The sequence below is a fragment of the Malania oleifera genome, chromosome 6, assembly GCF_029873635.1.
Source record: "Malania oleifera isolate guangnan ecotype guangnan chromosome 6, ASM2987363v1, whole genome shotgun sequence".
Taxonomy (NCBI): Eukaryota; Viridiplantae; Streptophyta; class Magnoliopsida; order Santalales; family Ximeniaceae; genus Malania; species Malania oleifera.
In genome coordinates this window covers 111,628,025-111,772,203 of record NC_080422.1, presented here as the reverse complement: position 1 = coordinate 111,772,203, position 144,179 = coordinate 111,628,025, and the positions used below count along the sequence as shown (strand labels likewise).

General features: G+C 36.2%; 4 protein-coding genes and 1 long non-coding RNA gene across 11 annotated transcripts; 3 read left to right on the top strand and 2 right to left on the bottom strand.

Moving 5' to 3' along the window:
* Positions 1-3,106: 3,106 nt before the first annotated feature.
* On the top strand, positions 3,107-12,821 carry LOC131157269 (iron-sulfur assembly protein IscA-like 1, mitochondrial). The gene is made up of 3 exons (XM_058111272.1): positions 3,107-3,400; positions 8,521-8,638; positions 12,349-12,821. The coding sequence occupies exons 1-3, from the start codon at positions 3,121-3,123 to the stop codon at positions 12,452-12,454; spliced, it is 504 nt and encodes a 167-aa protein (XP_057967255.1). The 5' UTR covers positions 3,107-3,120; the 3' UTR covers positions 12,455-12,821.
* A 16,298-nt stretch (positions 12,822-29,119) lies between these two features.
* Positions 29,120-62,991, top strand: LOC131157268 (1-acyl-sn-glycerol-3-phosphate acyltransferase BAT2, chloroplastic). The gene is made up of 5 exons (XM_058111270.1): positions 29,120-29,349; positions 60,559-60,747; positions 60,845-61,251; positions 61,418-61,519; positions 62,498-62,991. Exons 1-5 carry the CDS (start codon positions 29,259-29,261, stop codon positions 62,714-62,716), a joined length of 1,008 nt encoding a protein of 335 aa, XP_057967253.1. The 5' UTR covers positions 29,120-29,258; the 3' UTR covers positions 62,717-62,991.
* A 2,722-nt stretch (positions 62,992-65,713) lies between these two features.
* Positions 65,714-68,175, top strand: LOC131158898 (glucuronoxylan 4-O-methyltransferase 1). Its single transcript, XM_058113833.1, has one exon. The coding sequence runs from the start codon at positions 66,979-66,981 to the stop codon at positions 67,918-67,920; it is 942 nt and encodes a 313-aa protein (XP_057969816.1). The 5' UTR covers positions 65,714-66,978; the 3' UTR covers positions 67,921-68,175.
* Positions 68,176-68,736: 561 nt separating this feature from the next.
* LOC131158896 (leucine--tRNA ligase, cytoplasmic) lies at positions 68,737-93,389 on the bottom strand. Of its 6 annotated transcripts, none has more exons than XM_058113830.1 (4): positions 93,199-93,389; positions 89,488-92,769; positions 82,067-82,080; positions 68,737-69,088 (listed from the first exon to the last, which is right to left on the bottom strand). In XM_058113830.1, the coding sequence occupies exons 2-3, from the start codon at positions 92,742-92,744 to the stop codon at positions 82,071-82,073; spliced, it is 3,267 nt and encodes a 1,088-aa protein (XP_057969813.1). In that variant the 5' UTR covers positions 92,745-92,769; positions 93,199-93,389; the 3' UTR covers positions 68,737-69,088; positions 82,067-82,070. The 6 variants fall into 6 exon arrangements, with proteins under 6 accessions (XP_057969813.1, XP_057969811.1, XP_057969814.1 ...); XM_058113828.1 differs by having other exon boundaries at positions 82,024-82,080; positions 93,199-93,388; XM_058113829.1 differs by lacking the exon at positions 68,737-69,088 and adding an exon at positions 69,812-70,075 and having other exon boundaries at positions 82,024-82,080; positions 93,199-93,388.
* A 6,713-nt stretch (positions 93,390-100,102) lies between these two features.
* On the bottom strand, positions 100,103-115,372 carry LOC131158895 (uncharacterized). Of its 2 annotated transcripts, none has more exons than XR_009137533.1 (3): positions 115,298-115,372; positions 110,883-111,018; positions 100,103-100,337 (listed from the first exon to the last, which is right to left on the bottom strand). It is a non-coding gene; the product is annotated as an uncharacterized LOC131158895 (long non-coding RNA). The 2 variants fall into 2 exon arrangements; XR_009137532.1 differs by having other exon boundaries at positions 110,883-111,035; positions 115,298-115,370.
* Positions 115,373-144,179: the final 28,807 nt, after the last annotated feature.

Below are 144,179 nucleotides of genomic sequence, written 5' to 3'. Positions count from 1 at the left end.
ATCTAATATCATACACACATCCAATATGCACAAGTACATAATTTTTATGCAGGTGAAAGTCCCTAAGGATAGGGAAGATTACCCGTCCATACAAGTAGTTTCCCTCTGCTCCGGTACTAAAAACTACCTACCAGAGCACTCAGCTTACTCAGTAAGCCCTCAGGTGAAGTATTACCTCGCCGCCAGCACACACATCTTTATTATTTTAAAAGCGAAGATTTACGAGGATCGAGATGTCTACCCCCCCATACAAGTAGCATCCCTTTGCATTGATACCAAGAAACTACCTAGCAGAGCACTCGCCTTTCTCAGCAAGCCCGATGGTATGTTTACCTCGCCATATGCACACACATGCATTCACAATATGCTATACCATTATTTTATGCTATAATTAAATTCACATGTGCACAACACATCCACACAAGAATCACGCATCTCATACTTCATCTTCCAATGTCTTCGGTACGTGGCCCACGCAGAGCAACTGCGTACATGTCAGTACGTGGCCCATACAGGCACCTATGCACTTCTTATCTACACTGCCCACACAGGGTACATAACATGGCCCACACATGCGCCATTATCCACACAAGATATAACGTGGCCCACACAGGCACCACTACCTACATAGGGTATAACGTGGCCCATACAAGCACCACTCCAACTTCAGTAACACGTGGTTTACACAGGCACCACTATTCACCAGTATCCAATCCCCATGACCTACGTGTCATACATCAGTAGAACAAGCTCCTCGACTTGCCAATGTCCTACCCCGTATAAATGATAATATGACAAACTTCTCAACCTGCCAACATCATATCATGATTTATATTTAGGCAATATAACAACCTCCTCATGCCAACGTTATATTGAGATGCATACGAATAACCAAACTAGTTAGTTCACACAGACGCATCAATGTATTTCCACATAGGAATCCAACAAATCAATTCATTTCCCACACAGTATCCTAACAGATCAATACATTTCCACACATGAGTCAAACATAACAATTCATTTATCATATCATAATCATTTCAAACACCTCCACATACAAACCCAAATACCACAGTAATTCAAATTCAATTTATTAGGAAAAATTACTCTCATGTCACACAGATTTAATATCATATGCAATTATCCCAAATATAAACCTTAAACAATATCATCATTTTCCAGTACTTAGACGGTTTTAAAAATCATATGGATAAATAATAAATTTCATACACTCGTAAATAACTGGTTTACTTTTAAAAAAATACTGATATAATTTTATTCCCCCTTACCTGATTCCCTAAAGCACGCCTGCAGGACTCTCAAAATAATACTCGTAATGCTCACCCAAACCCTGATTCAATCAAATCAACCCTAATAAAATATTCTTTTAACATTTCCTAATTTAGAATAATTAAATAACAATTAATTTTTAAATAACCCATTTATCCTAGTTTTGGGGCTATTCCTACAACGATTTCACGAGAAATCCGCTCCACTAGATTTGTAGAGAATCATCCCTAGATTCTCGTGATGGTATCCGATCGCTCATTTGGCTTAAAATTTAAGAAAAATTGAGACAAGAATGAGAATTTTGCTTACCTCAGGAGATATGTCTATGTTACTCCTACGACAAATCCACTTCGGTAGATATGTCGGTGGTGGAGAATGGAGTTCGGTGGTATTTTTGGATTTTCAATTAGGCGATAATACGCCACGAAATCGTAGAGAGAAGAGGAGTGGAGAGCGTGAGCTGAGAGAGTTTTTTTTTTTTTTTTTTCTTTCCCTGCCGTTCTGCGCATGAGAAGGATTTTTTTTTTTTTTTTTTTTTTTTTCTGCTTTCCTCTGCTCGAGGAAACTTAAGAATTAAGTTTTTCTTTTTTTTTTTCTTTCCTTTATCCTTACTATAAACTTTTATATATACTTATACATACTTATATATATATATACTTACATATATACTTATATATATATATATATATATATATCCAAAATCCTCAAATTTCTTAATTTAATTAATTTTCTTAATAATAATTAATTAATTAATAATAATTTTTTTAAATTTTTTTTTTTGGGTCGTTACACTATGTGCTTACGAAGGATACTTGTTAGGGTACTTAAATAAGTTTACAAGATATAGTTAATAATAAATAAGATATCATAAATCATATGATCTGAGATAAAATCTACGTTGTTAACCTATATGCTCCTTTTGAATCAATAGACTATGATTTGTTAACATATATGATCTTTAGACAATTGACTTTAAATCTTTGACGCTCCTTAGTTTTTATCGTCATTTAAATCTGTAGAAAACAAATGTAACCGTTAACGGTTTCCTTCTGAATTTGTTTCTACTTGAAATCGTCCATGTAATCGTTGACGGTATTACTCTCATTGAACGTGTTGAGTTATAATGCATTGTTAACACTTTAGTTATAAAGGTTGAGGGATATTTCTCTTGTGTTACAAGCCTATATAAGGCTTTTCATGTTTTACTGTACAAGTTCTCCATGATTTAGTTATCTTGAGTTTTCACTATGAGCTTTTTGAAGGAGAATGAGATTCAAAACCTAGATTCAAACTTATGTATTATCAATTTTTTATTAATAATTATTATTACAAAAGACATATGAGTGATACATTTTTAAATTTATGAAATTTATAAAAAGGGAAATGAGCTTGGAAGCTAGTACAACATTTTGTTTGACATTTTTTTCCATATCTAGCTTAGTTGAATTTCAAAATATGCATAATAATTAATATTTATTTAAAATTTATTTTTTATTCACATTTCTCAAATGTGTTTAATGCGGTCATTGTGCTAGTTTATATTTATTCACAACATGTTTCTTCTAAACATTACAATGATTTTTATATTTATTAATATTTTCTAAAATTTTATAAAATTTCTCATGATTTACAATTAAATTTTGACATTTATTGAATTAAAAATTGAAATAAGTGTTATTATAGTTCGAAAAATTCTAACATATTTAACAACGTGCACATAATTTTATTAATCATTACTATCATTTTATTAAACGATTTAGAAACACTTAATTAAATACACAAAGTGTCGTGTGCAGACCACATTTCTGCTGCCACGTGTCCATTGAGTTCATGGACCGACTGTCTACCAAAATGACCATACTAGCCAGCCTGAAACTGAACGGCATAAACTCATTTTCTGCGCCAAATTGGCTGGCGACAATGGCTTCACCATTTTTCGCAGCAGCGGCAGAGAAGATCGGGCCGGCCCTCCGGCGTCAAGCCCTGACGTTGACCGATGCCGCCGCCGCCAGAATACGTTATCTGCTGGAGCAGCGCCGCCGCCCTTTCCTCAGGCTTGGCGTGAAGGCTCGCGGCTGCAACGGCTTATCCTACACCCTCAACTACGCAGGTTATACCTCTTCCCTTCCCACTATCTCTATATGTATTCATCTATTCTTTGGTTATTGGCTGATTCGATGCAATGGTATCTATGCCCAAATTTTGGAATTTTTTTCGAGCGATAAGAATATTTTAGGATGACTCGTCGTTTGGTCGGTTGGAAACTCAACTAAAAGAAAAGGAAAATTTGAATTTTATTTTTTATTTTTTATTTTTTATTTTTTTAAAATCTCGATTCACCTGAGCTAAGGGGTTTTGTTTTCTTCTCAAATTTAAGGCCCCAAGCTGTATAATATGTGATATAGAAGCTTAATTTATTTTCTTTTCCATTTTTTATTTCCAAATGAATTCTCAGGGACCAAAAAGAGATCTGGGTTCCATTAATCCAGTTATGCTGATGGATATTTTGTTGTACATTCGTAGGATTTGTGTTTTGTTCTTTCAATTAGCTTGGACAAGAAATATCTCCTCGCACCTAGGTTCTATTTATTTATTTAATTTTTGTTCTTCCCAGGATTTTTTTTTTTTAGGAAACAAGGTTTCGTTTGAGTATACAGATATTTTAAGCCTTAAAATAATGGCGAGATACTAGTATTTTGTCTCATTTGTAGTTTACTTGGGCTTGTGTTGTGCTGAAACTATTGGGCAAGGTACTTGCGAAATTACTATATATGTATGCAACATGTTAGTGGCTTTAAAATAGAATGGCGGTGCTTCAGTGATACTGCTGAGATTTGTCGTGTGTTAGCAACAAGCGCAGTGCTGGTAGACTGTTAGTGCTTTGATTTTTAGAGGAAGTTTTAACAATTCACCATGCTTATTTTTTATTAAAATTTAACAGAATAATTGAGAGTATAACCATCTAAACCTCTGCAGCCTCCATTTATGTTTTTTGTGAGACAATGGAATGAGGCACTCCGACGAAAATGTTTTGAAATAGGGAAAGAAAAGTTTCAGGCATTAGATAGTAGGGGCCTTAGGCAAGGGCATGCAAAAAATCTTTTTTAAATAGGGGGGACAAAAGGGAATTTTGTAGAAGTAGGGCTTTTTGACATTATACTTGTGTATGCACACATTTTGGTTATGTTTGAGAGCATGGATTTCAAGCTTTGAATTTGGATTTGTATAGGTTTGGACAAAACTCAATACAATTTTGTGTAACATTTTATTCAAATGCACACAAATCAAAATCCAATGTCTGAAATCCAAGCTTCCCAATGTGGGGTTTGGGTGTTTGTAAATGCTGGACCTGAGATACATGATTTGATTGAATTAACAGCTCCTGTGTCGTTCCTTTTTTATGGATAGATGCACAAAAATCTTTCCCAAGGTGAGTCAAACTCTAGCTGCCTGATGCAGAACAGCATCAATTAATTGCAGCCAAGAGAGACTTTGGGAGAGGTAGAGTGGAGGAGGAGAAGAAGAAGAAGACGGAAGAGAAGAAGGAAGAGAAGAAGGAGATATAATGGGGAGAATTGCACTTCACTTTCAATTCAAGCCCATCAAAAACTAACTCCTACTTGACTTTTACACCCTATTTATAAGAAAGCCCAAATTGCAAGAATTACACATAAACCTCTAAAAATACATGACATAATAAATGAACTTCTAAAAGACATATTTATTACAAACAAACCCCCAATTACACATAATCCTACCACTAGTTATACTAAACACAAATAATAAACTAATCAGCTAGGCAGAATAATCCCTTAATCCAATTCTTCTAAATTAGTATCCAGCAAGGGGTCATCACATATTCTTGCTCCTTGTCCTGCATCACTGCCCCCATCGAGGGTCCACACTCCACAGTGGTCCCCAAACTTATTATTGACATTTTCACTTAAGGGTTGAGATGCTCCTATATAAGTTTTCCCTTCAAACTCAATATCATCAGCTGAAATCCTATTAGATCTATATATATATATATATAAACTGAAAGAATGAGAAGCAGATATTCTCCTAACAAAAACTTGTGCTGGGTAATTTCTCCTTCCATTTTTGTTCTCCCCTCCTACCATTTTTATTTGGTATAGTGTTTGTTTGTTTTTTGGTTTTTTCCTCCCCTGTACAGAATTCCCGCCTCCTTGAGTAGCCATATGTGTTGTTATGTACCATATTGGCCTAGTTGGAAGATTAAGATTAATGGATCATTAATTAATCATCTCAGGTGTTTTGAGGGGACTCCATGATTTGTCACTAGTTGTCCTCCAAGCAGCCTTGAGACATTATCACTAACTTTTGAGGTATATTTTGCTTAATTTTTTGATAGCTTGTCAAATAAGCATACGCTATAGAGCACCCTGTCAGGTTGGAACTGAGGCACAGAAGAAGATGGTATGTGCTATGCAGCATTCAGTAGTGAATCAGTTTGACATTGTAAACCATTGTACTTGTTGTCCCTATCCTAGGTGCTCTTGGGTTTATTTATTTATTTATTTCTTCCAATTGATGAACAATATATGATGTTTGTCATTCATGGTCAAACTTGGATGCTAGGTTTCAATGTCAACATACCCATCCAGATTCAAAGTTTTGTACAGATCTTGTGAATCAATCTCTACATATCATATACTCTAAATTCTAACAAAAATGCTTTTGATGAAAATTAAAAAAAGAAAAAGGGAGAAGACAGCACAAGCACAAGGCTTCCTTATTCACTAATCTTGGAATTAATTTTATTTGATATTTTTCCTTTTCCTTTGGTTTCTGTTTGTTATTTCGTTTTTTTATTCTTTTCAGGTTGATAATCTTATTTTAGATGGGGAGCATTGGCCTCCAAAATAAGTAGAACAGTTGTGTGACTGATTTTCAGCATCATTTCATCAATGTCTTGATGGTTATACTAATAAAAACTCAATTTTTTTTAGGGGATATAATTATAAAAATAAAGATGGTGTTAAGGCAAGAGATTATAAATATCATTAGTGCTTATGCTCCTTAAGTAAGCTTAGCAGAAAATCTTAAGAGACAATTTTGGGAATATATGGATAATTATAAGACATACTAGGGACTGAGAAAATATTCATAGGAGGAGATCTGAATGAACATGTTAAAAATGATAATAAAGGTTATGAGAACATAGAGGATATGGATATGGAGACAAAAATGAGCCCAAGGAGATGATCTTAGATTTCGCTATGTCATATGATTTTATTGCAATGAATTCTTGCTTTAAGAAGAGAGAACATTGAATAACCTTTAAAAATGGTCAAAATAGAAGTTAAATAGATTTTTTTTTTTAACTAGGAGGGTAGATCGTTTATCATGCAAGGATTGTGGAGTTATTCTAGGTGAAAGTCTAACCACACAACATAGAGTTTTAGTGTTAGATATATGTATTAAAAAGTGGAAGAAAAAGGATAAAATAAATCAATGTAAGAAAACTAGGTGGTGAAACCTAAAGGGAGAAAATATAATAAAATTTAAAGATAAAATGATCAAAGATGGAGATTGGACTATAAAAGATGTGATAGATATAAATATTCTTTGGAGTCGATTAGCTAGCTCTATTAAAAAGATAGCAAAAGAAATTTTAGGTGAATCAAGGGGAATATTTTCAAACAACAAAGAAAGTTGGCGGTGGGATAAAGATGTCCAGAAAGCCGTAAAGACAAAAAGAATCCGTAAAGACAAAAAGAATTTGGTATAAAACGTGGCAAAAATGTAGAAACTGGATAACTTTGAGTCATATGATAAAATTGTGGGAAAGGGTAGTTGAACAAAGATTAAAGCTAGAAACAAAGGTCGCAGAAAATAAATTTGGTTTTATGCCTGGGAGATCTACCACAATAGCTATATATCTTTTAAGAAGATTAATGGAAAAGTTTAGGGAAAAAAGAGATACTTGCATGTGATATTTATTGACTTAGAAAAAGCATATGACAGATACCTAGGGAAGTTCTATGGTGGGTTTTAGAAAAAAAAAAAGTTGTATGTAGTAGGTATATTGATGTTATTAAAAATATATATGGAGTAATGACTAATATAAGGACTATAGATGAAGAAACTAGAGAATTTCCAATCACCATAGGTGTGCATCAAGGATTTGCTTTGAGCCCTTATCTTTTTGCTTTAGTAATGGACCAACTGACTAAGAACATTCAAAATGAGGTTCCATGATGTATGTTATTTGCAGATGATATTGTATTGATAAATGAAACTAGGGGCGGAGTAGAAGTTAAGTTAGAATTATGGAGAAACGTTTTGGAATCTAAAGGCTTTAGGATAAGTAAAAATAAGATAGAATATATGAAATGTAATTTCAATAATGGTAGGAGGAATATTGGAGACAAAGTTAAACTTGCTAATGAAGAAATAAATAGCACTTGTAGATTTCGATACCTTAGATTTATTATGCACGCTGAAGGAGAAATTGAAAATGATGTAATGCATAGGGTTAAAGTAGATTGGGTAAAATTGAGAAGTGCTTCAAGTGTGCTTTGTAATTGTAGAATATCCTTAAAATTAAAAGGGAAGTTTTATAGGATGACTATAAGACCAGTTTTGCTATATGTATCAAAATGTTGGACAACGAAGAAACAGAATATCTAAAAAGTAAAAGTTGTCGAGATGAGAATGCTTAGATGAATGAGTGGTATAACACTGAAATATAAATTAATGAATGAAAATATTCGTGGTAAGTTAGGTGTAGGTCCTATAGAAGATAAGATAAGGGAGGGACAACTCAAATAGTTTGGGCGCTTGCAACGTAGGCCCCATAGTGCGTCAGTGAGAAAGAGTGAGTTAGTTACTATGGGGACAGTGGAAGGGGTAGGGGTAGACTTAAAATAACTTAGAATGAGATAGTGAGTAAGGATTTAATTGCACTAAATTTGTCAAAAGAAGTGATCCATGGTCACATAAACTAGTGGAAAAGATTCATATAGCCGACCCCACCTAGTAGGACTTAAGGCTTGGTTTTGTTGTTGATAATGGAATGTGGATCTGTTATTGTCAAAAGCAGGATCAAGCTCTGCATATCATGAAAGTTTGCACTCATTGATGTTTTTGTTCTTAGAAAATGTTTTATTTTGGGAACCAGTGTATGATGAGCAGTATGTTTTTTTGGATAAGAATGATGAGCAGTATGTTGAATCGATTCTTTCTCATTGCCTGCTAAACTGACAGATGAGAAAGGTAAGTTTGACGAGCTGGTCGAGGACAAGGGTGTAAAGATACTTATTGACCCAAAGGCCCTCATGCATGTCATTGGTACAAAGATGGATTTTGTTGATGACAAACTCAGGTACACTTATCTTCTTTACTCTTTAGCCAAAGTGGTGCAATATTTATATTAATCTATAATGATTGGCAAGCATACACAAAATTGGGAATGACTATGTTTTTATATGTTCATTTCTTAATCTAGTGGTATAGTCAGTTTGAAAGGGAAACTATGTTTTATTTAGCATTTGTTTGACATGGATATACCTTCAAAACTTCCATGTGTTTCAGACCTGCCCTGGACATGTTTGATGTATTAAAATGAATTTTAGAACACAAACTTGATGTGCTGGTGAAATTTTGGTACATGATTATTTTTTGAATTTTGGAAAAAAAAATATTTTTTAAATAAAGAATTAAAGAAAATTTTTGTGTTGAAATTGTAACGAATTGAATCTTAATAAGGGAGGAAAAGGAGGAGAGTGGGAAGAGTTATAATTATGCACGCATGAAGATACATATTTGATTTTATTTCGAAGTGTACTACGCCAAATGGAAAAAAAGAAGAAGAAAAGATTCCTTTGAAAGTAATGTTAGTCTTTTGTTGTGGAGCATTGTTGAGGACGAGCCTTGATTCAGGGTTTTTACACTAAAACCTAAAGGTCACTGGTTCAAATCATGGAAGCAGCCTCTCCAAAAGTAGAGGTAAGATTGCATAAGGCATGTCTTCCCCAAACCCCTAATATGGTGTGGGAGCTTTGTGCACTGGTTGTTGAGTTTTTAATTGTGAAGCATTGTTTGTCACAAATGTTGTTTATCCGTGTTGAGTTGCGGCTTATGTGCAAAAGGGTGGTCCCCTTGCCTTCTATGCAAAGCCTCTTGGTATAGAAAAGGCCCAACAGTTTGTTGGGGGAAGGGTTGGTACATCACCCCCATCATACATTATCTCAGGGCGTAGTGCCATTATATTGTTGTTTTATGAGGGCATTTTTAGGTTTTTCACATGGGATATATATATACTTCTATCCAAAGGTTGAAACTATGACAGAGGTTTTTTTTTTTTCTGTCTTGTTAGATTACCACTTCACTTAAAAGCTTGAACTATTAGGTTTTGAGCCAACAATGTATATCAAGCTTTAATACTCCCTCACTCGTGCAGCCCTACAGCTCATGGGGAGATGAACAAACAAGAAGTAAAACCCATTACAGGGAATATAATAATTTTTAAACATTGCATAATAAATGCAGGCAATAAGATTAGAACCCTGGACCTCCTGGTAATGAGCTTTGAAACCATGTTAGATTGCCACTTTATCTAAAAGCTTAAACTATTAGCTTGTGGGGCAACAATCTATATCAAGCTTTAACATAGTATAGTGGAGTTTCTCAAAGAGTAAACAGAATGCACTGCCAGTCTATGTAAATCGTTGTTTTTTTCGCTTTTCTTCTGATTTTCTTTTTATTTACTGTGTGCGCATGTGCATTCACAAAAATCCATAGTAAAGATTAGCCTTGATGAAACGTGGTCCTAGGATCTCTTTCTTTGATGAAGAACTTGAGGGATTTCTATCTATTTGAAAAGAAATTATAAGTCAATCTTGTCATGTTTATCCATTTTTCGTTGCCATGTCATTCTCAGCATTAAGTATATCATGTCAATCTTTGCATCTCATATTTTTTTTCCTGTCACTCAAATTTGCACCGCAATGTGCTAATGTAAGATTAAATTGGAAACCAATTAATTATTTATTATTCAACACATGAAAGTAATTCCATTATTTGTGCTTGGGTTTTTGCTTGGTTTTGGAATACACGTGGAATGTGCACGCACACACACACACACACACTATTTTTGAAAAAAAAATTGAAGCCATAATGGTAAAATGATTACAAGAAGTTTAGGAGAGTGGGTGGTTTATTGTGAAGTGGGAGTTATAGTACTTTCACAAGTGCGCAATTGCTTTATTACCCCTAACTTTGTTTAATCTGAATTATGAAACATTATATAGAAGGGATAGTATTGTATTTCCATGCATAAAGACAACAATCAAGTTATCTCGTAATTTGCCTTTGTTTTTTGGGTGGGTTGGGGGGGGGGGGGGTGTATCAGGGCACTTCTTTGGGTATAGAGGTGTGTGCACATGTGCAGCTGAGTACGCCAGTGTACAACATTGATGCGGCAGCACAGTTTTCCATACTTAGCAGGGTCTTAAGACCTGATAATCTCTCTCTTTTTCTCTCTCACAATTAAGTTAAAGCCTTAGGAAGAAGTGAAGAACTAAATGAATTGTTTTAGTAACTACCTTGCCTTTTTTTCTGGAGTCTCTACCCCATCTCTTCCCCCTTTCTTGCAGAGGCATGCATTCATGTGCACACTCGGTCTCAAAATTTAATTGAAAGTATACCATGGAAAAAAGTGTTAATTAAATATTTGTCTGGAACAATCAGACGCATTACGTTGGTTGTAAGTGACTATTTTTTTTTTTTTTTTCAAATTACAGGAATTTTATTTTTATGGTATTTGTGCATCAAATCATCCATTGTGTTGGTGTAGTGCTAGCATGTGCACACAAACACACATATTATTCATGTGAAAATAGATATTTGTTTAATGTGTTGTTAAATCCTATTACAAATTTCCATGTTTGTGTTATGTTGTGCTCATGAACCATGTTGTGTACATATCAACACTTCTCAGCCATCGCCACCACCAAATTTCGTCTCATGTGGTACCCATGAGCCATGTTGTGTCTATGTCATGTTCCACCTCCAACTCCAATGACACCACTAACCATATTGTGCAAACAGCAGTACCACTAAATGCCTGCAAGGCACATCATCAACCACCATCACCTCCTCAATTGTATCATTTCATGCATGAACTGCCATACTACTGTTGGAACTGTTAGGGTCATCCTACTGCCGCTGCCGTAATTCCCACCTCCATTCTAACCGCACAATTCCCATGTCATTGCTGCCTCACTGGTCACTACCACTAACATGGCCTTGCTATGGTAACATCATTACTGCAAACTCTGTTCATGTAGCCAAATGGCATTACCCTACTGCCAACATTGTGAAGACTTACCTTCTCCTGCATCTGGACTATCGCAAGTGTGCTATTTTTTCCAGTGCATTTCTTATTGCTGCTGGGCCATAATAGCTGTACTATTAACCCTGACCTTAAGACTTCTGTCACAGATAACTTGCCAACTACGACAACTGTTACTGATGTCACACTGCTACTATTGCCAGCTTATTACCACCTGCTTTGCATCTCGTCTTGCCATCCTCCATTCTGTTTCTGCCAATTGCATTGGAGTCCATGCAAGTCGACATGAGGATCTGCTGTATTGAAGTATAATTATTAAATCATGTGGACTTTTACATAGGTCCCTGGATTTTGGTTGCATAATGGGAAGTAAGAGGGAGGGACTTGCTTTTACGAATTCCTTCCCCCTTTTTTTTTCTTCACCACCCAATTTAAGGAAGCAAGTGAAGATTGACATTGAGAACCTTAACAGCCTATTAGTGGCAAGGAAAGAGGAGGTGGTACAGCAGGCATGTTGATGTATAGTTGGGAAGAAAAATGGACGTATAAACCTCGATGTTCTGCTCTCAGCCATTTGACCTGATTAAAAAAAATTTCTTAATTTGCTTTGGTTGGTAATTTTGTGTTGTATATTTGCCTCTTGTGATTTGTTTTAAATATGTTACCCCTTTTATTTCAAAGTTGCTACCCCCAAATGAACATCTCTATTTTAATGTCTTCTTTCCTCGTCACATTTGCAGGTCTGAATTCATATTTATCAATCCAAACTCTAGAGGGCAGTGCGGTTGCGGTGAATCTTTCATGACAACAGCAAGTACGGGAGCTGCTAAACAGGGAGGTGGTTAACGTACTTGTAACGGATTGCAAGAATTTTTGTTGTCCAACTGGCCAAGTGAAATACATCTGAGAATCAGTCGACTGACTGGACCAGTCAAGATTGACAAAGATTAATGAAAGCTCTAGGCATGTCTGGTGAGCTTCATAGAGACGAGGGCTGACATTAGCTGCTTCAATATCATCTTCCTTCTCTGAATTTTTGGCATTATTAATATGGTACCCTAGAAAAGGTTACAATGTTTATTTGTTTGATGCAATTAGTGATCTTGGTAAATTGAATTTATTTATTTATTCTTTTTAGGGGGCCATGATCTTGTGGTCTGCAACATCTTAAAAGCTGCTGTTCCATGAAAGTAAAGAAATGGGAATTCAACTCCTGCTGTTGTCATTGCTTGTTATGCTTTCTTGCTTCATATATCATATATCAGAATCATAGGGACCGTTGTTATGGATGTGTGTTTTCAGTTTGTTGAGGTCTTTTAATTCAATGGTGACTGAGCTATCTATACCCATCTTAGAATTTTTTAGCCATTTCACTATGAAACAATTTTTTTTTTTTTTTTTTCTGGTGTCCTAGGATTAGTAATATTAGTAAAAGAAGTGAACATTTCATATATATATATAATTTTCTTTCATTTGAAACACAAGATTTCCTTTTACTCGTTGATTAGGGCTTTCTTGAGTTAAAATGCATGGAATATTTTACAAAGATGTGTGGACATGACTTTATCATTATAATGCTATTAGAAAAATTATAATTCAAAACATAACGAAAATACTTTAATTACAAGCATAATTTTAAGAGCTAATTTCTCAATTTTGAAAATATATATTTATTATCATGTCAATTAATAGTTTGTATTTTGAGGTATGGGATCTGGAATAGAAAAAAATTAAATTGACCAATTTACCGTAATTTTTGAACAAAACTTGCGATTAATTCACATGTCAACTCACTCATTTAATGAATCTGTCTATTTTTTTTTTTTAAAAAAAAAACCCATAAAAAAGCATATATATATATATATATATATATATATATATATATATATATTAAATTATGTTGGTCATTTTAATAACCATATTCTTATTCATTTAATTGTATACTTTTTTTTTGCTCTGTTCCTATTAGTTTTGTTTTGTTTTCAAATTTAAATTTAATCGGCTCATTGTTTTAGGATCGCTTAACCATATTTCATAATTGGCAAAACGAACATTGTGAAAATACGTCCCACTCAACATGTATGATTATCAAAAGATTATAAAGAGTATACTCAAATGGGCACTAAATACTTCTCGCAGATCTCCTCCAAATAATTAGTATGACTCTCGAAATCATGAGCACTAACATGTAGATTCTAGATACGAGCGATAGTATCGGGACCCTTAGCTATTGTTTTTGAGAAATGACCAGGTTTGACCTATTCTTGAAAGAAGTTTTTGCTCTATCTACCAAAATTTTGGCTTTTGGTTCTAGCAAACGAATAGTCATCCTCCTCTTTTGAGACAACCCAGTTCCTATAATCCACATCTTTCCTTTAATGCACTTATAATGCCTTAAATGACTAATATTATTTATAACTTAACTAATCAAACCCTTGCATGTCTAATATCACAAGATCAGCTGACAGTACTTTTTCTTGAATGGTCACGGAAAAGTCCCTGAGTATTCTCCTACATCTCACCACTGATCCAGTCGGCGTAGCTACAGCCAACCCAACATCCAACAACTCTGCCTCATATCCCGTTAACTTAGCATACACCGATGATATAAAAGAATCGGTGACACCTGTATCAAATAAAACAATAGCTTTATATGAAAAAGTAATAAGGATACCTGTAACTACGTCTCGAGCTGTCTTGGCGTCAACGCATAAACTCTCGTCGGTGCAGTGTTCCTTTGCTGGCCTCCATGGGGCGCCTGATAACCACCTCGAAACGGTCTAGGAGCTGGTGCCTGGGCCGGTAGTCCCTGACACGACCAAGACCTGTGCCTGGGTCTCCCACAATGGTAGCAGAAGTCCTCCCCCATTCTACATTCACTTGAATGTCTCTGACCACATCTAGGACAGGTAGGAATAACCCGTCCACTCTGAGGACCACTGCGCCCCATCATCCATCCCTGACTACCTCCATATCGGTCTCCTCTCCATGGCTCTCGGCTGGAACTCGCTTGAAAATCCTGAGGCATGAGCCTCTTTCTCTGGCTCTGAGCTGCGACACCTCTCTACATACCACTCTCAATAACGGCAGCTCTATCTACCACCTCCGCAAATGTTTGGGCCCAAAAACCGATAACTTGCTCAAACAAATTCTGCCTTAGACTTTCTTCAAATTTCTTCACTTTCTTTTCCTCGTCTGGTGCCAAGTGTGGGGCAAATTGAGACAACTCTACAAATCGTGCAGCATACTGCGACACTGTTATCTACCCCTGAGCTAAATGCAGGAATTCTACTGCCTTCGCGCTCCGAACAATAGCAGGGAAATATCGCTCGAAGAATAGCTCCTTAAACCGACTCCACGTCACTGGCACTGGATCAGGCCTCTATTCCTCAATCAATCATGCTGACCTCCACCAGCGCTTCGCCTCTTCTGTCAGTTTAAATGATGCAAATAACACCTTCTACTTGTCTGTACATGCAAGCACTGCCAAAATCTCCTCAACATCCTAAACCCAAATTTTTAGCTACAATCAGGTCAGGTCCTTTAGCAAAAGACTGAGGCTTCATCCGCGTAAACTACTCGATCGTGCAGCCACGCTCTCCCCCGCTCTTAGCCATATCAGCCATCACTTACTGGGTGACACTGCGCAATACTGCATCCGTATCTCCACCTCCCATACTAGAGGGTCCTGGTCTATCACCTCCTGGATTTGTACCACTACTCCTTGGATCCATCCTGAAAATACAAAGAACAATATTTTAGGATCTTATCTCCTGTACAGATCTAATTTATTTCATTCAACTAAAACCTTAGATTCTTTATTAATTATCACCCATGTTCCTAACCCAAAATCCAATCCTGCAACCTAAACACACGACTCATTGATAGTTTACTATGACCGTCCTGAAATCGTCATCCCAAGGAAAACACAGAAACCACTACGAAAATCATGTATCCAGACCACAGAACAAAACCTCAAATCCTTCTCCTATATTCTAGTATTGTTTCTGCTGCATTCTAAGGTCTACAGAACCTAACAACTTAGGCTCTGATACCAAACTGTAACAACGTGTTGTATATTATTATTATTTTTTCTTAATATAGATAAAACATATCACCAATCGGTCTGAAATACTACTGAAACATATCAGGCCCTAAGAGCACTGAGGAAACTCTGTACACCATACATTCCTAAGCAGTGGTAACTATAGAACTGTAAACAAATATATACAACACCAGAAATCTATAAATCCCAACATATACATGTATCACAAAAACACCCAGTGACGTCATCAAAATCTTGGGATCTACCCCAAACTACTGATATCACAGAAACACTTACCCTTCTAGTAAAGGCAGCGCAAGAAGTCCTCTACCCACGAGCCTGATCCGCTAGCCTAGCTGGATCTCCTGAAAAATAGTAAGTCACTGGGATGAGACAACGCTCAGTAAGAAGAAATATGCTATTACTAGTGTGTGGCGGCTAAGTTACACATTTAATATACAGATATAATACTGATATTGTAAAATAAATATGCTGATATGTTGTACAAAACTCTCGTAATATAATTTAAAATACAACTATGTATCTGAATTTTCTATTCATACATACTGTTAATATTATAATATAACTACTACTGTGTGATATATCTCTACATAGCAACTTCTGAGATAATACCCTAGGATCTATATGTCATGATTTAACCCCTCATGACAAGGTTGTGCAACCCGTAGGCTGGACTTACTCTGGTTGACCTACCAGGGAAGTAAATTTATATCTTTATCTTCCGCTAATCTAGCCCACTACAATCTCTCTGAGCAATCTCTAAATCTATCTCGTCTAATCGGCCACTTCAACCCAGCTTGCTGGGGAGACTGTAATCTCTCCTAGCGCAGTTAGACGGAATCCACATACTATTTGAGTTATGTGGTTACACTCTATTTGAACTAGCAACGGTACCGTGCTCTGCTGTTTGTATTTGTCTGAAATTTCCACTAGGATTTGATACTGTGTAACACTATTATATATATATATATATATATATATATATATATTTATCTTGCTGTTTTAATATGATTTCAAAATAACCATAACACTATAAATCTGAACTGAAAAATCTAAAATATCTGACTGAAATATCAATAATATCTGTCTGAAATATCTGTAATATCTGTCTGAGTGTTACGGTTTTAGAAATCATGTCATTCTGAAAACTACTATAAATCATATTTTCTGCTAATATCTGTATAATTGGATATCTGTAAAGTTGTTTAATCATCATACTAGTCTGTAGTAAACTCGTGCTACACATTTGAGTAATCAAAATCTCATGCTCAATTTCTGTAATTTTACTGTAATTAACAATAATACTCTAGAAAAACTGATCAATAAGCTGAGATATATACATAAACATAATCTTCTGACATACATTCTGAAATCTCTAGCATAACATATTTCCCTTACCTGATTGTTGGAAAGCCCTTAGTATGACTGGTCGTACACCCGCAGGGTTCCCCGTTAAACACCCTGAAAACAACATCCCCCAGAACAAAATTTCAGTATTTCTTTGTGTACTACATTTCTTATAACTATGGTAAAGCCAAATATTGAATAAAAGGTCTTACCTTGAATTTGAGACGAAATCCAAAGCAGTCTCACCAACGATCCACTCCGGCAGACTTGTAGAGAACTTTCCCAAGAGTGTCGTGGTGGCCTCAAATCATCGAACTGGCAAGAATTTGGCCCGAAATGTAGAGACCCGAACCTGTAAATAAGGAAAATAAATAAGAAAAGGGTAACAAAAGGTATTTTAGCAGGGTTCGTCGACGAAGGCAGTGTTTTCGTCTACGAGGTTCCTTCAGTGATTCATCGATGAAATTCAGAACGTCGTCGACAAAGGAATACCGAGCGAGCCAAAGAAAATATTCCAATGGGGTTCATCGACGAAGGTATGGCTTCGTCCACGAACCTAGTGGTGGGCTCGTCGACGAAGGCACCACCTTGTCGATGAGTTTGACTCGGTCAAAGGCCCTATAAAGATCCTTTTTAGTTGCTTAAAGGCTAAGATAACCCAAAAGCTCTCTCTCTCTCTCTCTAGAACTAGCGGGTTTCCTCTCTCTCATTATGATCCTTCGCCGTTTGTTGTTTGTTTCTACAAACAGAGGTTCTTGTATGGATCAAGGGAGGAAACTCTACAGTTCTACTGAATCGGATCGTCGTTTTGAAGATTTTTGGGTTTTCTCAAAAATCGACGTAAGGATCTGATTTCGATCTCGATTAGGTAGTTGTATAGTAGTTTTGAGATTATAGAGATGTAATGTTCTGTGGTTTTTAGGGTTCAATGATCCCGAGTTGTTGTTTTGGACCATTCCATACGTGTTTCCATCTTCAGGCTTAAGGTAAGGGGAATTTGTTTACAATAGTCTTTTTGTAACACTAAAGCGCTAAAAATTCATTTATGTTGATATGTATGATATGACTGCTTATTTACTAAATTCAACCGGGTAAAAATGCCGGTTTTTACAATTTTACGGTTTCGGTAAAAATGAGGATTTTGGCGGGTGATTTCCAAAATTTTCAAAACTAACTTATGTGCATTATTATTAATGTAGCAGATGCTAGAATCCTTTAGTTTTCCAATTGAATGATGTTATCAAATTTTATATGATATAGCGGGCTTTCATTCAAATCGGTGTGACATATGTAATGAAATGGAACTTTTGAATCTTTTATAGTACTTGTATGAACTATGGAAACTAGAGTTCCACTTTGCTATATGGAAAATGTGAAAAACAAGTGTCAGTTGTATATCGAGCTATATATGCAAAAATTGCTAAACCGAGAGGATATAAGCCGGTTTATACCCCGATGCGATTGTATGAGTTTGTGAAAATACTGAAAATGCACAGGTTATTATGTTTTATTGTAAATTGTATATATGATAAATGGAACCCCAACTTGCTACCAAATGAGTTGAAAAATACTTCAGTTAAAGGAGTTGAAATATACTTCAGATTATAAAGACACTCCGGTTACTAAAGGCAAGATTCTGTTGCTAGTAAAGTACTGTGCAATTACACATGTGAATCAGTGTGAGTATAAAGATAGTCGGCTTGTAAGAGTATTGGGACCACTGGTGAAATAATAGACCAGGTGGGGCAGTCGGACTGTATAATAGATGCTTGACAATGCTTGCACGAATAGGGCATGTTAGAGTTATCAATGCAAAACCCACGCCACGGGGTAAACAGGCGTAACATGTCGTACCAAGCTGGTTGTTGTTATAAGATTCATATGCATGATTTAAATACTAAAATGTGTAGATAAATCTTATATGTTACAGTATTGTAAAAATGCTTTATATGTATCAGTTTTAACTGGAGTAAGCATACGTGGTCACACGCTGTTTTAATATCTTCTTCTCACACGCTGTTTTAATATCTTCTTCCTTACTGAGAAGTGTCTTATCCCATTATACAACCTTTGTTTTTAGATCCATCGGGACGTTGGTCCTAGTTGCTAGAGGGACTTGGAGAATTGTTTTTGTTATAGCTTACGTAAGTGTACTATGTGTGTACTGAACTTAGTTGGGGTTTATTTTAGAGGTTGTAATAACAAGTTATGTTTTAAGTCTGGATAAATGTATTTGAGGACACAATAGTAAACTCTAGTATATGTCTAATAGAAATCCCGATGAATGTTTATGTTTTTCCGCAACATTTGCATTCCATTTATGTATGAGCTACACCCGTATGTCCCTTTTTTAAGCAGGTTGTTTATGTATGTTTAACAGGTACAGGTATTATGTATGAGTAGTAACATTTGGGTCTGTATAAAGGGCCGGGTTGTTACATGAAAACTTAGAGAGAATGTGGGAGAGATGAACAAGAGAGAGAGAGAGAGAGAGAGAGAGAGAGGATTTTGTGCGTGATTTTCCAACTGAAAAATGAAGTTTAGGCTATTTATACACTGGCCTTCGTCAACGAGCCACGTCACTTCGTCAACGAGGTCAAGAAGGAAATTCGTCGACAAATGCTTATCCTCGTCGACGAAATTCAAAATTGAAATATAGCCTCTCGGTATCTTCTCGTCAACGAGACACACCCCCGTCTACGAGCCCATTATGCGTGCTTGTCGACGAATCCCCTGTGTTCGTCGACGAGACCTTGTTTAATTTCTAATTTTTAATTCCTTTTCTCTCATTCTTCTATTATTAAATTATGATAATTATTCGGGTCTCTACACGGGGCGTTACAGGACCCTAGCAAGAATCCTAGAGGCGTGGTCCTCTTTCTCTAGATCAGTGCTCCCGCATCTTTTTGGTCACTCTCCTTTGCTACTGTGGCCCTGTCAACCAATTTGGAGAAATCCTTCACTTTTAAGAATTCCACCTGCTTGTAGGCATCTTGCCTCAAGCCCTTCTCAAACATCCTTGCCTTTTTCACCTCATTTGGGACAATATAGGGGGCAAAACATGACAGTTCGATGAATTTCGCCGCATACCGCTGAACCATAAAATTTTTTTAGTCAATTTTAGAAATTCTGCTACCTTAGCCTCTCTAATGGTGGCAGGAAAATAACGATCAAAGAAGATTTCTTTAAATCGGCACTAGGTCATAGCCACTGGCACACGTCTCTAGCCCTCCAACAATCTTGTAGTCGTCCACCATCTCTCGGTCTCACCGGTCAATTTATAGGTAGCATAAATGTGACGATCTGCTTATTTTCCACATTTTTTTTTCAAAATATAATAAAAATCAATATCACAAATCTCAGCAGATTATAATCTACCTGGACCCATGGGTATCAGGGATACATCAGAAATAGATCACGGAAGCTTATATAGTAGGAAACATAAATCACAAACACCTTATTATACCATACATCACAATACCAGAATTACTACAATCACTGTATATATACACAACACTCAACCCAAAAATATGTCTTAGGGTCATTTTCACAAAATACATTCGACCCTATCAAAATACTTACCCTTCTGGAATGTAGATCTACCGTACTATATCAACGGGGCTTTGCTCACTCTTCTATCAGGGACTCCTGAAAAGTTTATAAAATTTTGGGGTGAGACACCTCTCAGTAAGGGAAATAAACTAATTCCAGTATGTGACAACATGAGTATTCTGTGTTATACATATACCATACAGAACATGTTCAGTAACTATAATGTCAAATCTAGGAAAACATATATATCATCAAAACATGATTGAACATACTGCATTTTTATAAACATATATCATCTCATATAATAATAATACAAAAGCATTCCTGGTAGGTTAGCTGGCTGTTGTCATGTATTACCCCCACATACCCGAAGGCGGGACCTAACGATGGTTGGCCAACCACTACCAAGTTAAAAGTACAGTTTGTAAGTCTGATGGGTCTGCCAGACCTGGTCCGTACACTAGGGGCGCTTAACCAACCTTCTTAAAAGCTCTTCTTAAAACCATATCGATTCTCTCTGTGTGGACAAGGGTTATAGATCTTTCGTGTGGAGCAGTCGGCAATATGAATATTGCATCTTTGTATCAACCTGATTTTCAGAAGAGGGCAACGAAGATATGCAGCCCAGCATTCATACTTTCAATATCAACTAGGTTTTCTCAGGTAGATTAATATGTAGGATGAAGCTCAGCACCGTATAAGGGTAGGTGTGGCAAAAAGATATTCAAAAGATCTTTGTATTCCTAGCACGGAGAATTGATTTAACGAATTATTGCACATAACAAAGAGTTTTTGTATCACAAGCAATATCTCATCAAATATTTTCAAGATAAATCACAGTAGATTATGTGAAAAATCTTTTTTTGCAAACAAAATACAAATACCAACTTCTTAAGATATTGCAATGAATATGCAATACTCAGAAGTTTTATATAAGTCTTCTTAGGAGAGACTTATTAACAAAGTCCCCTAAGAATACTTAAGGTTTAGCTCTCTAAATAAGTCAAACAATCCAAAGATGGGAGAGCAAACCAATCAAGACAAGCACTCAAAACCAACTTACAAATGATGTAGGCAATATGGGAAGGTAAGATTGAGTGTGTGGAGTTTGGAAATGAGTAATATAGGGTTTTGGTTTTTCAAAGAATTTTCCCTAATCAAAGTGGCTAATCACTCTTAATCTTTGCAAATGAACACATATATATAGCCATGGAAGGAAATATGACCGTTGGGGACCTATTGGGTATTATTAGAAAAGTTTAATGACGTTTAAGGCATTTTAACCCTGTTTAAAAAATATTAACTGCGGTAAAAAATCAGGGCAACCCGAGAGGTCTAGTCGACCAGAAATGGTTCGGTCGACTAGGACTCAAGTGGTACGGTTGACCAGAGGTATTTTGAATTGAGTGGTCGGTCGACCGAGGCAAGGTGATTTTCTAAATTTCTGAGGTTCGATCGACCGGGCCTTTTTGAACTGCATGGTTCGGTCGACCATACCGTTGGGAATTCTCCCGAGGACCCACCGGTCGACCAAGTAGTTGGAGTACAAAGTTGGTCGGTTGACCGGGAGGTCAAAGTGTTGACTCTCAAGTGGTTCGGTCGACTGGGGTCAAATGAACTACAGGGTCTCGGTCGACCGGGACCTAGGTCAACGGTTGACCCAGGGATGGCTCGGTCGACCAGGCCAAAATGAACTGATTTGGCCGGTTGACCGAAAGTGCACCAAATGTGCATTTCGGTCCCGTCTTAATGCAATGAACCCCTATTTAAGTGCCTAGCAAGTATATGTGAAAGAGTGAGTGTCCTAGAGGCACTTGGGTCCATAATAGAGACACCGAAAGAATCCGGTGTCGGTCGATCGAAACCCTAGGGTCTTTCTAAGGTCCTTTCTCATTCATGATTTGGTTTGAGCTTATTACAAACCAAATACCTACTTACTATTACATACCAATTAAATATATTACATTATGAAATAAAACTTTAGTCTTCAGGCTTTTCTTGACTTTGTGCGCATCTTTGTCTTAACACCTTTAGTTCCTGCACAAAACCTCAAACACTTATTAGATACAATGAATATTTATCATAATCAAAACCAGGCGTGACCAATAAGGTCAACAGTTATTGCATTATTTGATTCAGGAGCTACACACTCGTTCGTGTCTTCGGGGTGTGTTAAAATATGTGGGGCTGAAACACAATCATTAGATGTTGAATTGTTGGTATCTACACCAATTGGGTCAGTAGTGAGGTGTAGTAGGGTGCTCCGGGGTTGTCCAGTTGATATTCAAGGAAAGACTTTGTCTGCTGATTTGATAGTGCTGGACATGCACGGGTTTGATATTATTTTTGGCATGGATTGACTAACAACTAATTTTGCCAGTATAGATTGCCAAGTACGAGAAGTGATATTCAGACCTTCGAGGAAAGCAGAATTCAAGTTCGTAAGGTCATGAGTGCAATCCCTGCCTCAGTTAGTTTCAGTTATTCAGGACAGAAGACTACTGTTGAGTGGTTGTCAGGGGTTTGTGGTTGTTGTGAAGGAGATGTCAGAGAATGAATTGAAACTTGCTAGCATGCCTGTAGTAAAGGAGTTTAAAATTTTTTTCCCAAACGAGTTACTAGGCTTGCCATCCGATTGTTAGGTAGATTTCCCTATTGATCTATCTTCCAGTATCACACCAATTTCTAAAATACCTTATCGGATGGTGCCAGTAGAATTGGCAGAATTGAAGAATCAGTTGCAAGATTTGCTTGAAAAGGGTTTCATACGACCCAGTGTATCTCCATGGGGAGCCCAAGTTTTATTTGTAAAGAAGAAAGATGAAACTATGAGGATGTGTATAGACTATAGAGAGATTAATAAAGTGACAATCAAGAACAAGTATCCTCTACCCTGTATCGACGATTTGTTTGACCAGCTCTAGGGTATACGGGTGTATTCGAAGATTGACCTCAGATTCAGCTACCATCAGGTAAAAGTGAAAGCAGAAGACGTCTTAAAGACAGCCTTCAGGATTAGGTACGGGCATTACGAGTTTCTCGTTATTTGGATTGACGAATGCTCCTACAGTATTTATGGACTTGATGAACAGAGTCTTCCACCAATACGTTATTTGGATTGTTTTTTGCAGACACTTCAGGAAAAGAAGTTGTACGCCAAGTTCAGTAAATGTGAATTCTGGCTTGAGAAGGTCGTGTTCTTGGGGCATTTTGTATCTAGAGACAGTATTTTTATGGATCCTAGTAAAATTGATGCGGTAGTGAATTGGGCTAGACCAAGAAATGTCTAGGAGATTAGGAGTTTCCTGGGGCTAGGTGGATATTATGGTCGTTTCGTTGAGGGATTCTCAACTTTGTCAGGACCTTTGACACTGCTGATGAGGAAGAATGTCAGATTTGAGTGGGACAACAGCTGTGAGCAGAGTTTTCAAGAACTGAAGCAAAGATTAGTCACAGCACCAGTATTAGTTATCCCATCAAAGGGTGAGGGGTATGTCATTTATAGTGATGTGTCCTTAAAGGGACTTGACTGTGTATTGATGCGGTATGACAGGGTAGTGGCGTATACGTCCAGGAAGTTGAAAGAATATGAAAAGAACTACCCTACACATGATCTTGAATTGGCTGCAGTGGTACACGCATTGAAAATTTGGAGGCATTACCTATATGGTGAGCAGTGTAAGACTTTCTCCGACCACAAGAGCTTAAAGTCTTTCTTCACGCAAAAGGAACTGAATATGAGGCAGAGAAGGTGGTTGGAGCTGATTGAGGATTTTGATTGCACCATCAATTATCACCTAGGGAAAGCAAACATGGTAGCTGATGCGTTGAGCAGGAAATCTAGTTAACCAGTGTTGACGGCTATGGAGATCCAGTATCGATCATGATGGATCTGGAGAGCCTCGGCATAGAGTTGGTAGAGAGTGATCCTCCGGTGTGTATTGCTAGCCTAGCAGTATAGCCTACTATGTAGGAAAGAATTAAAGCCGTTAAAAAAGAAGACTCTGAATTAGTAGAGGTGATAGACAGAGTGCAGAGTGGTCAGGGGGAGGAATTCAGTATTGCAGACGATGGAGCTTTGCGGTTCCGTTCCAGATTATGCGTTCGTGCCGATACAGAGATCAGAAAGACTGTTTTAGAAAAGGCTCACAGATCTTTGTATATAATTCATCCTGGCAGTACAAAGATGTATAGAGATTTGTGAGAGTCGTATTGGTGGAGTGGTATGAAGAGAGAGATCGCCGAGTATGTAGTCCAGTGTTTGACATACCAGCAGGTAAATGCTAAGCACCAGAGGCCGGCAGGGTAGTGCAGCCGTTATTTATCTCAGAGTGGAAGTGAGATCATATATCTATGGACTTCGTGTCACGACTACCGACGACGTTACATGACCAGAATGTCATCTAGGTGATTGTTGACCATTTCACTAAGACCGCCCACTTTATACCTATCAAGATCAGCTACTCCCTCAATTGTTTAGCGGAGATCTACATTCAAGAGATAGTTCATTCTCATGGGGTTCCAGTATCGATTGTGTCATATCGAGACCCGCATTTTACATCACATTTCTGGAGAATTTTACAGGAAGCTTTAGGGTCTCAGCTATCTTTTAGTACAACATTCCATCCTCAGTCAGACGGGCAGACTGAAAGGACAATACAGACATTAGAGGATATGCTCCGTGCATGCGTATTGGATTTTGGGGGTAGTTGGACTCAGTTCATGCCACTAGTAGAATTTTCGTATAATAACAGTTATCAGTCCAGTATTGGCATGGCACCGTTTGAAGCTTTGTACGATAGGAGATGTCGATCTCCTTTGTTTTGGGATGAAGTGGGTGAGCAGCGAGTAGTGAGGCCGGAGCTTATGCAGCAGGCGTGTAATAAAGTTCGGCTTATCAGGGACAGGATCAATGCAGCTTAGAGCTGATAGAAAAGTTATGTTGATAATCGCCGCAGGAATCTGGAATTTGATGTGAGTAATCATGTGTTTTTGAAGATAGCTTGGATGAAAGGGGTTATGCGATTTGGGAAGAAGGGTAAACTTAGTCCTAGGTTTATCAGTCCATTTGAGATTCTAGATAAAGTGGGACCGGTAGCCTACAGGCTAGCTTTACCACCTGTGTTGTCCAGGATCCAAGACGTATTCCATGTTGCTATGTTAAGGAAATATGTCCCAGATCCTTCTCATATCATCAGTTATGATGAATTAGAGCTTAGTGATTCGCTGGTGTATGAGGAGGTACCAATGCAAATTCTGGATAGGAAAGTACAACAGCTACATAATAAAAAGATTCCTTAGGTAAAAGTTTTGTGGAGGAATCATGCAATTGAAAAGGCTTCTTGGGAATTCGAGGAGCAGATGAAGCAGAGGTATCCGCATTTGTTCCAAGAAGTTTGATTGGGTAAAATGTAAGTAGTTAAGTATTATTTCTTTTGTAGGTACATGTAATGATTTAATTAGTGTAGCATTTTAGTTTTGAGAGAATTTTTCTTTTATATATGTAATCTCCCAAGACTTGGAATGTGACCATAGTATTCCTCCGCCATAAGTAAGGGTAAGTAATAAAATAAGTAGACCCTTTTCTGGTTAAGGGATGACGAGTTACGTGAACAGTAAATTTTGAGGACAAAATTTTACAAGGAGGGGAGAATGTAATGACCCAAATAATAATGAGATTTAAATAATAAAGAGGAAGGGAAATGGAGACAGTAACAGAAGGAGGAAGTCGACTTTGTTGATGACATTGCACTTTGGAAGGAATAACCGAGGGGAAATCATCAGGGCTTCGTTGACGAAGACTAAATTTCGTCGATGAAGAAATACCGAGAGAGGTTTGAGCTGACTCAATTTCGTCGATGAGAACTGAATTTTGTCGATGAAATTAATGAAGGATTTTCCGACAAATGACGTGGCTCGTCGACGAATCCAGTTCTATAAATATAAAATTCGGATTTTTGTTACTTCACAACTAAGCAAACTCATTTTCTCTCTTTCCCCTTCAGTTCTCTCTCTCTCTCTTTCATTGATTTTGGGCCAGATTTATGCTGGATCGATAATCCGAAGTCACCATGACGCTCTTGGGGAAGTTCTCTCCAAATATGCTGGAGCGGATCGTTGGTGAAAGTAAGGTGGAAACCATTCCAAATCCAGGGTAAGGCTTTTTACTCAGTATTTAGATTTTTGATAGTTAAGGAAAGTGTTATACGCGTAGAAATACTGAACTTTAGTTTTGGGGAATGTTGTTTTCAGGGTGTTGAGTAGGGAACCCTGCGGGTGCGGGGCAGATTTTCTTAGGGGCTTTTCAGGAATCAGGTAAGGGGATAAACTAAGCTAGTTCTTTTTGAGAAAATGTATGTATATATATAACATTTGATTTTAGGAAAATAAATATATTTATATATGATTTATATTTGAGAAAATATTGTTGAAAATGATCGTATGTTGAATATGCGAAAAATCTGTTAATGTGGCATAAATATAAAATGTTATGAAATACTATTTTCTGAGAAATGTGATTATGATACGAATTTTTATAATGGAAAACCGGCGTACCGGCCGAGATTTTTATATGTTTTGTCGGCGTACGGGCCATGCTATATGTATGATTTGCCAGCGTACGGGCTGAGCTATGGATATATTTTGCCGGCGTACGGGCCGTGCTATGGATGTGATTTGTTAGCGTACGGGGTGTGCAATGATATGATTTTTCGGCGTACGGGTTTAGCTATGGATGTGATTTGCTACCATACGGGCTGTGCTATGATTTGCCGATGTACGAGCCGAGCTATGGATGTGATTTGTCAGCGTACGGGCTGTGCTATGATTTGTTGGCGTACAGGCCGAGTTATGATAAAATGTGTAATACCGGCGTACGGGTCGATGATTTTCATAATATACGTACATATGCAAAATGATATGATTTATCTGATAATTAATGATATGAGATATCTATGTATCACAGTTTCAGTATATGTTATATGATATCAGAATCTGGTTGGCTTGGTCTAGGCTAGCACTTACACAGTACCGTTGCTATGTGTCCATGGTCTTCGTGATCATGATATTTGTGTTAACATCGCTGTACGGAGTGGTGTGAGATTAGATGGTCAATGTGATTTTTAAGAAGTGTGTGAGCACCCCTGGTGTACGGACTTGGTCTAGCAGACCCATCAGACTTACAGACTGTACTTTTGACTTGACAGTGGTCGGCCAATCATTGTCAGGTCCCGCTTTCGGGCCACACAACCCAGTCATGTGGGGGTAATACATGACAACAACCAGCTAACCTACTAGGAATGTTTTTGTGTTATTATTATCATATGAGATGAGATATGTTTATGAAAATGCAGTATGTTCTGTTATGTTTTGATATATATATGTTTTCCCATATTTGAAAAACAGTTACTGGATATGTTATCTATGATATATGTATAACACAAAATACTTATGTTGCCACACACTGGTAATAGTTTATTTCCCTTACTGAAAGGTGTCTCACCCCAAAATTCTATAAATTTTTCAGGAGCCCCAGATAGGAGAGCGGGAAAAGCTCCGCTGAATTAGAACTGTTGTCTGCCCTTTTTGAAGGATAAGTTTTAATAGGGACAGTTGGATTTTTGTGGGAAATGTCCCTAGACCTTGTTTTGGGATTTATATACTGAGATACATGGGATATAGTGACTCTGGTATTTGTGGTAATGAGATGGTTGTTTTCGTATTTATAATATTGTGATTGTATGTTTCATGTTGCTTAAACTTCCATTATGTGTTCTAATGTATCCCCGGTACCCACGGGTCCAGGTGGATTATGATCTGTTAAGTTGGAAAATGTGATATTGATTTTATTATTATATTTTGAAAAAAAAAAAGTGAAAATTAAGCAGGTCGTCACACTTGTAATTCCTTATGTAGAAGTGTTGAATTTAATAAATGTTGGATTGGAGAAATCCTGAAAATTATAAGTGACATTTGATTGTATTTAAATAAGTGTTATTATTAGTTTTAAATATAATTTAAATTAGAATTATTAAGATTTTTAATTAACAATTTCAATAATAATTAATTTTAATAAAAAATAATCTTATTATTAGTATACATTTATAATGTATGATTGTTATATTAATTTATGATAAAAATAATATTTTTAATTAAATTAAAAAATAAATTTATTCAATGTGAAAATTTAAATTAATAAATGATTCTTCGCTCTAAAAATTTAATTTTTTATCATTATAATAAATAAATAAATAAGGAGATGAAGTTACAAATTGTAGTTAAAAGGATTTTTAAAAATAATATATTTTGAATTATCAATAAAAAACATAAAATACACAATAAATCTCGCTACTTGATCTAACAAGATTTAAATGATAGCCCAATTGAGTGTTGATGTGTGACAAGTAAATTTCACTACTTGATCCAACGAGATTTGCTTAGAAAAAAGTTAGTATTGACACGTGACAAATCTTGTTGACCAAGCAACGAGATTATGTGAGCGTCACATATTTTTTCAAAGTATTATTTAATATATTATTTTAAAATAATGGTAAAGAGGGAAAAAAGAAACTCCCTATTTTATCCTCCCCCGACAGCTCTCGGAGCCCGTGAAGTTTGCTCAACCTCCATAGCCAGAGCCCAGAACACCTGCATCAATATTCTCTCTCTCACTCTACTCGCAGAGCAATGGTGTCGACCAGTGCTTTCACAGCTAAAATTTCCAGCTTGAACGGAGCGACTGACTGGAAAAGGCCTTCCTCGACGTCGCTTTCCTTCTGTAACTCCCACTTTCTCTATCTCTGACCTTTTCCTTGTATCGTTTGGCAGTCACCTAATTTAGGGTTTTCGTTTGCATTTTGGACAGTTAAGTATGTGTATATGAGTTTGTATGAGAACGAAATTGCACGATCATTCTGCTTCAGTGTTTCATTTTGTTCGGAATTAAGATTTATGCCCGCTAATTTGAGTGTGAGATCATTGATTGTTTTATCAATATCTATACATATATATATATATATATATAGACAGGGGATTACCCCAGGTAGTCTCCATTTCTTTTTTCTCGAAAGTTTTTGTGTAAATATTATTTAAGTGATAAAGCTAATGACAATATTGAAAGTATTAGGTATCCCAAAATTAATGAGTAACTGCTTACAAGGCATAATTATCACATGGCAAACTTATAGTTTTCCCACGACTACATATAGATCATAACTCTTGCTTTGGTTTCTTCTTTTAAACATCCTTTCAATATCCCTAGACAAATTTTAAATTTTAATAAATTCTTGTAGTACTCTATCATATTCTCCAAGCAGCTTACAATAATTTATAGTGGGATAGAGAGTAATTGTTAGTGGCATATAAAATGAACTCAATTAAGATTATAAAAAAACGAAAAACAAAAAATAAAGCACAAAGAATTGTTTATTTTTATGAAATAAATGAAGAGATAGCACCTGCATGGCTAGTGTGTTGATAATAGGCATATAAATGCACACATACATATTGTGACATTGAGCCATTTTCAAGCATCTTGAAGAGGGCTTTGTTCAGCTTCAAACCACTTTAAAAAGAGCTTATCCTATGGTTGGGTGCAGGAGTTCAAGCCTTGGATTTGAAGATGTGTTTGATCCAACAAATCACTGAAAGATATCCTTGAAAAACACTATCAACCTTGATAAAAGAAAGGCAAAATGGCTTTGAAGTTTGAGCTGGTCATTACTCCTAGTTTAAGAAGATTATTTACTCTCTTCAAGCAGTACCTTTTGGGAAATTATTCTTGAGAAGATTGTGCATTACTTTAAAAAAAAGCTTTTAAAGAGATCATTCTTGGGCCTCAACGACACTTGTCCATTGATCAGTGTATTGTGAATCTATTCTTTCTAGAGGCTGCAATCTGCTGAGTTGATGGTTGCCATGTGTTAATTGTGGTTTAGCAGCTAAATTTTTTGATCTAGTTGGATCCCTTTAGATGTTTGGAGGTAGTAGATTGTTAATCAGGATTGGTGCTACCCAAAGTCTCCTTAAATCTCTCTTAAGACCTTGATATCATCTTACTCTGTGTGAGTTGGCTGAAAGCAAGCTCTGATCTCCATGTATAAACAATAAAATTTTCCTTGTTGTGAAAAGAGAAAGGGCTTATTGACAAAGGCTTGGTGTGTGGATCTTGTTATGAAGACACTAGTGGCTATGCTTTCTACATCCATGGCTCTTGCTGAAAATTAGATTGCTTTTGTGAAGAAGATGGTGCTGCAATTTTTGATAAAACTTACGAAAAATGTGGCCATCCTCTTTAATGACCTCTCAAGATTAGGCATTCTAGGCAAGAGCACACTTCAAAATTTTGGAAAGATGGTAGCATCCATGGCGGTGGCTCAGGACTCCCAAGTATTGTGTTGGGAGAAGTCCCCAAAATCAATAACCAGGGGAGAGGAGGCTAAAGAGGCAATAAGATCGATTATACCTTGTTAAAGATTGATATACATTATTGGCCGACAAACTAACACCTTAAGCTTTTAGTTGAAGTGGTAATCTAACATGGTATCAAAGTTGGTTACTAGGAGGTTTGGGGTTCTAGCCTTGTTGCATGCGTTTATTTTGTGGTGTTTAAAAATTTTGTATTCCCTGTAATGGGTTTATGTTTTGCATGTCTATCTCTTCATGTGCTATCAGGCTGCATGTGCAGGGGAGTGTTAAAGCTTGATATACATTGTTGGCCCAAAACCTAACAACTTAAGCTTTTAGGTAGAGTTATAATCTAACATACCTCAATAGGCCAATGTAGTAATAGATGTAGAAGATCGAGTTTGGACTTGTTGAACCATGTGGACAACATTATTATACTTCCCTTGGGATATGGTAGATAATGTACTCAACTCCCTAGTGCAGCAGCTATGTGCACTTTGGTAGGCTTGCCAAGGCTTGGGTTCTCAACTACCAAAAATAAAATTTATAAAACCTAACTAATCCCAAGTTTTATAGAAAGTAAGAAAGCCGGGTATTGATCCACTGGGACTCAAGTGCAGCTATTAACCACTTCCAATTTAGTTTACTATTACTTTGTGTAAAATAAAGTAAAAAGGAGAGATTTTTAAAAGGTTTTTCTAACAATTTACTGAAAGCATGTAAATTCTACATTAACTCTACTCCTACAAAGCAGTGCTCAGTTTATGAATCCGACTTAGACTGTCATGTGCGTAAACTACGTTCGATCAACTATCCATATTAGGCTAGACGGTGAAAGGAGCCATTCGAGGGCAAAGAGTTGCAAAGGTGCACCAATCGTCCGGAGCACGATCGGGTACCAGGGTATACTCTATCTCAACAATCACGAGAACCTCTTTGGTATCCGTAGCCTACTACGTATAATTGACTGAATCGATAGTAGTGCTATCCTATCCCTCAAGACTTCATCGTAATCCCAGCATTAAAGGTGCATGAAAGTAAAGGCATGGTATTGAAATCAAAGCAAGTAAAGTGCAAGGTATTTAAATGAAAGCAGGTAAAAGATGGCTTCAATTGCAAACTTAATAGTCTGTCACTAACAATCAAGCATATAACCGAGAACCAAGTTAGGAATTTAAATGAAAAACATGTAAATCTAATCTACTGTGGTTCTCAATGACGTTTTAGGTATGTTACTAACCCAAAAGTGGCCAAAGAGGAACCTTAAGCACATATTCGGAACTTAGTTTTATGCCCATTAGGGTTTATAAGATTTGAATTTCAAAATAGGAAAGTTTGTAGGAAATCTCGCGCGGTAGATTGTTGCTATCAACCTAGTCGCACCCATGCTTTCCCCTGGTTGCGCCCTGGTCGAGGCTCCTGGGAAATCAGGAATTCAAACTTTAGCATCTTCAACTTGGTCGCGCCAATGGGTCTTGTTGGTCGAGCTGTTGATCGAGACTTTCAGGATCTTAACTTCAGTCCCACTTTAGGAACTTGACTTGGTCGCTCCTCAAGGTCTTCTTGGTTGAGATGTTGGTCAAAACTCTCAGTATCTCTGACTCAGTAGGCTTTAGTATTGCGACCTAGTTGCCCCAGAGTGTCACTTGGTTGAGCTTTTGGTTGAACCTTGTAGCAATTCTTCTCCAGTTTGAACCTTGGAGTCTGCAGCTTGTAACCTGGTTGCCCCTGTGTTCCATTGGTCGCACCACATGGTCGAAAAGATCTTCTCTCCTTTGATGAGTTGAGGCTCTAGAGGTTTGGCTGAGCAGCTGATTTGTGCTTTATGTATCCTAAATACTTCCTTGGCTTCTATTAATGCTTAACTCTTCAGTTTTAACCTGTTTTTCCTGAAACATGAACAAACCTTGCGTAAGTCCGAACTATGTTAACAAAGGGCATATACAAGATAAAAGAAGACAAAACAAAGGTAAATGAGGGCCTAAAATAGTGCATTTTAGGGACTTATCACAACTCCCAACTTATACTTTGCTAGTCCTCGAGTAAAGTAAAAACTAAGAAAACCTATCTACCTCCTCTTTCGTGGGAAACACGGTTGCATTTACCTTAAGCAACAAGGCTTTAAACCCCTAGGTTGACCCTAGTTGACGAGTTGTAGTCTTGTGAGGGTTTCTAGGACAATACCCACAAACACTAATCTTAGTGAACATTAAAATAGAATCACATGCAACACAATTATGCCATTTTACGTACAAATATATAACCTAATTACACACAGGCTTTTCCATACATAACTCCATTATATACACAATTTCGCAACAAATTAGTCATGCAAGTCTCATCAGTGTATAGCCATCAAGAATAGCATAACTCACAAAGAAGCAACTAGTAATTACAATTCAGAGTTAATATCATGATGTAAATTCAAGTATGGATAGGCCATATCACAAGGCATGTGTAAAATGAATGATTTGTCACACTGGTAATCCCTGGACACCTACAGAACGGTTGTCTTAACTTAGCCTCACTGGCATACTCTCAAAATCACTCAAGAAGATAGGTTCACTCTTATATGTGAGGAAGAATGTCATGATCAAACATCCCACATGTTTTAAGGAACTAACACTAAACATGGAGTGAACTAGTCTCATAAGAATGGGATTCAGCCTATTCATGAGGTGTCAGGTCCTTCACCCTAGCATCTTCTCACTTACTTGCCACATCCAACCAAGACCACCCTAGATTGACTCATTCATAAACCAGGCGTGAGTACATCTTATGCATCGGACAGCTGAAGAATCTTCATACGTGCAAGATCATGTGTGTTGTGTCCCTAGCTTGACCTTTTTATATTTGGAGTAGGTCTTCTATGTATTTTTCATTTCTTTTCTTTTTTTTCTTTGTGCTCTTTTTACATTTTTTTTTATGGTCAGCTAGGACATTTTTCACAACTTTTATGTCTTCATACCACCAATGGAAAATTACGCTCGAAAAGAGGTCCATGAACTAAGTCTATCTCTAGGGGTGGCTCAATTTTCACGTCTTGAGTAAGCTGCAAGACTTGGATTTATATCTCCCCACTAAACATTACCTCTAGGCTAGCAAATGTAAAAACAAAGACTAGTATGCAAGGAATATCCAGAAAAAGGGAAGGTTGAGTTCCATGAACTCAGAGTTTGACGTCAACAAATCAAGAAAAAAAAAAAAATGAAAGGCTCAACAGTACCTCACAAGGTGTCATAGTCGCCACAGTTGTTCTCTTGGTGCTCTCAAGGAACCCTAAGTGCTACAAATCATGTGAAAGTGCATCCTAACCTTGTGAAGTACCATATGAATACAAGAGTTTATACAACCATATTAACACGAATGAACCATTAGTCTGCCCTCATAGAGTAGCAAATCAATACATTAGCTATAGCATGTGAAACTACACATGAGTAACTGACTACTTCGTCAATGAGCATAATAAGGTCATGTCAGTGATAGGCCTAAACATGTAACATCTAGGTTATAGAAAAGTATGTAAAGGTTATAATAGATATTAACATGGCATAAAATAAACAGTGTTAACTGAAAATTTGAAAAATTGTGTCATTTTTGTGCTTGAAATGTGCCATGCAGTGTTTTCCTACCCTCTACCCCCAACTTAAAACTTCAGTGTCCCTACTGAAGTGTGGAAAGAAAGAACTTGGAGAGAAAGGAAAGGAAACATTGCATGGTGCAATGAAATCTCTCAATGTACCTGCAAAATAACAACCATAAAATCCAGAAATAGCAAGCGCATGCATTAATACACCGTAGCAAAAACGACATTTAAACACCAAAAGCACCATGTATTTGCATTAAATCCATAGGCAGTACAATGTATATGGAGCATATCACAGCACAAGTACAACCCTTCCAAAAGCATGGTGAAGTGTAAGAAAAAGAAAATACAAAGAAAAGAAACGGAAAGAAACGAAAGAAAAAACAACATAAGTGTGCCTTAGTAGCATGGTACATATGCAGAGCCAGCAGCAATAAAGATCCTAAAAACCACCCCAATCAAAGTTGGAATCAAAATCTGAGTCAGAATCAGGGCAAGACGAGAATCATCGGCCCTCCTGGCATCCCTTTCCCGAGCCATTTCCTCCAGAATGCGGCGCAGGTTAGGAGTAAGGGGAGAAGGTGGCCTGCGCGATTGGAGGATTCAAAGTGGCACTGATTGGTCAGACATGTTCGCCAAGGGCCCTGTGGCCGCATCGAATGGCATGATGGGCCTATATGAAAAATGGAAGGGGAAGGGTAGCGGCTGGGGGATATGCTCTATAGTAGGAGGCGGAACAGATCGCGCTAAAGGGAACTGCACATGTCGACGGGTCACCCTTGGGCTCCCCTGTCTCTTGCGAAATCTGGTCATGTTCGGCCGAGGTTGCCCAACCCCTTGAGGAAGATCCCCTCGGCAGGCCTCGAACTCGCCATCGTGTGGTGGCAGGCAACTGCACATCATCAAAGTGCACTCTTGGAGCTTTTATCTCTTCCGAAATCCCTTCTTGGGCCTTTGGAGTCGCTCAACCCCTCAAAGAAGATCCCCTCTTTGGCAGGCCTTGATCTTGCTGCCACTTGGTGGCGGGGCCTGTGGAGCAGTCTTGCTCTAAGGTGGCCCTAGGCGCTGGTTGAGGAGGCATAGGCGAGAAGAGGCGAAACCCTAAGTTCACAGGGACAAGCCTGGTGGGGTCTACTGGAGCTAGGGCTGGCTAACGGAGGATCATCGGAGACTTCAATTAAGTAGAGGAAGCTCGGGCAACTAGGTTGGAGATGGGTGCGACGAAAAGAGACCAAGAGATAAGATGGGGGTGTAGTTCGAGCTTCGCAGGAGAGAAGGGTTTTAAACGATTTTATCAGGCTCGACTAGGTCGCGCTAGCTCCCATTCTAGTCGCACCTCGTCGCGCCTCGTCGCACCATCTCACTTGAAAAGGAATGCTGACTCCTGACCAAATCGCGCCGAGACTTGGTCGAACCTCTTGGCAATTCTCTAGTCCAAAAAAGTTCAGAGACTCGACTAGGTGTACCAACAAAGCGATGGTCGCGCACCTGGTTGAACCTTTTGGTACGTTTGAAGCTTAGAGGACTTTCAAGGCTCGACCAATTCGCATAATTGCGTGTTGGTCGCTCTACACTGCACTATATACAACTTAAGGACTCAAAAAGGAAAGACAAGAAAGAAAAATACGCGGGTTGCCTCTCAAAAGCGCTAAGTTTATCGCCTTTAGTCAGACGCAATGAAAGCTCATGCCGAACTTACCCTGGTTCGGAAGGCAGGGTTTCTTCCACCATTTCTTTATTAAACCAGGTCTCACTTACCCATAACTGCACCTCTAAACTGGAGGCCGAAGAATGAATTGCAAGAATTTGCTCATGTGGATCCTTCAAATCAGATATAAAGGGGCTCTCGAGCTGAAGTACCTCCTCTAAAGGATCCCTCAATAGAATTGAAGGGACCACGTCCTCAACACTTTCATCAATCATATCAACATCCACAGCTTGGACGTCATTGGGTAAATATTGGGAAGCGTGAAACACATTAAGTCGGAGCTGCATGTTGCCAAAGGACACGTCTATGATCCTTGACCTACATTGAATGCAGGCGTTAGCCGTAGCTTAGAAAGGTCGTCCTAATAGGATAGAGATTGGGTCCTTAGTTGGGTCTGAAGGTTCCATATCCAAAACAATGAAGTCAACAGGATAGTAGAACTCCTCAACCTTGACCAAGACATCCTCTATCACACCCCGGGGTTTCTTTACTGATCGGTTGGCGAAACTCAAGGTCACCGGGGTGGGCTTTAGCTCTCATAAGCTGAATTGCTTGAAGACCGAGTATGGAAGAAGGTTCACACTTACTCCTAAATCTAAAAGAGCCCTATCAATCATGTAATCACCAATTACACATGAGATGGTTGGAGCGCTGGAGTCTTTTAGTTTAGGAGGAAGGTGCCCTAACAAGATTGAGCTCACATGCTCGACTAGCCTCACTTGTTTATTCATGTTGCACCCTTGACTTCTGCTTCTGCGTGCATAGGTCCTTGAGGAATTTGGCATGCACAGGCACTTGCTTAATGGCATCTAAGAGAGGATTGTTGACCTTAACTTGTTGGAATGTGTCGATGATGGACTCAGTGGTGGTTTCCTTCTTAGATTTAAACGGTGCATGAAGAGCTACAGGGACATAACGGGGAAGTGCTCCTTCCTTTGAGAGGGTAGGTATCTCGGTATCAGCTACCGGACTAAGAGAAGGAGGATCACATAGTTCATTTTCGGGTTCTTCCCTCATCTTCTTCTTACCCTTTCCTTGGTCTAACTTCTCCCCTACCCTATTGTTTACCTCCCTACCACTACAAAGAATTGTTACAGCCTGGGCTTGCTCATTGTAAGATGAAGGTCCAGCAGTCAGCTCACAATTTACCCCATATTGGCCCTTAGGGTTCACTAGAGGCTAACTTGACAATTTTCCTTCATCTCTCTGACTCAAGGAAGTAGCTAGTTGCCCCATGGTGGCTTCTAGCTTGACAATGGATTGGGAGTGAGAGTGGAGTAATTGCCGATCAACTTGGTGATCAGCCTCAATGCCCTTGAGAGCTTTCAACATTGTCTCCTGGAAAGAATCGTATTTGGGTTGAGGAGGAGATGGTTGCTGAAATGCTGATGGTCTAGGGGCAAATGTGGGAGGATTTTGGGCATTTTGGTACAGGTGAGGAGGTGGAGCAGTGGGTAATATCTGAGGCCTTTGTGATTGAAAACCCGGAGCTTGTGGCCTCTAGGAGAAGTTATGATGCTGTTTCCACCCAAAATTGTACGTATTCGAATAGGGGTTGTTTGATGGCCTATCGTACCAATTATGGGTAGACTTAACTTCCTCCTGCACAAACTCAGACTGGGAAGTTGTGTGAGGGCAATTGTAATAAGTGTGTGAAGGATCAAAACATATGACACACACCTCTGCACACGTTGCTGATTGTGGTTGCTGTCCTAAGGACAATAACTGATCTAGCTTTCTCACTATGGTGTGCAATGTGGGTGCTAGGTCATGGCCCCCGGCTAACTCGCAGACTCCCTTAGGTTTGGAAGAGGATGGTTCGGATGGTCTATGAGCTGCGACTACGTGCTGTTGAGAATTTTCAGCTAGGTTCTCAAAGAGAGTCCAAACTTCATTCTCGTGTTTGGTGAGGAAAGTACCTCCACAAGATGCATCTACCATGAGACCCTATCTCGTTGCTAATCCTTTGTAGGAGGTTTGAACCAATTGCCACCTAGGGACCTAAGAAGTCTTGAAGCGCTCCCAGATCTCGAAAAACAGTTCCCTATCCAATTGTGAGAAACTAGTGATGACTCTCCTAAGCTAGTTAATCTTCCCAATTGGGAAGTACTTTTTCAAGAACTTGTGTTGCATAGTGGTCCAGTTGGTCATTGAATTCGGCTCTAAGGACGTCAACCAATATTTGGCCTTATCATTAAGAGAGAATGGGAAAAGCCTTAAGCAGAGGGCATCATCACTGAAATTATGGATGCGGATGGTAGAATAGATTTTGAGAAATTCATCTAGATGCTTATAAGGATTTTCATTTGAATTCCCATATAAATTGGGAAGCATTGAGATAATGGAAGTCTTGATCTGGAATTGCGCTACCTCGACATCTGGAAATAGGATACAAGACGGCAATGTGTAGGTGTTGGGTAATAAGTAGTCTCTAAGAGGCCAAAGTGGTTGCTCCGCCACCACAGGTTAGTGGGGAGCTGGGGTTCCGAAATTTGGACGGCGGGAATCAGATTACGTTCGGTCATAACTTTGGGTTTGGACGACTCAGTAAACTTGGGATTCAAGGTGGGTTTCCTAATGGACCTACATGACCTCTTAATCTTGGGGTCTATAGGCACTAGCTCAAGATCCAAAGAATGCAAACCCAGCATACACAAATATAGGACACAATCAAGACTTCAGTATATAAAACAAAAACAAAAATAAAAGAAAACAAAGAAAAACAAAGCAATAATACTCTAAACTAGAAATTGGCTTATAACCGTAACTAAGTCCTTGGCAACGGTGCCAAAATTTGGTAGGCTCACTAAGGCTTGGGTCCTCAACTACCAAAAATAAAATTTATAAAACCTAACTAATCCCAAGTTCTGTAGAAAGTGAGAAAGTCGGGTATCGATCCACAGGGACTCAAGTGCAGTTATTAACCACTTCCAATTTAGTTTACTACCACTTTGTGTAAAAGAAAGTAAAAAGGAGAGATTTTTTAAAGTTTTTTCTAACAATCTACTGAAAGCAAAAATGATATCATTAATCATAAGTAGTGAATCAGAAGTTGAATCATCATCGGAATTATCTTCTGAAACAGGAGAAGAATTTATTAATGAAATTCAAAAAACTTCATCATCAAAATCATCCTTAGATAGAGAATCATGTAATGAAGAAGTAGGATTTTGTTTTTGTGACAATTGTTCAAAAAGTATCAATGTAATTACTAAAGAGAGTGAAGTTATGCTTGAAATGATTGAACACATCGAAGATCCAAAAATTAAAAATAAGTATTGAACAAGACTAAAAGAACAATTAGCTGAAGAAAACCTAAATTTAAACAAGGATATGATATCACTGATATAATCAGTAGATATAGAGAGAAGGAATCAATAAATGATAATAAAGGTAATCAACTGACTATTCAAGATTTGCAAAGAGAAGTTAAAAATACAAAAGAAGAAATTAATAAGATTCAAATTGAAATAAATAAGTTACAACTAAAAGTTAGCTCATTAGATAAAGGAAAAACAAAAGTTGAATTAATTGAATGAGATGACAAAGATGAAGACAACAATTTTCAAACAGATTATGAAAAAGAAGCTTTTTGAGGATATTTATCAAAAGTCAACATTCATAAGTGGTATACAAAAGTAAAAATTGTTATTAATAAAACATTCGTGTTAGTTGCTTGCGCCTTATTAGACACAGGTGCTGATATGAATTGTGTTCAAAAAGGGTTAATACCAACTCAATATTATGAAAAAGCAAATACTCAAATATATGGTGCAAATGATGCAAGATTACAAATTAGATTTAAAATTTTTGATGTTCATATTTGTAATAAGGAGATATGCTTAAAAACAACCTTCATACTTGTCAAAAATATACAACAAGAAATTATACTTGGTACACCATTAGCTTCTTCTTTTGTTAGGGTATTTATATTATTTTTCTTAAGAAGTTCTTCAATTTTTCTTGTAATCTAATCTTCTTTAGGTTCAAAGCTAAATTTAATATCAGTCATTGAGAAAGGTTTGAATAAAGGTCCTTGTTTTTTAACTTTACTTGATTCTCCTTTTTCAAAGGTACTATTGATCTTAACTTCTGACATTCCTTGTAAAATATTTTCAATTCTTGTTGATTGGTTTGCAATTGATTGAAGCATTTGGTTTGCATAATTATTTTGACTAACTAACTAATGATCAAAATCATTATTAATATTTTTAACTTCTTTGAAGGGTAATGCAATTACTTCTGTTCCCTTATATTGAATTTTGAAAGAATCTTTTGACCGATATGTTGAAGATACGTAATTATTATCTAATAACTTCCATTTATTATTATGAATAACATTTACAATTTGTCTATCTTTTAAATATTTGAAGAATAAAATATCTTTATGAATTTTTTGCATTTCTTCTAACCATTCTTCTCTTATTTTTTCTCTTTCTTCTTTATTATATTTCTCAAAAAATTTATCTCTATTCTTTTGATTAAGTTTATGTTTATAATCTTCCCTTAAAACTTCCATATTTGGTTCAAACTTTTTACTTATGGTTAATAAATTTTCCCTTTGACCTTCTTTTTTTAAGGCTTCTCTCTGTTCTTCATCTAAAGCTTGAGACATTGTTGGTGAATTAGATTCTTCGGAATAATAACCTTGAGGAATTTCTGGTTCAAAATTGATTCCTTTAAGTTTATAATACTTATTAGGTTCAGTATAAACACTTGAAATACTTTTTCTTCCTAACTCTTTTGTTATTCTTGAACTTGGTTGTCCTACACTTCTACTTCTTGTTAATAGTGATTGGAAATTTATTTTGACATTTCCAGTTTGATCTTGAATAATACTTGTGGCTATAGTCTTTTGAACACTTATAATTTTTTCTTCATTATTTTCATTTAAATTGTCAAATTCCCATCCCCCCCCCCCCAAGTTTGAATCTCATGCCAAAGAAGTTTCTTTGGTTGAGATACCAACGAGGTCCTCTCATAATTAGCTTGAAGTAAAAGAGTTTCACCTTTTGGACTTTCTTTAATTGCATTTGGAAAAACAGTTGAAGTTGTGACTTTGTAGTAAATTCTGTAAATCATTTTTAAATTTGAAGATCTTGAATCCATATTATAATTTTTTGTTTGAATATCTAGTGTTAATAACTTGTAAATTGACTCATTATGCAGATTTGCCTTAATATTTGGATAACATTCAAAATAAATTGGACCTTCTACTATATTGGATTCTAACATTCCTAATAATGAATCATTAAATTCGTGATGTCTAGCATCTCTAAGTAAGATGCAGACTAGTTTGTTAAGACCGGCTCTTGTTAAAGGAAATAGTCCTACTTGGACCATCCCTATATGAATTCTATCATATTTTGACCTAAAGACTTCTAAATCTTCTAAATTTAGTAATCTCTTTTGCTGCCTAGCTTCATTCGTAATTAAGGAAACTGACTTATTAACAATTTTGACTAAGTATTCTTCATTGACTTCTAATGATCCCTTTTGCTTAATTTTTTGAGCTTCTGTTTTAGTCATCTTCCAAATCTCTTTTGGATCTTGCTTCGGTAAGTCTTTACTATTCCAGTTTGCTAATCTCTTTTCAATTTAGCCGAATGAAATTTGAATTTCCTTTTTGTCTGTTCGTTTGTTTGATGAAGATTCCTTTTGTTTCATATCAACTTCTTTAAAAAACTTTCCTGAAGTTTTATTACTTCTAACCAATCTATCCATACTTCTTAAATTTTCTTAATTTGCAACTCTAAGACTCTTAATCGGGACCACCCTTACATGCTCTCCTGGCTCAATGGGCTGACCATCGGATTTTCACTGGCTGACCAACGCTTAAGTGAATTAAAAGATGCAATTTTCAGAAAATTTTAGAAGAATTTTCAAAAATCAGGTTTTTGATTTTTTGTGCCGTAAATGATTCTTGTTACTTGAGCTGGCACCCCCCAGTGTCCTTTTGAATTAAATGATAGTTTATAAAAATAAAAAAGAAGAGAAAACTGCTACCTTTGTGTAATGTTATTGATTAATTTGCTTCACAACCTTATTATTTGTATCTGATCCACACAGTCATGTGCTTACGAAGGACTGTATATGAGCTGCTCTGCAAATAAACAGGCATTTTTTAGCCACACAAATAATTGTAAGTTAATATATTTCTTGCTATTTTGCTTCATATCTGGAGATATGAATAATAGTCGGTGGCTTCTCAAATTATTTGCACTTTTACAATGCTCAAGTAAAATTTATTTTTGCTTTTTTTTTTAAATTTTTTTCTCTGCAATTTAAGTATATGTTTGTATTAATGTTGATTATCACTTTGAAATATCCCTGTAGAAATCGATGAAACTACCACAACAATATAGTATCATGTTGCAGAATTAATTGCATTGGGGTTGATTTTTTGTCTTTGTTCATAAAAAAAAAAATTTTCTTTTTTTATTTAGACTATCATTATTTCAACTGGATTTCCCAATCTAGTGTGAAGAAAAAAACATGCAAGCAAGAACATGGAGAAGAAATATACATGAAATAGTAATACCATGCGTAAAACCCATGATCCAACCACTTTTGATTACAAAATCTAGGAAGAAATTTTGGAAAGGGTTATAAGGAAGATTGATTTTGCTTGTTTTGCGTTGTCCTATCTCCTGGGATTTACAAAGTAATTTGTTTGGGATATTTGGTGAAATTTGGGTCGAATCATGTTTGGAGGCTTTTGTAAAAGGAAATAGAGGAAAGCCTTGTGACACTCTAATATTCTGGCTATTATTTGGTGCATTTGGTTGGAAAGAAGTGCTACTTTTAAAGTTGTTGCCACTTCTTGTAATATGCTTTTGAGAAGAGTGGTCTTCTTGGCGTCCATTTGGTGCTTGACAAATGGATTCTTTTGGTCTATTTCTTTAGGAAGACATGCAGCAGGATGCTGTTATTCTTGTATTTACTTTCTTTTTGTTTAGCTGATTTCTTTTGTAATGGGAGGATATCTTGTCCTCTCAGGTTTTTTCTTTTCTTTTGTTTATCCCAAAAGAAAAAAAACAGACGGGGGGGAATACTAACCTTTGGATTCAACATAGCTGTGCCAAATTTATTTCAATGGTTGCACAAATGCATTGCCTGAAAGTGTATCTGGCACAAGGCAAACACAATCAAAAAGCTCTCACAAGCACATCCTCACTCTCTTGAAGAGAGAGAGAGAGAGAGGGAGAGGGGGCAGCTAATTGTGCTGGCTAAAGCCTATGGCAGCCCCTCACCGTGGATTATATTAGAAGAGGAGAGGAGAGAGTGTGCCTGGCCCCTATGTGTGCCATAACCCTAATCTCAGCTGGGGCTTAATACTTCTTCTCCTCCTTATTTCGAATTTTGCCTCTTCCATATGCGTCTTTTGCATTTAACCTCTCTTTTGATTTTAACTGCCCCTTCTTTGTCTGACCCCTTAGGTTCATTCTGATCTTATCAGTTACAATGACATTAATCTTTGTTCTATATGCCTAGTAATGTCTCAAATAGAAACAAAATGGTAAAGTGAATGGTTCTGGCCAGTCACGGTTTTAAAACCATGATCTAATTATTTTATAGAGCAGCAACCCACTTAATTAACATTTAATATTTGGGCCTATGGATGATTATGCATTTTGATTGAGATTCAACTTGGGCCACTAATTTGAAAATTGCATATCCTAAAGCCATTTGCTTCAATGGCAAATACATAGATATTATTGCATGATTATTTAATGGATGGTTGGTCATTATATATGCATGTCAGGTCTACAAGGAGGAGTGGTGTCTCTTGGAAAGAGTATGTTTTGGGGTGTAAGTTCAAGCCAAAGAGAGGCAGTTTATGAGGGATTCATCTTGAGTTGTTCCTCCTATACATTTCTTTTCTTAAATTAGAAAAAGGTTTTTGGGTTATCACAAATTCTGTGGAGAGAGTGTTAATCTCATGTTTCTCTCATGTTGATAGTAATTAAGCTGTTGTCAGATTGCGTGTGGATGTAGACCTAGTGCCAAAGCACGTATTTTTATTTTTTATTTTTATATGAGAAAAAGAAATATATTAACAACGAACCAATGAGTACAATGAGGGGAGAATGAGAAGTCTTCCCAAGAAGAAAACAAAATACAACAAAAAATAATTACCCAAGTGCTGCCTGCCAATCCCTAACAAGATTGGGCAGTGGCAAACCCCTAAAGAATCCGAAAGAATTGACCCATAGGGATGCCAAAACGACCACGTAAATCTTTGTGTGTGGTTGTTTGATTTTCTTTTATTTCTTGCAATTCTATCTTGTGCCTTTTCCAATTGTGATGTGAGTGATCCTCTTGGCCCAACAAAACATCTGCTAAATGAAGATATTCCCCTTTTCTGGAGATTGTTAATAGTAATAATCTTCCTCAAAGTTGACCTCCAATCAAAGAAAGCTGCTTTTGTAAGGGCTAAACATTTCCGCATGGCTTTCCAAGGGAAATTGTTAATAGTAATAATCTTCCTCAGAGCTGCCTCTTTTGTTAAGGGCCACTTAGGCTCATTTAGATTATACCAATAGAGAACTCTGTTGCTTAAGTAACCAAAAAAATCAGCAAGTTTGTTAAGCTTCCAGTCATGGACATGTCACTAAACGATTGTCCCAGATTACTTCATTGTTTGAAAGTTGAAAAAATGCGTACCTACCGAAGCATCCTTATCACAGGCCAAACTGAAAAGTTTGGAAACTGAATGCTAGGCGGGGATAGCCTACACTATTTCATGCCAAAATAAAATGTTATTCCCACTTTCCATGTTGAAGTGAATGAAGGTGAAAAACTCATTCCATCTTTTGCTGAATCTGTTTTCCAGGCACCCATCCATTGGGTTCTCTAACTTCTGTGGAGGTCCATCCATTGTGATCAAGGCTATAGCCTTAAACAACAATATTTCTCCAATATAGTTCTTTTTCATTCATGAATCTCCACAAGGAGGGCATTGTTGAACACAATGTGAGATTTGAGACCCAAGCCACCTGTTTTTGGTTGCTTCACTTGCTTGACAACAACCCATTTAACTATGTGGTATTTGAATCCCTCTCCCATATTTCTCCAAAAGAATCCTTTCTGAGTATCTGGAATTCTTTTAGCCAGGGATGGGATGGGGAAAAGGGACATATAATACTCCAGGAGATTTGAGACAGTGCTCTTGATGAGGGTGAGTCTTCCACCTTTACAAAGGTAATTTCATTTCCAACCTGCAAGTTTTTTTCCCAAATCTCCCAATAGTAGGCTCCCATACTCTTTATCTTTAAACATGGCTCCAAGTGGAACCACTGAATAAGTCAAAGGAAAGGCTCCCAACTTGCAGCCAAGATACCAGCCACAAAGAAGCTGCATGAGTCATCACCAATAGGTTTAAGTTCAAATTTTCCCAAACTGTGTTTAAATCCTGAAATTGCATCACAACAAAAGGGGTGCATCTCAAATGGAAAATTTGTTGAGCTTCTGCCTCGCAAAAGACTATGATGTCATCTGCGAAAAAGAGATGAGATACTTCCATTTCTTCCAGTACTGAGCCCCTTGAAGAGTCTTGTCTTTGTGGCTCTTGCAACAAAGTAATGAGATTACCATAATGAATAAAAAAAGGAGAGAAGGAACCACCTTGCGACAAGCCTTTAGAGGAGTGGAAAAACCTTGAGGAGCAGACATTAATGAGAGTGTACTAAATGGCATATTGATGTATTGTTCAGTCCACCTGCACCACAAATCACTGAAATTAAAGAATGTAGCGAATAAAATTTCAACAAACACATCCAAGGGATTTTCCAATGTCAAGTTTACAAAAAGAACCCCTCTTCCACCAAACCTATGGTGGGAATCCACAATTTCAGAGGCAACAAGGCTGCATTGGTAGTCTGTTACCTTCAACAAAGGGATGATGATGCTAGCCAATAACTAGACTCAAATCAAGCACTTTGAATAAAGTACATACTTGCCACCTAGCTGATAGTGCCGAAGTTTTTTATTTCAATGCTCCCTACTTTCTTAGAGAATAAGACAGAAAAAATTGAATTAGTGTTGCTTAAAGCTGTTCATAGTGTGAAAATCATCAAAAAGATTGACGATGTCAGATTTGAGAAGATCCCACCTAGAGCTTTGTCATCATTACAGTCCTTGAGAGTGGAGAATTTCTTCCTCACTAGGTGGGCTTTCAAGCACAAGGCAGTAGAATTATTATTCTTGTTAAAAATTGTTGGCCCACAAGGACCACTCACCCTGCAATTGGCAAAGAGGCAAGCTAAAATTGTAAGAAATAAAAAAATATTTGAAAAATCAGAACACTAGAAGTTACGTGGTTTAGCACTAAGCCTACACCCATTGGCAATCCGACGAGAGTTCAAGAGTTCAATTACTATCAAGGTGTAGAAAAAAATATAACGTAGAAAGTTCATCACTCCTCTCCTCACAATTGTGAAAACCCACAACCCTTCCCGAACCTAAGAAAGAAATGTGTAGGAAGAAGAACCCAGTGTGAACCTCTTCACAAATTCACTCTCTTTTGGCTTGAACTTACACTCCACAAGGCACAACTCACACCTCCACATAGCAATCAGATCGCACTCCTTATGTAAACCCAACAGGCATATAATGACCACCCAATAAACAACCATTCTACAATATCTATACAATAATCCTCAAAGTCAAGACATGAGTTTGAAAAGATATGATCTTGCATGCTTGGGAAGTTAAGTTTTTCAAGGAAGAAACCACCCAGTTGCAGAAGTCATCCATGCATGCTTGGAAAGACAAGCCGCCACTAATGCATACCAAACTGATTAGTTTTGAAAACAAGATGGAAATTGTTATTTATTCTCCATGCAAGGTGCAACTTCCAAACACCCTTCCTTTTCATTTTTATTTTTATTATCTATATATATTTTATCATTTGAATGAGTTGGTTCCTAACACATGGCCGAGACAAACCCAACAAATCTCCACCTCACGCATATCATCCACCTTGATAAAATCACCACTTGCCTGCTAATACCACCAGATTTACCTTGGCCTGGAACATAGAGAAGTTCCACTTTGCTCATCCTTCTCTATTAGAAATATCATCATCCTTTCCCCAAAGTGGACTTTGAGTTTGTTGCCCCCACCACCTTTCACTTCCTTAAAAAGAACTTCATTTTTCCATGCACTTGAACCACCTGCATTTTTCATTAATGTGATACCAATTAACTTGTAAAAGTTTCTTACTCGGAACCCTTCATCACCACAAATGACATATTTTAATATATCTATCTTAACCCATTAACTCATAACCTCTCAAATCTAACTCTTAAGAGTGAAACCAAGTTTTCTTTAAAGCGCAGTACGTGCATAACATTTTTAGGAATTCTCACTACACCATCGTAATTTTTTATCTGAACACAACTAAGTCCCACCACTTAGATTTTGAGTTCTTTACCATTGTCACAAAGCTATCCTCTTCACAAATATCATAAGAATAAAACTATGATCTATATAAGCACATATGATGATTTGTACCATTATCAAGAATCAATTTTCATCAATATTAGAACCCTCACTAGCAACATACACTTTGCTCTCACTACTAATGGCAACAAAGTCTTCTACTTCATCTGTTTCACCTTCATGTTGCCTTGGTTCCCTCTATAAGGCATTCCTTCTTGACACACCCTTTCTTTCCATAATGCCAACAAACAAGTCTAGCATTATGGGTTTTTGAATGACTTCTTGATAATGTCCTTGTTCACTCTACCATCCATCATGTAGTAGCAAGAGTTTCATTCGACCGAACCCAAAGCTCTCTATGGTTGCCTTCCTCGGAAGTTCATTGGCAAGAATGTGGTCATCACACATCCAATTTGAGTGGTTCTTTGGAATGACTAAATTTCATGATGAGACCATCATAAGTATTTAACAATGTACAAACTACAAAGCAAAGTCATGCCTTGTCTTGATGTTGTAACATTACACCAAGGCTCTCCAATTGAGTTCGAATGTCATGGAAAACATTTAAGTGATCAAACACTTTGCCACCTTCACTCATCTTCAAGGAATGGAGTTTCCTCTTCAAGAGAATTTGATTGAAGAGAGATTTAGTCTGATACAAGCTTTCCAATATTCCCACAAATTTGCAGCTGTTTTTTCACTTTTTATATTGAACAAGATTTCATCTATGTTGCGAAAACAACACCATGTTGAAGTCACCTCCAATGATGGACCAAAATTTTGATTTTGATGGAAATTTCGAGGGTCTCTTAATTTACGAAAATTTCGGCTATGATTCTTTCCATTCTTATGTCTTATTTTTTATAGTTTGTCCTTTTTCAAGAAATTTCAATTTCGATTAAAATTTTGATTTTGATTTGAAGAAACATTGGAAACTTATAATAAAGTATGGAAATTATGAATGAAACTTTCGGAAGTATAAAAATAGATGATTTTGAATATAAACATCGGATGGGATGGTTTTCTCCAATTTGTGAGATTTCAAGTGGGAAATGGGGCCAATGTGTTCTGGCATGATGTGTGGCATGAGATAGTAATCTTAGAGTTGTCTTTGCTTCCATCTATAGCTTGGCTAGCGACAGAAATGCCCTTATCAGTCATCATCTCCAAATCTATGTGGCAGATTGGGTACTTCATGCACTCCCTGACAAAATTCTCTATAGTTTCTTTTACCAAAATATCCTCAACAAACCAAAATGGGCTTTGGACAAAAATGGTGTTTTCACTATTAAATCTTTCTACAGGAAGCTCTTCTCAATGGGAACAAATTGCAACAACTCCCCTTGGATTCACGTTTGGAGGACAGCAGCCCCTTCAAAGGTTTCCTTTTTTGTTTGGGAGTCTGCACATTGAAATATTTTAACCCTTGACAATCTGCAAAAAGAGGGCTTACAGTTACAAATACGTGTTTTCCTTGTATGGCTGATGCAGAGTCAGTCAACCACATTCTTCTCGACTGCCCCTGGGCAAGGAACTTGTGGAATTTTATTCTTTCCTTGACCAGACAGCAGTGGGTTATGGCAAATTCAGTTGGAGGGGATATTTGGGCTTGGAAAGGCATTAGAGCCACCAAAGAGAAGCTAAAGGCCTTGAACCTCATCCCTCTTACGATCTTTTGGTGTGCTTGGAAAGAAAGAAATAAGAAAGTCTTAAAGGATACAATTATTTTGCTTCACATTTGCGAAGAGCAGTGGATTGCTCTTTTTTTCCAGCTGGTTTAATGAGGAAATTGTTGATGATCATAATGTAATCCGTGGTGTTTGCGACACTCTGCAGAGTCGTTGATTTTTTGTACCATGGGTAGGCATCCCCTTGATGCCTTGCTAATATAAATTTCTCTTTGCTGTTAAAAAAATAATAATCTAAAAACAAAATGAGAATCCCAAAATTTCTCTTTTCCAGTTTTCTTTTGAATTTTTAAATTTGGAGATTTCAGCAGAAATTTTGAAAAATCCCAAAATTTCGGAAGAAATTTTAGAAACTGATGATAGAAACCTGATTCCATTTTGAGCCCTCCCAAAATTTACCACACTGCTTCCAATTATCCAGGGGGCATCCCATCTAGCCGTGGCCTCAAAAAGCTTATGCCTCAACAGTTGTCTGGAAGGTCCTTCACCACGGCCATATACTCCGGTAAAGAGCCAGACAAATTTATCATCCAATTTTTTGAATAAGCACGATTCCAAGAAAGTTTAATAGTTTGTTCAACTCTTCCTTCCAAATAACTATAATCCATCCAGCACTTCAGCAGCTCTTAGATAGACCCAGTTGCTCTTTTTATTACCCCCCCATTACAGCTGACTAAAAATGTATCAATAGTCTACATTTTGGTTTCGTGCTAGCAAATTACATCTCCATTTCATTCTTTAAGAGAGCATTTTTCACAACTGCCCTTTCAGATTTATTGTTTAAAACCTTAACATTCCAAAAATTATTTCTCATTGTCATAAATTCAGGGATAACCCAGCCACAACTAGCTTCCTCCCAGTCTGAAAATCCTCCACTCGTCACAATTAACAGAGAATGCCAGCCTTTTTTGTTCTTTGTTCGTCTCCTTCCTATTGCTGTCCAAGGATCTTTTAATTATTATGTTTTTCTCCTCCTCTGTTTTCTCTCTCCTCAAGAAGACTCCTCAAAACCATCACAAGAATCTCCAATTGCCCTGCTAACCATCTTTTCTTCACAAAGTACCCAGCTGGGAGCCTGTTCATTTGATTGTGCACAATCACTGTTTGGTCCCTTAAGTTCCTCAATCACTGCAAAAATTCTTTGGGTTGCCTTCTGAAGGTTTGTTGAAGATAGGGACTAAAGCCAGACTGCTGTCTCCTTCACTGAGTTTCAGCGAGCCATCATTATCAGGTAGGCTGATCATTGCATGGTCTATTAGGTCCTAGGGACTAAGAGAAGTTGTTTGTGTTTCATGTGTCTATTGGGTCTTCAGCCAAGGCATGATTGAAGAGGACTGGCTGATTTAAGAGAGAAATGGGTTGAGTGGAATTTAAGTCCCATCCATAACTCTTTAAAACTGGTGAAGGTTTTGGACGATGAAGTATCAGGCCCAATCTCTTCAAATTTAAAGTGCGGTGGCCAGTTGTTTGCTGCTACCTGTTCCAGTCTCAATCGGCATGCAAATAAGTGTGTGGAACTATGGTTTCAGTCACCTGTTCCATGAGTTTGGCTGAAAATCCTTTGCTCATCTCTTCAAATTTTTGTGTAGGGCTCAATTCTAGTAGCAAGGAATACTCTTAAATCGGAAATCGACTTCGACTTGCTCTAGGTGGTGAAGTAGAGCAAAGGCCCTCGTCCCTTGATTGCGAAGCAGGATTCCTTAGGGTGCTTCCTTGGAGATTAGAGTCCTCTCCAAGGAAGTGCCTTGAGGAATCCTGCTTAGCAATCGAGGGAGGAGGGCTGTTGCTCTACTTCACCACCTGGTTGTTATGGAACAAGTCGGAGTCGATTTCTGATTTATGAGTATTCCTCGCTGCTAGAATCCTTCTTTAACTCAAAATGCACTATTTTTCCTTTAGTGAAGTGACTCTTGGGCAAGTGGCACGAACGACGAGACTAAAGTAGTCCTTCAAGAACAAAGTGAGGGCAGTCCCCCCCCCCCCCCCCCCCCTTCTGGAGTACCCAAAATCGTAGGGGGAGAGGGACTGCCACACATTGTAGTGATCGAAGGACACAAGGTGTGTAGAGCTTCAGTTTGTCAAGGAATAGAATAAAGGACTTTTGAAAAAGGAGGCGAAAAAAAATTGAAAATTTTCCAACTTGTCCATAATCAATTATCAATATGGAGCCAGCATCGCTTGGCTTATCAAGTAGAGGAAATTGCATAGTGAAGAGGAACTAAGTGCTGGAGGGAGAGGGTGAGAACCCATTTCCTGGCTTATACTATATGAGATGGTTGGTTTGCTCAGCAGGCTCTCTCTATCTTAAAAAGAGATTGTCATGACGCTTTGGTTACGAAGGTTACCAGGGTCTAGGTTTATAAATGGATTCAGTCAACGAAAGTCCCTCCAACTCAATCAATATTAACAACATTTCATGACCGGTTAGGCTTGGTTTCAACATCAGCTGGTTCAGACCTTCACTTAGTTTCACCCAAGCTTTATCTTGGTCATGGATAGATCACCCAGGTTCAGGTCCATAAGCAGTGACAATTGCCCTATGAAGACTGGCTTTCGCTATGGCTCCAGTGGGTTCCCTTAACAAAGCCACTACCTTTGAGTCGTCGGCTCAATTTTCAACAGGCACGCAGTCAAAGCCCTAAGCTCCTCCCACTATTTGAAAGATTACGGTTTCATGTTTTATTTCACTCCCCAATGGGGGTGAAAGGAGTGGCTGATAAAGTGGCCATAGTAAGGCCAGGAGCAAGGCACATCCATCGATGGATGCTTTACACCAGTTCGATGAATTGCCTTTATTGGCATGGGTGGGAGTTTTTCTGTGCTTGAACCTAATACTCCCTGTGGTCTTTCAGTTGGCATCTGGTTGGATTCTCCAACCAAGTTCCTTGGTGGCTATTGAAACCTTACACCACCCTCAAGTCAAAGCCCTTTTGGAAAAGTGGGAGTTCTCGATCCACCTTTATTTATTTCTGACTGCAATAAATCTGCTGAAGGTGTTCATTTTTAGTTGGAATGCTAGGGTTTTCCCCATGGTTTGTAATCGCGGTCATGGGTAACTTCGCGTAACGGTTGCGGGACGTGGGTGTTACGTAACGCGAAGCGGGTGTAACTATCGTGAATTTTTTTCATGCATGCACAACCATGTCAAAATCAAAAAATAAGCATGAAATCCATTAATACATGATTTTTAATGAATTTTGAAGGCTTTCATTCAACCTACAAATGTTTTTTAATGGGCATTATGATTTTTATATTAATTTTAGTGCGCTATTTACAAAAAAAAAAACATATTTTTTTATAGTTTACATTACTTTAATGAGTAAAAAGATGTAGAAATATAATTAAAATGAACAATCAATTAATTAAAGTCATAAAGTTACTACAAATGAATCAATAGACTCAATACTCAATATACACATTACACATGCATGAATTTAAAAAGTCATTAATATCAAATATCAATAAATAGTTGAAAAATACATGAATACAATATTACAAATTTATAACATAACACATGTCACCACCAAAAAGAACAATGTGGAGGGCCTTCATAATTTGCATCTGTATCTTAAGATTGGGATTGGAAATTATCTCCCCATCCTTGTGGAAATATATAGCTGAATAAACCCAAGTTTGCGTCATTTCGTTGTTGCTCTTGAAAATGTACTGGTGGTGAAAATTTAATTAATATAAGGGGTGCATAATCTCCTCTTTGACCATATCCTAAATAATGTCCATAAGTTGGGGCTGGCTCTGGGTAGTGTGTAGAAGAAGACTCACTAGATCTTAAGATTCCTGATTCACTAGGATAAAAATGTGAGTCACGAGATGCATAATGTGGATATGTTGGATGAGATCCATATGATTGTGATGATGAACCATCTAAACCAAAGTCGCCAAAACTATGAACCACACCATATGAATCTTCAGTAGAATCACTAAGATCACCACGAGCACTCCTTCTCCTGGGTTGTGAAGATTGGTTCCCTGGAGGAATACCCAAGTCATAATTTTCAGGTATATCATGTAGTCCATAATGATCAGAAGGATATATATTACTTACTAATGATGTCCCTGTGTCATATCCATAATTATATTCTATACCGTCGCCGCCACCACCACCACTACCACCCTCACCCCAACCCCAGCTCCAGCACCACTATTACCATCATTTTCACTTGGTGGGTTCAAACCAAGATTGTCATCACTTAGTGTACGTTTAGGGCTTGAACTTGAATCATCATGCACGTTTATTGGTGGTTGATCACTTCCTTCTACAGTACCACCAACATCTTTATTTAACCAATTTGAATTGTCCTGACTGTCGAGTAGTGGTGTCTCTCTCTCCTCTAACCATTGACTCAAAGGATCTCATTCTTCAAAATGTAGTCCAAATTGATAGGATTGAAACCATCTTCAATTTCTCGTTAGCTTCTTCTCATTGTACGTCTTGACTTTAACCTCATGTTGTAATGTACGAAAACAAGTTTTTGTAGTCTCATGTACTTTAATCTATTTCTTGTTTTTGTATGAATGAGGCTAAAGGGGCTCCAATTACGCTCACAGTTCGAAGCTGATGTGGTCTGGCTAAGAACTCTAATTGCTATTCTTTGGAGCTCAAGGGCACACAAGCCATAATGAATCCACCATTCGGTTGCATGAATAATTAAAAGGAGTTTTATGTCAATATAGCGTATATTTTAAAAGTTAAATTTGAACATAAAGAGAGAAAATAGAGTCATTCATCAATTATTTAGCTATATAGCTTATATTTACCAGGATTTGTTTGTTTCACTGCCCTTTGAGCCAACGGAGTTCCAAAAGTCTCCTGCCTATCTCGATATAGCAACAACTAAAAAATGATGATTGTGAAATATAATTAATTAATTAAATGTATTAATAATTATTCTAAAAAGTATTACAAAATACTAGAAGAATTCATTATTCAATTTAATGGAACCAATACTTACTTGATTAATAGCCCGAATTTGAGTATCTATTTCAAGTACCAACTTGGTTATCACTTTTTTAACTCCATCCATGACTTCTCTAGCAACTTCAGGGGAGGGTGGGGCACCATAAAGAAATTTTGGGTTCAAAAAATATCCTACAATTAAATTTAGAAACATATGAATCAATAGTTTTTTAATACAACCATGCATAATTTAAAAGTTAAAATAATAAGAAATTGTATTTGATTTACACTTACCGACAGCGTGCAAATCTTGGTGCAATTGAAAACTCCACTTGTTGTCAATAATTTTCCAATAGTCTTTGTAGAACCGGCAATCTTTTTGAATGGCCAACTTCGCCCTATCAAATCAATTGCCTCGTATATGAAACCCATAGTTGGTTTTTCATCATCATCAACCAATTTAAGAACTTTCACTAAGGGTTCTTGCACTTTATTTATATCGGAGGTCTTTTGCCAAAATTCTTTGCCTAAGATAATCTTCTTCGAATCATATGTTGGGCCTGATTTTGCCATCCCAAATCTTGAGTTTTTTCAAGCATTAAATGTAAACATTTTCCTTAATGCTTGTTTTTGTCTGACAATAGTCTCCAAAGCAATGAAGTTAGTGGCAAACCGAGTGATGGCAGGGCGAAGTAACTCTCTATTATTCTTGAATTTCTTCATGAAATTCACCGTCCATGTGTGGTTATAAATAAAGGAGGTTATTGCTCTTGCATCTTTTAAGACCTTCTTCACGTTACTTTTCTTATCAATATCTTCAAGAATAAAGTCTATGCAATGAGTTGCACATGCTATCCAATAGAGATTGAGCTTCTTCTGCATTAATAATTTTTCTCCTGCCTTCATTGCAGCTTTATTATCAGTCACTACTTAGAAAACATTCTCCTCTCCAATTTCTTCAACCACCTCATCCATTAATCTGAAATGAAATTATAGATTCAATAGAGATTGAGCTTCTTCTGCATTAATAATTTTTCTCCTGCCTTCATTGCAGCTTTATTATTAGTCACTACTTAGAAAACATTCTCCTCTCCAATTTCTTCAACCACCTCATCCATTAATCTGAAATGAAATTATAGATTCAATAATTACTACTATTTAATTAAAGACATATAAGTTCATAATACTATTTGCATATACAAATAAAATTAGAAAATTACCTGAAATAATATTCAGCTTTTCTGCTTGGCACATCAGAGGCATCAACTGATTTATGAAACACGGTACCTCTATCGCAATAAACTAAAAAGTTTATAATGTGTTTTCTAGTTAGTCGTGATCAACCATCACACATAAGGGTTACACTTCTCTCCTTCTAAATTCCAGCAAAAGAAGTTATATAATTTTTCATTTCTTAATACTCTTGCTCCAAATAAATTTCTAGTACCTCATAGGGTGATGGACCCTTCACCCCCTTTCCAACCTCTGTAACAATTTCAAGCATGGGCTGCATAAATGGAGAGTCAGCTACATTCGTTGGAATCCAATTATAAATGAGGAATTTTCCAACTACTTTTCCTAATTTACTTCTTAAACCTTTTAGTAACTTAGTGTTGATTTTGGTTGTTTTGCACTCATGCTTCTTTCTAAAATAGGATCCATTGCCTTTAGTCTAGTTTCAGGGGCATCAAGATTGATTCATTGTTGTCCACAACCTTTGGTTTCTTGACCACTATAAGTTCGAGCTCCTGTTTTACTGAAACCACTGGTAGCACCATTGCTAGAGCCACCTCCCTCTTCATAAATATTACCCCCTCTAGTTGTTCTTGCTCAAAATCTTTGTCTCTCTTCCCATTGTTGCTGTGATTGTATGCTTTCTTGTTGAGAAAATCTCATACTTTCTTCTTCCAAATCTTCTTCATCACTCAAATTCTCAAAATCTCTTCTAATTTGGGCTTCTTCTTCTTCTTACCCCTTTTGTTTATTTCTTTTCTTCTCAGTATACTGTTGTAGATGTTTCATCATTTGTTCTTACTTGTGTGGTCACATTAGAGCATCAAACTACTTGACCCTTTTTATGTGCCAAGTGTTGTTTCAAGCGTGTAATGCCTCCTTTAATTATCTTCCCACATAACTTACAAATAATAAAATGTCTATTACCGTCCACCGCAGTACCAAAATGTCATCCAATATCCTCTCTAGGTAAGTTCTCATTTCCTCTATCACGTGACATATTGATAAACTTGATTTGATGATCTCTACACAAAACATAGAGAAAATACAAAATTACAACCTTTCTAAAAAAAATGACAGGTATAATATAATTAGTACTTTTGTAAATATTAAATAGTAAGTACTAAATAGTCCTTCTAATTTTAAATACTTATTACATAAAAATAAAATATAATATTTGATTAAAAATAATAAGTAATGTTTATTTAAAATATTTAAATAAACAAAATTATAAAATATTAGATATTTTATTTATTAGTAAAATAAGAGTGTTTATGCATATATTTAATGGATGTGTTCTCTTGTTGAAAGGATTTCAATAAATACATATCTTTAAAGTGTGTAAATAATTACAGAAAAATATATTCCTTTATCTTTAAAAAGATATTTTCACTATTTTTTATAACTTTTTTTTTTTTTCATTTATAACTATAAGAAATTAACATTGTAATTTTAAAGGTGTAAAAGACTTTTGCTCTACTTTCATATACATCACTAATAGAGATCCATACAATACAAATTGACTATTTAACTTTTTAAGCATTTTCTCAGCATATGGATTAAAATAAATTTTTTCTACAAATTTTAGTAGTAAAAATCAGAATAATTAATGTATTAACTATTAGGTTAAAATTTTGTTTATTAAGTTATCAATTTTTACTTTATTTGATAACTAAAAACAAAAAATAGATCATGTAAAGATTTATTTTACCTAATTTTAAATTTAAGGTCAAAATGATGTTTTAAAACTTAAAAAATATTAAGAAAAAATAAATATGTGATGGAACTAGATTTTCATAATTACTTTTCAAAAAAAAAAAAACAATTAAAATATTCATAAATTAAGAAAATTTTATTTTACATTTGATTATTATTGATTTCTAATTTTTTACTCTTATTAAATTATTATTTTTTTAATTCAATTTAACATACATAATTTACAACAAAATATAATTTTTTTAAAAGAAAAACATAATGAAAAGTTTAAGTGGCATTGGGTGTAGACTGATTGACTCTAAAGCTTATCTCATACGCTAGCTGGAGAGTGGAGGAGAAGTCGAGTCTTGAGTCTTGAGAGCGCAGCGGAGAGTCTAGACCGAGAGAGGACTCAGAGAGGCCTCGAAGGAATTGAAGCACGAATGGCCGATGACTCCAAGATCCGAAGCCAAAATCAAAGGGTTGGCCGGTGGCGAGTGGTGACGACTGGCGGAAGGAGCTACTGAAGGGCTATCGGCGACTCACAGAGGTGGCGGAGCTGCTGCAAAGCTGTTGCCGGTGACTCGCCAAGTTGTTGCAAGTCTGCAACTCCTACAAGGCTGTGAAGATGAGTAAATTTGTTCGCTCTCAAGCTTCAAAGAAATGAAGCCTTCTTTTTTAGCTTGGGCCAACAAAAGTTCAAGTTAAGTTTTTTATTTTGCTATTTGAATGTTAGATTGAATGGCAGAGGGTGGTTGGGAGAGGGGGAAAGCAGTGGAAAGCTTGCTTTATAGATTTAGAATACTGGCAAGTTGTCGGCCATCTAACTGTCCGTAACAGACCATTACGAAGTGTAACGTTGGGTAACGGCCGTTATGGACCGTTACAGCTGTGAATTTTTTCCGCTCCGCAATATCAGCCTGTATCGGTTTTGGAGCCTTCGATTTCCGTTACGTCACCGCCATTACGCTGCGTAACAGCCATTATTTAAAACATGGTTTTCCCCCCTTTCTCATCCTTTTGAACCAAAGGGGGTTTTTCAGTGCCCCAAAATTTGTTCCATTGATGAGGAAACCAGTTTTCATTCTTCTATAGGAAAATGGAGATCCTTTGGGCTTCCTATTTTCAATGATTTTTGAGGAGGTCAACCTTCTCATTTTGCAGGTCCCTTTCTAGGATCACTGTGTTCCAACTGCCACTGAGCATGAAGGTGCAGGAAGAGAGGGCGAGGAGGGCGAGAGAGCAAGTGCATTTGAGAGTTTTCAAATTTGTGGAAATATCAAAAATTGTTATGGTCTCCAATTCAAAATACAAAGCTAATTTTGATAGGCACCAATCCAACTATTACAAATATTAGGAAACAATTTTCAAAGGAATTAAAAATGGCTTTTATGGGAACAAAGGACATTATTTTCATCAAAAATATTTTTTTTAAAAAATTTGCATGAACCAAGCAAACTTAGCCATGTAGTCACCCTAAAAGGATAAGGAAGTATCACTGCCAATGGCAACTTTCCATAGCCGACCACCACCCATAGTGGGTCTTGTGCAACCACCATAGTGATCATCAGGTTCGTTCCCTGCAGTGGCCAGAAAAGGCCCCAACCTGTGAGCATCCTAAAAATAAATAGTGCTTAAACTCTTCTATTCATAGATTGTGTTTGGGATCATGGATTTCAGGCTTTATATTTGGGTTTTTTGTGAATTTCTGTAGAAGTCAGTACAATTTCATACTGCATTTTCTCTAAATCCACACAAATCCAAATCCAAGGTCCAAAGTCTAAACCCTAGGTTCCCAAACACCTGGATACTATTTTTTTTCATTCCCACAATATAGGACTTATTTAAAACACTTCTAAATCAAGTACTAGTTATACAGACATTAAAACAATGATTTTATGTTGGTTTCATGTCCAAAATATTTGAGACCATCAGCCTTGTCATAAGAGAAGATCATAGGTCATGCATAAGCACAAAAAAACTAGTTGCTTTCAGTGGATCAATCATGCATGAATTCTCCATGCATGATTGCTTTGTTGTTATTTTGTGAAGAAAACAAACAAGAACATAAAAATAAGTTTGAACTGTTTAACTGTTCACGTGTGGTGCAGACCCACTGATTGCACTTTTACCATGGCCAAAGATGAGCAAGGCTTTCTGTGTTATCATCTGCTTGGAAGCCCACATTGCCAACCTTCTGCCTAAATTCATGAAATTTTAAGAAGTTCCATATTATTCTTTCCTTTTCATTAAACAACTATAAGTTGACTCATAGCGTTGGTCTCATATAAGGCTTATGTGCATTTTTGGTACATTGTTATTATAATTGATTTGAGTTTAAATTTTTTGGACTCCAGAGAGTGAGGTTCGGAAACATGTGATGATCATGTGCATTTTACGTATTGTTATTACAATTTTGTTTCAAAATTTTGTGGAGACTGAGGTAGGTAGTTATATATGGGAGGAATGATTGGTTACTAAGAGAATGGGTCTTTGTATAAGGAGGATTGATTACTAAGAGAATATGGATCTTCGTATTGGGAGGTGGTCCAATTATGATTTTCTTAACTGCTCATCAATGTTAATATGCTACACTAAATGAAGGCATAAATAAAATGTATTTTGTTGATCTTGGATCTGAGGAGGGTTGATTGCTCAGAGAATAGATCTTGGTATAAGGAAATGGTCCAAGTTTGATTTCATTAACTGCTGGTCAATGTTAATATATTACACTAATTGAATGCATAAATAAAATGTATTTTGTTGACAGATCACCCAGAAAAAGCTTCCTCAATTCTATTTCAAAAATAATATAAATTTCATTGTATTAAAGTTGGGGGAAGTAAATTTTGAAGGCTTACAAAAGTATGTCTGCAAAATTTTCATAATTTCTTTTGAATACACCCAAACATAGAAGTTCTTTCGTCTTTCTGTACTGAAGCTCAAAGCCATCACTGCATTTAACATTGAGTTGCGTGATGAATTCATAACTGATAATCATCTTTGAAATTTGTTTTTACTCAAAATTTTATTTGTTTCTCTAACCTTGAATGGCTCTACTGGCTTCCCTCATTTGTGGCTGTTAATGTAAATTTTTTTATCTGGACCACTTAGAATTTGCAGGACATCCACTTTTGTTGCCAGCTTGTCATGCTTTGTGAACTAAAAAATGTGAAGAGGTCTTAGTCTGTGTTTATGCTTAATGCTTTGTAATGTTGATCGTTTTCTTTCATGAAGCTCCGTATTGTATGTTGTTTGTATAAATAATATTATATTGTTTTAGTCTGTTAGTATGCTTCTTTCCTTTGCAGTTGCTCCAAAGAGTGTTTCATGCATTTCGAGGAAATATGGTGTGTTTTGGCACTATTTTGTCCCAAAAAAAGAGCCGAATGTATCACATTATGATAGCAAATTGGGTAACAGGAATAAATTCAGAAATACTGTTGTCAGATCTGAACTTGCTGAATCTGGATCACCAAGTGTTGCCTATCCAGTATCAGGTTGTCTCAAAAGCATTCTAGTATTCTTTTTTCTTTTTTTCTTTTTTATCTTCAGCCATAATTATATTCCTTTTTATATGCATTTTCTGAAATGCAGAACTTCAACTGGATCCAAAAATTAGAGGAATTTGCTTTTATGCCGTCACTGCTCTCGCAGCAATTTTTCTAATTCTACCAATGATTGTACTGCATCCTTTTGTGCTCTTGTTGGATCGACACCGCAGAAAATTTCATCACCTTATTGCTAAAATTTGGGCAACTTTAACCATTACTCCATTCCTTAATGTCAAATATGAGGGATTGGATAATCTGCCTGCACCAGATGCACCTGCTGTGTATGTTTCCAACCACCAGAGTTTTTTAGACATATACACTCTTCTCACTCTTGGGAGAAGCTTTAAGTTCATCAGCAAGAGAGCAATTTTCCTCTTTCCTATTGTTGGTTGGGCCATGTTTCTGCTCGGTATTATTCCTTTGAAGCGAATGGACAACAGAAGTCAGTTGGTATTCTATTTCTTTTTGTGTACATAATTGTGTGTTTGTTCAGTTTGTCTGAAATGCATACTGGTATTACAGAACTGTTTCAAAATAATGTCATTTACTTCCTTTTATTAACGAGTGATTCATACTCTCAAACTAAATGAAAATTCTGTTGGCTTTATGCACATAGGACTGTCTAAAACGTTGCATTGATCTCGTCAAGAAGGGTGCATCTGTCTTTTTCTTCCCAGAGGGGACTCGAAGTAAAGATGGAAAATTAGCTGCTTTCAAGGTGAGGACTCGGTTATGATGCCTATTGTAACATTGGTGTCTGGTGATAACGTATAGGCTTCAAAGAAACCAAATGCTGTTTTTGGTTGATGAGAACCATGGACAAAAGAGTAAAATTCGGTTCACCCTTTCAACAATCAAATTTCATATGTAGCATAGGTGTGTGTTTTTCTTCTCAGTGGGAACTTGGAGTAAAGATGGGAAATTAGGTGCTTTTGAGGTGAGCGTCCATTTTGATGTTTATTGTAACTGTTAAAGTTTGATAGACATTGTTGGCCTACAACAGAACAGCTTAAGCTTTTAGGTTAAATGATAATCTAGCATGGTATCGAAGCTTGTTACCAGGAGGTCCTAAGTTCTAGTCTTGTTGCCTGCGTTTATTGCATAGTATGTTGAAAATAATTGTGTTCACTGTAATGGCGCTATTTATTTTGTGTTTCTCCCCCCATGTGCTGTTGCGCTACATGTGCGAGAGAGTATTAAAGCTTGATATGAATTGTTAGCCCACAAGCCACAACCTGACAGCTTAAGCTTTTAAGTAAAGTGGTAATCTAACAGTAGCATTGGTGTCAACTAATTTGTTTTAGGTATCAAAGAGTGAAGAGTGAAGAAATGAAGCGCTGTTTTTAGTTGTTTAGAGCCTTAGAGCCATGGGCAAACGAGTAATAAGTTTGGTCTCCATCCTTTCAACAATTGAATTTAGAATATACCAAAATCACAACTGATAATTGGTGGTCGACATGCTATTGTACTTTTTATATATATACTCTAGGGATGCTTCACCTGTTCTCTCTGGATAGGAGATCAAGGCCCATAAATAGGATCATTCAGTTAGACTTCGTGTAAATTTTGTAAGGTATGACTAGGTTGAAATGATATATTCATATACCAGCACTAAAATAATAACCTTCTTTTGGCAAAAAAATGTATTGGATTTCCCAATCAGATTGCGATAGTCTAACTTCTTGTTAATATGTAGAGAGGTGCATTCAGTATTGCTGCCAAAACCAGAGCTCCAGTTATACCAATTACTCTCATGGGAACTGGAAAAATCATGCCTGCGGGAATGGAGGCTATATTAAATCGAGGAGCTGTGAAAGTTGTTATTCACAAGCCTATAGAAGGAACTGATGCAGACGTACTTTGCAATGAAGCTAGAAGCACGATTGCTGAGGTGCTTAGCAACCGAGGCAAATGAATTGCCATAGATGCTGTCTGATGTTCACAGCCCATTGTACCCCTTTGTGTGGATGGAAGAAATATTATCTTAAAGGTTAAAATTCATTAGCCTGTTTCTTTCAGCCTACATTTACTTTACTGTTTCACCTATGCAACAATAATGCTGTCTTCGCCTGTTATTTTAAAGTTTAGAATTCGTCAACATGTTTCCTTTAACCTACTTTGGGTGAGTTTTTCATCAACGCAGCAGTAATTCTGCAGGAGCTTATGAAAATAATCTTAGTTCTTTTAGAAGATTGCGATTAAGTGCTTTGCTCGTCATTATTCGCCTTGTCACTTTTTTAAGCCTTAAGCTATGTAGCAGATACAAGGAACCAGCCTTTTTAACCTCTTCAAATAAAGTAATACCTTATTGACACCCTATGCAGTATATTTAGATATACCATGCTGTTTTAGCACTTGCACCAAACATGGTGGCATAACTGCTTAAAGGTTGCATGGCTTTAACTACTGGATCAATAAAATCTCTATCCTCCCACCTTGTGCATTCTTCCTACCAAGCTTCACCTTGTACTTGGGCTCATGCTGAAGTAGGTTGAAACAGTTGGCAAATCAGGAAAAAGGGGATTGAAAAGATAAAAACTCTCTGTGGATCATAGTTGTCAATTCTAGATCTGAAATCCCAATTTCAAGAATCAAGAATCTAAATTTAAATTGAATCATAAGATTTTGTACAAAATTTGAAAAATCAATTTGAAATGACATGCATACATGTACAAAAAAAAAAAAAAAAAGAAATACATTGAAATTTCAACAAATATGGATCGTCCATGTTAATAATTGGAATGGTGCTTGCCTTTGAAGCAAGTTTTGTAGGTCTAATAGTAACATTGGTGTCCACTAATTAGTTTTAGATATCAAAGAGTGGAGAGTAAAGAAATGAAGAGCTGTTTTTAGTTGCTGAGAGCCATGCGTATATTAATACAAAAGGAAACAGATATACCATGATCTAATCATTCCTCCTCTATCAAGTATGAAGTTGAGGTAGATTCTGTGACTTTATAACAGGTGTTATGTGACTCTATTAAGAGTTCAATATACACTTAAAGTAAGCTGAGGACCCACGAAAAATTTTAAAAAATTACATTTCATGTTTATAGTACATGTTTAATAATAAAAATTTCACTGTATATGCTTTCTTTAAAAAAATAAGGATTTGAATCAAGAAAAATTTTACGAAAAATTGAAGTTTTATGTTTTTTTAAAGGAAATGAATGAGCGATCAAATTTGAACTTTTTATGGTGTTTAATTAAAAAGTAGTCATTTTTTAAAGCATGGGCTCGCTCTAGCAACTAAACCAAGAGAAATTAAATTCTTTTTTTTTAAAAAAAAAAAGCTGACTAAAATATAAAAAATAATGAAAATCAGATCTATAATTAGAGAGTATGGAGAGGGTAATGTGCAAACCAAAAGCTCACCCACCTATTCGACTTGAGTTTTCTTGTCATGGCTGGTTTCCTTCTCTAACCAAGAAAGGTGCAGAGAATGGGAGTGGCCAACAGACTTCATTCTTCTCTCTAGGAGGACAGCTGATGTGAATAGCAGATAGAAGGTCACCATGAAAAAAAGAAAAAGTTCAAAATCTTTTAAGTTGGGTTTTTGAGGAGCTGCATCCAAATCCTAAAATTCATATGATTTGATTCGATTCACCTCCATTCGATGCCTTCTACTATTCTCGCATAGAATTCAAGCAGATTTACGCCTGTCTCGATATAAATTGTACATTCAAATTGAGAATACTACCATTCTAATAACTATGCTCTGTACAGCAAAACCTCCACCAAAAGTTTTCCATCTTCCTAACAAAAAATTGATCTTCCCTAAAAGCTCATCCCTGAAGTGATGGTGTTCACGTAATGCCCATTTGCTCATGCCACTGTCCTGATCGTGGGCAAATGCTGATGGTCAAATCGGGCTATGGTGGACAGTTTTTCTTTCTACTGGTCTGTTTTTTCATGCACTCCTTTCATGTCTTTGTCACAATCACGCACCTTTCTACCCAATTTCTTCATTCCCTTTTTGATTTGCTTGGTTTTCCTCACGTTGCTTCCTTTTATTTCCCTGGCCCTGGCAGTAGCCAAAGGTGGGAGTGGGAGTGTGGGAGTGGGTGAGAGGAGCATTTTATTGTGCTTTCTTTGAACTAATTAAACTAGAGAAAATTTGGAGGAACACACACAAGCCTCCCGCGAACTCTTTTCTTTTGAATATACAAATTTCTGTTGAAAAGATGGTGACATTTCTGGTCATACATCATTCTGAACTGAGATGGTGCGTCGCCAATTGTCATCCAGGCCCAAATGGTTGTGGGAAACAGGTTTTATTTTTTATTTTAATTTTCTAATGAATTATTTTTTAAAATAAAATGAAATAAATAAAATTAGCTTGCTTGTGAATTTTATAATATTTGTATAAAATAAATAAACAATAATTAGTTTCGCACTATTTTCTTGTGAACATAGTTTTATATTATATTTTTAGTCTTTTAAATAATAACAAGAATGTCACTTGTTTTTCTTTTTTTTTATTTTAAAAATTTATATAAAAATGTTGAAAGACATCTTTTTATTATTTTCTAGATTTTTGACTTCTTACTTCGAGTGTATAGGAGCATGAATTCGGTTTTTGGACTTGCATAAAACAAAAACAAAAACAAAGTTATCATTTTTGTAATTACTTTGAAACCTATAAATAAAAAATGAAATTTGGTTTACACAATTAAACAAACCCTTTAGTTTCTAATTTTTTTTATACAATTATTGAAAAACTAAAATAACTAAAACAAACCCTTGATGTATTTGCAATGGCTCAAATTGAGTACAAGCCCTAGTAAACAGCTCGTGCATTTTTTTTTATTTTTTTTTCCCATGCCAGTAATTGAACAAGGTGAAAGGGGAGAAGGTGAAGCCTTTAGTTGTTGCATATAACAATTTGTAGAAGAAGACAATACCATTTTGAGAAAAATGATCATATTGGAATTATAATTTTTTTTTCGCCACCATGGAAGAGCATAAGAAAAAATGAAAAAAAAAAAAAATTGATAAAAGAGTGCCAAATTTCTCATAGCCATTTGTCAACCATCTATTGGGTAACTGCCCTAATGGTTGTCCCAAAATCGGCATGGCGGCAGTCGCCTCAATATTGGACTCTTTCAGATGGGATATTTAATATTCTGAAATGGTAATGGAATAAAAACGCAACATCTAAAAATATAAAAATTAATTTCATTTCATTCTATTCTTTTTTGCGCACCAAAACTAACTCCGACCCAATGGGAGGGTCTTTAAGTAGAGTATTCACTGATTGAGCATCCCGATCTATCGCTAAAGAGTGAAGGAAGTTGATTGTTGGAGATTAGGGCTGCTCGAGCCAAACGTCTGATTGCATTTCAGAATGGGTCTGTGGATGTGACGAAACATGTTTAATTGTTTGCAAATGATGGTCCTTTAACGCAATTCCGATTGCAATTTCTCTAGTCAATTTAAGTTCTTCAAATTTATATTTTTGGAAGAAATGCTGCTGCACTTGCATCATATGGTTCACATTCAGGGTGGAGACGCTTGAGCAATTGGCTGTGTAATGGTGGGTCGGGGGCCTTTGCCTAGCAGAATCTTGTTATATCTACCACTCTTCTGAATTAATTGTGATCGATAAAGCAAGAACTATAGTTAAAGTGCAGAACTCATTTTGGGTATTCACAGCTCTCCTTCTGGTTGAGGAGATTAAGCTGCCACTTCAAATACCCAAAAGCTAGACCATTCCATTCCTCGATTTTGAAAATATTGACAGCCTCAAAGCTGATCTCACTGCCCCGGTGTTCATCCCTAGAAAATTCTTTTCGAATAATAAGATATGATCTATGAACTTAACAACAATCTAAGCATATATATATATATATATGAGGCTTACACGCCAAGGCCCACAATTTAGAAATATCCTTACTACACCTACCACAATAGCAACTCCTCCAAATTGATCAGAAGTATCTAAAAACAAATTAGATGATTAAGTAAATAAGTGAAGGTCCAGACAAGAAAGTTAACATAATCCCACCAAACTAGCAGATCTACCAACCCTTATTTTGCTTCTTCCAGAATCATTGTAGGTCTCTTGTCTTCATCAATTGTCCACTGTTCTTACTTCATCACCAAGCATCATGCAGCACAAACCCCATTCACCACTCTTCTTCCTAACTTCAATTCAACCAGATATAACCTTATAACATGATTCATCAACAAACCAAATTCCCAACCCACTCATCTCTTCCTTCCATTTTCAAACCCAGACAAAACATGAGGCCGAAAACCCATTACGCCTTGAACCTGAAACTCCTCCTCCTCGGTATCTTCCTGGCTTTCTTCTTCCTCTTCCTTTTGAGATCAAGCTTTTCATCTTCCCAGAAAAAACTAACATCCTCCATCTCACAGACCTTTCTTCCAAAGGCACCGAATCCCACAAAATGCTCGCCTACTTGCACCAAGATACCACCCTCCTTGGCTCACGCTCTTATCCACTACTCAACCTCAACCATCACCCCACAACAAACACTCAAGGAAATCTCAGTGACCTCAAAGATACTCCAAAAGAGGTCACCGTGTAACTTTCTGGTCTTCGGCCTCGGACATGACAGCCTCATGTGGAGCATTCTCAACTATGGCGGGCGAACCATCTTCGTTGAAGAAGATGGGGCATGGATTGAGCAAATCAAACGGCGGTTTCCCACACTCGAATCATATCATGTCAAGTATGACAGCAAAGTGAACCAGGCAGAGGATCTCATGGAGGCAGGTAAGGGCCCCGAGTGCACCGCAGTTGGGGACCCTAGATACTCCATGTGCCAGCTTGCCCTCAAGGGATTGCCTAGTGAGGTCTATGACATAAAATGGGACTTGATCATGGTGGATGCACCGACTGGCTACTACGAGGAGGCACCAGGGAGGATGACCGCCATATACACAGCAGGGATGATGGCCAGGAACAGGGAGGATGGGGAGACAGATGTATTTGTGCATGATGTAAACCGGATTGTGGAGGACAAGTTCTCCAAGGCGTTTCTGTGTGATGGATATATGAGAAAACAGGAGGGAAGGCTAAGGCACTTCACAATCCCAAGCCACAGAGACGGCCTAAACAGGCCCTTCTGTCCCCCAACTCCCCTAGAATAATGACAAACACCAGGTGCATGATTATTGTCATTTTCTGGGGAATTAAGAGTATTCTTTCAGATATCAATGTTTCTAGGACAAGAAGTAGAAACAAGATGTTTGTTCTTCGTTTTTTTTTGTCAGTGGCACATGCACACAGCAAAAATAAAACCGGTAAATAGGTTAACATTTTTCATGCCATGGGTGGCCGCATGAATATACATAATCGCAAGATGTATTCCCTCATTGAATCCAATATATATGTCAGTTCTCTCAGGTTTTGTTCAAGTGGCAGCTGCTTGTGGGAATCAAGCTATTTAGAAAACTGGCTGCTCCAGCTTCCATCCATGCTGCAAAGAAATGGTCCTTATAATAAAAACACCATCTTATCATCACTAAAGCTGAATGTTAAGAAAGCTATCAGATGCCACGGAAGAATTGGCTTTTTGTGGCCTTGCATTAGCCACAGGATAAGAAATGACAAGTAACATAATTCTCAAATCCAGGACGAGCAGGGTGTTCCCTACTGGTTAAATGGGAAGTTCATGTTTGAAGTCTGAGGGGTTGCTGTTAGAATCCTGTGTGTGATGAGAAAGGGTATGAGATGGGAGACAAACCTCCTAATCAAATCTAGTGTCAACCTCCAAACAAAAAAAACAAAAAAAAACGCCGTGGTGAACCACCATCCAAAATCCTTTTCCCTAATTAATTAATATGCCTATATAAAACATAAACGTGCATATCACCTAATTGTAAGTCAAACCAAATTTAAAAGGGAAGGGTTGGTGTGGGTGACAAATAACATGTTCAATATGCACCAACAAATGAGTTAAAGCATTGTCTGCTAAAGCACAAACCTGTCTAAAATTAAAAGTCACTGAAAATTGGACAAATATCATGAACTATTACAGCTTAATAATGATTAACAATTACCCAAAACTTTCTCTAGCATGAGATTCAATCGAAAAATACATATATTAACTTTCAAGAGCCTGGCAAAATCAGCAGCAAAAATATACTCTTAACACAAGAAGTATGAAAAATAAATAAAAAATGAAACTTGTTAAAAATAAGACAACCATAGCCACTGAATCTCTTTGCCAGCCTTCCAATTTCCAAATGTGAAGCCCTAGCAATCCATCCAAACACAATTTTTTTTCCTCCCCTTTGTTGGAACCCATGGGACAGCCTAAGTGGAAAAAAAATTAACATACTAGATTAATAACCAGAATAAAAACTAACTAAAATGAATAGATTAACTAAAATCTCCTGAAAACTCACTACATTTCTATCTATTTTTTAAACCACCATCAGATTAATAAGCTATAGCCACACCCATTTAAACTAGAGTTATCTCATCTAAATTCACATTAAAAAATTCTTGCTCATAATGGAAATTGAGCAACATACTAGGCTTATATAACCATCTTCGAGAGTGTTTTGTATCATCTCTGTTTCCTATTTTATAATTTCATTATAAGACTGAAGAAACAAGGACAACCATGTGCGTATTTGCATTGCAATTTTTTTTTAATTTCTGCTACATCTTGTGTCAACAACTAAACTTTTTATTTTTTAGTTATTTCTTTGTAGCAACCTGTTGCCACACTACTTTAATAACTAGAATTTACTTTTATTGATCAAATTATTGTGTACACAATTCTTTAATGAAGAAAAATTAAATATCCATAATTTTGAAAAAATAATAAATGTTATCGAAAGCATTCACCAATTTTCAACCTTCATAGGAATCATATCCCAAAATACTGAAGAATGAGTTTTTAAAATATAGCTGATAAAAGTTGTATGCATCTATATAATATAATAAAAATATAAAAAGACAGATAAGTTCGAAACAATTGGGATTTTTTTTTGGAGATTGGATGCAGCTACTAATTCATGATCTGGCATGTACAGAATGAAAACTTCATTCATTTCTTACAGCATTTTCAAATTGATTGTTTTCAAAATATCGCAAAGGGGATTCCATCGTTTATAGCCAAAAAGAGAAGAAAAGGAGGATCCGGACAAAATTACAGAAACGGAAGCGGATGAGATCAGAATGAATAGAAAGGGGGAAAAAATTACACACTAAAACCAAACTGTCTCAGGACGTTCTGAACCCAGCTCACTTAAGCTCTGTCCTTCCATCCCTTGGATAGATAGAGAGGGAGGGCTATATATGGTAAACAAAGAATTTATTAGAAGAGAAAAAAAATGTACATCAGGGGGAAAAAAAATCGAAAAGAAAAAATAAACGAAAAACGGGGAGAATAGAAATCTCCCTTTACATCAATAACAATCAATTACAAGTAAGAAGTTCATCATAAGCTGAAAGCCAACTCAATGAGGCAGAGCCAACCAATCTCCAAGTCTTCCAAAGAAACATGATAAAAGAAAAAAACTGTTAGCCAGTCTTATTTTTTATAATATTTCTTTGGAATTTTTAATTCATTAATTGTCATATTTATTAATTCATTAATTAATTTCAATTTTGGAAATTTAACCAAACAAGTTTGTCAATTTTTATTTTATAGTCTAAGTTTTAGTTTTCAGCTTCTGTTTTCACAATTTTTTTTTATAGTAATGCCAAATCGAGCCTTAGCAAGCAAACAGTAGTGATCATAAAAGCAAGGAAGAGTAAAATCTAAAACTACCCAAACTCATTGAAAAATAATTTTTGTCAAAAAATCAACTCATTGTTTACAGTAGGAAAAAGGAAATTTTTAGTTGACTACATGAAAAATATTGTTCTCTTAACCAATAATGCAGAACAGAATACGAGGACGTTAAATTCAATTTTTCTTTGGACACGAAATTGAAGTTTCTGAAAGAAAAAACTGCAAAGAAAAACTAATGATAATTTCCTTCCATAAGAGAGAAATAGAAGAGATTAATATAGTGATAGCAACAGCATAAAACTCTTCAAGCACCATTGGTCCCAAAAAGGGAATAAAAGAACAGAACTGTTCGCGATTGCAGAACTAAAAAGATTTTTCTTTTGTAACAGCACAGACAGATGCTTTGCCAATATAAAACTCAAGGATAATGCTGCCAGACAACATTTTATAAAGTTTCAGCTATTAAAACCCAAAAAACCAAAAACCAAAAACCAAAAAGAAAATTGTTGAAATTTTGCCTAAAATGAAATAACAAATACATGTTTTCAGGAAACAGTTTTATGATGTTTCTTGTGTTCTTGGATAATTTTTTCCAAATACAATGAAAATATGGGGTATGGGGTATAACTCACTTTTAATAATAATAATAATAATAAGGGGAAAGAGAAGGTTCAAGAATTCATACCAACAAAGAAGAAGAAGAAAGAAAAAGTTCCATATCTCAATCCTCTAGTGTTTGGAAAGGGGTTAAAACCCCCTTCTAAAGCTAAATGAAGATAGCCAGTTGGAACATCAGGGGATTTAATAAACCCCTGAAGCAAAATGGGGTATTGGACCTCTTTAGAAGAAATAGATTGGATGTTGTTTGCTTGCTGGAAACTAAAATGTCAGAAACTACTCTTGGGGACCTGATGTCTAAAAAATTTGGAATATGGAAGCAGGAGAATAATTTTGACTGTCACAGAGCAGGAAGGATATTTATTTTCTGGAATTCTCAGAAAGTTCAGCTTCAGACAGTGAGGAAAAATGCTCAGGTATTACACTGTTCTGTTAAATGTGCTATTACTTCTAAGAAGTTTGCTGTTAGTTTTGTATATGGCTTCAATTCTATTGTAGCTAGGAGACCTTTATGGCAGGATATTGTTGAATTCAGTACTCAAATCACTGATCCCAGGTTAGTTATGGGAGATTTTAACTGTTTTATGAATGATGATGAGAAAAAGAATGGGAGTGCAGTAACAGATTATGATGTAAAAGACATGTGTGACTGTTTTTCTGAAGCTGGATTGTCAGATCTAAATTCCTCTGGTTGTTTCCTCACCTGGTCGAATGGCAAGGTTTGGTGTAAACTTGATAGGGCAGTGGTCAATTCATTTTGGATTCTAGCAGGGTTTAAAGCACATGCTGATTTCCAATTTCCTGCGTGGATGTCTGATCATGCTATCTGTATGGTTTCTCTGTTTGAAGAAGATAACCTGGGTAGAAGACCATTCAAATTTTATAACATGTGGACAAATCATAATTTGTTCCAGGAGGTGGTTAAGAAGGGTTGGAAAGCTAGAATTAAAGGTTGCTGTCAGTTCAGATTTGTTAAGAAACTTAAAGCCCTAAAAAGCCCCTTGAGAAACCTGAATTCTCTTCATTTCTCCCATATCTCCACCAGATCATATTTTGCCATGTCAGAACTTGTGGTACTCCAGCAATCTCTCCATGACTCTCCTAACGATGAGGACTTACAAAAAAGGGTGACAGCTAAGAAAGCTGAAGCTTCAAGATTAGATGAAGCTAACAGGTTATTTCTTGCTCAACTTGCTAAAGCTAAATACCTAAAGTATTGTGATAAAAGCACATCCTTTTTTCATGCTTTGATGAGGAGAAACAGAAGTAGGAATCACATTACAGCTGTTACAAAAACCAATGGTGAACAGACTATTTCCAAACAGCAAGTAGTTGATGAATTCATTAGATTTTATAAGGAGTTGCTGGGAAGTGAAAGGGAAACTGAGCATGTTGACCCGAGGATTGTGGCAAAAGGAAAGTCGGTGAATGATGTTCAGAGGGCTATAATGACGTCTCCTATTTCAGATGAAGCAATAAAGACAGCTTTGTTTAGCATAGACGATATGAAATCTCCTGGGCCTGATGATTTTACACCCTGCTTTTTTAGAAAATCATGGAGCATAATTAGGAAGGAATTCACTCTAGCTGGCAAAGAATTTTTCATATCAGGCAAACTTTTGAAACAGGTCAACCATACTGCAATAGCTTTAATCCCAAAATCTTGCCATGCAGCTACAGTGCAAGAATACAGACCTATTGCTTGCTGTAATGTAATGTATAAAGTTATAGCAAAAGTGATAGCTGCCAGAATTAAACCATGTCTTATTGATATTGTCAATCCTGCTCAATCAGCTTTTGTCCAACAAAGGAGCATGGTCGAAAATATCTATCTGGTTCAGGAAATTGTGAGGAAGTATGCAAGAAAAGGAATATCTCCCAGATGCATGATGAAAATTAATATAAAAAAAGCTTATGACTCTTTATCTTGGAAGTTTCTGAAACTATCAACCACCTATTCTTTAAATGTAGGATAACCAAACAGGTGTGGGATACTATCAGATATTGGCTGGGGTTAAGAAGGAATATGTCTACTTTGAAAGCAGCTCTAAAATGGCTGCACAAGGAAGCAAAAGGCACAGGTATAAAATCCAATGGGAAAACGATTTGTGTGGCTGCTACAGTATACCTCCTATGGCATTTCAGAAACAAAAAGAAGTTCAAAGGCAAAGGAATTGAACCAGATAGCTTGGTGAAGATAATATAAACACAAACATATAGAATTATGACAAATATAATCTGTTTTCATATTAATGTGCTAATGTTGATGGCTTTACTTGGCTTATGATGCTTATTTCTTGTAAAAGATTGTTTGGGGGGCCAAGTTGGCTTGCCTTTTGAGTGTAATGCTTTGCATTTTTGAATGGGAATTTGTCTCCCTTTCTCCTGGGTATGCCCAGAGTATACTGTACATATCCTTTTGATCAATATATTTACCGTTTACTAATCAAAAATAATAATAATAATAATAAAATTTGCCACTGGATCAACCTTAACCAAATGTAGTTCCATTGTTTTCACTTCCAGAAACATTTTCGAAAACAGCTAACTGAACATTTTTTTGAGTGCAAGAGTATGATGCAATCTGTTGTTTTCATCTTCAAAGTCTATGTGAAAACTTGTTTTTGGATCATTTCTACTATATAAAATTAAAAGTAAACCTTTCATTTATATATTCATTCATTTATTTATTTGACAAGGCAAAATCAAAGGCAATAACAAATTATATCCTAGACGGCTGACTGTACCTATAGCAATATTAATGATTAAATTAAGACATGGAGGTAAGTATCTCCCAACTCCATACTTACAGATTAAAAAAATATTTCTTTCTGATATATTCAAGTCAGAGTCTGTTATGTAAGAAGTCAACAAATTAAAAATAAGGACCTAAAACCCATAAGCTAATAGCAATATGTATTTGCATATACCTACAACATGTTACATAATCAATAAACATTAAAATGATTAGAGTACAAAAAAAAATTATCTTGGGAAAGGAAAAAAGCTATATAAACAGATTATAGTTGGACAATTACAAAAAACCCAAATTGCTTTGAGGACCCAGTTTCCTTCAGCCCAACATATATGCTGGGTATTTGTAAAGTTAAAAAAGTAATTATATAGTCATCAAAAAAAGTATGTTTGGATCGTGTTGATTAGCAAAAATATATGACAACATAATGTTGAATTATCAATTAAAAAAAAACAAAAAAACACACAAAAGCTAAGAAAAAAGGCCCCAAGGGGCCAAATGTCCTGGCCCTCTATGAGGCCCCTTTTGAGCCCTTTTCTAGTAAGAATGGACATTGATTTTTTTAAGGCTCATCATTAAAAAATTAAAAAGATTCAGTGTTTTAAAATGCAAAGGCATAAGGCAAAGCGTTTTACTCCTAATAAGGCGCCATAAGCCTTTTGGGAAATTAATTTTTTATTAAAAATATATATAAAAAAATTATAAATATTTAACTTTATATAAAATTTATTTTAATAAAATTCATTATATAGTTTTAAACCCTAAATAACTTAAAGTGGGGCTATAGTCAGTATTTCAAGTCCAGATCTCCATATGTGTGCTTTTCTTCATTGAAAAGAACCGCGTGTCCCTATAAACTCCACAGCAGATCCCAGTCCCACATCTCTCCGGACTTTTGTCTCTCTTAAGGACTTAAATTTCGATTTCGATGGTCTCAATTTGTGGAAATTTCGATTTCGATTTCGATTTCGATTTAAAGAAATTACGGAAACTTATAGTCAATGATGGAAATTTACAATAAAACTTTAGGAAATATTAGAATAGATGATTATGCTTAATATGGTATCAAAATACATTAAAAAAATGCATATATGACAAGTTTCTAGTGTGTAGAATATTAAACTGCATATCGCGAAACAAACTATGAACTGAAGAACATTCAAATGATTATAAAGTTTTGAAGCTATTCCTTTAAGATTTAAGGCAACAAATTATCATTTAAACAACTACATTTTCAATAAAAATTATACATTTAATGATCTAATACCACATGGATTTTCTTGGTGGCTCAAAGTCATCTCTCCTATCCCTATCATTAGGATTTCGAGATGACATATATTGTTTACAATAATCACTCCATATCATATAATTTCCAAAATATTGAGTATAGGTGTACATGTGTTGTTCATACTCCTCCGTAGTCATCTGGTTCATGGCAGTTTCTACTCGGTCAGAAGATCTTCGTGTGCTAAGATTTCTTCTTGCAGGTTCTACTTGTTGTGTATGTCCATAGGATTGTTTTGTATTTGTATACTGGTCATACTCATACCCATATTCTTGACTTGTTTGTCCATACCCATAGACATGCGGTTGCCAATTTCCATATTGTTGTGCCTGCTCATTTGCATGTGAAAATAGTTGGCCATATGTAGATTGTAAGGAGCTATTCTGTGTAGATTCATAATCACCATAACTATTAGAGTCGTGCTCTGTTCCTATACTCATAGATTCCATACTAAGGGAAAAGGTATCCTCTTCTATTTGATGCAACTTCCCTTTTCCTTTTCTACGACTGTACTGCCTACCAACTGGACGTGTTTTTCTTTGTGGACCCTCATCTTCTAGTTGGGAAGGACATGTATATTCCACTTTTGGTCTATAATCTTGTCATCATTCATTTCCTCCATAGTCCCCACCATCACCACCTAACCCACTGCTACCGCCGGGGTTAGATCCGTCACCACCAGCATCATCGTCGTCATTATCATCATCACCACCGGAGGGCATAGTGGATGAAGTTCCATATCTAGATCCAAGATTCATTTGAGAATCATCACTACTAGATATTACTTCTTCTACCATTACCTGATTAACATCAATGCCAAAGTCATCTTGTGCATGCTTGGCCATTTGTGGATGGGGACTTCTGTCTCGTTCATCAAGATGGGATGGCCTAATCCATTGAAAAAGTGGATACTCATCCTCATCACCCAATTCAACTGATATGTCGAGAAGGTCCAAGGGATCTTATTCAGCCACTTTGTCTACTTCGGCCTCCATATCTCTTATTCTAAACTTCATGTTGTAATAACAAAAAACAAACTGCTGAAGTCTGTTGTAGGCTAGTCTATTTCTTTGCTTTGTGTGAATGAGTGCAAATGTGCTCCAATTTCGTTCACAAGCTAATGAAGATGCGGTTTGTGACAAAATGCGCAATGCTAGCTTTCTTAGGATTGGAGCACTTGATCCATACATCATCCACCAATCAGCTGTGCAAGATGTTTTAAGAACATAAGTTAGTATTTACTACTTAGTAGATTGTACTGGAAGTTTGTAACTTTGTATTTTACATTTATATAAAAATACTTACCAGGTGTCATGGTTGCCCTAGTTGCTTTAGCAGCTGCTTCTCCAAAGCTTCTTTTAGCATTTCTAAATATAATAATCTAAAAAAAATATTGTTATTGAATAATTAAACATGGATTAAGACTTATTTTATTTAAATTTTATTTTAAAAATATACCTCATTTCCAATTTGATCCAGGCCCGAGTAATGTGGCTCAAGGGTGTTAAAAACTATGTGAACTGCATCTAGAAAATAAGGATCTTCCCCAACACCTTCTTTGTATTGACATTTTGGATTTAAGAAATAAGTTGCCAATCAAATAGAGTAAAATATAAATATGTAATAAGTATTTTGACATATGAATTTCTTGAAATTTATAAATATTTTATACCTGCTGCATGAAGAGGATGTTCAAGGGTTCTTTCCCACCGGTCATTGATGACTTTGAGAACCCATTTTGCACTTCTTGCACCTATTTCAATGGCCTCTTTCATCACCCTTATTGCTTCAAACACAACTCCTAATATTGGCCACACTTCACTGTCAACTATACGCAATACTCGATATATAGGCTCATAACTGTAACAAACTTTTGACACTCTATCCCAAAATTGATGGTTAAGAACTGTACTTTCAATTTCTCTACCCATTTTTGTTCGACTAAGAGCATGCTCAGTCCATTCATCAGATGTGAATAGAGATTTTAAACCTACTTTTTTTTTTGTTAGCTATCAAGTTCAATGTAGTTTGTAGCAAATTGTATGGCCCCTGGACGCACAATATCCCCTTGACAGTGCTCCCTCATTTTAGCAAGCAACCATCCATTTTCATATATAAAATTTGTGATTTGTCTCCCCTGCAAGATCACTATGCTTATTGCCTCTCTTTTTCCGATCTCTTCAAAGATGAGATCAATACAATGAGCGGCGCAAGGAGTCCAATACAAGTTGAATTTTTTCATTAATTTTAGACCCGCTTTCTTGTAGGCACTACCATTATCGGTCACCACTTGAACAACATGTTGCTTTCCTATCTCTTGCACAACATGTTTTAATAGGGAATATATGTATTCATGGTCTTTTATTTTGTCAGAAGCATCTACCGACTTTAGAAAAATTGTGCTTCCTTTCGAGTAAACCATGAAATTTATGATGGATAATTTTGTAGGGCCTATCCATCCATCACACATTACAGTGCAGCCATACGTGGCCTACTTTTTCTTCACTTCTTGTACGTGGCCTTCAATTTCTTTTACCTCTAAATAAAGGTATTTTGTTCTGATTTCATAGGATGTCAGTGGATTGACTCCCGTTCCAGCTGATTGGCAACCCCATACCATGTTTTTAAAATGAGGTGATTTTGCCTTCTCAGGTGGAACATTATCATATATAAAAAACTTTGAAATCAACCTATTCATTTCTTCTTTTATTTTACCTCCTTTGAATAAATTTTTCAAGTTTCTTTGTTTTGCTACATCTGACTTGTAATATTGAGAAGGCTTTGAAATATATGACTCTATTTCTGGCTCTCTCACACTTTGAGATCGCCTCATCGAAGGTTACCCTGCACTACTACCAACCCCTAAACTGCCTCCTTGTTGGCTACCTGCAAACCTACGAGATTGGTCTCTTTCCCATTCTGTCTGTTTTGAAGCATAGAATGTTTGACGATATGCAGACCTTTCATAGGAAGAAATGTTAGGCGGACATGCAATATCGTCAACATCATCAACTTCATCAATTTGTTGTGATTGCATCAAGTTCCCACGCAATTCATTTTTTATTTGATCCATTCTTTCTATGTTTTTGGCCTTAGCTGCTGTTTTTCTTTCTAAAACAATTCTCATTTCCTGCTTAACTTCTGGAGATACGTTGTCACAGAATTTTATATTATGCGGCAGGTCGTAATTTGCTAGGTGCATTTTTAATCTTATTGCACCACCACTCTTCATTTGTATTTCGCAGTATTTGCAAATAAATCTATTCTTTACATTGGGCATCGAGTATCCATGTTCTCCTAGATCTTGTTTTCTTCCTTCAGACATTTTTGTAGATAATTTTACTTTCCTACAAGGTAACAATGAATCAAAAATTAGGTGTTAAATTAGTCAATAATTTTAAAAGAAAATTATTTGAGATGTTTATTATTAATATAATATTAATAAATAAGGCAAACATTAAAATATTAAATTAAATTTACAAAACTTAATTATAATGTACAAAATTACCAATAAATTGTGGAAATTAAATTAGCCAAATAGATGAAATATTTTAAATTATATTAAGCTAATAAGCACTTTAATTTATTTAATTACTAGGCTATACCGATTAGGTGTTAAATTACTCTAAATTTGTAAAAAAAAAAAAAATTATTTAAACGTTACTCTACAATTTTAAAATAAAAATATTTAGATGCTAAATAAAGATAAATTAATAACTAAGAGAAATATTAAATTATTAAATTAAAATTAAAAAATTATTATTAAGTAATAAATTTTTAAAATGAATATATTTAAATAAATGAAATAATTTATTAATTTATACTATAATAAGATAATAATAGTAAATTATTCTAATTTTATTTAGTTATTAAATTTACTAGTTATTAACTAATTATTTACTATACTAACTTATTATTTAGTATGCTAGCAAAGTGGTAAGTAGTAAGTTAGTAACATTAACTAATAAGGGGTAAATAGTAAATGGGAGAGGAGGGCATTGCTGTAAATATATTGGGGGCAAGGGAGATTTTGAGTAAATTAAAAAACTTAAAAGTTAAAACATGTTATTTAAAATATAAACTAGCCTTTAGTTTGCAGCCCTGCCAGCCCTTTTATTTCGTGGAGCTGCTGCTGCTCATGGAGGGAGGGGCAACAGTGGCTCTGGACTCTCGTCCCTCGTCTCTCGTCTCTCTTCTCTCGGTTTCTTGCTCGCAGCTCTGCGAGAGCCTCAGCAAAAAGGAAGATTGCAGGCTGGAGTTCTTGCGGCTGGCTGCGACTGTGTGCGACAACGATGGAGGTGGAGGCTGAAGCCGAAGGCTAGACGCAGAGGCTTGAAGGGTCAGAGCAGGAGGGGATTCGAAGGCTAGGGCTTTTCGGAGTTCGAACTTCAAAGGGGAGGCAGGAGGCAGCAGAAAATTTGGAATCTAGGGTTTTTTTGTTTAAGTTTGAAGATAGAAGAAGAAGAAGGCTTGAGGCTTTGAGAGTTTGAGCTTGAGGTATGTATCCGAATGCATGTTAATTTATACAAATAAATTGTGTAGTGGTCGGTGGAATTATTGGGTTGAATAATGGATCTGCAAAGTATCTCTACGAGATTTTTGTTTTTCACTGTATAAGCTCACGAGTTGCACAACATGCACAATCACGTGGGAAAAGCAAAAAAAAAATCTGAGAATACTCATAATAGCGCTGAAATTCCTCCCTCCAATTTTTTTTATTTTTTTTTTTTTCCTCATGATTTCCAGAAAGTTTCGGAAGAACAGCCGAAATTTTCAAAATTTCGAACGAAATTTACCGAATGCTCGAAATTTCAGTCAAATTTTTTCAAAATCAAATGTCTCTCAATTTCCTTTCGGGACCCCTCGAAATTCAAAATATCGGTCGAAATGTCGAAATTTCGACCGAAATTTAAGTCCTTGGTCTCTCTTGACTCTCGTCTCTCAGTATCTCTCTCTCTCTCACACACACACACACACATTTTCTTCTCAGACCCTAATAATCTCCAAATGCCATGGGAGAGATGTCATGCAGTGAACGATAGGTCCTCATCGTCTCTAATCACAGAATGAAATAGAGGTCATGAAGATGATCATCTGTAATGTTGTCAAAGGTCATGAGCGAGGATCGTACGTCAATGGAAGCTTCGTCGGAGAGAGATAAAAGGCTGCAGGGAGATGTCGAAGACAGACAAAAGGCTAGAAGAGAGAAGACCACTGCGCAAGCCGAGAGGCTGTAGGGGGTCGCCGGAGAGAGACGAAAGGCTGGAGAGAGTCGTCAGAGCGAGACGAAAGGCTGGAGGGCGTCGTCAAACAAAGATGAAAGACTGGAAAAGAGAAGACCTCTGTGCAAGAGCTTCAGTCGTCAAGGGGGAGGGGTTGATGCTCATCAAGCTCTAACAGATCTTATTTGTTTTTTTTTTTAATATTTTAAACATTATTATGTCTGCTTCCAAAAGGCGTATGTATTCCCATCTAAGGCATAAAATTCGCACCTTTTGGCCTGATGCACATGCCTCAACTCCAGAGACGAACGCATTTTAGGAATCGCAATTTTACACACCTTACGGGCATTGTATGCCCAAAATGCATCAAGGCGCGCCTCAGGAACACCTTTTAAAACACTGAAAATACTAAATAAATAAAAGTTCTTTTGAGGGGTTTTGGTTAGCCAAGTTAACCTAAATAACGAAAAATAAATTTTGGTCGACTAAAGATGGGTTAAGTTACTAACTTCAATGTTGGAGAAATTTTCGAACTGAATAGTTTTAATTAATTTGGAAATTTAACCAAATTAGTTATACCAATCAAATGCAGGCCCCTATCAATAACATAGTCCCAGCTTCATGTATTTGAGGCTATTGTTCATCTGAGATGTTTACTAGTGCTTTTGCAGCAACAAAGGATGTTGCTTGAAAATAAGAACTCTGGATGTTAAATAAATGAGGTATTCCAATATGTTGATTCAGCTACAGAAGTAAATTGATTTTTATTCTAAGTTGATCTCATATTTGAAGGACTTCATTTCTGGATTTCATTGTTGCTACTGTACCAATCAATAATGATGATGATGAAGATGGCTAAACAATTATACTACGACACTATAATTACATCAATCTGGATATACAAGGATTGCCTTCTAAATTGAACAAGCACAATCGACTAATATAATTTTCAGAAGTTGTTCATACTCTAGAAGGGGAGCTTAGGCGCAACGGTAAGGTTGTCGCTGTGTGACCTAGAGGTCACGGGTTCGAGGTGTGGAAACAGCATTTTGCAAAAATGCAAGGTAAGACTGCGTACAGTAGACCCATAGTGGTCCGCCCCTTCCCCGGACCCCACATAAGCTGGAGCTTGCGCACCGGGCTGCCCTTTTTTTTTTTTTGAGAAGTTCATACTCTATAATTGTCCACATGATATATACACACTAGTATGTTTAGCTTGAGTTTAGGAACTGCCACTACTTAATTACTACTTTTATCCAATGCCAAGGGTTGCAATGTTTTCTGCTAGTAGTAAAATGGATCTTATTAAAGCTACCTCTTCCATAGTTAACACAGCTGCCTCAACAAGAGACAGTGGTGCAAGTTATCCAACTATTATAAATATTGATATTTTACTTCGTTAATTTGAGTTTATTATTTATGCTCCAAAAAAATACTGAAAAACTGTAGCCAAATTTCACACACTGCAATCTTTTAAATCATTAACATATAGAATTTCTCAAAAATTGTCTATTGCAAACTAACCAGTAATAAGGGAGCGTATATAACATATTACTACATGAACTGCAACACTACAAGGCCCGCATCAAAAAATATTTTCAAAATCAAATCCAAACAACACACCTTGCATTGCATTAGCTCATTTCTGTATAGACCAGATACTCACTTGTCTATCCGGTACTGCAAATAAAATTGAATCAAAACAAACACGTAAATAAATAAATAAATAATATTGAACAAATAAATAAACAAATGAGAAAAGAATTTGTCAACTAAATCATTCATTTATTCTAAAATAACAACTCAAAACAGTAACAAATTATACCGAGTAGACCATGCATTCATTCATTCTGAAAGAACAACTCAAAGTAATCACAAATAAGTGGGAAAAGTAATCAAGTTAGAGAGAGAAACTCTCATCCCTCTCTAGGGACGCTTGACCTTGAGCTGAACTCTACCGTCCACCACCATCCGCCACCACCATCCACCCACCTCCAGCCACTCCTTCTCTTCACCTTCCTCTACACCCAGTCATCTTCAACCTCACCTTGAAACATTCAGCTGCCTGTGCATCTATCACTCGCAGCCTGGTTCAGATTTTCTAAACCCTAACCTCTGTTTCGTTTTGGTGCTTCGACTGTTGGTTGTTGTTTCGACCTCAGTTGGGGTACTCATCTCCCTCTCCATCCATCCTTCCCTCTGCATGTTCGGCCGCATGCTCTGGTTTTCATCTTCCCTACGAAACCCTTACATGAAATCTCAATTTCCCGCCCAGTCTCAGTTTGAATTAGTTTGAAATTTGAGGTGTCCATGGGATGCAATGTTGGCCGTAAGGCTGATAGTGATTCACAGATGGCTACGAACCTCAAGGGAGAAGTGGACATTGCCCTGAAGATAATTGCGAGCAAAGGGGGCAAGGTTACAATTTGGGGGGAAAGAAAAGAACTCATGAGGTGCTTGCAGAGGCAAGTAGACTCCTTGAAGAGGATTGCCGCAAGGTCCATGGGAGTCTGAAGGTACAAAAGTGAAAAAGATTGTCTGATATTCCTGAAAGCAGTGAAGAACAAAAGAAGGAAGAAGATAATGAGACCAATCTAGAGGAAGATCCTTTGGCTTCAGAAACCCTAGGTTCTGTTGATACAGATGTATCTCATGAAGGGTCAGATAGGGAGAAAACTGAGAAATTCCCGCATAGAACCTACTTCGGAAAGCGAGAAACAGGATACCCCTGCGAATCAGGAGAGAAGAATGTTCGTGAAAGGGACTACCAAAGCCCCTTGGACTAGCCTGTTTGCAGGCAATAGGCATCCTTTAAGCTGTGGTATTGTCCCAGCTTCTCCAATGGATGACAATGGAGCAAAATTAGAAGTTGCAGACCTTGATGACCCTGAAAATCTTGGTGAGCACTGCCTTGTGGGGTATTTTGTGGGGAAATTCCCATGAAAGGCAGCCTTGAATCAGGTTGTTGGATCGTGGAAGGTTAAGGTTGAGGTTGCTCATCATAGTAGTGGGTGACCATTTTCAAGTTTAAAAATGAGATGGAAATGGGTCAGGTAATACAAGGAGGGACCTACCTTGCCTACGGCAAACCTTTGATGCTGAAGGTTATGCCTGACCAGTTTCAGTTTGACAATGAGTTACTTAGCACCATGCCAGTGTGGATTCAACTGAGGAACCCGCCCCTGAAGATGTGGACTCTTAAAGCTTTGGGTAAGATATGTTCTCAACTTGGAAGCGCCCCCTCCCCCCCCCCCCCCGCCCGCGGGTATGCAGATAAGCTTACCACCACTAGAGAAAGGCTGTCGTATGCTAGAGTGTTGGTAGAAATGGATGTTGCAAAGGAAATTAAAAAACAAGTTAATGTTTGGATGCCTGATGGGAGGTCCATTGTTCAAGAAGTGACCTATGAAGACTTACCAAAATTCTGCAGCATCTGTAAAACTATTGGTCACATTGTAGGTAACTGCAAGCCCAAGAAAATGGGACAGACTGGTGGTAGTGGGAGTGCGGGTACTACAATAGGGAAGGCTATGAAGAATACTGAAGCTAGGAAGGAGCAGGGGAAACCTGAACAGAAATCTGGTTTACCAGTTAATTCTGAAGGTAATGATCACAGAGATGTGGTTGTGGGTGATGCTGGAACTGGAACAGGGAGGGCCATTATTAACTCTGAATCAGTGAAAGACAGAGAGAAAGATTCAGTTGGTGATATACTGATACAGGTGTTGCTGAAACTATCACAGGGAAAGACACAGGGGACTCTGAGATGGTGAAAAACAGAGAGAAGGTTTCAGATGGTGAAAGCCATTGTCGGGTCCCGCCTTCGGGCTGCACAACTCGTCATGGGGGGTAAATACATGACATCAGCTAACTATTCATCCTAAGTATGTTTTCAGTATTATCAGTTATAACAGATGTTTTATGTACGATATGATTTATTAACAAATATGAAAGTATGTGATTATTCAGTACGATATGATAAACGTTTACAGAAATATGAAATGTACTGTATATGTATAATTGCCTTAAATATTCATGTTGTCATACAGCTGTATTTAGTTTATTTTCCCTTACTGAGAAGTGTCTCACCTCCGAACATTAAATGATTTTTAGGAAACCCAGAGAGACTGACGGGTCAAGGCTGCCGTTGAGTGAGTTGAGCTTCCCTACTAGAAGGGTAAGCGTTGATCTAGGATCAAGAGATTTTTGTTGTATGATCCTAGGATTATTTTGATGTTTTTGGAGGTTGTAAATAAATGCAGTATTTTGGTGATGTAGTGAACTCTGGTAGTAGGTATATTATGTATTCTATGGTTTTGAGAATGTGATTTATATTTACTGCTGCTTAGGTTTCCGCTGTGATTGACAGGTATCCCCATTACCCACGGGTTCGAGTTGACTTTTTTATTTATTATGTTTCATTTTATATTAAGATTCTGAGGTCGTTACACAGGGATTTCAGATATTAACTCATCTGGCTGCTTTCTGACATGGACTAATGGAAAGGTTTGGAGTAAGCTGGACAGAGCAGTAGTTAACTCTAGATGGATTCAGAATGAACTGAATGCTCATGCCTCTTTTCTGATGACTGGGCACTTTTATGACCACTCATTGTGCTTGGTGGCAATGGGTAATGAGGGAAGTATGGACCGAAGGCCTTTCAAGTTCTTTAACATGTGGATTGGTCATGACAGATTTCAGGATGTTGTCAAAGCTGCATAGTGCACAACAATTCAGGGATGCAGGATGTTCAGGTTTGCAAGGAAACTGGAGTTGCTCAAGGGTCCTTAGAGAGACCTAAATGCCCACCACTTCTCCCATATTTCTTCTAGAGCTGAAAGGGCTAATGATGAACTAATGGAGATCCAGCTGAAGCTGCATGATGCCCCTGAGGATGAGATGCTACAGAATTTAGTGGCCTGGAAAATAGAATTGGTTGTCAGGTTTGCAGAAGCTAATAGATCCTTCCTAACCCAACAAGCTAAACACAATTACCTAAAGGAGTGTGACAAGAGCACCTCCTTTTTCCATGCTCTAATGAGAAGACACATGAAGAGAAACCACATTGCTGATATGACTAGGAGTAATGGTGAGTCCACTGCCTCATTGAAGCAGGTTGCAGATGAATTTTTGACCTACTACAAGGGATTGTTGGGGACTGAAGTGAGTTGCACAGAAGTGGATGCTCAGATTGTTGCAAAAGGCCAGCTCCTTAGTGAAGAGCATGCTGATCAGATGGTCGAAGGCATAACGGATGAGGAGATTCAAAGCAGCCTTATTTGGTATTGGGGATGAGAAATCACCAGGACCTGATGGTTATACAGCATGCTTCTTTAATAAAGCTTGGGCTACAATTGGGGGTGAGTTTTCTCATGCAGTTAAAGAGTTCTTTAACAATGGAAAGATGTTGAGGCAGATTAATCACACGGTTATTGCATTAATACCAAAATCTAAACATGCTTCCACAGTATAAGAATTTAGACCAATTTCCTGTTGTAATGTCATGTACAAGGTCATTTCAAAGATTATTGTAAGCAGAATTAAGCCTTGTCTGGACTACCTGGTGAGCCTTGCCCAATCTGCATTCATTAGACAAAGGAGCATGATTGATAATATTTACCTGGTGCAAGAACTTGTTAGGAAGTATGCGAGGAAGAGAATTTCCCCCAAATGCATGCTCAAAGTGGATCTCAGGAAGGTTTATGATTCAGTTTCCTGAGGGTTTCTTAAAAGTATGTTGGTAAATCTAAGGTTTCCAAGTACTATGATTACTTGGATTATGCAGTGTGTTTCCACCGCTTCATACTCCATTTCCTTTAATGGTGAGTTTCAGGGGCTCTTTGAAGGGAAGAGAGGCCATAGACAAGGTGATCCCCTCTCTCCTCTTCTCTTTGTCATGCCTGGAGTATCTCTCAAGACTGCTCAAGGCCCTGGTAGATAAATCAGAATTCAACTATCACCCAAACTGTGGGAGCCTGAAGATCACGCACCTGGCATTTGCAGATGATCTAAATCTAATTCTATTTGCTAGGGGGGATCTCACTTCAATTGAGTTGATTATGGAGTGCCTGAATAGCTTCTCTTCCTGTTCTGGGCTGCAGGCAAATGGGTTGAAATTTAACCTGTACACAGCTGGTATTAATGGTCAGAATCTGGAGGATATCAGGAAGGCTAATGGGTTTACAGATGGGGAATTTCCTTTTAGATACCTGGGCATTCCTCTTGCTTCCAAAAGACTGAATTCAATTCAGTATGCTCCTTTAATTAACAAGATTGTAGGGCTGTTTGGTACTCGGCCATGCCACACTATCTCCTATGCAGGCAAGCTTGAGCTGATTAATTCAGTCATACAAAGTATAGAGTGTTTTTGGCTGTCCATTCTACCCATCCCTAAAGCTGTCCTTGGGCACATAGTGAAACTCTGTCATACATTCCTATGGGGGGGAAGGAGAAGACCTCTGGTGGCCTAGAGGGAGGTCTGCACGCCCAAGACTGAAGGTGGTCTGGGAGTGGTGGACCTTTCAGCTGGAACAGAGCTCTCCTAACCAAAGCTTTATGGAATATTCATGCTAAGAAGGATTCTTTATGGACTAAGTGCGTTCACCAGGTCTACTTGAAAGGGGGCAACATATGGGAAGCATCTCCAAAGAGAGAGGATTCACCAGTAATAAAGAAGATTTATGAGATTAAAAATTTGATTAGTCTTGTGGTGATCAGGTGGCTGCAGACAACCTGATGGGGCAATGGATGCAGGATGACCAGCTTAACTCCTCCCAGATTTACAGCTTTTAGCACAACAAAGGCTGTAAGGTCACGTGGCACAAGGAGGTTTGGAAGAGTGGCTGCACTCCCAAACATTCATTTACTCTTTGGTTGGGTGTCAAATGGAAACTGTTTACTAATGAAAAGCTGCAGGGTGATGGAGATGATCGTAGCTGTGAGCCGTGCAGATCTGAGATTGAGACTGTGGGACATCTATTTTTCAAATGCAGATACACTGCAGTGGTTTTGAATCTGATCCGTAAGTGGGCTGGGCTAAAAAAATGCAAGTCAACTTTGAAAACAGCTCTTAAATGGCTTCGGAAAGAAACAAAGGGAACTGGAATTCAGGCAGTGGCTAAGAGGATGGGCTTAGCAGCCACTGTGCATTTCATTTGGCACTTTAGGAACAAGAAGTTTGAAAGCATTACTATCACTCCTGAAGCTATGTTTGAAGTGATTCAGAAGCACACCTTAAGAGAAGTTTACAACAGATTTTCCTTGTTCTCTATTGAGTGGGACCCGAGACATGCTGATACCTGATTTGTTCTTGGGCTCCCTGTTTGCATTGAACTAATTTACTTTGGTTACATGGTCTGATTTTGATTGTATTTGCTTCTTAAAGCAATTCCCCTGGGTATGCCCGGGTTTTGATGTATTTGGTTGTTTGGATGCTTGATTGAAGCAGTTGCTTCTCTCTCCTGGGTATGCCCAGTGTTACTGTACATATCCATTTTGATCAATACAATTTATAATTTATGGATCAAAAAAAAAAATAAGAGGGAAAAGTGATATAGCACATTTATAAACAGGAAATCATGTGAACTCATTTTGATGGTAACTGTAACCTTCCAAAGGGTCCTTGTATATTATGCTTGCTCAGCACAACATAATGAAACCCTCATTTACAGAGGTCATAATGGTCCTCTCTCTGGCCATGTGGAAATGTGAAAATCAAAACTTCAAATAACAAACCTGACGTTCAATATGTAAAATAAATATACAGAAGATTTTTGTGATCTCATTTCTCTAATATGAAATACTCAGCAATTGATTAGTTTTTTAGGATTCAGTCCAGGGATTTGCTTAATGAAAATTAAATAGCACATACTGAAGGAGTGATTCTATGCTGTACATTTTTTTTTCATACTGCTTCCATGGTGTCCCTTTTCAATAAAACGGGGTCCAAATTTTACAACTGAATATTTTTTTTTTTTTTTTTTTTGGAGGGGGGAGGGGGGGCTTTCTTGATTTGTGAAAAACTGCTTTAAGGAATCACAGAAATCAACATTGACTGCACACCAGCCATCTTTCTGGAGAAGTTGTTTAGCAAAGCATAAATCTCTCAAAGCCTAGCTAGGCAAAACAGCCCAAAATTTTTTAGGCAAAAAGACTCGTACCTCCCATGAGGTATAGGAAAAAAAAGACACTGACCTCCACTAAGGTTTCAAAAATTCTAAGGATTTCCCTTGAAGTTTCAAGAATTCCAGTGATCACCCTTGAGATTTGCCAAAAAGACACAGACCCTTCTTTGTATTTTACAAAAAGACAAACTTTTTAAGGGATGTAAGTGTACCAAAAATCAAATGTCAAGGGAAGCCTGTGACATTTTCAAAACCTCAAAAGAGACCAATGGGATTTTTGAAACCTCAAGAGAGACCCCTATCTTTTTGCCAAATCTCAAGGGCAGTTAAAATCTTCTGCCCAATTTTTTATCTACTGTCATAAAAAAATAAAAAATAAAAAGAACTCAATCTACATATTTAACCATACTAGTGTATATAATTTATCAAAAAATACCACAACTCATTGTGATTAATTGATTTAATACCCACCTACTATTCAATAACAAATATAGAATTTTTCATATAAAATCTGCTAATATTTGATGAAAAAATATATATTATTTCAGCTAAGCTAACTCAATTCCCAGAGAAATGGTGATTCATTAGCTAAAAGAAGAAGATAAAATCCACTTTAAATTAACACAAACTGAACATGATTAATCAGGCACATTAAATTAAACTTTCTGTAACCAGCTAGAATATAACTTATAAATTTGTAATAAGTTCCCAACGAAAATAATCCTAGTCATGACAAAAAAAATTTCTGAGCTGATTTTTTTAATAAATCTCAAATTACATCAAGCATATTTTAATTTTATTCAGTGTGCAACTTCAACCTGAACTTCAAATAAATGTCTTCTCTAGCAGTCTAGCTTACCATGTTAAAGAAAAACAAAAAAAAGGTAAACAAAAACAGAAAACAGAAACAGAAACAGAAAAATAGGCAAAAGGAAGGGTTTGTAATGTAACTGATCAAGTTTACCGCGTCAAGAAGATGGCTGTCGGATTTCCAGGGGACGGAGGATTCTGATTTAGCAGTGAAACCAGAGAACCCGCTTTAGCAAGATCATCTGGGTCTCTTGCAGACAAAACTTCCACCTGTTCTATACCAAGTTGTCTCTTGATCAAGTCAAGATTTTCTCGGAGCACCTCCATCTCACCAAATGGCAGCTTGAGATCCAAGGCCTGAGGACCCAGGGCAACTGCTTCATCCTTCTTGAACCTCAGGAAGGGCATACAGAGCTTTTGAGTTTTTTTAAAATCTGCAGCCTTACCAATGGCACTCTTCTGTAGCGCATCCAATATCTCCTCGTCTGGGGCAAAAGTATGGGTCTTACTGTCAAATTTGTTTTGGAGTATTTTCAAGCATTCTTCTTTCCACCCATCATAACGCTCATTCACATATATGAAGCCTATTAGCTTGCCATCTTCAGTCACAGGTCCCTGTCTATTAGCCTTCTTGGATCCTAAAATCTGTTTCTGATGCAGCTTCCTCATCAAAACTATTGAGTCCTGCAAATATTTATTGGCACTTTTAAGGGTTAGATCTGGCAAGTCTCCCATAGGCCAACCTGCTCTCACAACAAACCCCTCCTTCTTCAAAAGCTCTCGCCAAATATATTCAGCATAGTGTGGACAAATAGGAGCAAGAAGCCGTGTCTGGACATCCATAAACCAATACACCAAATCACGGTTCATGCCCCCTGCTCCACAGGAGAACCTGTACTCATCCCTTGCAGCTTGAAAATCATAAAAGCCAGTCTTGAGTGCTTCTCGAAACATGTAATCATGGTAATGCTGCTGGGTCATCTTAATGGCAATGTTAATCTCATTGGCAAACACCCTGTCTGCATAGGTAGAAGGAGGACCTGTTCTCAAAACTGATTCTGCAGCCAGAACCTCCTCCATCCAGGAAATTTCCTTTGTAAGCCGGAGAATCCCAGCATTTGCAGTCTCAAATACGAAATTTGCATCATCCACACCATCCCCAGCATCAGCCAAGGAGAATCTGGTGGCATCAGCAGAGAATTCCTCAATTGCCTGGCGCAGTGTCCTGAAATTTCCAGTTGACTTTGACATCTTCTCCGAATTAAGCATGATGTGCCCGTTGCATCTAAAACCACGAGGCCAATGGTGTCTGGACATAATTGCTGTGTGGTTATAGATGCAAAATGTTAAATGATTTTGAATAAGATCTTTGCCTGAGACCCGAAGATCAAATGGGTACCAGTATTCAAACTCCTGCTTCATCTTATTAAGGATAGATGAAGAGATATCTGATGACTGGGGATAGGGTCCACTGCAGAAGATAAAATCCCAGACATCATCAGTCATTTGTTCTGGTTTTACTGGAGAAGTACCTGAACCATACAAGTCCCCTTCATGTAACAGGTGAGCAATAGTATAGTAAGCCATGTATATGGTAGAGTCTGATAACGACTCCACAAGGTACTGTTCATCCCAAGGAAGACGAGTCCCAAGGCCAAAAGATCGCGAGCAAGCCCACTGATTCAGCCAACCCAACGTGTGCTCAAATCCATGACGTGTCTCCTCAGAGTAAAGATTCATGTTGGTTATGCACTCTTCTGCCAAGTTCTTCCACCCTGTTTCTCCATAAGTGATGTACCACTGATCAGTCAAAGCCACAACACATTCATCTCCAGATCTTGACAAGACTCGCTTCTCAGGCTCACTATACATAATTGCCTGGCCCATCTCCATAAGCTTGGCTCTAGTCAATTGCTTTGCTTCCTGGACTCTCCTGCCTGCATATTCTCCAACAAGCAAAGTTCCATCAGTAAATCCTCTCAAGTATGTTAATCTCTTTGCCTCTGCAAGCTTGTCTTTCTCATTCTGGCTTTTGATCTTCAGATCAATACAAACTTTTTCAGCAGCAATATCGCCATATTCTGGTATATTTATTATCGGAATGATCTCAAAGGGCAATACCCACTCATCCTTAACACCATACTTCGCCCTAAGAGCTGCTTTTGATCTAAGGTCATGCATGGCCATGTAGTCATCCGGAGAATCACTGGGGACACTAGTGACAATCCCTGTCCCCTTGTCAGTAAGAATCGTTAACATTGGTAGAGAATATATGACCTCATTAAATGAAAGGGGGGATTTCAAAGGTAGACCAATCAAATCATAACCAGTTAGCTCAATCAAGCAAGTGGGTTTCTCAGGAATCCTGGAGAAGTTCTGATAGGCAAGGTTAAGAGCAGCTCTATGAGTGAGAATAAACACATCAGTTTCATTTATTTCAAAGGCTCCATATTTCCCCTCAGGCAAAACCCATGCATTTGTTTGCCCATACATGGTCTCAGGCCGCAATGTCGCAGCAGCCAAGAACACTTTTCTTCCCTCCAAATGGCTCAATTTAGCAGGAAAAGGTGGAACAATCTCCATCTTGATAAGTGTGTAATCTTGAGGCTGAACTCCTTCCCCTGTTGCCCTGTCATGATCTGCACATGGCTGGCCATCTAAAGGAGAGTAGATTGTGTATCTAACATCCTTGACAACCTTACCCATAGCTTTCAACTTCCTCAACTGCCATCTTATGAAGGAATCGTAGAAAGGGTTCATGTCTGTAGTAACAAAAGAGCGTCTCCAGTCACAACCCAAGCCAAAAGCCTTAAGGTCTTCCATTGCCAAGGGAGGAAAGAAGGTCAGCCAGTTATATGGATCCTGAAACTTGGAAATCTCAGCATCTGAAAGACCATAACTGCGCATTATCTCCCACTGATACATTGGTCCACTAGATTTTGATACAGCCTTGGACTTCTTGCCTTTGAACTTACCAGGCAAAGCTGGTGACTCTCCATTCATCTCTTCTGCTTTTGGCTGGGAAATAGCTTGGCCTTCCACTGAGGCAGGAAACTGTGGTGGATCTCCAAACTGCTGAATCTCGCGTGCAAGTTTATCAGCCGAGGCTTTAATAGGCATGCCCGTGCAGTGGAAACCAAAAGGCAAGAGCACATTAGCACCTCTTAGTCGATGATATGCTGCAGCAAATTCTAGCTTCGACAGCGAGAATGCATGTCCAAGATGTAGAAAACCATTCATATAAGGATACGGAAAATTGCCAAAGAACTTTTCCCCTGGTTCCGGAGGTTTTTCACAAGATTCGGCCCTGAAAACATCCTTTTCATCCCACCAATTTCGAACTTTTGCCTCAATCTCAAGGAGCCTGTCCCTTCTGGCAAAGCTTTTCGCACCCTCTGTTTTTTCTGTCATGTTGCTACTAAACAGTTGACAGAAACTGCAGAAAAGGATCAGAATTCAATAGAAAGTTGGTAGAAACAGTGTAAAAGTAAAAAATTCAGAAGCTAACAATCCAAACACAGTGAAAATTAGAGAAAATCAGCAGAACTATATCACGGCTAAATGAGTGTTCATGGGTGAACTATGCAGCTCCAGGATTGAGAGGGAAATCACGTCAATTCTCAGAGAATCCACCAAATTCGGCCCCCAAAAAATGTTTACTACCAATCCAGCCAGTAGATCTAGCTGGAAAAATTATTGGGGCCGAGCTCATGAATTTTGAACGCAGAGAAGAAATGGATTATCGCGTACAAAACTCGAAAACAACAAAAATTCCGACGGCATAAACACAGAATTCAAAAGACAACAAAAAACTCAAAAAAAGGGCACTTTAAGTGATGAAAAATCAAAATATATACGGGCATACCTCCGCGTAAAAACTAATTTGTGACATGCATCACCGGGAAACCTCTGCAGATGTTGTCCGGAGATGCGAAAAGCCAGGGAGAAAGCAAACCACGCAGCTTGAAATGCTTCGAGGATTAGAGCAAGAGCGAAAGCAGCGCAACAGTACGTTTTTTAGGGTTTTAGAAGTGGACAGCTTTGGGTTCAGTTCAGCTGAATGCTTATCTATCATCTAACAAGGCCCATCCCAAATTTCAAAAAGCCTGATTCTTACGCCAGCCCAAATGGGCAGTCAATACTGTTGACCGGATCTTGTCAAAGTCAACGCTCCCTTGGACCGGGTTGAGTTTTTTGATGGATCGGTTCAACTGCTCAGCGCGGTCTGATTTCTAAAAATATTAAATTTATTTTTTTTAGAAGTATCACATATTATGCATGGATTTTTTGGGCAAACTAAGTAAGGAGTACATAATTAAAAAGGAAAAAAAAATTCCACAGTGTGTTAAAACACGACAAATTATTTTAAGCTATCAAAATTTTCATCTCTCCTTTTTGGACGCTTTATGTATATTTGAAATTATAAATATTCAAATGTAGTTTCATGTAATTCAAAATTAATATTCATCTACAAATTATAATATTCGATTTTGAAATTTTTGCATACCAATGCTCGTGTATTTATGACTTCATATAATCATTAACCCTATTGTGTGTGTTCATACTCTCTATGCTTAAACTTATTTACTCTTTTACTAGTGCATTATAAATAGCCTAAATGTCATATTGTTCTAACTAACTCAAAAAACAATATTTTGAAACCATTGACTAAGTTGAGTTCTATAATTTTTTATCTTTTATATTTTTAAAATTTTACAAGTTAACATGCACCGATCAATTAGTGTACTTTTTTTTTCCAATTGTCACGCCTCATAATAGGAGTGGATATAATAGGAGTGGATTGTGCTCTATCATTAATATCCATCTATGATATAAGATCATTTGTCTCGCATAAGTTTGATGAATTTTCTTTCTATTTTTTTATATCTCTATAAATTAAAATAATTATTTTAATAGTAGTAGACTGGAACATGGGTGTAGAGACCCGGTAAATTATATTAATTAAATAACAGTCTACAACTCCTTTTAACTGTCATTACTACAACTCCTTTTAACTGTCACCAGTTAGTTTACGTAGAAACGTGTTAGATTTGCTAACATGACTGTCCTTCAGTTGTCTTACATTTATATGGTTTCATTTAACATATACAAGCAACATAGTTCATATCATATTTTATTTTGAATGTTTTACTTACTTAGTCTGCATCTCATACATATAACATATATTTGCACTGAATTTACATTTACTCTTACCACATAATTTAGCAGTAAAATTCATATTTATTCCTGTAAAATAGGTCAACCCACATTTAACATTTATATATTGAAAATATATTTCATTTATTACGTAATTTCCCATAAAATACCTTTCACTTTCATCATTCAATTTTCACATATACATAGCTAAATAAATGGTCATAAACTCAAAAACATAATTTCAATGGTTTACATTTTAAACTCATTGCGAAACATACACACGTATATATAATACAATTTATTTTTCATTAAATTCATAAAAAATTATGGTTTAATATATATTTTTTCCCTTACCTGATTTCTTAAACTACGCCAACAGAGATCCTGAAAAATACCTGCAACGCTCACCCGAACCCTAAATCAAAAATTATAATTTCATTAAATTAACCCTAAATAAAATATTATTTTAATATTTCCTAGAGTCATAAATTCCAAATAAATGGTTATACCCTCAAATATAACCAATTTACCAAATTTCCTAAATCACACTCTCGCTTTGGAGTGGGGCCTAGAAAACCCCAATTGGAAATTTACTCCGGCCAAATTGACAACGATCACGACTAGGACCCCATGGTGGTGTCTGATCGTCGATTTAACGGCAAATTTAATGAGAAATTGATAAATTAGGAAAAAGTTGTCTTACCTCAATAATGGTGCCTACTCCCACGACAAATTCACTACAATAAAAATGTCGGTGGCGGAGTTAGGAATCCAACGGCACCTTCTATTTCCCAATCGGCGCTCGTTAAGCCAATAAAATTGAGGAGAGAGAGAGAGGCGGAGATGGAGAGATGAGAAATTGAGCGAGAGACGTGGAGAGGCCGCTGCATCTTCCTCAGGAAGTTTATAAATAATATATATTATTAAATCTTATGCATATATATGTGTGTATATATATATATATATATATCTTTTCATACTATTTCTTTTTATTTATTTATTTAATTCATCAACTTAATAATGCTTAACTAATTAGTTGATTAATAATTTTAATTAATTTATTAATTTTATTTATTATTTTTCCTAATTATTTTAATCATTTTAATTTTTCGGGTCTTTACATTCTCCCCTTCTTAAAAATTTCGTCCTCGAAATTTGTTACCCGATCATTTTTCACATTTCTAAAGTTTATCAACTAACTATATTTTATATAATCAGTATATATAGTTTCATATATACTTCTACATCATCTAAAATTAAATAAAATCATTATTTATTTTAAATAAAAACTCGTACCTATGCCATGACCTGACAAACTATACCTGTCAGCATCGTGAGGGTATCAAAATTCTTCTCACTTGAAGCCTCAAAGTCATAAATTTCTCCTTCAGTAACTACATTTTTACCCTTATGATCCATCCCGAAAATAGGACAGAAAAGAATTTAGAATCTCGTTATCATAACCTAATCAACACAATCATTAAATTTAAATCCAATAAACATCCAAGTTCTCCATATAAGGACTAGTCTCACGGCTAAAAAACATCACCGTCTATGGATTTACCATGATTTTCTGAAACCGTCAACTAAATCAAAAAATCACAGAAGTACGCAAAGGGATTTCTGCCTCCAAACTATAAGATAAAATCATATACTTCCCAATACAAAACCTACTTCTCAACACCTAACCTAACCTATTCATCTAGCATCCTTATCCTAACTGTTTCCTATATTCTGGTATAAATCATCTATTATATAACACTCTAACATTTCCATATCCAGGCGATGTGAAATTAATCACACTTCCGGCTAGACATTGCTCTGATACCATCTGTAATGCCCCGACCCCCCATGTGGACCTGGAGTGCAACTAATCCATTCAATTACCTGATAATCCACATTCTAACATCATTTGTGCAGCGAAAAACATAATTACAATCTTTTAACAAATATAATACTAGAGCTTTCTAAATCTATCTATATTCTAACATAAATCAAACATCCACCTATATTCACATATATACATATCTCCAAAATATAATCATCAAATACAAGTATGTTTCACAATCATCCATTACTTAGAAGACTTAAAACATAAAATATCTGAATCTCAAAATATTATCAAAATTATACCTTTTTCCCTCAAATGTGCTATAATAGCTCGAGCTCTCTAAGTTCGATCACGTGGAAGTTCTGAAAAAGATTGGTTCATATTCAGGTGAGACACATCTCAGTAAGGGAATAAACAATATATTAAAATAATGTGTGGCTAACATGAGTTTATATAACAACGTATTATTTAACATTTGAAAATCGTTAACATAATTTCTGAAATCATTCTCTGAACATAATCAATCACATGCAAAAGATTTAACCCAGGAGATTACCTAAGGATAGGGATGATTACCTGCTCATACAAGTAGCACCCCTCTGCTCAGATACATTTGGCAACCTGAAGGTCACTACTGAAGTATATCAGGGCACTCACCTTACTCAGTAAGCCCTCTAATGTTATATTGATATCGCACTCACACAGTTCAAACAATGGTTTACTAGTGAAGGCCTCGAGAATAGGGAAATCTACCCGCCCATACAAGTAGGTTCCCTGTACCCTAATACGTTATGCAGCTACTGCCACATCTAAAATTACTGGCGCACTCACCTTACTCAATAAACCCTCGGCGAAGAATACGCCCCACCCAATCATAACGTGTTCTACGTACATAAATACTTATAATGTCATAATACTTTTTTTTTTTTTTTGTTATTATTCAATCATACACATCCGTTCATGTTCATAGCTTAAACATTGCATTGCATTTCACTTTACATAATCTTCAACATTACATCGTTCACATTTGTCATTTCATTCCACTGTCATTTCATTGCATTTTCCTTTCTTGCCTTCGTACTACAGCTGGTCTTTAACCATCATCAGTTTGTCTATAGCTCCTTTTAGCAGTCATTACTACAGTTCCTTTTAGCTGTCATCAGTTAGTCTACGTAGAAACGTGCTAGATCTGCTAACATGACTGTCTTTCAGTTGTCTTACATTTACATGGTTGGATTCAACATACACAAGTAACATAGTCCATATCATATTTTATTTTGAATGTTTTACTTACTTAGTTTGCATCTCATACATATAACATATATTTGCACAGAATTTATATTTACTCATGTCACACAATTTAGCAGTAAAATTCATACTTATTCCTGTAAAATAGGTCAACCCACATTTAACATTTATATGCTAAAAATATATTTCATTCTTACATAATTTCCCATAAAATACCTTTCACTTTCATCATTCAATTTTCACATATACATAGCTAAATAAATGATCCTATGCTCAAAAATATAATTTAAATGGTTGGCATTTTAAACACATACTGAAACATATACACGTATATATAACACAATTTATTTTCCATTAAATTAATAAAAATTTTGGTTTAATATATATTTTTTCCCTTATCTGATTTCTTAAATTACGTCAATAGGGACCTTGAAAAATACTTGCGACACTCACCCGAACCCTGAATCAAAAATCCTAATTTCATTAAATTAACCCTAAATAAAATATTATTTTAATATTTCATAGGGCCATAAATTCAAAACAAATGGTTATACCCTCAAATATAACAAATTTACCAAAATTTTCAAATCCCACTCTCACTTTGGAGTGGGGTCTAGAAAACCCCAATTGAAAATTTACTTCGACCAAAATGACGACAATCACGACTAAGACTCCATGGTAGTATCTGATCATCGATTTAACAACAAATTTAACGAGAAATTGAAAAATTAGGGAAAAGTTGTCTTATCTCGGGAATGGTACCTACACTCCAGCGACAAATCCACTCTAGTAGAAATGTCGGTGACGGAATTAGAAATCCAACGACACCTTCTATTTCTTGATTGGCGCTCGTTAGGCCGACGAAATTAAGGAAAGAGAGGGAGAGAGATGGAGACGAAGAGGCGAGAAATTAAGAGAAAGACTTGGAGAGGCCGCTGCTTCATGAGGAAGATTTCTTCCTTAGAAAGTTTATAAATAATATATATTATTATATTATTAAATCTTATATATATATATATATATACACACACACACACATATATATCTATACTTTAACTTATATAACATATTATAATAAACTTATATATATTTATATATATATATATATATATCTTTATTCCAATTTTATTTTATTTTTTTCATACTATTTATTTTTATTTATTTATTTAATACATCAATTTAATAATGTTTAACTAATTAGTTGATTAATAATTTTAATTAATTAATTAATTTTATTTATTATTTTTTCCTAATTATTTCAATCATTTTAATTTTTTGGGTCTTTACATTTATCCCCATCTCTCTAAAAATTCGGGTCAATTTTCCGCCGATTCGATGATCCGAAACCGCCACACTACTCTTAGGAAGTTTTTCTTCATTTATGATAGAGTAGATCATTGGTAAGGCTAACTCGGATACCATCCCAGATTCAGGGTAAGTTGGTTATCTTGAGCTTTTTGATGAATATTTGGTATTTATGGAGTTGTAGAAAAGTAGAATTTGGAGTAATACTGAAGTTCTGTTAGGAAAAATGTTATTTTTAGGGTGTTGAGCTGAGAACCCTGCAGGTGTTGGGTTAGTTATTTTGGGGTTTTCCAGCAGTCAAGTAAGAGAATAAACTAAAGTAGTATTTTCTATACAAATTATTCAGTATTTGTGAGTAATTAATTTTAGTAAATATGTGTATAATATGATTATGTTTGGGAAATACTGTTGTTGAACAAGAAATACAATTTTAGAATATTTAATAAAAAATGTGATCAGTTAAGATATTTAGTTTTGATATTAATTAAACTGTGTGGCATGAATATCATTTTTACAGATAATATGTTATGTCAGATTTTCAATAAATATATATTTATAGCAATTTTCAAAAAAACCATAAATAGTACAAGAAAGTATGGTTTCAGTATTTCATGATAAAACATATAAATAATCAACTCAGTATGTTATGATATGTACGATACAAGACCGTAATTGATAGCTGGCACAAGGCCATAATTATGTACATCATCTGGTGCAAGGTCGTGTTTACTATGATATGTCAGAATTTAGAGAAATGCTATCAATCTAATTTCATGTTAAACCTGTATATGTATATGTACTATATATTATCAGAACCCGGATGACAATTTATATCAGTATTTAGGGCATGGTACCGTAACTATTCAGTTCAGTTTAGACTTGTGCTACTACCTCTACCAGTAAAGGGGGTAAGAGATGGATAGTAGATGTGGCTTCAGTGTGGTGTTGTAGACGTTTCCTTAGCAGTCCGAACCAGGGTAGGGCGGACGCATCGTATTTATAGACATATTTGACTTGGCAGTGGTCAGCCAGCCATTATCAGGTCCCGCCTTCGGGCTGCAAAACCCGTCATAGGGGGTAATACATGACATCAGCTAGCTGTCACGACCTGCTTAATTTTCATTTTTTTTCTTTTATATATATTACAAAATCACAAATCTCAACTCAGCAGATCATAATCCACATGGACTGGTGGGTACCAGGGATGCATCAAAACACATAACGGAAGTTTAAGCAGCAGGAAACATACAATCACAATATTATAAAGACGAAAACATCCATCACATTACCATAAATACTAGAGTCACTATATCCACTGTATTTCAATATATACATTGCAAAAACAAAATCTAGGGACATTTCCCACAAAAATCCAACTGTCCCTACTAAAGCTTATCCTTCAAAGAGGGCAGATAAACGACAATAGATCAGCGGGGCTTTTCCCACTCTCCTATCAGGGGCTCCTGAAAAGTTATAAAATTTTGGGATGAGACACTTCTCAATAAGGGAAATAAACTAATATCAGTGTGTGGAAACATAAGTATTCAGTGTTATACATATACCATACAAAACATATTCAGTAACTATTTTGTCAAATCTGGGAAAACATATATATCATCAAATCATGGCAGAACATACTGCATTTTCATATACATACTTCATCTCATATAATAATAATACAAAAACATTCCTCGTTGGTTAGTTGGTTGTTGTCATGTATTACCCCCACATGATTGGGTTGTGTGACCCGAAGGCGGGACCTGACAATAGTTGGTCGACCACTGCCAAGTCAAAAGTACAGTCTGTAAGTCTGATGGGTCTAACTGACTTGGTCCGTACACTAAGGGCGCTCACACGCTTCTTAAAACCACATCGACCATCCAATCTCACACCACTCCATACAGCGGCGTTAACACAGATATCATGATCATGGTGACCATGGACACATAGCAACGGTACCGTGTAAGTGCTAGCCTGGACCAAGCCAACCAGGTTCTGATATCATATAATATATACTAAAACTGTGATACATGGATATTTCATATCATTAATTTTCAAATCAATCATATCATTTTGCATATATACATATATCATGAAAAATCATCGGCCCGTACGTCGGTATTTCACATTTTACCATAGCTCGGCCCGTACGCAGGTATTTCACATTTTACCATAGCTCGGCCCGTACGCCGGCAAATCATAGCACAGCCTGTACTCCGGAAAATCATTTCCATAGCTCGACCCGTACGCCAGAAAATCATATACATAGCTCAGCTCGTATGCTAGCAAATCACATTCATAGCATGGCCCGTACGCCGACAAAATATATCCATAACTCAGTCTGTACGTTGGCAAATCATACACATAGCACGACCCGTACGCCGGCAAAACATAGAAAAATCTCGGCCCATAGCCGCTTTTCCATTATAAAAATTCGTATCATTAACACATTCCTAGAAAACAGTAGCTTATAACAATTTCTACTCATGCCACACTAATAAGTTTTTCGCATATTTAATATACCATCATTTTCCACAGCATTTTCCCAAATATGAATCATATATAAATATATTTACTTTCCTGAAATCAGATGCTATAACAATATACATATTTTTCATAAAATACTAGTTTAGTTTATCCCCTTACTTGATTTTTGAAAAGCCCCTAAAAAAATCTGTTCCGCACCTACAGGGTACCCTGTTCAACACCGTGAAAACGGAATTTCCCAGAACTAAAGTTCAGTATTTCTACGCGTATAACAATTCCTACAACTGTCAAATAACCAAATACTGAGTAGAAAGCCTTACCCTAGATTTGGGATGGTTTCCAACTCAGTCCCACCAACGATCCGCTTCGATAGACTTGCAGAGAACTTTCCCAAGAGCGTCATGGTGGTTTCAGATCTTCGAATCGGCGAAAATTCGGCCCAAAATCTTAGTGAGGAGGAGAAACCGTAGGGTAAGAGAGAGAGAAGTTTTGCGCAAGAGATTTCGGCCAAAAATGAATTTTAGGCCTATTTAAATAAACTATGGCCTTCGTCGACGAGTCATGTCACCTTGTCGACGAACTCTCCCCTTGGTCGACGAAATTCAGAAACCCCAAAATCATCCTCTCGATATTTCCTCGTCGATGAGACACGTCACCTCGTCGACGAGTCCTATAGAAAGTTCGTCGACGAATCCTATCTTCGTCGAGAAGCTCCTATTATACCCTCGTCGACGAGGAGCCGAAAATTTTCTCGAGATCATCCTTTCCAAAATGCAACGTTGATGATGAACGAGAAGCGTTCGTCGACGAAGTTGACTGTCTCCTTTTGCTTCCGGTTTCTATTTCCCTTTCTTTTTATTATTTAAATACCATTATTCTTCGGGTCGTTACACTAGCTATCCATCTTGGGGTATATTTCAGCATTATCAGTTATAGCAGATGATTTTATAATAACATAAAATTTGTATGGTTTAATATGCTTATGATTATACATCTATTTCTTAGTTATTATATTACCAATTTCTACGAGATATGTATCACATACTGTTTATTTAAATATAATACGAAAATATTCATGTTGTCACACAACTGTATTTAGTTTATTTCCCTCACTAAGAGGTGTCTCACCTAAGCTTAAAATATTTCAGGAAACCCAGACTGACAGGCAGACCAAATTCCGTGTTGTTGGGGGCAATTTATGCTAGACTGAATAAATGGTGAGTTTTGAACTAGGATCAGGTGGTTTTTGATGTATGAACCTAGTTTTATCTTTTAGTGTCTTTGGGGATTGTATATATATTTATAGAAATATTGTGGTTTGTGAATAGCTCTGGTACTGTAATTATGGATGAATTTTATGTTTTTCGCTACTTAGGCTTCCGCTGTGTATGACAGGTGTGTCCTCGTTACCCACGGGTTCGGGTTGACTTCGATATATCTTCAATTAATGGTATTAGAGTATTTCATGTGATTAATTATGTAGTAAATTAAGTAGGTCGTTGCAATGGGCTTTTGACTAACCTATACCACATAGACACACTCCCATCCCAACATGCTTATTGGCAATTAAACCACCTTTTCTACAATGGTATGAAGCTTTTTGAATTATTTGAGCCATTTTCAAAGCATAGGGTTATGGCATAATGGTTTGTTGATTTAGTTTGTTGTGTTTATTTGCTTTAACCATAATTGAAGCAGTTGATTTTAAAATATGTATTTAAACAATCAAAATCTTTGTTTTTTGTCATATGCTAACTATTACTCCTTCATATATATAAATAAGCTTATTTAAGGGTATTCAATCGCGTAACATCTCCCTTCTCTTCTTTCATTCTCCTTTTTTCAATATCAGTTATAATCTTCTTATGATTTGGCAACGTGTCTAAAAAGGTTTATAGCTTATAGGTTATCTCTTTAGTATTGTTCCATAAGCTTGTTGCCCTTTTTCTTTTTCTTTTTTTGTCTATTTATTTGTATGTGTTGGCCTAACAAGGCTTTTCGATTTTGTTTTGATGATAACAAATGAATGATATTTTAACATGTGTTGTTGAGTGACTTTATTTCAGGATTAAGTAAAACAATACTTATGATCATGGAAAGCAAGCCGGAAATCAAAGTCAATCAAGTGAAAGCTTCTCAGAATATTGAAGCAATAAAAGACAAATGAAGAGCTTAAAGGCTAAGTGGGACTTGATGTAAAGCTAACCCTCAAGTGACGTGAAGACTTGGAGCTAAATGAGTTCATGCTTAGGTTTAAATAATATATATATATCGAGATGGATTCCCTAAAGGTCAAATATGTGCAATGGGCAAGATATGCTTTACTTAAGATTTGTATATTCAAGTATGAATTAAGCATTTGAGAATAATATGTCAGGCACAATTGCCTTGTCCATTGGAAGTGGATTTTTATTCAAGTAGCCAATAATTTCATATTTCAACTAATGAATATATGCATTAAGTTCAGATTGGTTATAAACTTGGATTTGTAGATTGGTTTGAATTTTCAAAATACTTAGTATGTAAAATTTTAAATAGTGGACATATACTAAGTTTTACATTTTCTACCCGAACCACTTCCTAAGCCTTTAGTCATCACTACCTCCTATGACTAATCCTAAATGCTAAGAAAGAATTATGTGATCATGTAATTCCTGTTTGAGTAAATTCTTCATTGAATTTCAAGGGGTTTGATTTCTTAAAAAGTCATACAATTTTTCTATCTTTTATTCTTGATGGGTTATGACATGGTGGTACTTTGACTCTCCAAACCTGTTTGCATTTTACACCTTTCCTTTTAAATAGGCAATCAAATTTTGTGTGTCCCTTCTTTTTACATAAGATGCATATAGTGTGAGTATAAGGACTAGAGGAGGTACTAGCATAGTGTTTTGATGCTCTTACAAAGTACCCCATGTATAGGTTGTTTCTTTTCTTATTTTCAATCCCATTATAACCTATACCTTCTTTGTCTAAAATCATCTCTTGTGAACCTAAGAGTTTGTCAAAATTTTATTTACCTCTAGTGAATGTATGGATGATCTTAAACTGGTCTTCTATTTTATTTTCTAGAGCTTGAATTTTCAAGTTCTTTAGACCCTTGCAAACATTCTGAAGTTTTGTAAATTCTTTAGTCATATTGTTTGTTTTATTTTCAAGATCAAGGATATGAAGATCCTTTTCATTTTCAATTGTAAGTTGGGATCTTATGGCTTTAAGCTCTTTTTACAGCATAGCATTCTTGTTTTCCAAATTTGTGATCCTCGAATCCTTTTCTTTATTAACAAGAATTTGTGATTCAAGTTCTTTCAATGATGCCTCACTCTTGTTTTTTCAAAACATTGTAGTGTTTAAGTGTTTTAACAAGAGACTTGTGAGTTCTAACATATTCAACTTGCAATTCCTCATAAGTAGGCATGCTCTCACTATCGGAACTATCATATGATTCAGTATCAGATGCATCATTCAATTCATCACATGAATCATTACCAGATTTATCTAATAAAATAGAAGGAGACAGGTTTACCTCATCGTCGGTTAGAGCTATGAAGCACGGTTTACCTCCTTCAAGATTCAGAAAGCTTGAATCACAAGGAGTTATCGCCTTTTCCTACATAATTGCTCCATATCTCCTTTCAAGTTCCTCTCATATCTCCTTAGCACTGCTACATGCCATAACCTCACAAAGAACATTAGAATCTAAAGCATGTAGCAAGGTGTTCAAGGCATCAAAATTTATTTGCACTAAGTTCCTATCATTATCATTGAGCTTAAATTTAGATTTAGAAACATCAACACCATCAATGATTTTTACTGGAATACTATCTCCTTGTCCAATGACCTCCCAAAACCTCCATTTTAAAGCTTTAACAAATACAGTCATCCTAAATTTCCATTCAGTAAAATTTTCGCCACTAAATACTGGAGGGTTCGTGACTAATCTTCCCTCACATGAAGGGGATGCACCAACACGAGCCATCATGATCTTTTTACTAATTAATAGTTAAGTTTAAGTAATGTGGCTCTAATACCAATTGTTAGCTTTGGTGCAATCCCAAAATGGGATGAATTGGAATTTAAAAATTTGATCTCCTAGGTCAATCCACTAACAACAGTATTACACAAGCTTAAGGTCAATCTAGTGCAAATAAGTAAATGAATATAAATATATAGCGAAAATTAAACTGCACAAATAATTTAGCTAAGCATGCACAACAAAGTAGTAAATAGAGATGACATCCAAAAATGTTATCGAGGTTCGGCAAACTGCCTACGTCCTCACCTTGGCACACCCACACAAGGATTACACTATAAGGCTCACTTAACGGGTGGAGTGGCACCTAAACAACCAGGTCAATTAGTACAAGGCTAACCTCAACCTTTACAAATAATCCTTACCAGGCTGGATTACTGCCCCCTTAGGCCGCGCCTAGAATACAACATTATTTTCACAATATAATCGATACAGTGATTATGCTTCTCAAGTAAAGCGAATATGTACCAAAATACAGTACAAACAAATATGCACTCACAAATGATATGAATTTAATACTCAGGTGAGATCCAAAATATAAACTCTCTAAGATGTGTGAGTGTATGTATATGTGAGAGTTCAACATTTGATTCAAGATAAGATATCCAACACACAAATGATCAAAGGAAGTTTAACACAATCCAAATCAAATATCTCAAGGATATTCTAAATGTAAAGCACAATAGATATTTTGGATTGAAGCTGGCAAAAACAATATCAAAGATAATATGCAAGTTTGTGTAAAATAATATTTTTGCAAATCAAAATCCATAGGTTTGATGAGTCTTGCAATCAAGATGCAAAAACTCACTAGCTATAAGGGTATTCCCGCTAAAAAATTTATTGTTTAAATCGAGGGGAAAACCTTAGCTAAGAACTCTTAATGAAAATAATCAATCAACAAGCAAAGAGAGTTTTAGCCATGTAAAACACTCAATAACACTCTTGGGAACTTGATCTATCAAGGGAATAGCAAAATAGAGAGTGTATGGAAGTAGTATGGGTTAAATGAGATTTGAAATTTTGAGAGAGTTTTTCCTTAATGATCTTGCTAATCAACCCTTAATTTTGCAAATGATAAGATATATATAGGCAAAGGCAAAATTATGACCATTGGGGACTCAATGGGCATTGTTGAAAAGATTTTAAATGAGTTTAATATTTTAACCCTGTTTAACCCCTTTAATTTTTCAGTAAAAATTAATTTACCCCATGAGATTTGGGTGCCTGAATAGACACACTTAAAAATCCACTTTTTAAAGGTTTGGGCCTAAAGTAAGGGTCGGTCGGCTGAACAAAAGACATAATGTTTCTATCCGCAGTTCGGGTGCCTGAAGCTAAGTTCGGTAGCCCAAACTCGCCAATTCGGTCACCTGAGGCATATTTGAATGTAATGTTTGGGTGCCCGAGTTGGTGAAAAGGTGTTAGGTTAGGGATTCGATCACCCGGGGAAGATATGGTCAAAATGCGTTCGGTCGCCCGAAACGTGGTCAAACTGTTGACTTCTCAACAGTTCAGGCGCCCGAGGTTAAATGAACCCCTAGGGTTCGGTCACCCAAGCTCTCTCAATTTTTACCTATTAAGTCTAATTTTTAATGCAATTGTTTTCGCTGATATTATATTTGATATAGGACTATTTTGTGCATTTGTGTAGGGACCTAGGGTCTTTTCAAGTATGCCCAAAAACCTGACTTTGAGCATTAAATCCTATCATGCATGTGCAAATGCATTATTACATACCATATAAATTATTACAGACCAATTAAAAAGGAATGTAAATACAATAAAAAATAGGTCTTCATTCTTTTGATTCTTTAGACGCCATAAATGAAGCTTGATCTTCATAGTTTATATGACTTGCTTAAGTTCCTACCAATAGTGCATGCTAAGGATATACCTATTCAAGAAGCTCATTACACAGGTGATAAACATTGGTTTTGTCAAAATCAGAACAGGATCAGACTCATAGAGTCAACAGAAGATTTTTGAAAAATTTGGTAGTATGCCGTTTGAAAATAGAGCATTTCCTAAGATAAATTTGTACATATGTGACCTATTTGAGTTCAAATTTTTAGTTATCCGTAACAATCAACTCAAACAATCCAATAAGATCAATAATTATTACTTTCAGCATCCAAAAAGATAATATAATCATACAACACACAATGAATGACAAAGTATGAATTATAGCAATTAAGCACACAAATAATACAACTGGTTATTAAAAGATTTAAATGACATGAAAAACATAGTTAAACTAGAAATATCCTTAAACCATTGCGATTTAAGCATTTCATGAGACCTGCAGAAAATTTGAATTTGAAGACATGCGGTATATAAAAAATAGGTTTGAATATAAACACACTCCAACTAGTTCGCATGCATTTTTATGTGTAGTTACTAAGCTATTTATGTGATTTTAAAACCATATATGTATATAATAATAATAAGGCAAGAGAAAAAAAAATAGTTTTGAAATTAGTTCTTGCCATAAAGTATTACAATAAATATGTATGCATATACATATAAATATATATCCTCCTTTTGATATTTGCAAAAAGTACTGGGGGTGCTTGCTGAAAAAAAAGTTTTAAAGATTAGGCAAGCACAGATTTTATGATTTGACAATTAAGCACATACAAAAATATAACCAGAAAACCACAACCATAATGATCCTAAAGATTTAACAATCGCATGTAAGATCATATAGCAACCACAAAGAATGTGTGATTAAGTATTATATTTTTCAATTAAGATATTCAATAAGGTCATCACAATTGAGCACGTGCCACGGTGAATAATAAACTAATCTAAGCCAAAAATATTGGTGAGCATAACAAGATAGGAATTTAATTTCATATGCTCCCCCTATCAATTTTAGTACTTGCTTAGATTATTTAACTACTTATACTATCCAAAGATTAATTTCATTATACTCAGTAGTATAAGTCATTCATTTGAAATCCTTTAAACCAACCATACTGATGATTTATTAACAGTATACTGATTAGTATGGTTATCCCTATAAGCCACAGATACATCTTAGAAAATATATTAAGGTATGAACTAATACTCATAACCTAGAACAATCCATATCTATACATAGACCTTTAACCATTGGATATGATGTTTAGGGTTTTTTGAAGAGCCTCAATATTCAAGAATGTGAATTGATGCATATGAATCCTTTCTTTCTATAGGGATCGAGCTAGGCTTCTCTAATTATTCGATGGTTATGCTATGATGAAATTTAATCTTCAATTATTTTCACTCATCCTTTCAAAAATATTTTAACATTAATTTTATCATAATCATCTATGTACAAGGTTTTACTTCTGGAAAAATTTCTGTCAAAATTTCGACAACATACCGCCTATAAATTAGACGTTTTCCCATAAAACATGTACCTAATAGATTCAAGCAAGCAATATATAGTTCAATTAAAGCATGCAGGAACCTATAATCCACTACCAGCATGCAATTCACATCAACTACATCCGTCATGCAGAAGGCATTCTAGAGTAAGCATGCATTCCAGTAGTATAATCAATAGTCCATATAAAATGTAAATCATCCAACTAGATACCATGAACAATAAATAACCGTGGATAGTTAGGAATTCAGTGCAGAACTCATATGGACATTTAGGCATGAAATAAAAATATGAGAGCATTTTAATTTATATAACCATGAAAGAATATATGCTCCCCCTAAGTTATGCGCTCAACTCATTTTATGCCTTTTCTTTCATCGTCAAGTTCAATAACCAAGAGTTATAATATTTTCAATGATTTTACCTTAGCTTTGAATTCTTAGGCTCATTGGACCAAAAAGTCACAATGAATATTTTTTTGAGAGTTTTGAGCCTATATTTGCCTCTTTTCTTATGATTTACAATACATGAGAGGCCTAAGTTAGAATGTCTTTGAATGATAATTACATGAGCATAGGTCACTTTGAGATATATGCATTCATCAAGATTAGGACCTAGGCAACCAATTTAGCTATTCAACTTAATTCATGAGGATGAAGCTCTAATGAATTTTATTTAATGTTTGAAAGCTTATGAAGCGAATTAAAATAAATATTCTTAAAGTTTTAATATCTATTATATTCGGAAGAGTATTTTGGTAGTAGCAAGACATTGTACAAGATAAGTATTCTAAAAAATATGTCCTAACTTATTTTGGCAAAGAGCATTGTTAAGGATATGAATAACTAGTAACTGACGCTCTTTGGTGATGGGAATGTATCCTCTAGATATGATCACAATTTTGGAGTAAGGATACGAACCAATGAGATGATGGATCTTTATCTGATGTGATCGTGGTATGGTAAAGATTTTCCTAAAGCTCAATTTTGTGCAATGGACAAAAGTATGCTTAAACTTGTGATTTTCATGTTAGCATGGGTTAAGCATTATGAATACAATACCAGGCATAGATGCCATGTCCGGTTGGAAGTGGATAAGGATTCTTAGTATAACAATATAGTGTTTAGTAAGTGCGTATACTGAGATTTTCATTTTAAGCAACAACCACTTCCCAAGCTTACAATCATCATTACCCCTATTGCTAATCCTAGATACTAAGGAATAATTATGTGATCATGTAATTCATGTTTGAGCAAATTCTTCCTTGAATTTCAAGGAGTTTTCTTTCTTAACAACCCATACCATTTTTCTATCTTTGATTCTTGATGGGTTAGGACTAGGTGGTACTTTGACTCTCTAAACTTGTTTGCATTTAACATCTTTCCTTTTAAACGGGCAATCAAATTTTATGTGCCCCTTCTTTTTACATAAAGCACAATAGGTATGGGTATAAGGATCGGAGGAGGTACTAGCATAATGATCAGACTCTCTCACAAAGTACCCCTTATATAGATTTTTCTTCTTTTTATTTCTAACTCCATTATATCCTATACCTTCCCTATCTAAGCTCATATTCTGTGATCCTAACAACTTATTAAAGTTGTCCTTACCTCTAGTGGACGTATAGATGATCTTCGCTTGGTTTTCTATTTTCTTTTCTAGGTCTTGCATTTTTGAATCTTTCAAGTCTTTGCAAACACTTTGTAATTTAATAAGCTCATTAGTCATGTTGTTTGCTTTATATTCAAGTTCAGCAATGAGAAGATCTTTATTATTATCACTCAATGTTTGAGATCTTATTGCATTCAATTATTTTTCCAACTTTTCATTATTGTTTACTAACTGTTTGATCTTTAAAACATTTTCCCTTTCAACAATAACTTTTTATTCACATTATTCCACACATGCCTCATACTTGTTTTCCAAAACAGTATATTTCTTATTAGATTTAACAAGTAACTTATGAATTCTAACATATTCAATTTGCAATTCTTCATAAGTAGGCATACTTTCACTATCACTACTATCACATGATTCAGAATTAGCTACATCATTCAAATCATCACATGAATCATTTCCAGATTTGTCTAATAAAATAGAAGGAGTTGAGATTACCTCATCACTAGTCAACGCAGCAAAGCACGGGTTACCACCCTCAAGATCCGTAGAGCTTGAGTCACAAGGAGTGATCACTTTATTTTACATGGGTGCTCCATATCTCCTCTAAAATTCATCTCAGATCTCTTTAGCACTGTTACATGCCATAACCTAACATAAAATATTAGAATCTAAAGCATGCAGCAGGGTATTCATAGCATCAAAATTTACTTGCACTAAGTTCCTATCATTATCATCAAACTCATATTCAAATTTAGGAATATTAACACAATCAATGATATTTGCAGGCACAGTATCACCCTAGTCAATGACTTTCCAAAACCTCCAATTTAAAGCTTTCACAAATATAGTCATTCTAAATTTCCAAATAGCATAATTTTCACCACAAAATACTAGAGGGTTCGTAACCAACCTTCCCTCACATGAAGGGGATGCACAAACACAAGTCATCGTGATCTTTTACTAAATAACGTTTAAGTCTAAGTGACAAGGCTTTGATACCAATTGTTAGCTTTGGTGCAATCCCAAGAGGGGGTGGTTTATCTAATCCAACAATCAGTATTATGAAAACTAGGGGCAGTCTAAGCAATTTCAAGCCCAAACAATTATTTAACCAATAAACATAAACATACAGGTGCAGAAAATAAAGTGCGTAAAGTAAACTGACACCAAATATGTTATCGGGGTTCGGCCAATATTGCCTACGTCCTTGCCTTGGCTCACTAGCACAAGGATTCCACTATAGCTCACTTAACGGGTGGAGCGGCACCGGTTACAACCAGGTCAATTAGCAGGGTTGACCTCAACCTACAACCACACCTTACCAGGATGGTGCACCTAACTTTCCTAACTAGGTCTAAGCTAATCCGGGACTATTCCACAGGGCTAGTCTCCTTCTTCAGGCCCACACCTAGAATACAACAATCAATATGAAATTTTGCACACATGAAAATATGCTTCTTCAACAAGCAGATATGTACCACAGTATAGCTTAAATAACAATGCAAGTACAGATGATAGAAAATATGCTTAGTGCTTAATGATGTTTGCTAAACACTCAATCTAATGTAGATAAGCAATCAAGATCTAGAGTGTATTTCTAAGCAAACTTTAAACTATAATATGAAATATCATAATATTAGTTTAGGGTTTCAAAAGATGCTAGTAAGATGATTCAAACAACCTCAACAATATGTTCTCAATATACTAAACACAAAAGATGTTTGAATGCAGACTTGAAAAATTTTTTTGCACCAAAAAATATAGGCTAAGTTATCTTGCAATATCTATGCAAGAACCACAAGCCTCTAAGTTTTCTCACACAAGATTTATTAGATAAAATCAGTGGGAGAACTTAAGCTTAACTCTCAATAACAAAATAAATCAATAAACCACATAAATGAGAGTATTAAGCAACATGGAATAAGGCACAAACACTCTTAGTACACTCACAACACTTAGATAATTAAAGAAATTGAAGCTTTTGAGTGTATGAAAGTAGTATAAGCAAAAATAAGATTTGGAATTTTGAGAGAAATTTGCCTTAATGATTTTGCTAATCCTTGCAATTTTTTGCAAATGAACTTGTATATATAGTCAAGGACAATTTTATGACTGTTGGGGGCTTAATGGGCATTATTAAAAAAAATTAAACAAGTTTAATATTTTAACCCAGTTTAACCCCTTTTATCTCGGTTAAAAATAAAACAACCTGAGAGTTTCAGGTGGTTGACTTGAGGTTCGGTCGTCTGAACAAATAGAGAGGTAAAAGTGAATTTTGAAGTTTGGGTGGCTGAGTTATAGTTCGGTTTTCCAAATTGAAGCAATTCTCCAAAAGACTGCGATTCGATCGCCTGATTTGAAGTTCGGTTTGCGGAACTCATAAGTTCGATTGCTCGGGGCTATTTTGAACATGATGGTTCAAGCGCCCAAGTTGGTGGGAAAGGTCTTGACATAGGTTCGATCACCCGTGGAAGATATATTCATTTTGGTTCGGTTTGCCGAACTCAGGTCAACTTTTTGACTAGTCCATGGTTCGGTCGATTGAGGCAATTTGAATTGCCAGGTTCGGTCACCCGAATGCCTTTATATTTTACCTAAGGTCCTTTTCTTTGCTTTAAAATTTTCCTTAATAATATGAGAACTATGTTAGGGCTTTGTGCACTTAAGTGTGGGAACCTAAGGTCCATCTAAGATCATTTTGAGCATATCTACATGTCATGCATGGTGCAGATTATTACAAGCCATATTGAGGTACAGTCCATAATTAAAGTATAACCCAAAATGAAGAATATAAAAATAATTACAAATATAACACAATTTTCTTCATTCTTCTGCTGATCACCATATGCCATTATGATGTAGCTTTCTGTTCAAATACACGCATAGGGTGAACCTGCATGCAAGCTCATGACAAACGTCAGTACCAAATGTATTTGTCATTATCAAAATCCGGATATGACCAACTAGGTCAACAGTAGAGTATTAGTGACAGTTTTAAAATTCGTCACTAATACTCTACTATTAGTTACGGTTTTTAAATTCGTCACTAATACTCTACTATTAGTGACAGTTTTGAATTTCGCCACTACTACTCTACTATTAGTGACGATTTTGAATCAAGCCAATATAGAATTTATAGTGATGGTATTAGGGTTTTAATGATGGTTATAATTCGTCAGTAATAATTATTAGTAACCGCAGGTATGACAATTAATTCAAAATCGTCACTAATACTTATAAAACATTTTGTGATTATTAGTGACGATTTTTATCCTTCACTAATGACCTTATTTTTTGTAGTGAGTGATGATTGTGCTAAATTACACCAGGTAAATTTCTAGGGAAGTGGGGGGTCCTAATGGATCGCTTAAGTTCCACTTTTCTAGACAAAATTTTCCTTAGACACATAATTAGCACAATATAGCTCCTGGGACCTCCAATCTGACGACTTTGCTCCGATATGGAAATTTTGCTCTGATATAGCGACTTTGCTCTGATCTAGCTCTGATCTAGCTCTGATACCACTTGTTAAGGATCTAGGAATAATAATCACACACATAAGCAAAATAAGCACACAAAATAAGAACACCAAGTTTACGTGGTTTGGTCTAATATGACCTATGTCCATGGAGCACATCGAATATATTATAACCCGAGAGAAAAATAAGAGGAAGAGACCCACACTCAACTAAAATTTCTTACACTTTCCTCTCTCTCACCTTCAACACTCTCACTCACTTCACTTGCAGACTTCACACAATACAAATGTTCTTATTTATAGATACATAGGATAGATATAGAAGGAAAGAAGTTATTACATTCTAGTGGGATAATGAGCACGTTGTATTTAATGGATTATTTTAGCATGTGATAATTGTGTTTCTGATGGAATAAATATCGACACGCGGCTGCAGCTCATCCTCTTTAAAGCATTTCCATTTTCTCTGTTTCCATTTCAGCTTAACAATTACTCACGTCCCTCATTTTTTTGTTCTAATTTTTTTTCAACAATCTTAAAGTCGAGATGGTCATCTTCTATCCCCACCCTCTAGACCTCGCCCAAGTAGAATCCTCCGGCGAGACCAACTAGAAAGCATCAAAAGAAGCAAAGATATACTTTGCATTAAAGACACTATTAGCAGTCCATGTTTCAAAAAACTCTATTACCACAACTAAAAGATGATGATGCTACAATACAATGGAGATGAAATTGAGAAGTGTTAAATAAATTAAGACCCTATAAAACAACTTTTACAATGTCTATTTTAAGTATGACATTGCCACCAAAATCTAGGAAAGTTTCAACAACTGTATCACTAAAAATGCTGGAACCAATAAACTTGACTATAATAAATCCTATGATATGAGATGATTGGTCAAAATACAATGGATATTTACATTTGAGAATTCAAAAAGTTATTACATGACATGTTAGCTAAAAAATAATATAAATGAATTCTATGTTCCAAACAAACTTCCTTATTGATAAATCACCACCATTCTAGAAAAATGCCAAAGGAATGTTGATGCACAAAGCAGTATATGAATTTGAAATAGCTTATCGGTTACCCAAGGATAGAAGAACTAATGAGAAGGAAAACTTGTTGAAGTTTTGAAATTCGAAATTTTGGGTAACAAATGGTATCAGAATCGAGTTAGTAGATTTCTTTTTACTTCATTTCATAGAAGTTAATTCTATATCAGACTGCTTATAATTGCATAAATTTGAAACTCTGAATTTCAAGTCTTCAACCAAAATAATAGAAAACAATAAAAGCACAATAAATAAGATACGAATAAAAATGCAAATGCTTAAGATAGTTAAGATATAGACTTGAAATAAGATTACACAAATTTAAAATACAATCACTTGAAATACTTGAAAATACAAACACTCAAATAGTACTTACAAGATTACATAAGAAGAGAGAGAGAAGAAGAGCTTCTTCTAGACTCTGAAAAACAAAAACTTGCTCTCCCCATACAATTGATATAATATATATATATATATATATATAGAGAGAGAGAGAGAGAGGGAGGGAGGAAAGCCGAAAAAAATTCCCTCTGACAACATTATTGCAAACAACATTATTACAAGATAAAATAAAAGAAATCAAATAAGATTGCACTGGATGACAATCTTGTCTGAAAATTGAGGTGGGCGAATCTCGACCATTGTTGTTTGAATGCTGATAAGGAGGAATCTTTCTTATCAAAAGTTGAAGACAATAAATTGACATGTCTGTTAGCTGCACGTGCTTGGGACCCACTTGAAAAGGACTTGAATAATTTGAGAAGACCTGCAATAATAGCATTTGAAGAGACCTGCAAATATTACAGAAGCATATCCGGATCAATATCTGATTCATACTTATCTTGAGAGTCATGAAATGGATCATTCATTGCTGAAGAGGAATGAGACTTTTGAGGACTGGATCTCTTGAATTCTTCTAGAATTCTAGCGTGTTCTTCATCTGATTCTGCTGTTGCTAGCTTTGCCATGAACTAGCTTCGTTTAGTGAGAAAATCAGATTGCTTCTTTGATGAAGATGAACCTGTTAATCATTTAACTTTGTTGATCCAATTTTTGACATTATTTTCGTGAAGTCTTTCGGCATTGAAATTACTCCACCGCTTAATCTTAAATTGCCTGGCTAAGGAGGGAGCAAAGTTGTGGTCTTGAACTTTGACAACATCCCAGCAAACTATCCAAGGAACATTAAACTGAGAAAAAAATTTGAAAGATGTCAAAGAATTGTCTTTCAAATCACGGCTTGTTGAAATATTTGAAATCTTGATTTTGTGAACTCCGGGAGGATTTGGTCTATTGCACCGAAATAAATCCACCATTCAAGAAACCAATTTGGAACCATTTTCTGAAAATCTTTCTTAAAATTGGAAAACCAAGAATGATTGAAACTACAAAGATAAAAAGCATTATACCAAGATTTTCAATAATCGTAGTAGGAATATCCTTGGGGATGGAAAGGTACTAAAAATGGCTTTTGCTTTGCCATTTGACATATTCCAATCCATTGGGCTTAGAACCTTTTCAATTCAAATTGTGTAGAAATCAATCCAATTTGAATAATCTTTGTTAAAATATTTTTTCAAGGTAATTGAGTATGAACCAACTAAAATGAACTCATAGAACTTTTGAGTTTCTAACAAATCATATGGAATGAAAGAAATAAGGGGCAGAATTTTCTGGGCAATGGGGGTGTTTGATCCTCCAAAGTAGTGAGGTTTTATTATCGAAACAGTGATCATAGGCTTTTTTGGTATGTAGTGAGCTTTAATGAAATTTGAGGATATTTCTGGAGTTGAAGGAGATTTGGAGGAGGAGAAGAAATTTTTGACTTTTAGGCAGCTTGAAGGTATTTTGAAGAAGAAGATCGAGGAGGAGATTGATCAATTGCTTCAAGGACTTGAAATCTTGAAGAAGATATCAAAGGTAAACTAGATGGATTCTTTTGAGGAGGTTGAGGCTTAGGAATTTGATTTTTTGAAGAGGAAGACGGGTTTGAGATTATCATGGCGTAATCTCCTTTTGAATAGAATTTTGAATTGGGCATATTTTGCCCTTTTGACTTATCTGGGTCACTCATAACTCTGCAAATGATTTTTCTGCAAAAATTCTCTCGTCAAAAAATCTAGAAGGGAATTTTCTTCTCCTCTAATAAATTCTATTTGAAAAATCAAAACTAGACAAAATAGCTTGCCATCTGGCAAAAATTTGTTTTGAAACCAAATTTAGAACATATTTTTGTAATATCTCTTTTGCTGATTTGCAATCAACTCTTAAAAGAAATTCTTTATAAAAAAGATCATCTTGAAATTTTTGGATACATAAAACAATTGATAAAACTTCTTGTTTTACATTTGAATAATTTAATTATGGTCCAGTCTAGACTCCTAAATAGAATCTTACGATTCTCTCTTTTCCTCCCCATCTTTGTTTTAGGATACCTCCATAACCTATATTTGAAGCATCTGTTTCAACTATCCAAAAGGCTCGAGGATGAGGAATACTAAGGATAGGCAAACTCTTAACCTGAGCTTTGACTATTTTTACAATTTTAGTATGTTCTGAGGACCATGTTGTTGGATTCTTTTTAAGTATATGGAAAAGTGGTTTGACAATTTTCGTAAGGTTTGGGGAAAAATCACCAATATAATTTAAGCAACCTATTTTTGCAATTGATTTTTATCTTTGATTTTGTCTGGGAATTTGTCAGCAAAGCTGATAGCTCTTTGAATAGGTTTAATGTAGAGACCTGAACCAAGAAAAATAAATAAAAGAAAAGAGAAATGAAAAGAAAAGAAGAGGAAAAGAAAAGAAGGAAATGGGTTTGGAACAGGCCAAATCGTCGACTGTTTAAGGAAGTCTCAAAAAACCGTCGACGATTTAAACTACCAAGAGCGTTTATAAAGGGTCACAGGGCCAAACTGTCGACGATTTCGTGCGGGTGCAACTTGCCTATAAAAGAAGTTCACTTATTTTTTTAGAAAATCCCTTTTCTCTCTTTCTCTCTTTAAAAGCTAGGGTTTCGGTTTCTCTCATCCTTCATGGGTTTTTCTCACTCCTAAGGCTCCCCGGGATCCACTCTCGCTCTTCGATTGTGTAACGACTTGCTTAACTTATCATATAATAAACATAAATAATAATAACATCAACCTGAACCCGTGGGTAGCAGGGGATAGCCTAACATAAACAGCGGAAACCTAAGCAGCAGTAAACATAATTTACATCCATTAAACCATTAATTACATAATACTAGAGTCTACTACATTCCCAAAATATAGTATTTGAATACAATCTCCAAAAGATCAAAATAGACCTAGGATCTTACAACAAAAATCTCCTGATCCTAGATCAAAACTTACCCTTCTAGCAGGAAAGCTCAACTCACTCAATGGCGGTCACGACCCGCCGGTCTCTAGGGGTCTCCTGAAAAATTAATTAAGTTCAGGGGTGAGACACGTCTCAGTAAGGGAAAATAAACTAAATACAGTTGTGAGGCAACATGAATATATAATGCAGTTATACATATACAATACATTTCATATATTTGTAAACATTCGTCATAACATACTGAATCATCATACACTTTCATATTTTTCTAGTAACTCATATCATTCATAAATTTTATGTTATATCTAATAATACTGAAAACATAGCTAGGATGAATAGCTAGCTGATGTCATGTATTACCCCCCATGACGGGTTGTGCAACCCGAAGGAGGGACTCAACAATGGCTGGCCAACCATTGTCGAGTAAAAAATGCCTATAAGTACGATGGGCCCACCACACCTTGGTCCGGACTTCCAGGTGGACGTCCACACTCTACTGAAAGCCACGTCGACTATCCATCTCCCACTCTCTCGTAGGGTGGTTAGCACCAATCTGATCATAGATATCTGATCTATAAGCTACGGTACCGTGCTCCTAAACTGAACTAAACTAACATCCGAGTTCTGATAACATATAATACATGATAATATAGCATCTTTCATAATTTCATAAATACAGTCTCGAGCCGAAATCATTTCATAAATACGGCCTCGTGCCAAACATTTCATAAATACGGCCTCACGCCGAAATCATTTCATGTATACACGGCCTCGTGCTGGAATCATTTCAAGTATATATGGCCTCGCGCTGAAATCATTTCATATATAAACGGCCTCGCACTGGAATCATTTTAGGTATATACATTCTGAAAATAAATCAATTATCATGTATTTGTCAAAATCATCATAACATACAGTATCTTTTCATAATACCTGAAAACATGCTTTACTCGTAAAACCTTCCATATCATAATACTTTTCATGAAAAAAACATTCAAGCCACACAAAGCTGAGTAAATCATACATTTCATTCTAAAATTATAATTTCCGTACAACAACAGTATTTTCCCAAATATGCATTTATTCCATAATATTCAAATATCATACATATTTTTTAGAAAATCAATTTGCTCATAAATAATAGTAATTTATGTGAAAAATAACTTCTTTAATTTATTCCCTTACCTGCCTACTGAGAAAGCCCCTAAAAATCTTGGTCTAACACCCGTAGGGTTTCTTGATCAATGCCCTAAAAACGATAACCCCCATAATTAAACATCAATATTTCTTCGTAAACCTACAACTATGGTAAGACCAAATTTGTCATAAAAAGTCTTACCACAACTTAGGGACGAATTTCAACTCAGCTCCACTGACGATCCGCTCCGGCAGATATGGAGAGAACTTCTCCAAGAGCGTCGTAGTGACTTCAGATCATCAATCCGGCGAGCGATGGAGCCGGAATCTAAAAGAGAAGGGAGAGAAACCGAATGGAGAGAGAGAGAGTGTGAGATTTTCCTTAATTTGGACGTTTAAATCCGGGTTTTTGATATTTATAGGACTGGATTCGTCAATGAATTTCAATCTTCCCCAAAACCCTCTCTCAGTATCTTCTCATCGACGAGGTTCTCTTATACCCTCGTTGAAAAATCCCCTGTGTTCGTCGACGAGGCCCTGATAATTTCCCCTTCCTCTTTATTTAAATTACATTATTATTATTCGGGTCATCACAAATTGTCTCTCTCTTCTCTCTTGGCTACCGGCTCACTTCCCGCGGCAATTTTGTAAAGCTAGGACTTTTGTCCTCCGAATGTTTTAGGCATATCTTCAAGAACAGGTAAGAGGAATATATTACGTTAGCTTGTTTTCAAAATTGAACCAATTAAACTGTCATATATGGATATATGAATATTATGATAGTTGTATTTGTGAAATTCAACTGGTTAAAGTTAAGTATAAGCAAGGATATCAGATTATATCAGTTTATTCTACAAATTGATCCATTTAAAACTGAGTATGTGATTATAGGAATATTATGAATGATTTTCAGAATGATTCAAACATATAGAAATGATGGTTGTGGGATTTTTATACATATACTTGGGAAAACCAAAGTGAGTAGGGTTGATTATCTTTGTTTCCATATGAAATATATTTTTGTTAAATTAAGTTGTGGAGATAATCAAACCCTAATTTTTATCAACTGTAATGAGTGTGTTTTGATGTTTTCCTTCGATCAAGTTATTACCTTATGATACGACATTCAAACTGTGTGGCATGAGATTAAGTCCTTTATTTAACTATGACGGGATTTTATGATGTGAGACTGAAATGTTATAGTTTTATACTGTTTGCTAGAACTGTAAAAATAATGCATATAAAGTAAATGATTATGGAAATGTATAGAACACATAAAAACTCAATACCGAAGCTATGAACCCCTTAGTATACGGGCCAGAACGGGTTTGTACCCCCCGATATACTAGCCAGCACAGGGGAGGTGAATGGATTAATGATGATATAACCCCCCCAGTATACGAGCCAACACGAGTTTGTACCCCCCAATATACTGGCCAACACGAGGTAGACGAATGAATTAATGAGGATATAACCCCCCAGTATACGGGCTAGCACGGGTTTGTACCCCCCCGATATACTGGCCAGCACGGGGTAGGTGAATGAATTAATGATGATATAACCCCCACATATATGGGCCAGCACAGGTTTGTACCCCCTGAGATACTAGCCAGCACAGAGTAGGCGAATGAATTAATGATGTTATAACCCCCCAGTATACGAGCAAGCACGAGTTTGTACCCCTCAATGTACTGACCAACACGAGGTAGGCAAATGAATTAATAATGATATAACCCCCCAGTATACGGGTTAGCACAGGTTTGTAGCCCTGATATACTGGCCAGCACGAGGCAGGCAAATGAATCCTTGATGATACATAACTGACAGATAGAAAGGTTCTTCTATGTATAATGATAGAATTATGTTATGAATGAAATGGAAAGAATGTTATTTATTGATACAAACGTGAGTTATGGGTTATAAATGCATTTTCTTAAAGTTAAAGTAACAGTTATATATTGTATACACGAAAACGCATGTTAGCCACACACTAATGATAATATATTCCTTCTTACCGAGAGGTATCTCACCCCAAGGAATGATCAAATTTTTCAGGACTGCAGGAGACCGAGCTTAGAAAGCTGTTGGGGAAGGGTTTAGGTATTGTAATTATAGTAAGTGGTTTGAGAGATGGAACTTGTATGTTTTATTTTGATTTTTGGGTTGTAATAACATTATATGGAGATACTTATGTTTATATGTGTGACAGTGTAGAACTCTGGTAATGTATGTGAGGTTATTTAAATGATTTTCGCTGCTTTTATTAGATGAATGTGGTATCAGAGAAAGTGAAATTTTCGGAGCGTTACATTTAATCATTCCTTGATTAATTTCATGACCAAGGAATCTTATTTTAATTTGGAAAAAAAGTTTCATATTTAGTTTGGATAAAACTAATCCATTGGATTTGATTATTTTAAAAAATTTATCCAAATGTTTGAAATGTTGATCTATAGACTATGAATATATCAAAACATCATCAATATAAACTATAGCAAATTTAGTATATGGATTAAAAATATCATTCACAATATTTTGAAATTTTGATGGTGCATTTTTAATCCAAAAGGCATTACCTTCGATTCATATTGTCTAAAAGGAACATTGAATGCAATTTTATATTTATCTTTCTTTTTATAATCTGAATTTACCAAAATCCAAACTTCTTATCAAAATTTGAAGATATTGTTGTACTATGTAATTGACTCATTATGAGTTGTGCTTCCAAGTGCAGAAGTGTCAAGTTGTATCAAGGATGAGTCCAGGATCGTATTCCACAGGGACCACTGAGTATCAAAGTATTTGCGAAAGTTTAGTGAAATCCTGTTGCTGTAAAATGTAAGTTGAAAATGTTTTTGGTCTTTTATGATTTTAAAAACAGTAAACAAAAAGGAAGAAGCTTGAGTAAACTATCAAAATGAAACTGAAATTTTATCAATTCTTCAAAAATGTAAATCTAATAACGCAACCAAAACTAAACAGATTAACTGAAACAATTTACCAAACACTCGGGTTACGGGTTCAACGTCTGTTTGCTTCCACCGTTTACTAATTTCCGAGGCCTTACTCATTTTCTTGTTAATCCAATCAAGGCATTAATAAGATGAAATTTTATTACTAACGATCGAGTAAATTGGCCACATCCAAACGAAAGAAAATATAAACTCTCATTAAGCATCAACCGAATGTCGTGTAAATTAGTTGATGAAAATCCTAGATTAAATTAAGGTTTTGATGTGCCTAACGTCAACAACAAAACAAGAAATAAGAGCTAACGATTTATCAACGATACCTTAAATTTTATGTTTTAACCAAATAAAAATTTAATAATAATATCATAGGATAACTAATAAACCATGGAACGCAAACGACATCGACCCACACCCCGAGTTACCAAACTTAGCCGCTCATGCTTGTAATCCACAATTTTCGAATCAAATCAATTCCATGGTAGCTCATTGCATCAATAAAACGAAAGATAACAAATTAAAACAACCCTAACACTTGAACGATAATGAAACACAAGAAAAATACGAACTTTGATCAAACTAACCCTAACTAAATTGAGCTTCAACAAACAGAAAAATTAAATCTTGAAAAACCTCAAAACAAAAACACCTTTTTTTTTTTTTCATTTTTCTTTATTTATTTATTTATTTATTTTTAGAATAAAACCGGGCTTTACCAAACTAATTAAATAATTCAACCATTAATTAAATCGATGAAAAAATTCAACTAAGAGCGATTAAATAAACAATTAAAGTTCAACAATAATAAAACTCCCTAACTAATATTCAAAATCCAAAATTTCACTAGTTAGTTTAATAATAAATAATGATAGAGAAGGAGAGAACAGAGAGAGGCAAAGAGTAACTTATAATAAATCAAGATAGAAGGAAAAGGTGAAACTTAGAGATAAAGGTGTGCTTGGTGAACTTCGGGTGTTTGCAGAGGAGCTGGGCAGGGGCTATGCTCGGCTGTTTGTCTGCTGGAACAGGGCTGCCTGTGTTGGAGTTGGCTATCACAGCTGCTACAGATGGTGGTGTGGAACTCGGGTGCTCTGCTATGGTGGCCGAAGCTGTGCAGCAGGGAAGAGGAGAGCCTTGTTTGGCTTGGTCTTCACGGGAGGCTGCTGGTGCTCGGGTGGATGTCCAGAAGGTTGAGTTGTAGAGGAGGCTGCTGGTGTTGGCTGGAGCAGGTCTCTCGGCTGGAGTCTGCTGGTGTTTGGTTGGCTAGCAGGGACTACGAGTGGAAGTTGCAGCAGGGGAAACAAAGGGAGGCTGTGGAAGAGAAGAGAGGGTGAGGGAACGAGAGGGAGTGTAGAGGGTGCGCGGAGGCACACCGAACAGGGGAAGAAAAGAAGGTATAAATAGGATAGGAGAAAAAAAAACCCTATGACCCGCTGGTAGCTAACCCGACCCAGCCATGCATTGCCAGGTCGCATCAAAACATGGTTTTATTTTATTTTTTTCTTTTTTTTCTTTTCATCTTTGCTCTTTGCTTTCTCAACCAAATATGACCCTCTTGGAGCCCATTTCTTGTAAAACTCAAAACATAAAAGTTGTAGATAGTCCTTTCCTCGTTCTCTAGAAATTTAAATTGTCTCGATCGGAATTCGGACGGAAAAGTTATGCATGAAATATGAACAGGTGTCAATTTTGATTCCTAGAAATTTTCCTGCGATAAAATATTACCAAAAATTCATAAATTGCACAATAAACTCAAGAATGATAGTTTTGGCACTTTATTAAAATATTGTACAATTTTGGACATTTAATTAAAAATATAAATCGTAAAGCCCAGGTTAAGACGTCCAATTACGCAATTTCGGCGCGTAATCAGTAATCTTATTAATAGATCTTTTTGATTAGGAATTGGATAACGAATCCATTAAAGAACTTTGTTTAAAGGTTTATAATTAATTACGAGTCTAAGTGCTCATCTTTCTATTTTAGCTTGATTTTGAACATAAAAAGCAAAACTACTTGAAGGAGGTTTTTATTTTCTAATCACTCCTTTTTTGAGAAGAGACCGAATTTCAATTTTACAATATTCAAACAATTATTGATTCATTTGAATTGGTCGAGCTTTTGTTGAAATATTCTTTTCATTGAAATCTTTTTCATATGGTAATTCTACTATATGTTTTTTCCTTTCCCAAAATGCATTAGGAATATTTGAACAAAAACTTTTTCAAAATTTTGAGTTAATTGGATTATTCTCTATTGGATACCCAACCTATTCAGTTGTTCTTTAATCTTTTTATTTTTGATTTCTTTATTTAAGAAATTAATATGTCTCTTCTTATTTTTTATTTATTTTACATTGATTCTATTATTTTGATACATTCTTGCTTGACCCTTTGTATTTATTTCTCTTTAATTTCTTTGAGCTAGATGGAGGATAGAGTTTTTCATAGCCATATTGGGAACAAAAAAAATCCCAATTCTTTTCTCGAATCTTTTAGTTCATTCTTCATCTTTCCATTTATTTTAAGAGTTGTACACAAAGATAAAGCTTCTTGATTTATAAAATTTATGATTTCTCTATAAGTCAACTCTTTATAAGGAACTGATCCATTATTTTTATTTCTTATTCATTCTCCCACTTGTTCTACAAATAATCTGGGAACACCAGAAATAAATCTTTCTTTCCAGTATGATTGATTACAGTCACTTCTTGAAAATACTTTAGATAAAAATATATTTATGTACCATCTAAAGTCTTGAAGTTTTCTACAAATTAAATTTGAAAGAATTTCAGAGACTCTTTCTTGATATTGAATTCGATCTCCCACAAAATGTTTCATTATGGCGAGAATAAGGATTGATACTGCATGTTCCGTTTGAACTGCAACATTTTCATTTCCTTGAACTTGATATTCAATTTTAACCTTGGTTAAGACTTCAATTCTTTCAGCTCCTATGAGATAATTATCCCACCATCCTTTTAGTGCACTCGTAAATCCTATAGTTAAGGCATTGGCAATCTTGTGATCATAATTGCCTTTGGTCCTATAGGTTGATGATGCCATGATCATTTCTTCAAGCGTATTAAGGATTTGATGTTCTGATTGGCCATCAATATTCCATTCATAGAAAGTATCTCCATCATATTTGGTTTGGGAAAGCAGATGTCTTTTTTCGATTTGAAGGTCTGGAGGAGTTGGTTTGCTATAATAGCTTTTCCCTTGCCAATGCATTTGATTAATGCTTGGCTCTCCATTGAAGATTGTTTGAATTTCTTTTATTTGATTTTGGAATGTATCTGATTTAAAGGATAAACCTTCCATTATATCTTCAATTTCATATGAAAATTCATTTTGATTGGTTTGACCAATAATATCTATCATTTTTCATTGTATTGAATCATCGTTAGTCAATACATTAATTTTTGATGTTGATCCTTGATTTAAATCAAGATTCTTTGACCTATTTTGAATATTTTCGATCATAGGATCAGAGATTTTGATAAGTTTGTCTTTTGAATAATCTATGGGAATTAAAAAGGGTTTTCTTCATACTGGAGGTTTTCTAATAATCTCTTCTCTCTCGGGAGTTTTTTGAAAATTGGATATCATCCCATTTGTCTTCTACTCGAGACATTTGTTTAGATATTGTGTATAAAATTTGATTCGAACAATTATTTTGATTTTGTAAATTTTTGACATCTCTGATTGTAGTTGGATTTGAACATGATTTCATTTTATTAATTGTTTTAAAAGGTGAAGCAATGATCTCAGTGTTATCTATATTGATTTTGAATTCTTCTAGAGGTGGATGAATTGAAGTAACACATTTATGATCTGACAATTTCCATGTTTTGAAATGTCTTTTTCCTAATGTATTTTTTATTTTAAAGTCAAATGGAGTATGAATACATTCATACCAAGTGAAAAAAATCAATAATACTTTGGATTTTTTGTATATATTGATACCATAGTTCACGAAGATCTTCCAGTTCTTCATCACTAGATCTTTTGAATAATTCTTCTCTTTCTGATTGATCGCCTTCTGTTAAAAAATCATTTTCTAATTCTTTTTCTTGAATTTTAAACTCTCTTTTAGTTGTTGTTAACATCATCAAATGCTTTGGGATTTGTTCTTCTTCTAGTATCTGAGATCAAGTAGGAGATTCAATGGTTTGAAATGTCCTAGCAGATTGAGTTATTTTATAAATTGGATTTGGTATATTGGGTTTGAAATTAACCCCTTTTAATTCATAATCATTGTCTAAAGATTGAAATCTTGATAACATACTTTTTCAATCTGGAAAAATATTCAGATTTTGAACTACTGCTATAAGTCTCTCTATTTCCTTTTTGAAATTCAATCATTATTGACCCATCCTCTTGATCTTCGATAATGATTGGTTCTTTATTTTGGATGAGCCTAGGGACATGAAGATGACTCATATCCCAAGAAATTCCTTGAGTGAGTTGATTCCATGGGAGGATCTTAGGGATCATAACCAAAGAGTGTTCATGATTGGATTGAAACATTACTATGCTTTCTTCTAGAGATTGCAACAAACATCCAATGTTGAGTGTGGTTTTCATGGTTTTGTAATATACTTTGTATGTTACAATCAATGCATACTATCCTTGACTTATTCTATAATTTTTTGTTTGAATATCGATAATTATGGATTTATGAAGATATTCATCACAATAAAATAACAGATTGTCTGGATAGCAACTGAAATAAACAAGACCATTGGTCATGTTTGTATTAATTAAACCAAAAAGTGATGAATGAAAATTTGCTTCCCTTGCATCTCTTAAAAATAAGTAGATTGATCTATCAAGTCCTTTCCTATGAAGAGGCTTGATTCCGATTTGAGCTGCTCCTATGTGAACAATTTTGAAATTATTTCTTAAATATTGAACATCTATTTTTGATAATAGTTCAATACTTTCAATATTATTTAAGATTGGATAAGTGCCTTCAACAATCTTAATTATTGATTAAGTTTGTGGTTCAAAAGAACCTTTTTGATAAATTTTCTTTATTGGAATAGTCGGGATATTCCAATTTTTGAGATATTTTTCAACTTCAGTTATTGAAAGATTAAGTTGATTTTGCGTATTATCTAAATCTTCTAATTTTGTATTTATATTATTTATATTTTCTCCTTCATTATTACTTTTACCATTACTACTAGAACCCTTTAGCATATTTCTAATTAACTTATTCATATTGGTTAATCTATATTTCGACAACTTATGTAGGCATTTGTTTGAATCTTAGTTCCTCTAACGGGACCACCACCGGGACCAACCTAACTTTTACTAGGAAAACAGGTTGACCATCAAATTTTCACTGGTTGACCAACGCTAGACACCAAAACTAGAGTTTCAAATTTATGCAATTTTAAGCGATCTGATATAGAATTAACTTTTATGAAATGAAGTAAAAAAAAATCTACTAACTTGGCTCTGATACCATTTGTTACCCATAATTTTTTCAAATTTCAAAGCTTCAACCAAAATAATAGAAAACAATAAATGCACAATAAATAAGACACGAATAAAAATGCAAATGCTTAAGATAGTTAAGATATAGACTTTAAATAAGATTAGACAAATTTAAAATACAACCACTTAAAATACTTGAAATACAAACACTCAAATAATAGTAACACTCAAATAGTACTTACAAGATTACATAAGAAGAGAGAGAGAGAGAGAGAGAGAAGAGAGAGAGAGAGGACAAGAGAGAGAAGATAGAGAGAGGGAAAGAGGAGTAACATAATCAACCACTAAAATACTGAAAACAAACACTTGCCCTCTTATAACATCTTATTATAAATATGTAGAGAAGAGAGAAGAGAAGGGAGAGAGAAAGCTTTGGAGAGAGAGGAGAGGAAGAGCTTCCTAGAGAGAGAGGAAGAGCTTCGGAAGAGGAAGAGGTCTGAGAGAGCCGAAGAGCTGTGAGAGAGAGGGAAAGAAAGAAGAGCTGGAGAGGAGGAAGAGCAGAGAAGAGAGGAAGAGAGGAAGAGATTCAAGAGAGAGGAAGAGGAAGAAGCGAGGAAGAGGAAGAGGAAGAAGAGCTTCTTGAGAGCGAGAGAGGAAGAGCTTCAAAAGAGATTGAAGAAGAGCGGAGAGTAGAGAGGGGGAAGAGCAGAGGAGGAGAGAAGAGCTTCTTGGAGAGAGAGGAGAGGAAGCGGAGAGGAGGAGAGAGAGGAAGAGCTTAAAGAGCTTTCTGAGAGAGATGGAAGAACGAGCGACCGTGAGCGAGAGACGAGGGAGCGAGATGATGACGAGATGAGAGACTGGAGAGAAGAGAACGAGAGAGAGGACGGAGTTAGAGGAACAGGAGGAGGAGTGGAGACCGAAGAGAGAGGGAAGGGAAGAGAGAGCGAGAGAGCGAGTGAGAGAGAGAGAGAGAGAGAGAGAGAGAGAAGAGAGAGAGAGAGAGAGGAAGAGCTTCTTCCAGACTAAACACTCCGAAAAACAAAAAACTTGCCCTCCTTATACAACTGATATAATATATATATATATATATATAGAGAGAGAGAGAGAGAGAGAGAGAGAGAGAGAGAGAGAGAGGGAAGAAAAGTCAGAAAAGATTCCCTCTGACAACATTATTGCAAACAATATTATTACAAGATAAAATAAAAGAGATCTGCCCACAAAATGTTTCATTATGGCTTTCATCTTTGACTTTGGTATATTGTAATCAAAGTTTTCTTTGTTTGTATGCTTTTCTTTTTCTAATCGGGAATGGCAGGGGGACCACCCTATACGCTCTCTCGGCTTTGGTGGGTTGACCAATGAATTTTCACTGCCTTACCAATGCCTAGCGAAAATCGAACATACAAATTTTTAAAAAACTTTTAAAAGAGTAATGAATAAAATTGACTCTTAGATTTAGAAGATCTAGAGTCGCTTAGATCAAAATATGATAGGATTCATATTGGAATAGTCTAAGTAGGATTATTTCCTTTAACAAGAGTAGACTTTAACAAACCGGTTTGTGTTGTCCTTCGTGATGCTAGGCATCATGAATTCAATGATTCTCTCTTAGGAATGTTTGAATCAAATATTGCAGAAGGTCCAATTTATTTTGAATGTTATCCAAACATTAGAGCAAATCTTCAAGATGAATCATTATACAAACTTTTAACACTTGATATTCAAACCAAAGGTTACGACATGGATTCAAGAAGTTCAAACCTTGAAATAATTTATAGAGTGTATTACAAAGCAACAACTTAAACAGTTTTACCTAATTCACTTCAAACAAGTGAAAAAAGAGAAACAATTATGCTTCAAGCAAATTTTAACAGAAAACCCTTTATATCTCATCCCAAGAAACTCCTATGGCATGAGATTCAAGCCAGGGGAGACTGGGAATTCAACAACTTAAATGAAACAGATCATGAAATTATTCCAAATATTCAAAAAACAGTTGCTACAAAAGTTATTCAAGATGAAAGTGGAAATGTTAAGATTAACTTTCAAACATTATTAACAAGAAGTCAAAGTGTTGGACAATCTTCAAAACAATCAATTGATTTAGGAAGAAAAAATATTTCAAGTATTTATACATACAATGAACCAAGTAAGAATCTCAAACTAAAAGGAGTTGACTTTGGTCCTGAAATACCCCAAGGTTATTATCAAGAAATCCCTGAGTCAAATTCTCCAACTGAATCTCAAATCTTAACAGAAGATCAAAGAGAAATACTTCAAGAAGAAAACCAAAGAAAAAATATTATGGTTCTAAATATAAAATTTGAGCCAAACATGGAAATGATAAGAAAAGATTATTATCATGAACTCAATGAGAAAAATATAAGGTTATTCTTTAAAAAATTTAATCAAGAAGAAAGATAACAAATTAAAGTAAAATGGTTCAAAGAAATGGAAAAATTACAAGAAAATATTCCCTTTTTCAAATTTGTTAAAGAAAGACAATCAATTAATGCTATTCAAGATTGCAAGAAGAATTGGAAAACCTCCGATAATTATTATGTTAAATCAGTTCATCCTCCAGAAAACTCAATTAAATTTAATTACAAAGGAACAGAGGTTATTGCCTCACCATTTAAATAGTCAAAAGGGAAAACCGATATTGATCAATTAATTAGTCAAAATAATTATACAAATAAAATGTTAAGAACAATGGCTGCTCAATCAACAAGGATTGAAGAACAGCTTGTTAATCTTACAGAAATCAAAATTAATAGTACTTATGAAAAAGGAGAATCTAGCAAGTCAAAAGCAAGATTAGAAGAACCGATACCCTTTAATACATTAGATCAAAGTTTAAAGGATTTCAATTTTGAAAAACAAAATGATCTTCTTATTAAAAAAATTGATAAACTTGTTAGTCAAAACTCCAACCTCAAAATTAACATGATATCAAAAGAAGAAGCGATTAATGCTCTTGAATCAAACTTTACAAATAACCAAGAGTTTGCAATAAATAAAATCAAAGATGCAAGTCCAAGGACTTATTACAAAAAGTCTACACCTCCAAGTCTGTTATCAGAAGAAACAAATGACCTTCTTCCTCAAAAGATTTTTCAAGGAAATGAATTTCATGAATAGAGAATTGATGGATTAACAGAGCATCAACTCCATTCCTTACTACATCAAATGACTATGACAGCAACTGCTTTCAGGCTTCATTCATCTAAAGTGAGTGAAGAACAAATTGTTGCATTAATTACTCATGGATTTACAGGAACTCTTAAGGAATGGTGGGATCATTATCTTACCCCTTTTGAGAAAAGGCAAATTATGGAAACCAAAAAGGTCAAAGAAGAAAATGGAATACAAAGTCAAGAGAGTGATGCAGTTGCATCACTTATTTGATCAATCTTTAAGCAATTCATTGGGGATTAGAGTAGTCAACACGAAAAGAATAGTGTTATTCTACTCAATCTTACTTGTCCAAAATTATCAGATTTCCAATGGTACAAAAATGTTTTTATTGCAAAAGTTATGAGCAAACCAGATGGAAGATCTGGATTCTGGAAAGAAAAATTTATTTGTGAATTGCCAAAATTATTTGCTCAAAGAGTTAGAGATTGTGTCAAGGAAACTTTAGGTACAAATTATAAAGCAATTTTTTATGGTCAGATTATTTGTACAATTAATCATGAAGGATTAAAACTCTGTAACGAACTCAAAATACAATCACAAATGAAATCTGAGTTCAAAAGAAACAAAGGAGAACTTGGTGATTTTTGTACTCAATATGGTTATGAAAAAATTCAAGCTCCTTCAAGAAAACATCAAAAGAAAACTCATAAAAAATATAAACCTTCAAAAGGTTTTTACAAAAAATACAACAAAAAATTTTATAAAAAGAAAAGATGAAAACATGAAGGAACTTCAAAATCTCAAAACAAAGAGAAAACTCAAAAATATAAAAATCAAAAAACTTGTTTCAAATGTGGAAAGAAAGGTCATTATGCAAGAGACTGTAAAATTAAGCAATAAATTAAAGAACTTAATATAGGGAAAAAATTAAAAAGGCAAATGCTTAATTTAATCATTAATAGTGAGTCAGAGGAAGATTCCGATATCACTTCATCCTCTTCTAATAATAAAGAATTTGTCAATGAAATCATCTCAATTTCTCAAACTTCATAAAGAAATATTTCTTCTAAAGAATCTTGTCAAGAAGAAATGGGTTTTTGCTCATGTAATAAATGTTCAAAATCAATCAATGTTATTTCAAAAGAAAGCAAAATTATGTTGAAATGATTGAACATATTCAAGATCTAGAAATCAAAAATAAATAGAGAAAATTCTTGAAATTAGTAAAGAATATAATGTAGAAGAAATTATTAATAGATTCAAAGATAAAGAAGTTTCACTTAACAAAGAGATTAGTATTCAAGACTTACAAAGAGAAGTAAATCAAACAAAAGAAGAAATCAAAAAAATAAAAGAACAAAATGAAGAATTTAAACAAAATATGCTTCAACTTCACTCATGAATTGATAAAATTGATTACAAAGAGAAGTCAAAAATCAATCCTGAAGATGAAGAAGAATTTCAGTTTCAAGTTAATCAAGGATTTCTCAATTATTTATCAAAAGTCAATATTCACAAATGGTATTCAAAGATTAAAATTGTTATTAATAAAACTTTTGTTCTCAAAGCTTGTGCTATGTTTGATACAGGAGCAAACTTAAATTGTAATCAAGAAGGTCTTATTCCAACATATTATTATGAGAAAACCAAAGTACAATTATTTAGCACAACAAACTCGACCCTTAAAATATAATATAAAATCTCAAACGCTCATGTTTGTAAACAAGATATTTGTCTCAAAACAACATTTGTTCTTGCCAAAAATATGCAACAAGAAATTATACTTGGAACACCATTCTTCACTATGATTTATCCTTTTAGAGTTGATGAAAAAGGTATTCATACAACAATTAGTCAAGATATTTTATTTGAATTTGTTGAAAAAATGCATGAAAAAGAGATTAATACATTAAAAGATTTAGGAATTAGCCGAATAAACCTTATTCAAAATAAGCAGAAGCACATTAAATCTTTATCAAGAAAAATTTATCATAAAAGAATTGAAGAACAAATTCAAAACCCCGAAATAAAATCTCAAATTGAAATATTTAAAGGAAAACTTGAAAAAGAAGTTTGTTCAAATCTCTCAAATGCATTTGGAATAGGAAAAGACATCTGGTCAAACTTCCTTATACAAAAGATTTTACAGAAGACAAAATACCTACAAAAGCAAGACCAATACAAATGAATCGAGAATTACTTGAATTCTGTATAAAAGAAATACAAGATTTACTTGAAGACTTATTTGGAAAAGCAAATCTTGATGGAGTTGTGCTGCATTCTATGTACAAAATCAAGCAGAAATTGAAAGAGGTGCTCCCAAATTAGTCATTAATTATAAGTCACTAGGTTAAATACCACCTTAATATACTCAAAATTTGATATGAAATCAAGATTTTGGCAAATTCAAATTGCTGAAGAAGATAAATATAAAACTGCATTCACAATTCCTTTTGGTCATTACGAATGAAATGTCATGCCCTTTGGACTAAAAAATGCTCCTTCAGAATTTCAGAACATTATGAATGAAATTTTTACTACTTATACAAAATTTACAATTGTTTACATGGATGATGTTCTTGTCGACTCAAGGTCAATTAATCAACATTTTAAACATCTTAACATTTTCCTCGAAATCGTTAAGAAAAATGGATTGGTTGTTTCTCAACCAAAAATCATATTATTCCAAACGAACATCAGATTTTTGGGTCATCAAATTTATCAAATAAAATTACTCCAATCCAAAGATTATTAGAATTTGCTGACAAATTTCCAAATGAAATTACGAATAAAAATCAATTACAAAGATTTTTAGGATGTCTTAATTATGTTGCAGATTTTATTCCAAATATTAGAATTCTTATTAAACCATTATTCAAAAGACTTAGAAAAAATCCTCTCGCCTGGTTAGAAGAATGTACTCAGGTTGTTATTAAGGTCAAAGCTCTAGTTAGAACCCTTCCTTGTCTTAGTCTCCCAGACCCTAAAGCATTTATGATTATTGAGACAGATGCCTCTGATACTGGATTTGGAGGTATTCTTAAACAAAGAATTGATTCAAAAGAAACTCTGGTGAGGTTTCACTCAGGAGCCTGGTCAGGTCCTCAAGTTAATTACTCAACAATTAAAAAGGAAATTCTTTCAATTGTTCTTTGTGTTCAAAAATTTCAAAGTGATTTATTCAACAAGGAATTTCTTCTTAGAATTGATTGCGCAAGTGCAAAAAATATTATTATAAAAGATGTTAAGAACCTTGTTTCAAAACAGATTTTTGCTAGATGGCAGGAAATTCTCTCCGTTTTTGATTTTCAAATCGAATTTATCAAAGGAACATCAAATTCAATTCCAGATTTTTTAACAAGAGAATTCTTACAGGAAAACCATGGCAAGAAGACAAACAACCAGTGACTTTTATTCAGAGAATATTACCCCCTCAAAAGCCTCTTCTTCAAAACCTTCAGAAGGAATTCCTGTTTCCAACAGGTTTTCTCCTCGTATTAGACCTTCAAAATCTCAAACTCCAAGCTTCAGAGAAATTATGGAGGGACAAGTTTCCTCACCTCATCCTTCCCCTTCTAAAAAATTTTCAAAAGGCTATTTTATCAAAAATTACTTTTAAGATATGTTTCCCGTTGAACCTGAATGGGATTCATCTCAACCTTTTGAAATTATCAAAAAATGCTTTTCCAGAAGATGCCATTTTGATTCTCCTGATTTACTGAAAGATAGAAGATTTTACGAATTTATTTTAATTGAAACCAATTCGGTTGCCATTGATCATACCTTTTATCTTCAAGATGCTCAGAAGATTAATTTCTCAAAAATAAAAATTTTGGAAATGATTTCTCCTTCAGAATGGGAACAGCACCCTCGTGCTTCAAAAAGGTTTAAGGGCGTTTTTGTCCCTCAAACCTATGATTATCAAGATTATCAAAAGGCCTGGTTCTTTGCATTATTTGTTAGAAACTTTACTCATTCTTGGTTCATCCATTTTGACCAGAAAATTATCAAACATTTCCCAGATGGTTTCTTTCATGGTTCAATTTCTTCGATCCAGAAGTTGAAATCTTCTCAAAAGAAATTCAAAATGATTTTGAAATATTCAAAAAGAATTTCAAGCTTCATTCAGATTACTCAAAAGACTCAAAAGATTCAGCAAGTCTTCTTTTCTTTTGTTCAATTTTTATGATTACCTGGATTTCTTGCTAGGAATATGTTTTAGTTCCTCCTTCTGAGAGTTCCTTTGGCCATACAAAGACTTTACAAAGAATTTTTAAAGTTCGTTGGTGGGACAAATTTTCCATGCCTCAAGGAAAAGTTCGTGCATGGCTTGCGCAGTCCCTTTGCCTAGAAACTCCTTATCAAATTCAGAAGGAAAAGAAGAAAGCCCTTGAAGACGATGATACTATGTCGACTATATCATCAAGAAAATCAAAATCCTCTACCAAATCAAAATTACTCAAGATGATTGCTCAACTCAACTCGAATGATTCAGACTCCGATCCTGATTCGCCCATTGCTCCAAATTTCAACTTACTAGGTTCAGATATTGACACCTGGTACAAGTTTACTCATGATCCAGAAGAAATTTCCTCAAAAGAGACTTAGCAATATATATATTTGTCAAAAGTTTCAGCTTCACTTATTTAGAATTGATCGGCCACCCTGTCACCTTTCAAGACTTACTCATGCTGCAACAAGCTTTGGATTTTTCCCAAAACTTATCAAGAAAGTTTTACAACTGTCAACAAATTGGCCCAACTTGTATTTTTATTTTACACCTGTCCACCTTTTGGCTTGGGTTGTATTTTTCTTTTGTCAAGTGAGTTTGATAAAGTCGGGGTTGTGGCTTAGCCTCATAAATGCTGTCATCCACCTGCAGTAACCCTTACTTTATCTATGACGACCTGCTCATTTTTTCCACATTTTTTTTAATAATAATAATATCAATATCATACATCCCAGCACAGAAGGTCACCATCCACCTGGACCCATGGGTACTAGGGATTTAACAGAATAAATAGCAGAAGCCTAAGCAGCAGAAAGCGTATAATCATAAACATCTCACCATAACATGCATTACAATATACCAAAGTCACTATACCACTGTTTTTCTATATATATACATCCCAAAAATCATATCTAGGGACAATTCCCACAAAATCTAACTGTTCCTACAAAAACTTACCCTTCGCAGAGGGTAGATAAACAACACTAGCTCAGTAGGGCATTTCCCGCTCTCCTATCTGGGGCTCCTGAAAAGTTTATAAGATTTAGGAGTGAGACACCTCTTAGTAAGGGAAATAAACTAATACCAGTATGTGGCAACATGAGTATTCTGTGTTCTACATATATCATATATAACATATTTAGTCCTATTCATCAAATATGGGGAAAACATATGTATATCAAAACATGGAAGAACATACTACATTTCAAAAGCATATCTCATCTCATATCATAATAATAATAACATAAAAACATCCTTGGTAGGTTAGCTGGCTATTGTCATGTATTAGCCCCACATGACTGGGTTGTGTGGCCCGAAGGCAGGACCTGACAATGGTTAGCCAACCACTACCAAGTCAATAGTCCAGTATGTAGTCCGATAGGTCTGCCAGACCTAGTCCATACACCAGGGGCGATAACAACACACTTCTTTAATAACCACATCAACCATCCAATCTCACACCACTCCGTACAGCGGTGTTAACACAAATATCATGATCACGAAGACCATGGACACATAGCAACGTTACCGTACAAGTGTTAGCCTAAACCAAGCTAACCAGGTTTTGATATCATGTACATATACTAAAATCGTGATACATGAATATCTCATATCATTAATTTTCACATTAATCATATCATTTTGCATATATACATATATCATGAAAATCATCGACTCGTACGCCGGTATACACATTTTATCATAGTTCGGCCCGTATGCCGGCAAATCACATAGCACAGCCCGTACACTGGCAAATCTCATCCACATAGCACGGCCCATACGCCGGCAAATCAATATGCTAGCAAATCATAGTCACTTATAAAAATCTTGACTCGTACGCTGGTTTTCCATCATAAAAATCCACCTTATCCACATTCCTAGAAAACAGTATTTCACAACAGTTTTATACTCATGCCACACAAACGGATTTTCACATATTCAATCATACGATCATTTTCACAGTATTTTGCAAATATAAAACATATATATAAATATATATACATTTTCTGCAAATCAGATGCTATATATATATATACATACATTTTCTCAAAACAAAACTAGCTTAGTTTATCCCCTAACTTGATTCCTGCAAAGCCCCTAAGAAAATCATCCCCGCACCCGCAGGGTTCTCGACTCAACACCCTGAAAATGAAAACCCCCAGTATTAAAGTTCAGTATTTTCGTACGTACAACATTTTCTATAACTGCCACAAAGTCAAATTTGGCTTAAAAAGCCTTACCTCGACTCTAGGATGATATCCAACTTTGTTTTCTCAACGATCCACTCGCTAGGAGCATAGTGGTAGCTTCAAATCTTTGATCCGACGAGAAACAAGCCCAAAATCGAAGAGAGAGAGAGAGAAAGAGAGAAAATCGAAGAGGAGAGAGAGGGAGAAAGTTAGCTTCTTAGAGAAGCTTAAATCCGGATTTCCATATTTATAGAATAGGGGATTTCATCGATGAGCCACGTCATTCGTCTACGGGTCCTTCACAATTTTCATCGACGAGACCCTGTATTCGTCGATGAAATTCAAGTTGGCTCAGAACCCCTCTTGGTATTTTCTCGTTGATGAGCCCCCTGTGTTCGACGACGAATTCTCTTAATCCTTCGTCAACGAATCCCCTGTATTCGTCGACGAAGTCCTGCTGATCCCCTTTTTCCGTTTTTCCTCCCAAAGTTCAATGTCGTCAACGAACTCCTTCTATTTTCGGTCTCCATTTCCCTCTCTTTATTATTAAAATCATGTTATTCTTTGGGTCACTACATTCTCCCCTCCTTATAAAATTTCGTCCTAGAAATTTACTATTCGTATAATTCATCATCCCTTAGGCAAAATGGTCTACTTATTTTATTACTTACCCTCACTTGTGGCGGAAGAATACCATGATTACATTCCGAGTTCTAGGAGATTACATATACAAAAGAAAAATTCCTCCCAAAACTAAAATGATGCACTAATTTAACCATTACATGTACCTGCAAAAAGAAAACTACTTAACCATTTACATTTTATCCAATCAACCTTCTTGGAATAGATGCGGGTACCTCTACTTCATTTGCTCCTCGGACTCCTAAGAAGCCTCTTCTACCGCATGATTCCTCCAAAAAAATTTTATTTGAGGAATCTTTTTGTTACGTAGCTCCTGTACTTTCCTATCCAGAATCTGTACTAGTATCTCCTCATACCCCAGTGAATCACCAAGCTCCAGCTCATCATAACCGATGATATGAGAAGGATCTGGGACGTATTTCCTTAATATAGTATCATGGAATATGTGATGGATCCTGGATAATGCAAGTGGTAAAGCTAGTATGTAGGCTACCAGTCCCACTTTATCTAGAATCTCAAATGGACCGATTAACCTAGGACTAAGTTTACCCTTCTTCCCAAATCGCATAATCCCTTTCATCGGAGCTATCTTCAGAAACACATGATTGTCCACATCAAATTCTAGATTCCTATGGCGATGGTCGGCATAACTCTTTTGTCGGCTCTGAGCTGCACTGATCCTGTCCCTGATAAGCCGAACTTTATCACACACTTGCTGCACAAGCTCCGGCCCCACTATTCGCCGCTCACCCACTTCATCCCAAAATAAAAGAAATCGACATCTCCTACCATACAGAGCCTCAAATGGTGCCATGCCAATGCTGGACTGATAACTGTTATTGTACGCAAACTTTACCAGCGGCATGAACTGAGTCCAACTACCCCCAAAGTCTAATACACACGCTCGGAGCATATCCTCTAGTATCTATATCGTCCTCTCAGTCTGCCCGTCTGACTGAGGATGAAATGTCGTACTAAACGATAACTGAGACCCCATAGCCTCCTATAAACTTCTCCAAAATCGCGATGTGAATTGTGGGTCTCGATTTGACACAATAGATACAGGCACCCCATGAGAACAAACTATCTCTTAAATGTAAATCTCCGCTAAACGGCTGAGGGAGTAGCTGATCTTGATAGGAATAAAGTGGGTGGTCTTCGTTAAACGGTCAGCAATCACCCAGATGACATTCTGGTCAAGTACCGCCGTCGGTAGTCCTGACACGAAGTCCATAATTATATGATCCCACTTCCAGCCTGGGATAAATAACGGTTGCAACTGCCCTACCGGCCTCTGGTGCTCAGCTTTTACCTGCTGGCATATCAAACACTGGGCTACATACTCGGCAATCTCTCTCTTCATACCACTCCACCAGTACGACTCTCGCAGATCTCTGTGCATCTTCGTAATACCGGAATGAACTGTATACAAAGATATATGAGCTTCCTCTAAAATAGTCTTCCTGATCTCAATATTAGCAGGAACGCATAATCTGGAACGGAACCGCCAAACTCCGTCATCTACAATACTGAAATCCTCCCCCCTGACCCATCTGTACTCTGTCTATCACCTCTACTAATTCTGGGTCTTCCTTTTGGGCGGCTTTAATTCTCTCATACCGAATAGGCTGTACCACTAGGCTGGCAATACATACTGGGAGATCACTCTCTACTAACTCTATGCCGAGTCTCTCCAGATCCATCATGATCGGATGCTGGATCCCCATAGCCGCCAACATTGGCTCCCTAGATTTCTTGCTCAACGCCTCAGCTACCACGTTCGCTTTCCCCGGGTGATAACTGATGGTACAATCAAAATCCTTAATCAGCTCCAACCACCTTCTCTGCCTCATATTCAGTTCCTTCTGCGTGAAGAAATACTTTAAGCTCTTGTGGTCGGAGAAAATCTCACACTGCTCGCCATACAAGTAATGCCTCCAAATTTTCAGTGCGTGTACCACTGCAGCCAATTCAAGATCATGTGGAGGGTAGTTCTTCTCATATTCTTTTAATTGTCTAGACACATATGCTACTACCCTGTTATGCTGCATCAATACATAGTCAAGTCCTTTCAAGGATACATCACTGTAGATAGTATAACCTTCACCTCCAGATGGGATGATCAATATAGGCGCTATGACTAATCTCTGCTTCAGCTCCTGAAAACTCTACTCACAACTGTCATCCCATTCAAATCTGATATTCTTCCTCGTCAATCGTGTCAAAGGTCCTGACAGGGCTGAGAATCCATCAACGAAACGGCGATAATAGCCAACTAGCCCCAAGAAACTCCTGATCTCTTGAACATTTTTTGGTCTAGCCCAATTCACTACCGCCTCAATCTTGTTAGGATCTACAGAAATACCGTCTCCAGCCAAAATTCACATTTACTGAACTTGGCGTACAACTTCTTTTCCCGAAGTGTCTACAAAACCTGCCTCAAGTGTGTCTCATGCTCCTCATAGCTCCTCGAATAGACTAGTACATCATCAATAAACACAACAACAGACTGGTCTAGGTATCAGTGAAAGACTCTGTTCATCAAGTTCATAAATACTGCAGGAGCATTCGTCAGACCAAACAGTATAACAAGAAACTCGTAATGCCCGTACCTGGTCCTGAAGGCCGTTTTCGAGACGTCTTATACTTTCACCTTTACCTGATGGTAGTCGAATCTAAGGTCAATTTTTGAATATACTCGTGTACCCTGGAGCTGGTCAAACAAATCATCGATATGGGGTAGAGGATGCTTGTTCTTCATTGTTACTTTATTAATTTCCCTATAGTCTATACACATCCTCATAGTCTTGCCTTTCTTTTTCACAAATAAAACTAGAGCTCCCCACGGAGACACACTGGATCGTATGAAGCCCTTATCAAGCAGATCTTGCAACTGATTCTTCAACTCTGCTAATTCTACTAGCGCCATCCGATAAGGTACTTTAGAAATCGGCGCAGTACCGGAAGGTAGATCAATAGAGAAATCTACCTTACGGTCGGGTGGCAAGCCTAGTAACTCGTCTGGGAAAACATTTGTAAACTCCTTTACTACAGGCGTGTTAGCAAGTTTCAATTCACCCTCTGACATCTCCTTTACAACCGCCACAAATCCCTGACAACCACTCAGCAATAATCTTCTAGCCTGAATAGCTGAAACTAGCTGAGGCGGGGATTGCACTAGCAACCCTATGAACTTAAACTCTGCTTTCCCTGGGGTTCTGAATATCACTTCTCGTGCACGACAATCTATACTGGCAAAATTAGCTGCTAGCCAATCCATGCCAAATATAACATTGAACTCATGCATGTCTAGCACTATCAGATCAACAGACAAGGTCTTACTTTGAATATCAACTGGACAATCTCGGAGCACCCTACTACATCTCACTACTGATCCAGTCGGTGTAGATACCAACAATTCAACATCTAATGATTGTGTTTCAGCCCCACATAATTTAACACACCCCGAAGATACGAATGAGTACGTAGCTCCTAAATCAAATAATGCAATGACTTTAAAAGAAAACATAACAACCATACATGTCACCACGTCACCTAACGTCTTAGCCTCACTTGGCGTCAGAGTAAACACCCTGGCTGAAACCGTATTCCTTTGCTGGCCCCCTCGTGGCGCCTGATAACCTCCCCGATATGGTCTAGGAGCTGGAACTGCATCTGGTGGGGTAGGGCTGTCTCATTCCATATGCCCTGGTCTACCGCAGCGATAACACACCGGAACTAAATCTGGTGGGCTAGGACAGTCTCGCACCAAATGCCCCAATCTACCATAGCGATAGCACATCAAACCCCCAGCTCGACACTCCCCCCAGTGCCTCCTACCACAAGTCTGACAAACTGGAGGACTCTGCCTTGACTGCACCTCGCGTCCTCCCATCTCCTGCCTCCATCCTTTGCCATGATTACCTCTCCTCTACTGGCCTGGTCTATGACCCTACTGGTAGCCCGTAGATGTAGATCTCTTCCTCTGTCCCTGCTCCTCTGCATCAAGATGCTCACCAATCTCTGCCAAGGCCGCCCTGTCGACTAATTCAGTAAAGTCCTGAATTCACAGCACCACCACTTGCTTGAATATACTCCGTCTCAAACCTCTCTCAAACTGTCTCGCCTTCCTCACCTCATCAGGAACAATGTATGAGGCGAAACGAGAGAGGTCGATAAAATGTGCGGTGTACTGCTGGATGGATAACTGTCCCTGCTTCAGACTCAGGAACTCTTCTACCTTAGCCTCCCTGATAGTAGCCGAAAAATACTTATCAAAGAACAAATCTTTAAACCGATCCCATGTCATATCTATCGGGGTTACCCTCTGCTGCTCCAATAGTCTCACTGCAGTCCAATACCTCTCGGCCTCTCCTGTTAGTCTATAGGTGGGAAAGAGGACTTTCTGTTCCTTTGTACACTGCAACACGACCAAGATTTTCTTAATCTCCTGCATCCAGTTCTCAGCAGCTACAGGATCAACTCCGCCTGAGAACGCTGGAGGGTTCATCTTCGTAAACTTCTCTATGGTGCACCCATGGCTTGCAGATGGACCACTCTGCTTCCTCGAACTCCTAGCGATCTCAGCCATAACTTGCTGAGCCACGCTACGTAATACCGCGTCAAAGTCAGTCCTAGCTGCACCTGATGGTCCTGCTCCATCACTACCACTTGCATAGGCACTATTTCCTTCTACATCCATCATAGAAAATAGTAGTTGCAACTCAGTAATCCTATCCTCATAATTTACCCACCTATCCTCACCACTTATCTCAACACTTCTAACTTATTTCTAATCCCTAGTCCTACATTTTAGGAACACAACCCGACAATAGCTTACTATGGTTTTCCTGAAATCGTCACCCCAGGAAAAACACAGAAACTACCATGGAAGTCCTGTTTCCAGACTATAGAACAAAACTTCAAATCATTCCTTAAACTCTGGTATTGTTTCTGCTGCATTCTAAAGTCTACAGAACCTAGCAACCTAGGCTCTGATATCAAACTATGATGACCTGCTCGTTTTTTCCACATTTTTTTTAATAATAATAATATCAACGTCGTACATCCCAGCACAGCAGGTCTCCATCCACCTGGACCCGTGGGTATTAGGAATTTAACAGAATAAATAGCAAAAGCCTAAGCAGTAGAAAGCGTATAATCATAAACATCTCACCATAACATGCATTACAGTATACCAGAGTCACTATACCACTGTATTTTTATATATATACATCCCAAAAATCATATCTAGGGACAATTTTCACAAAATCTAACTGTCCCTACAAAAACTTACCCTTCGCAGAGGGCAGATAAACAACACTAGCTCAACGAGCTTTTCCCGCTCTCCTATTTGGGGCTCCTGAAAAGTTTATAAGATTTAGGGGTGAGACACCTCTCAGTAAGGGAAATAAACTAATACCAGTGTGTGGCAACATGAGTATTCTGTGTTCTATATATATTATATATAACATATTTAGTCCTATTCATCAAATCTGGGGAAAACATATGTATATCAAAACATGGAAGAACATACTGCATTTCATAAGCATATCTCATCTCATATCATAATAATAATAACATAAAAACATCTTTGGTAGGTTAGCTGGCTATTGTCATGTATTAGTCCCATGTGATTGGGTTGTGTGACCCGAAGGCCGGACCTAACAATGGTTGGCCGACCACTACCAAGTCAATAGTCCAGTCTGTAAGTCCGATGGGTCTACCAGACCTAGTCCTTACACCAGGGGTGATAACAGCACACTTCTTTAATAACCACATCGACTATCCAATCTCACACCACTCCGTACAGCGGCGTTAACATAAATATCATGATCACGAAGACCACGGACACATAGCAATGGTACCGTGCAAGTGCTAGCCTAAACTAAGCCAACCAGGTTCTAATATCATATATATATATACTAAAATTGTGATACATGAATATCTTATATCATTAATTTTCACATTAATCATATCATTTTGCACATATACGTATATTATGAAAATCATTGGCCCGTACGCCGGTATTACACATTTTATCATAGTTCGGCCCGTACGCCGGCAATTCACATAGCACAGCCTGTACATTGGCAAATTACATAGCTCGGCCCATATGCCGGCAAATCACATAGCACAGCCCGTACGCTAGCAAATCTCATCCACATAGCACGACCCGTACACT

What these genes read in the sequence shown, in the direction of transcription:
- LOC131157269 (XM_058111272.1), top strand. Translation starts at nt 3,121, where the DNA reads ATGGACCGACTGTCTACCAAAATGACCATACTAGCCAGCCTGAAACTG. An exon ending in CTACACCCTCAACTACGCAG is followed by an intron (nt 3,401 to 8,520) that starts GTTATACCTCTT and finishes CTAAACTGACAG; the next exon opens with ATGAGAAAGGTAAGTTTGAC. An exon ending in TTTGTTGATGACAAACTCAG is followed by an intron (nt 8,639 to 12,348) that starts GTACACTTATCT and finishes TCACATTTGCAG; the next exon opens with GTCTGAATTCATATTTATCA.
- LOC131157268 (XM_058111270.1), top strand. Translation starts at nt 29,259, where the DNA reads ATGGTGTCGACCAGTGCTTTCACAGCTAAAATTTCCAGCTTGAACGGA. An exon ending in CTCGACGTCGCTTTCCTTCT is followed by an intron (nt 29,350 to 60,558) that starts GTAACTCCCACT and finishes TTTCCTTTGCAG; the next exon opens with TTGCTCCAAAGAGTGTTTCA. An exon ending in TGGACAACAGAAGTCAGTTG is followed by an intron (nt 61,252 to 61,417) that starts GTATTCTATTTC and finishes TTATGCACATAG; the next exon opens with GACTGTCTAAAACGTTGCAT.
- LOC131158898 (XM_058113833.1), top strand. Translation starts at nt 66,979, where the DNA reads ATGATTCATCAACAAACCAAATTCCCAACCCACTCATCTCTTCCTTCC.
- LOC131158896 (XM_058113830.1), bottom strand. Translation starts at nt 92,744, where the DNA reads ATGACAGAAAAAACAGAGGGTGCGAAAAGCTTTGCCAGAAGGGACAGG.